General features: G+C 50.0%; 5 protein-coding genes across 55 annotated transcripts; 2 read left to right on the top strand and 3 right to left on the bottom strand.

Moving 5' to 3' along the window:
• The first annotated feature begins 13,177 nt into the window (after positions 1-13,177).
• fbxw4 (F-box and WD repeat domain containing 4) lies at positions 13,178-82,248 on the top strand. Of its 2 annotated transcripts, XM_030106867.1 has the most exons (10): positions 13,178-13,455; positions 18,369-18,464; positions 19,265-19,450; positions 19,558-19,690; positions 20,825-20,910; positions 60,669-60,734; positions 66,682-66,822; positions 75,567-75,708; positions 80,948-81,089; positions 81,975-82,248. In XM_030106867.1, exons 1-9 carry the CDS (start codon positions 13,268-13,270, stop codon positions 81,080-81,082), a joined length of 1,173 nt encoding a protein of 390 aa, XP_029962727.1. In that variant the 5' UTR covers positions 13,178-13,267; the 3' UTR covers positions 81,083-81,089; positions 81,975-82,248. The 2 variants fall into 2 exon arrangements, with proteins under 2 accessions (XP_029962727.1, XP_029962726.1); XM_030106866.1 differs by lacking the exon at positions 81,975-82,248 and having other exon boundaries at positions 80,948-81,958.
• Positions 82,249-82,704: 456 nt separating this feature from the next.
• Positions 82,705-99,023, bottom strand: ctu2 (cytosolic thiouridylase subunit 2 homolog (S. pombe)). 2 transcript variants are annotated; one of them, XM_030106865.1, is made up of 16 exons: positions 98,895-99,023; positions 96,734-96,808; positions 93,863-93,941; positions 93,711-93,770; positions 93,408-93,468; positions 93,226-93,335; positions 88,419-88,660; positions 87,819-87,954; positions 87,585-87,716; positions 87,151-87,242; positions 86,931-87,028; positions 86,704-86,784; positions 86,563-86,632; positions 85,683-85,740; positions 83,270-83,328; positions 82,705-82,984 (listed from the first exon to the last, which is right to left on the bottom strand). In XM_030106865.1, the coding sequence occupies exons 1-16, from the start codon at positions 98,948-98,950 to the stop codon at positions 82,879-82,881; spliced, it is 1,515 nt and encodes a 504-aa protein (XP_029962725.1). In that variant the 5' UTR covers positions 98,951-99,023; the 3' UTR covers positions 82,705-82,878. The 2 variants fall into 2 exon arrangements, 1 of the variants encoding a protein (XP_029962725.1); XR_003932650.1 differs by lacking the exon at positions 82,705-82,984 and having other exon boundaries at positions 85,818-86,632.
• Positions 99,024-100,018: 995 nt separating this feature from the next.
• On the top strand, positions 100,019-109,096 carry rnf166 (ring finger protein 166). 48 transcript variants are annotated; one of them, XR_003932660.1, is made up of 7 exons: positions 100,019-100,548; positions 104,767-104,923; positions 105,073-105,185; positions 105,273-106,209; positions 106,247-107,217; positions 107,259-107,605; positions 107,716-107,756. XR_003932660.1 is itself a non-coding variant. In XM_030107064.1 (6 exons), the coding sequence occupies exons 1-6, from the start codon at positions 100,367-100,369 to the stop codon at positions 107,779-107,781; spliced, it is 741 nt and encodes a 246-aa protein (XP_029962924.1). In that variant the 5' UTR covers positions 100,019-100,366; the 3' UTR covers positions 107,782-109,096. The 48 variants fall into 48 exon arrangements, 20 of the variants coding, with proteins under 20 accessions (XP_029962924.1, XP_029962900.1, XP_029962906.1 ...); XR_003932658.1 differs by having other exon boundaries at positions 106,247-106,848; positions 106,931-107,605; XR_003932661.1 differs by having other exon boundaries at positions 106,247-106,553; positions 106,589-107,605.
• Positions 109,097-111,292: 2,196 nt separating this feature from the next.
• Positions 111,293-121,526, bottom strand: cyp17a1 (cytochrome P450, family 17, subfamily A, polypeptide 1). Its single transcript, XM_030107422.1, has 8 exons — positions 121,215-121,526; positions 118,655-118,793; positions 112,729-112,952; positions 112,567-112,653; positions 112,279-112,485; positions 111,978-112,147; positions 111,797-111,900; positions 111,293-111,576 (listed from the first exon to the last, which is right to left on the bottom strand). The coding sequence occupies exons 1-8, from the start codon at positions 121,524-121,526 to the stop codon at positions 111,293-111,295; spliced, it is 1,527 nt and encodes a 508-aa protein (XP_029963282.1).
• Positions 121,527-122,991: 1,465 nt separating this feature from the next.
• borcs7 (BLOC-1 related complex subunit 7) lies at positions 122,992-125,281 on the bottom strand. 2 transcript variants are annotated; one of them, XM_030106880.1, is made up of 6 exons: positions 124,518-125,281; positions 124,248-124,394; positions 123,948-124,010; positions 123,812-123,855; positions 123,692-123,712; positions 122,992-123,143 (listed from the first exon to the last, which is right to left on the bottom strand). In XM_030106880.1, the coding sequence occupies exons 1-6, from the start codon at positions 124,647-124,649 to the stop codon at positions 123,092-123,094; spliced, it is 459 nt and encodes a 152-aa protein (XP_029962740.1). In that variant the 5' UTR covers positions 124,650-125,281; the 3' UTR covers positions 122,992-123,091. The 2 variants fall into 2 exon arrangements, with proteins under 2 accessions (XP_029962740.1, XP_029962741.1); XM_030106881.1 differs by lacking the exon at positions 124,248-124,394 and having other exon boundaries at positions 124,518-124,688.
• Positions 125,282-139,984: the final 14,703 nt, after the last annotated feature.

The following is a 139,984-nucleotide window of genomic DNA, read 5'->3' on the forward strand; positions in this document are numbered from 1 at the left end:
TATGGACTGACATTTGGGAAAAGGTGCAGGTTGTCAAAACAACCGTGATGCACGTGGATGTACATACACAAAACAACAGTGCAGAAGCAACTGGCTCAGGTCAGAACTGTTACCCGAGGCAGTTCCGAAGGCCTAGCACAGTGGGCTCATGAAAAGGCCGGACACTGGGTAATCAAGGGAACAATGTTATGGGCTCAAGATCATGGCATTGGTCTCATGGAGGACCATGTCAAGTCAGTTCTCTCCAAATGCGAGAGATGTCAACACCAGAGGAAGGGACAACCACAGCGCCTGCAGGGACAGATACATCGAGGGAAAGCGCCAGGCCAAATTTGGCAGGTAGATTTCATTGGACCTCTGCCATGGTCAGCAGGGTCCCGATATGTGTGCACAGCAGTGGACACTTATTCAGGTGTACTAGTCGTCCACCCATGCAGACACGCCAATCAGTATTCAACTCTCGCGTGTCTGGACAAGATCCACACGTATTATGGTATACTATTACAAGTACAAATGGATTATGGGACCCATTTTACAGGAAGCATGGTCAAGGGATGGACACAGGAACACAATGTTGAATGGATCTATCACATTCCCTATTATCCCCAGGCAGCAGGGTTGATTGAACGGATGAACGGGCTGCTGAAAAGTACGCTCAGGAAACTGACGCCTGATGGTACCCTTTCCCAGTGGAAAACAGTTTTGATGCAGGCAGTGATGAGTCTCAATAACAGGGCGGTGGCACCAGGAGCCACGCCCCTCACTAGAATGGTGAGGGTGGAGCCCATTGAAGACACCACTGTAGTGGAAGGTAGTGAACCTCCGTCGCAGCAGAAGATCAGCGATAAACCAGGGGCTAAGTATGGGTTCGACAACACCAGGGGCCCCCGATTCCAGGAGAAGTGATAGTGCAAGGGCCGGACGGTACTGTTGCTGTCATGTTTTCCGGGGAGGAAAAGTGGAGGCATGTGCCTTCCTCACAGTGTTATGTGAGGGAGGGTTAGGGGTTCTAATGACTGTTCTCTCATTGCAGGCATGAACCAGGAGGATGTGCGGTGGCCAAAGTCAGCGTGGTGCCGTGCCCTGGGCCATCGGAGGCCATGTCGTCTTTGCTGTCCTGATGGCACTGACACTCCACTCGACCCTCAGTGTAACGCCTGGACGTCGTATGGAACCCGTGGGTACCTTCGGGTACGGCTGGACAAGCAACACGGCCAACCTAACCCAGGGTGACTTCACCTGCCTTCTCCATCAAGCGTGTTCCGTCTTCAACGTTACCAGCGACAGTGGCATCTGGGATTGCCCACAGTGCCGGGGGAAGCGCTCCGTGGCTGTGGTATCGCTGGGTGCCATGGTAACGGTGTCTACAGGTGTTCCAATGTGTCGATGGAACCCCACCACACAGACCTGTGGCAGTGCTAATGTCACCGGTACTACTCAGTTCCTTGTGAACCTCACGGAGGATTGGTGGGCCAATTCCACTGAGCTCGCAGGGAAAGGTTGGGGTCTGGCGTTGATCTGGGTTTCGCCTAATACCACCACTCAGCAGGACGTCCAGGTCATTCCCATACCTGCTACATGTCAACAAATGGCCCAAGGGATATTGCACCAAAAGGTGTGGTGGATGGTCAAGTTTCCTCCCATTCCACCATGTCACAGGGTACGACGGGCTTGGTATGATACTCTGTTGGGAGGAACAGGAACACTGTTGGGTGCTGCAAACACCATTCATGGACAAATAACAGCGAGCATATTACATTACACAGGTGCATGGACTGCTGATGGACTGGATCGCGTAGGACGGTGGATGCCGACCGCTCTGCAAGGTCAGGTCTGGAACGCAGACCTGTGGGCACAAGCCAGCGTGCTCCAAGGCAGTCTTGCTCATGCCACCGGTGATGCGATCACTAACATGACAAGTTTCATGAACTGGACATTGAGTTAGTTACAGCCTGTACATGCACTCGTGCAGAAGGAACGTTTCACCAGACTGCTAACCACATCTAATCCTGACCAGTGGCGCAGAATGTGGAACATCTCCAACTCACAGTGGTTGCATATTCAAAGTGACAAAACAAAATGTGATGACACTGTGTGTACTGGTTATTGGACTCAGTATAACGTCTCCACACCCATTACCGTTTGCAGGTTCTATATTTTACCTGTCATTGCATTACAGGGATACTGGTACCTGCAAACCCGAGGTAATTGGTTAAACATGGAAAGGAATGCTACTTATGATCTGCATGAATGTGACACAACAGACCGAGGGGTGGTTTGCATGCTCTTACAGGAATACCAGGATCCATGCCTGAAACAGGGAAATGCATTGTGTGATTGGGCCTATGAGACTCCTAGAAACGTGCTACACCAGGTGGGACCACATACACTTTGTGTTGCTACGATGGAGGCTCATCCTCAGTTACCTAGGGCACCGTTGTCTGGCTGTGTTACGGGGGTCCACATGTGGCATTGGGATAACGTAACCTACAGGCTGACTAATTTTAGTCATGCCACTGCACTCACTCTGATCCAGTGGCAGCGGTTGCATGATAGTCGTCTGGGGATTTCTCTTGCACGGTTCCAAAGCGCTCTGAACCGTTCAATGGAATTGCGTAAGTTGGTAAAGGAACATCAACACAACATATCCTGCCTAGATGTGGTCACCCTGGAGTAGGATTACTATTGCAACAACACATCATCAGTAGGCTAAAACTAACCTGTCTCACGACGATCTAAACCCAGCTCATGTTCCCTATTAGTGGGTAACAATCCAACGCTTGGTGAATTCTGCTTCACAATGACAGGAAGAGCCAACATCGAAGGATCAAAAAGCGACGTCACTATGAACACTTGGTCGCTACAAGCCAGTTCTCCCTGTGGGAACTTTTCTGACACCTCCTGCTTAAAACCCAAAAAGTCAGAAGTTTCCTGCCTGGTCTGTTGGCTCCCTGGATCGTGCGTCACGGTAAGGAACTATGACAATGTGTTGTTATGCTGCATATTGCTGTGTGATTGTGATACGCTGTGTTGCGGGGAATAAACTGATGCTTTTATTCTAGCATATCAGTGTCTTGTGTTTCATTGTGTGCCGACCAAGACCGATCCTGTCTAAACATTCCACAAAACAGCCTTGGTTTTCTTTAATGCCGGATCATGTACCTGTGCAAGTGAAATTTAAAAAGGGGTTTACTTCTCGGTCATTCACCACATATGATTAAAGAATTTTGATCTTAGGATTAGTAAATTGATGATAAAAAATCCGTCCTTCTTTTCCTGTTTTCTGAAGAAACAAAAAAAAAAAAACACATTTTCCCACCTCAAAGTAAAGTCCTTGTATACATTATTGATTACGAAGCGACAGAAATCCTTCCGAAAGATCTTGGAGCCATCACATGTCCAAAAGAGCTGTTGAGTTATTTCAGGGTGAACAGCTCACATCAACGTCCTTTTTATATTTTGTCATGAAGCGGTCAGCAGGATGCTTCATGTAATGTTGATTCGACCTCGAAAAAGATCACAAAGGGCTACAAGGCAGAGGTGCTAAGATATTGCCATGTATTTCCAGCGGTTGCCAATGATGCGCCACCTAGGGGCCTGGCATGTCATTGCAACATTTCGGCCGTTTTGAAAACAGTCATGTGGATGGTCATAAATATTGAATCAACTCCGTCTTTACGGGCAAATGTTTTCGGAACTATGAGCGTTTTGTCTTCGTGTGGACGGGGCCTCACCCCCGATGCACACTGGATGCAGTCCGGCTCCGGTCCAGACACCACAGCTAATCCGTAGTCATTAAAATCAATGCTGTGATGCACACCGGCCGCGGTCTGGCTCCGGTCCGGCTGCAGTCCGACTCCGGTCCGGCTGCGGTCCGGCTCCGGTCCGGCTCCGGTCTGGCTCCGGAGCCTCTGCGGAGCTCCGGTCTCTTTCTGCAAGGATCCTATTTTTCCTGACGCCGGAGCCCTACTGCATCAATTCAGACAGAAGCAAGTCGGCACCGGAAGGAAACGCGATACGTGTTCCAAAATAAGTCACTTCAAAATAAAATCTGTGTCGTGTTTTTGCCTTAAAGGTGCTGTAGGCAGGATTTTGCTAGTCAATGCTAATTTTTCTGTGTTTTCTTTGGATTAAATGTTAGAGTATCCATTGATAATCCTTTAGGAGTGTAGCATAACTGCTCTACCGCGAGGGCGCAGCGTTTCCATTTGTCTCTGTTCTGAGCTGAAAAGGAATCTCGACAGCTCCAGGTATCTTTGACCAATCAGAAGAGCCCCTGAGGCTCTAACCATGATTGGTCGAGGGGCGTTCGTCGCACGTTCTTGTGGGAGGGGCTTAACTTGCGTAAGGGCGTGATGTCAGAGAAAACAGGACAGGATTGGCTGTGCTGGGTTTCAAATCACCATCTTAGCCATTTTAAGACTGTACTGCTTCAGTGCATGTCTGCGCGCAGCCTGAACTACGGAAGCCGCGGCAGACCAAGCAAAACGCTTGTGTCCTTTCAGCAGGACACCGAAGTCAAAGCTTTAAAACAGTAGTCAATCACTTTTGTGATTGTCCACAGCTCGGTCACTCACAGCAGAATATAAACAGCGGAACTTCTTCTTCTACGCTTGCAATTTAGAAAAGTAGTCGCTGAAAGCGCGCAAGCGTGTTGCTTGGTCTGCCGCGGCTTCTGTAGTTCAGGCTGCGTGCGCAGACATGCACTGGAGCAGTAGAGAGCGCACTGTTTGGGCTCTTAAAATGTACTAAATTACCTCGTTAAGAATTAATTATGGACATTACGCGCTCAGGACACTTGGATTACAGCGGACGAGCAGTATGAAGGAAAATGGGCACGTTTTGTGGACTTTATGGACCGTTTTTTCTGTCGGGCTCTGTCGGTCCCTGTTTGTTGACAACTAAAGTCCCCAAACATCTCCAACTGCATTTGAAACATCAAAAAAGTGCTCCAGAGTGTTTCTCAGCATGAGGGTGAGTAGAAAATGAGGCCAAATCGTTTTTTGGGTGGAGTATTCCTTTAAGTTCTTTTATTATTAATCATTTTATTTTTCCTCTATATTTAGCCAGTAATTTTTATCTCCAATTTTTTTCTGTTTTTTCCAGTCTATAAATGTCTATTTCATTTTTACAATGAAAACAATTCTTATATATTTCAATTTATACAAGATTTTCCTGCTTTGACCATCAAATCATCAGTGTTTTATTGATCCATCTATAGATCCAGTCGCACGCTGAAGGAGAAGCTTTTTAACAGGCAAGGCATTGAAAATGATTTGATCATGATCTGTACAGATCTGCACCACCAGCAAGATACATCCACCAACACCTGCCACGCAGTTTGGTTGTGGCAAGGCGGAGGAGCCAGAGGGTGGAGGAACCAGCAACCTCCAGGACCAGAAAGAGATCGTCGGACCCGAGCATCTCCAGCAGCCCGGCACAAGAAACGACTTTCTTTAGATTTCCAGACTCCTCCAGGACTTGAGCCTGGCAGGAGGGACTTATCGGGTGTAATTAATTATTTAACCCTAGAAATGGCGTTAACATGGTAATAGTTTATTTTTGGCGCTAAGGAAAAGTAATTTTGTGTGAAATAAAAGATTTTCTGGGGCTAATTCTGAAACCCGGAAGAGAAAACGCTCTGTTTCACTGAAAATCCCGCCTCTCCCCCTGTGGACTTTGACTGACAGTGAACTTCAACCAATCAGAGCTTCAAAACAAATACGCTGGCTAGCTTTAGCTCTTTAGCTCCAGCTTCTCTACACACAAAGACACGCGAAAACGTCTTTTCCTGTTAGAAACTCACCAAGCGCAGACCCTTCAGACCCTCCAGACCCTTCAGACCGTTCAGACCCTCCAGACCCTTCAGACCCTTCAGACTCTTGCTCTTGCTTGATTGTTGCTTTCAGATGATGGTTAAAGTTTATCTCCGTAATTGGAGATATAAAAAGTGGCAACGCTGATTGCCGAGGGCCTGCGGGAGGGGGGCTCAGGGGAGCCATCTTCACCGTGTGACGTGAACGTGGGAAAACAGAGCGTTTTCACGGGTGTGGGAGGGGCTGCCTCTCTGAGCAGCACAACAACGAGGAAAGCTCAAACACACAAGGACGAAGGGAAAAAACGCTTTGGGGTGTTTTTGGTGAGTACATAGCTATATAACAAGGTTAAAACATACATAAAGTGAATTTTGCATGATACAGCCCCTTTAATTAGAAATATATATTTTTTAAAATTCTGGTTCATCATTTTTTGGAGAGATGTGAGGACTATGCAAGTTTTTGTTTTTTTTTCAGGGATATGAAGTGTTTGAGGTATCTTGGCAATATATAATAAAGCCATTATGTTTGAAAACATCGTTATCAAAGTCATGAAATCATCCTTTGAAAATGTGTTCGCTTCAATCATTAAATAAAATCAGTTTAAAACACAATCTGAGTCCAGAGTAATTTTCAATGTATAAATAACCAAAAGAGGCAGTTCTCTATTGAATATTAGTAACATTTTGTTCAATAAAAAGCGGTACAAGTAATGTAAACATGTACGTGGACAGTTAGAAAATTGTAAAGATGAATTCAGCTGATTTTATGAGTGATTGCTGCAAAACTGCTTTCTGCTCCATTTAATAAAGCACGGTCTCTTCAGTGGCTCCAATTTAGCACCAGTCTGCTAAAAAAACAGTCATTTTAGGATTGCAATATTTTTTCAGATTTGCCCCTTTTACCATCCCTTATTATTTTATTTTACCGAGAATTCGACTTAGGCCATGGTAGAAAATAACGGAGAATTGACCGTGTGTTGCTGCAGCGCTGTCAGCGCAAAGTATGGCGGACTTTCAGACACACACACAATTAAAAAAAAAAAAAAACTTTTGAAGAGTCCGGCCTTCAGAGTGGGCAGACTTTCCTAATCAAAACAAAGCATGTAAAATTCTGGTCTAAACTATCTATCTAATCTGTGGACAAAAATAATGATTTAAGATATTTAGTAGCTTTTTTTGCCACAGACTGTAACTTACTGCTCCACTCCGGTGTCAAAAGTAAAAAAAAAAAAAAATATGTGAATAAGCTGAATGATTATCAAATGCTAAAATTATAAATTATATGTTTCAGTCTTCTGTACTGTACTACCATTTAAATTTTCTGACACTCCTCACAGTCTGTGCTACATCCAGAGACATCCTCCATAATTATTACAAAAGATAATTTAAATAAAAAATATAGATATATGCTTCAAGAGTAATTTTGTGTATCTTTCATGACACTGACAAGCTGAAAACCTGACTGTGAGGTTCTCTGAGACAAATTATCATCTTCCCTCCCCTGCCTGCACACTTTCTGCATGAAATTATCACTGCGCCCAGCTGATTCTGTCGACACCTCCCCCTGGTGCGCGGCCACGCCCATCTCGGCGCAAGCGCAGCGGACTGGTCAGACACCCGTTGACGAAAATACGAATCCGCCTCCGCCGGTTTCCCATTCTCTGCGTTGCGCCGTGAAAATATGGCCCTAAGAGCGAACTAGACGCTTAACTGATCCACTAACGAGGAGCAGCGATGAACTGAGAAACGCACACTGAGCATTCCCTCCACTCTCCTCGGGATCGGCTTGATGCAATAAGTGGACATAATAGATATAAAGTTATATATGTATCTGTCAGAAATATATGTGTCACAGAAAGATGTAGAATAGGAACACACTGATCAAACTGAATTACACACCGGTAGCTGATGAGAAGTTCAGTCACTGACAGTGGTCCTCCCGGTACAATCGGCTGGTCATGTTCAATCTGTTAGGATTCCAGTTCTTTGATGAACAATTCCACATTTGCAGGATCAGCAAACATGCGAGGTTTCCCTTCATGGATCAGCCTGAGTGTAGCTGGGTAGATGACGCCATAATCTATCTTCAGGTCTCGCAGTTGTTTTTTCACGTCGTCGAAGCGCTTTCTTTCCTTGTGCAGCTCAGTGGAGATGTCATGAATAAACATGATGAGATGGTTTTCGTACATGATCTTGCCTTTTTTTCTAGCTCCTTGCATGACTCGGATCTTGTCATGGAAGCTCAGAAACTTTATCATCATGACTCGCGGAGCAGAGGATTGTGGCGCGGCTGGTAATCTATGCGCCCGTTCGATGATCAGCGGTGCAGGGAAGATCTCGGGACCCAAAATTTCGGGTAACCACTTTTCCAGAAAAGCAGTTGCATTGCTCTTTTCAACTTTCTCAGGGAGAAACCTGAGATTTGAGCGGCGCCTCCTGTTTTCCAAGTTGTCCACTTTAGAGACGAGCTCGGACACCTGCTTCTCCAGTTTTGCAACTTTGATTTTCTCACCAGAGATATCATCCTCGATGTCACCAATACGATCTTCTGCTTGTCCCAGTCTCGCTGAAACGTCCTTAAAGTCCGACTTGATCTCATTTATTGCAGCCAGAACTCCGTCGAATTTAGATCCAAAGTCGTTTTTCAGAGCTGTAATTGCCTGTAGGAGCCCAGCAGCATCAAGAGCTTGCAAGTCGGTGGTTAGCATGTTAGCATCTTCCTCTTTTTCCTCCGGTTGAACAGCCTTATTTTGAGCCTTTTTCTGGAGGCTCGAGGTAGCTTTGGATTGTCTGATCGACATAACTTAGATAGTAAATGCACTTAACGTTAGTCTGATGAAGGGGTAAGTCTGCTTTTAACACAGGATAATTAAATTATCCGATTCCCAACGGAAAGCTCAAAAATGCGACCACTCAGCTCCGCGCCATAGCCACGCCCCCTGTTTGTTGTTCTGAAAGAACATCCATAAATCATCTTTTGATTTTATTTTACGAGTTAAAGTTTTGCATAAATCGCCCTATCACAGCGCCTCCTCTGTCCACGTGATGCGTTCATGTGACGGGCTGGGCCAATCACATTTACATCCGGTTTCAAATTTACCGTATGGAAACGTCCTGCTGGACTCGCTGTAGTCTTCAGAACGGGACTTTGAAACGCTGTGTGGACGTTAGGAAAGGTACTCCACTGTATTTACTGTCAATGGTTTTAATGCACTCATTCAAAAAGAGTGATCAATATTCTTGGAAACAAATGACGTGCTGGACACATCCCCATGCACTCTCTGGGAGACAGCGAAAGCAGTCATGCCAGATGAAATAACCGTATTCTTAATATGAGAAGGAAAAGGAGAAATCACTTGAGCTGGAATTAGAACAGAACATGAAAAGCCATGACAGCTCATGCTGCCTCCCAGGATGAATATCTGTTGACTGAGTTCAGAGAAATCAGGATAAAATTCAATGAATTGCTCCACAAAAATGAAGAAATAAATACATTTCAGCTACAGAGATTACACTTAGGAGAACGTGGAACATGGTAATAAATCCAGCAAACTGTTAGCAAAAGAACCAAACAGAATAAAGGAAAAGCAACAGTCTCCTCATGTAAAGATTGTACTGGAACAACAACCCATATCCCAGAACAAATAAATCAAACTGCTTTAGAGAGTTTTACAAAAACCTTTAGAAATCACAAATTCACCCATCAGACCTGAGCATAGATGTATTCCTCAATAATACAGGACTGCCAACTTTAAATGATGAACAGATCATGGCCCTGGAGCTAGCAATATCATCACAAGAACTGGGCCAGGCTCTCAATCATCTGCCCAACAGGAGAGCTGCAGGACCAGACGCTTTTCCTACAGAGTTCTACTAAGAATTCTGGTGAATACTTCCACCAAAATTCAACAGAATGATTGCCGAAATTACAAAAACCCAACACTGCCTCGAACATGAACTGTGCAAAGACCAGCGTGCTTCTTAACCTGATGAAGACCCGACACTCCCGTCCAGCTATCATCCAGTTTCACCTATTAATGCAGACCTAAACATCATCAGCAAGGCGTTGGCTAGAAGACTAGAAGACTCATTCATCCTGACCAAACGCTTCATCAGGGGTCAGCACTCCTCCAAAAACACACACACATTCATTCATTTCATCGACTTTTACAATCTCCACAACAAAGATGCTAGAATTGTCTCAATTTATGCAGAAAAGGAACTTGGGCAGAGTGAACTGGAATTTTCTCTTTGCCACATTACAAGAAATTGAGTTCTGGAACGGTTTCTTATCCTGGATCATAATACTATACAGCTCACGAAGCGCCTGTGTTCGAACAAATGATCAAACTTGTCCAGAGCTGCACCTGGCAGGGCTGGCCACTGGAGCAGGGATTTCTGTCTCTCTGGAGGGAGCCGGCTGCTGAGGAGCCGTTGGTTTGATAGAGCCGTTTAGAGTCTGCACATTATTTTCTGACATCTGACGCTGTTACTGTCGGCTGTTGAGTTTGCATGTAAAGGTGTTTGTTGAGGCGATTCTGAAAGAGATATTTTTCTGACAAATTCAGCATTTTTCTTTACCTTGCACGTTGTCTCCAGAGAAGTGCATCAAAATACTGAAACGTGTTCTTTGATGGAGCTTTTCTTGGTGTGTGTGTGTGTGTGTGTGTGTGTGTGTGTGTGTGTGTGTGTGTGTGTGTGTGTGTTCTGTTGCTAAAATCTCTTATGAAGCGGTCAAAACAGTGTTTCAAATTAACTGGTTTCCTTGTTATCTGGTGACCGACTTCCTTTAGCACTTCCTGTCAGTGTTTAAATCAGACTCATAAACGCTCTGACAGCTTTTTGTCTGGTTTTTAACACCTACCAGCAGCAAGGGACGAGAAAGAAACCAGTCGCCAGTAAGCAGGGAAACCAGTTATTCCAAAACACCGGCTCCACTCCGGTTTCTACACACTCCTCTGCTGGGGGGCACCTGCCTGGTCTGGGCCAGTCCCTGTGGGGGTGCTCTGGGTCTGTGGCACCCTGGGCCGGATCCCTGGTGATGGAGGAGTCTTGGTCCTCCTGGCCTCCTATGTCGTGGTTGGTGGGCCCCCTACTTGGATCTCCCGGTGGCATCCTGGGGTGTCCTGTTGTGGCTCCTGAGCCGTGTGGACCTGGCCACCTTGTGGCCGGCTGGGGGGGGGGATTGTGTGGCCGGTTGGGAGGCTGATCATGTGGTGGTGGTTCCCCCCTACCTTCTCGCCTCCCCATCCCACAAGACTTGACAACCAACACTAGACACTAGAGCTTTGCGGAGCACAACTGGGGATCAGTGGCTGGGGGCCACGACTAGGCCCTCCTCCCCATGTCCAGCCACAGCTGGGGGGCACGAGTGGCCCCTCCTCCATGACTGGACATAGGGAGTCTGCCAGGCCCGGGTCCTCTCAGGGGTCAGAGGTCATGATCAGGCTGGTCTTTAATCACTTTTTAATCACTCTTCATATTCTGCTTTCTAAACACACTATGATGTCATCAGGTATTCTAGTTCCAGGTGCGCATTAACGTCAACGTGTTCTTCCTCATCACAAGTCTGTACTCGGAGTACAACTAACAGGTGTGTTCTCGCAAGTACACAGGTGAATGGCCTCTGTCTCTACCTGTGTTTCTGTCTCTCTTCCTGTCTCTCTGTCTCTCTACCTGTCTCTCTACCTGTCTGTCTACTTGTCTCTCTCTGTCTCTCTACCTGTCTCTCTCTGTCTCTCTACCTGTCTCTCTTCCTGTCTTTCTCTCTTCCTGTGTTTCTGTCTCTCTTCCTGTCTCTCTGTCTCTCTGCCTGTCTTTCTGTCTCTCTTCCTGTTTCTGTCTCTCTTTCTGTCTCTCTGTCTCTCTACCTGTCTCTCTCTGTCTCTCTTCCTGTCTCTCTCTGTCTCTCTTCCTGTCTCTCTGTCTCTCTTCCTGTCTCTCTGCCTGTCTTTCTGTCTCTCTTCCTGTTTCTGTCTCTCTGTCTCTCTACCTGTCTCTCTCTGTCTCTCTGTCTCGCTTCCTGTCTCTCTGTCTCTCTACCTGTCTCTCTCTGTCTCTCTTCCTGTCTCTCTGTCTCTCTACCTGTCTCTCTTCCTGTCTCTCTGTCTCTCTACCTGTCTCTCTCTGTCTCTCTTCCTGTCTCTCTGTCTCTCTACCTGTCTCTCTGTCTCTCTACCTGTCTCTCTCTGTCTCTCTACCTGTCTCTCTCTGTCTCTCTACCTGTTTCTGTCTCTCTTTCTGTCTCTCTGTCTCTCTACCTGTCTCTCTCTGTCTCTCTACCTGTCTCTCTGTCTCTCTTCCTGTCTCTCTGCCTGTCTTTCTGTCTCTCTTCCTGTTTCTGTCTCTCTGTCTCTCTACCTGTCTCTCTCTGTCTCGCTTCCTGTCTCTCTGTCTCGCTTCCTGTCTCTCTGTCTCTCTACCTGTCTCTCTCTGTCTCTCTTCCTGTCTCTCTGTCTCTCTACCTGTCTCTCTTCCTGTCTCTCTGTCTCTCTACCTGTCTCTCTCTGTCTCTCTTCCTGTCTCTCTGTCTCTCTACCTGTCTCTCTGTCTCTCTACCTGTCTCTCTCTGTCTCTCTACCTGTTTCTGTCTCTCTTTCTGTCTCTCTGTCTCTCTACCTGTCTCTCTCTGTCTCTCTACCTGTCTCTCTCTGTCTCTCTGTCTCTCTTCCCGTCTTTCTGTCACCGTCAGCTCCAGCAATATCACGTATCAGCATTCAACATAGATAAAATAAAGTAAGGCTTGTTATCAAGAGGAGCTTTATACTTAGTAGCTCCTCTAGGAAGAGCAAAGAGCAGCCACACCTCTATTCTGCTGCTTCCATGCTGGACAGGACAGGTTAAAAGAACAAAAACTTTAACAAAAGTTAATTACAGAGTGAGCTTATGCATTTTTTTTATGTCTGCAGTTGATTTTCAATGTTAAACACTATGAATATATATTAGATAAAGGGGCAGAGCAGATTACATCAGTCTTCTTTCTGCTGCCTTTTATTCATGAACACAGAGATTATTGTCTTGATGAACTGATTTATTTTATTTTTTCAGTGAATGAAATAAACTGAAGTGAAACTGAAGCTGTTAGCAGATGAGTGAATACAGCAGCAGAAAAGGAGGCGTGGTCTGCCTCGGATGGTTAAAGTCACAGTTCTGTCCTCTCAGATTAGTCCCCGTGGTTTTGGGGACATCTGTCTTTCTGCCACTCAGAGATCTTCTGCTTTACTTTTCTGCAGCTTTGCTGAATCATTTTGAGTTCTGTAACCCTCCTCTGTACAAGCCTGGATCCACACAGGAACGTCAGAGCGACGCACGGTGCGTCGTGACGCTGGGCGTTACGTGCCTCCGTCACCGTGACGTCACGCGCGCAGCAGGAAGGGCTTCCCGACTCGTCCCGCAGCCCGTGGCGATGGGGGGCCGCGCGCCGCCCTCCCCCCGCTGAGGCGGCGGACCATGCTGCTGCTGCCGCGGCTGCCGGAGGACGTGCTGCTGCTCATCCTGGCCCACCTGGACCGCCGCTCGCTCGGCCGCCTCGCGCAGGTCAGCCGCGGCATGAGCCGCCTGGTGGGCCGGGACGCCGTCTGGAGGAACGTCGCTAAACAGTTCCTGAACAGCGGCATCACCCGGACCGGCGCAGACATGTAAGCACCGGCTGGCCGGGGCTAGCTTAGCGCGAGCCCGGAGCTCCACCTGGGAGGGGGGAGGACGAGGGGTGGAGGGGGTGGAGGAGCGTTCTGTGTGTCTGTGTATCATGAGACTGCTCCTGTAGGGTTCTCTCACGGACACGTGGACTGGTCCCTCATCCAGGGAACAAACCCACTGAGCCGTCACAGCCTCAGGCCTCCTGCCGCTGCTGCAGGCAGTCTGGTGGGGAGCAGGGCTGTTCTCCTGGATCAGCAGCGTCTTCACTGAGCTCACTCTGTCTGCTTCAACTCCGAACCACTCATCTGGAGAGGAACACCTGGAGGAAGAGGCGGAGCTTCACCGAGATGGACAGACTCCACAGCCAATCAGAGGAGAGGAGCTGTAGTCCCACAGCCAATCAGAGGAGAGGAGCTGTAGTCCCACAGCCAATCAGAGGAGAGGAGCTGTAGTCCCACAGCCAATCAGAGGAGAGGAGCTGTAGTCCCACAGCCAATCACAGGAGAGGAGCTGTAGTCCCACAGCCAATCACAGGAGAGGAGCTGTAGTCCCACAGCCAATCAGAGGAGAGGAGCTGTAGTCCCACAGCCAATCACAGGAGAGGAGCTGTAGTCCCACAGCCAATCAGAGGAGAGGAGCTGTAGTCCCACAGCCAATCAGAGGAGAGGAGCTGTAGTCCCACAGCCAATCACAGGAGAGGAGCTGTAGTCCCACAGCCAATCACAGGAGAGGAGCTGTAGTCCCACAGCCAATCACAGGAGGTTTAATTGAGAAACCTGTAGCTTTGGTATTTTGATCTGTCTGTTCACTCCACACATCGGAGCCCAGGCAGCATGGTGACATTTAAAACAGTGATTATTCAGAAACTCTGTGTGTGTGTGTGTGTGTGTGTGTGTGTGTGTGTGTGTGTGTGTGTGTGTGTGTGTGTGTGTGTGTGTGTGTGTGTGTGAGCAGCAGCAACAGATTTCCCACATTATTTCAGTCAGTCAAACTGTATACAGTGACGAGCGTCAGTATTTACACCTCCTGCGATTTTGCAAGTTCTCCCACTGAGCAGATTCAGACTCATTTCCACTGCTGGAGACACAATCTAAAAAACATCCAGAAATCACACTGTATGATTTTGTAGTGATTTATTTGTATGTTACTGGGGTTCATAGGTGTTTGAAATCCTGAGAAAATCACTGCTAATATTGAGTGCAGAGGCCTGTTTGCATGTCCAGAGGTCAGACCTTCCTGCAGCTCTTCACCGGGATTCTCTCCTCCACACAAACCCTCCTGACCTGTCAGGTTGCGGGGCTGTCGCTGAGCAGGCTGCAGCTCCCTCCAAAGAGTTCCTCCTGGATCTGGGTCTGGAGACTGGCGAGGCCGCTCCAGAACCTTGATTTGCTTCTTATCAGCCGCTCTTCGGCCGCCCTGGCTGAGCAGGAAACCGATCAGGAAAACAACCTACAGACTCTAAGATATAAGATCTGATGAAGGCCTGATGAAGGTAAAGTTGAGGTCAGCTAAAAGCCTGATTAAAAAGGTGTGTTTTAACCTCCCTTTCAGGGTTTCCGCTATAAAAAAAAATGGTACCGGACAACGTGACCGGCAGGCTTTCAATATACCGGACAAGTGCTTGATTTCCCAGTCAAATATTATCGGGGGGGCGGGTATACTTTTCATAGGGCACCGCCCTCGCCTGTCAAATTTTGTGTGGACTACAATTCAATAGAGTGGTAGGGGAATTTATTCAAAGATTTGCCCAAAGATCAGGACATATATATAAAATCTACTCACCTGCAAAGCAAGCCTGTAAAAAACATATGTTCCTTTTATTAAGGGGGGGTGTCTTTTCAATCGATGTAAACTTTGTCGCTCCACGTGACAAAGCCATTTAAAAACATAAATAATTTGGTCCTAGAAACATTTTTTCTATCTTCAAAGTAAAGTTGTGTTTGCAAAAACTGATTCTAAAACCCTGCACTGTGTCAGTGAGTGAGGAGTCAAACAGCGGCGTCCCGGACGGCTCCCCAGTGGGGCCGCACGATGAACCGCCACCACATCGAAACTGAGGCTTTAGCTGCTGCGGTACCCGAACCGCACAGGGCCGAGGCTTTCAGAGGCATGTGAGTGACAGACCTGTCCGCCAATCAAAACGTTCCGAGTCTCACGTTCCGGGCCACCGGCCAATCAGAAATGACAACAGGAAGCAAGTATGTCTGCACTGCACTGCTGCAGCTAACTAGCGTCAGGTTGCTAACAACAAACCCTGCAGTGTGCTCTGCGGTGTCGAGAGGAGCACAAAGTTTTCAGTGTGACTCGATCTCGGTGTGAAAATGTCTGAGATGACAGCAGGAGAGGGGGCGGAGCCGCTGGTGTCAGAAGGAACTGGAGCTCAGCTGTTTGGACTCTGGTTTGAAAAGAACCACGTGGAGCCAGGTGTAGATGGTGTTGCTGTGCAGCAGCCAGATCCAGAGGAAACACGGCTAATTTATACCAACACCACTACACATTACACAAACGTGGACGAGTCATAGGCTATTCTCTCTCTCCCCCGATCGCCCCACGGCTCAGGCTTCATCCAGCATGTGATTCGCTCGTCTCTCTCCATGAAAACATGAAGCTGCAGCCCAAGACAGCAGCTCAGTTGGTAGAGCAGGTCGTCTTATAACCGAAAGGTTGGCGGTTCGATCCCCGCTCCCGCAGGCGTAAAACTGTCGTTGTGTCCTTGGGTAAGACACTTCACCCACCTTGCCTAGTATGAAAGTTGTGAGAGTGAATGGTTGGTGGTGGTGGGAGGGGCCGATGGCGCAGATTGGCAGCCTCGCTTCCGTCAGTCTGCCCCCCCCAGGGCAGCTGTGGCTACAGCAGCAGCTTACCTCCACCCAGTATGGTGTGAATGAAGAATGCAATGTAAAGCGTCTTTGAGTGTCCTGAAAAGCGCTATATAAAACCAATGCATTATTATTATTAAGAATGTGAGGGAAGATGATCCAGAGTAGGATTACTAAACTGACCGTGATCTAACAATATTACAGCAATAAAGATTAATTTTTTTTACCCTTTATCTTTAGAGGCTGAAGTTGGTTTCTGATTGGTGCTTATTTGCGGTTTGGGATTTTAATTTCCATTTATTTCACGTTGAAAACTGTTACTAAACAAATAATGTTCTGTGAACCATGCGAGCAAGACCAGTATTGAATTACAATTTGGACAGCATTGGGTTTTCTTCATTTTGTTATTTATTTCATTAAAACAACGCACTCTTTTTTCCAAACGTGATGCAGACAGCACGGTGGCGTCTCGCTGCCGCTGCCTGAGGCTTTGTCAGGTTCGTCTACATTATGTGTAATTTCATGTGTCAACTTGAGCAAGACCATGTAAAAGTAACAAGAATTATTTTTTACCATAATTTTAGTGGTTTTCTGCATTTGAAAGTATAAAATGTGAAAATCGCAAATCGAATCGCAATCACACGATTGGTCAGAAAAATCGCAATTAGGTTTTTTGTCAAAATCGTGCAGCCCTACTTCCCAGTCATGAGTCAGGATCTGCACCTGGACAGCGACTCACCTGGCTCTCCAGGCTCTGACCCTTCTCCTCTGAACTGTGTTGTTTATTAAAAAGTCTTTAAGTTTCGCCTGTTTCCACGTGCGTCTCCCGCTGTATTGTTGTTGTGCTGCGCGCTTTGTCGGAGTAATGAAACACTGCTACAAGTTTAGTTCCGCCTGAAAAAAAAAAAAGTGTTTTTCCACATGGACCAGGCTTATTCATAAAAGATAAAACTCAGGGTTTTATTGGATTTTTTTTAACAAAATGATGTGGAAATTGCCTTTTTGAATTCAGTTTTTGCTTGGCGGGAATATTCAAATAAAAATTGAGCTTGGAGGGAATGTTTTTCACCGGCGGTGTTCGGCAGATTTTACCAGTCAAAGTCCGGTAATTACCGGATAACGGAAACCCTGCTCCCTTTAAGGATCTGGACAGTCTCTGTGGTCCTGAGGCTCTCCGGCAGGTGGGGGCCATAGTGGTTCAAGGCCGCCTCGCCATGGGTCTTGGTTCTGGTCTGGATAATGAGCCACTGCCTGAGGACCTCAGGGCCCCGAGGGTCATTATGGTAAAAACGGATCAGCTGAATAAGAAGGAGCGAGGCCCTGAAGACATTTATCTAGTAAGAGAACCTTAAAAGGTCCTGAGGCAGACCGGAAGCCTGCAGCCACTGTGAAGCATGTTCACAGTTGGTACGTTTCCATGCAGCCATTAACCCTTTCTTAACCGGAATATTCACAATAACGCGGCTGCACACAGCCATGTAAACACCTGCAAAAACCCCAACGTGCTCATATTCCGGTTTTTAAAAACCCAAATCTTACCCCTGGTCACTGCTTTTCTAACCCGGACTTCTGTTCTTATAAACGTGCATGGGAATGTCCCGGTCGAAAGGGACATGAAATACTGTTCTGCCATGTTCTATCCACAAGGAATCTGGTCTATTGAGTCCAGGAACTACTGATCCAGTTTAACTGCGAGTCAGTAAACAAAATGTGTGGAAACGATGTTTCAGTTCTTGTCTTTACTGGAAAACGCTGCATCGCATCATTGAACATGTCACCACGTCTTGCTGCTAACTCTGTTTTTCTAACAACATGCAGAGGCCTGCAGCCCTGCTTCCTCTGTGGTGTCTGTGTAAAATAGAGTTGAACATGCAAACAGCACACCTAGTGGCATGAAGTGCAAATGCAGTCATGGAGTCGTCTGTGGCCGTGGTCTGAATGAGGAGATCCCGATCATGTGACCAGGGGGAACTCTGTCTGTTTCAGCTGGTCAACGGGTTATTCCAGATGTTTCAGAAACCAGAATGTTGACCTGAACCCCGATACTGACTGCATGGAAACGTGGTGGATGTCATGTGTCCCTGTTGTTGCAGATATCCTCACATTCCTCTGAAGGAGCGAGTGAGGACGGCTCAGAACTGGCATGATGGCGTCTGCAGGAAGGAAGTTCTGCTCAAGTGGAAAACCAAGTAAGATGCTCACTGACGAGTCTGCTGTTTGAAAACAGAGCAACCGTACAGCCTCTACAGAGGGGCAATAGAGCCTCTACAGAGGGGCAGTAGAGCCTCTACAGAGGGGCAGTAGAGCCTCTACAGAGGGGCAGTACAGCCTCGACAGAGGGACAGTACAGCCTCGACAGAGGGGCAATAGGAGGGGCAGTAGAGCCTCTACAGAGGGGCAGTAGAGCCTCTACAGAGGGGCAGTAGAGCCTCTACAGAGGGGCAGTAGAGCCTCTACAGAGGGGCAGTAGAGCCTCTACAGAGGGGCAATAGGAGGGGCAGTACAGCCTCTACAGAGGGGCAGTAGAGCCTCTACAGAGGGGCAATAGGAGGGGCAGTACAGCCTCGACAGAGGGGCAGTACAGCCTCGACAGAGGGGCAATAGGAGGGGCAGTACAGCCTCGACAGAGGGGCAGTAGAGCCTCTACAGAGGGGAAATAGGAGGGGCAGTACAGCCTCGACAGAGGGGCAGTACAGCCTCGACAGAGGGGCAATAGGAGGGGCAGTACAGCCTCTGCAGAGGGGCAGTAGAGCCTCTACAGAGGGGCAGTAGAGCCTCTACAGAGGGGCAGTAGAGCCTCTACAGAGGGGCAGTAGAGCCTCTACAGAGGGGCAGATCCTCTGCTCCCCTCGCTCTACTGACCATTACAGAGTGAATATTGTGGAATGAAGTTAATGTGTCAGATGTGCGTTGTTTGTGCCTGGACTGGTCACAGTCATGTCATGCTCACTTCTCTTTCTTCAATTTAAACTCTGTGTCTTGACGTCAGACTGTTGCCGTGGTTACAGCTGGACGGAGACACCCTGTTTGTGTCTCAGGCTGCGGATATCCGAGCGCATCGCATCCGCAGAGAGTCCGGCCGGCTGCAGCAGCGCCCCTCGCGCATCTACTCCGGCCACCGGGGGGACGTGTGCCGCTTCGTGAGCACGCCGTCCCACCTGATCAGTGGAGGAAGGTACACCACACCCCGACCGTCCTCAGAACAGCAGGGGAAACGCAGACCGCCGCCGTCTGGGGTTGCCTGTGATGGCACTGATGTGGTCCCGTGTGTTTGTGCGCCAGTGACGGGCGGATCCTGGTCCACAGCAGAAGAGCCGGCGGCTCTGCGGAGCTGCCCGGCCACAGCCAGGAGGTGCACTGCCTGGACTGCCGAGAAGACCTGATCGTCAGTGGATCCAGAGACCGCACAGTCCGGGTCAGAACCTTGTCTTTCTGTCCAGCTGATGACTTAAAAATGACATTTGTTTCTTTCGTTATTCCGACAAGGACCAGCTAAGTAAAACATTAACACGTCAAATGGTGTAACAGTGTATTAGTTAGTGGGTGTATCTGCCTCTGAATCCATTGACCTTTTATAAAAATTGTTAGAACTAGGGCTGGGCACGTAACGCCGACAAATATTTTCAACAGGCGTTAACGTTTCCTCACACACACACACACACACACACACACACACACACACACACACATTGTGCTCCAGCTGAGCTTCAAAAAAGCACACACAGTGCTTTCTGCGGTGAAACTCGGTCCATTCCTCATTATTTGCCATAATGAACTCGGCCAAATTATCAGAAAAATCAGGAGGAAAAGGCTGGTATGAGGCACAAACTGAAATGAGGAGCGCAGATATGACAAAAACGAAAGTGAAACTTAAATCGCGTCTTTAGCCGGTGCAGATTTTCGGCCCTCTGGGCAGTCTTCAGGCGCTGAAAACACTAAAAATAAAGTAAATTTCCCTTCAACACACCATCTGGCTTAATGAGGCACAATTCGGCGCCACTGAATGTATCCTGTCTTCTCTGTCTGAAGGTCAGAGATAGAATGAAGTTTGAGGAAGTGTGCCTCATAACAAACTTCGTTTTTCATCTGCTCTGCTCTTGCTGGTGTGTGTGTGTGTGTGTGTGTGTGTGTGTGTGTGTGTGTGTGTGTGTGTGTGTGTGTGTGTGTGTGTGTGTGTGTTGGGGGGTCGGGGGTGGCAATCTTGGTAAAGACTTGGTTTTTTAAGTTTTTAAGTTATTATAAATCATATTTGATGAATTGTAAAATTATTATTGTAAACTTATGCTTCTTGCAAAACTCTAGCAAAAAAAAAAACAAGGTCCCTGTCCCCGGCTGGGGTCAGGATGATCTTTACAGAGTACTTTTGAATTCATTCTTGTATTATGCGCATAATGCAATTAATCGCGATTATTTGCAGAAAAATTATGTGATTAATTGCGATTAAGAAATTGAATCGTTGCCCAGCACTAGTTAGAACAGTAGAGTTCAGTGTGTGCTTATCAAGTCATGGTTTGTGCGTAGATGCTAAGCTAATTGCTTTTTCCTTCAGATTTGGAGTTTATCTTCTTCTTCGCCCAGAGAAACTCTCCCCATGTCTGACCGAGTGTGGTCGGTCGCCATCAGTCCGGCACAGAGGTAAGACTTTACTCATGATGGTCCAGATCCAGATCCAGGGTCTGGGGCTGGACCCAGAGCCTGGCTCCCTGACCCTGGTCCAGTTCTGAGCCTGTGGTTCTCTCAGTGTCTCTTCTGCCACCACTGTCAGCGTGCTGAGCTCCGCCCTGCAGTCAGGTTACACCTCCACAAAAACACCCGCTCCACGGTGGATGGCGAGGTTCAGGCTGCGCCGCCGCCTCAACACATCCACGACACATTGTTCTCAATGCCAGGCATAGGGCGCCATATGGGGTCCAGCTCCTCGGGAAGGGGTCCGGACCACCTCAGTGATCTGATTCACTTGGATCAGATTAAATTTCAGATCAGATGATTAGAAGTTCAGCCCTGATCAGTGCCTCGTATAAACAGCTGGAGACAGACTGGAAGAGTTCTGGTTCCGCTCAGGAGCTCCTTGTACGCTGAGTCACATGACCACGTGAGCAGGAAAGAGAAAAACAAGCATCAGAACTGGACGATGGCTGAACAAACTTCAGATTAGAAACTCGGAGGAAACGCTGCTGAGAGGGGAGATGGATGCAGGTGGAGCAACAGGGAGTTGGTGAAGCAGCTGTAGAAGAAGGAGGTGGGGTGGGCTGGGGTGGGCTGGGGGTTCACCTGGAAGTGCAGCACTTTGGGCTTTTCTTGAAGAACCTGAAATGTGCAGCGGAGCTGTGAGGGTTGAGTCACGGCCAGAGAGAGGAAGAGTCCAGACAGCATGGCGAGCCGCCTTACCCACCCTGGACCATGATGGTCTGGCCCTCCATGATGCTGCCTGCCGTCTCTGCTGACGTAGATTCTTCCAGCCGTATTGTGGATGCTCTCAGGGCTCCAGGCATGTCCTGGTTAAAGACGAACACTTCTGTAAGGCTTCGTCTTTAATTCTAATGGTGTAGAGTCTTTAAACCTTGTAGATTAGCTGTAATCACAGACTGTCCTGCTGAATCCTGAAACGCTCCAGGAAGAATCTTCAAGCTTTACATTAGTTTTTGTTTGAAAGACATTGGCCCCTCTGGAGCGCCACTCAGAGAACGGAGGGATAAAGGCACCAGGGTATCAGGTCACCTGTCCTGATGGGGGGGGGGGGCACTCTGCTAAGACTGCAGTCCTCTCTGAAGCACTGTGGCAGTATTACACACTGCTGCTTTAGTCTTTAACACTAACACCACTTTGAAGAGTGAACAAAGGAGGCAAAGGGAACTGGAGCTCCAGAGGAGCCTCCAGGGGGCAGGAACGTTCATCCCGATCTGTTTGTACCGACCATCTTGTGAGTCACTGAAACAGTTCTGCATGCGATCAGCTGTCAGTCAGATTGACAACATCTGAACCAACTCACCAACCAGTGTGGTCCTGTGGGAAGAGGGTTTTTATGGCCTGAACGCAGAAGCTCTCAGAACGGTTTGGAATTGTAAAAACTGGTCACTTTCACTTTCGTGTTCAGTAGATACTTAAAAAGGATGAAACCCTGAAACGTTTGAAAGTCTCAACCAATCAGAGGTGAGCTCAGCTCTGTGGATCTGTTGCCTTGGTAACGGTGTGATCGACAGGCTTGTCTCCACTAATATGAACTGTTGTGTGTGATTTGTTCGTTGAACCTTGGATAACTTTTAGTACCGAAACGTACGTGAGAATTATAGCTTTATCAATCAATAAGTCAATCAATGTATTTTTGTATAGCCCAGTATCACAACAAGAGATGCCTCAGAGGCTTCAAGATGTTACCTTAGCCTCCTGTTACAGCTTCCTGTCTGCTCAGTGACTTTTCTGACTGCAGAAACATGTTGGCTTCACTTGTGGTTAGGGCTGCAGCTATCGATTATTTTAGTAATCGATTAATCTATCGATTCATTTGGTCGATTAATCGATTAATCAGATAATATATATATATATATATATACACACAATGGGGGAAATAAGTATTGAACGCATTAACTGTTTTGTCATTACATTTATTTCCAAAGATGCAATTCATGTGACATTTCTTCCAGACACTGGTATTAACTCAAATAATCCACACATGAAAAGAAATCACAACATTCAAATCCATAAATAGTGATTATGTGGAATTAAGTGCAATAACACAGGAAAAAAGTGTTGAACACACTATCTGAGACTCGTTTAATACTTTGTGGAGAAGCCTTTGTTTGCAATGACTGCTTCCAGACGCTTGTTGTATGTATGAACTAATCGCCCACACTGCTCAGGTGTGATTTTTGCCCATTCCTCCACACAGATTGTCTTCAAATCCTGAATATTCTTTGGTGCCCTCTGGTGAACCCTTATCTTTAGTTCTTTCCACAAATGTTCGATGGGATTTAAGTCAGGTGATTGACTGGGCCATTCTAACACATTGATTTTCTTTTTTTTAAACCATTGGAGAGTCAACTTTGCCGTGTGCTTCGGATCGTTGTCCTGTTGAAAGGTCCAGCCCCGTCTCATCTTCATCATCCTGGTGGATGGCAGGAGGTTCATCTCAAGAATTTGCCGATAGATGTTTCCATTCATTGCTCCTTCAATTATATGAAGTCTGCCAGTACCACGAGATGAGAAACAACCCCATGCCATGATGTTTCCACCACCAAACTTCACTGTTGGTATAGTGTTATTTGGGTGATGTGCAGTGCCATTTCTCCTCCAAACATGGTGTGTAGTATGACAGCCAAAAAGTTCAATTTTGGTCTCATCTGACCAGACAACATTGTCCCAGTATTCCACAGGCTTATCCAGATGCTGTTTAGCAAACTTTAGACGAGCTTCAACATGCCTTTCTTTGAGGAACGGAGTCTTGCGGGCTGAGCGTCCATAGAGGCCATGGCGGTGGAGTGCATTGCCTATCGTTTTCTCTGTAACACTTGTACCTGCTGCCTCCATGTCTTGCTGGAGTGCTTTCCGGGTGGTCCTTGGCTCTTTGAGAACTCTTCTGACCATCTTTCTGACTCCCTGGTCAGAAATCTTGCGAGGAGCTCCTGTGCGCGGCCTGTTGATGATAAGGTGATGCTTCTTCCACTTGCGGATAATGGCCCCAACGGTGCTTACTGGAATACTCAGATTCTTTGAGATAAGTCTGTAACCAGTTCCATTCTGATACTGAGCAACAATCAGGCTGCGAAGGTCTTGAGAGAGCTCCTTGCTTTTACCCATCATGAGATGTGTCTTGTTTGACTACTTGGTGAAAAAACAACCTGTTTATAGGGCCATCAATTAGCACTAACCCAGCTGATGTTGGTTTGCACTTATAGGAAGTACAAAGACTAATTACTTTCAGGTGTGAGATGGTATGGTGCCTTTCCTTGACAAACTATACAGCTTTCCCATGGTGTGTTCAATACTTTTTTCCTGTGTTATTGCACTTAATTCCACATAATCACTATTTATGGATTTGAATGTTGTGATTTCTTTTCATGTGTGGATTATTTGAGTTAATACCAGTGTCTGGAAGAAATGTCACATGAATTGCATCTTTGGAAATAAATGTAATGACAAAACAGTTAATGCGTTCAATACTTATTTCCCCTATTGTATATATATATATATATATATATATATATATATATATATATATATATTTTTTTTTTTTTTTAATTTTTTTTTTTAAACATCTCTTTTTATTTTATTTTGGCAAGCATAAAACTCACCACGGACAAAAATATGAACTATTAATGCTTGCAGTAACATTTATTAAACTGCACAAGAACACTCATTGCTAGGATGAACATTACAATTTAAATTCTCAAATTATTCGAATAAAAAATAAATAAAATACCTGAGAGAGGGCTAAGGCCTTACTTTCATTATAAAAAAAATGCACATGACAGCTGATTATTAAAGAACACTTCAAGTACGGCAGGCAGTATTCAGTATTATCAAACAATTCCTATTGACATTAATTTCTATCTGTCTTGTGCAAGAAACAAACTAAAATAATAAAACTCAGGCTGAGTCCAAAACAGCATCTTCACCTTTTTAAACTGACAGCTGCCCTAAAATTCTAAAGTGCATTCAAAGGAGGGCAAAACAACAATTTCAGTCACTTTGTTTTTTATTTTTTCCAGCATGGACGTGGTGCTGTTATAATCCGCCAGCTCCGCTTGGCACTGCAGACTTTGCACCGAGCTCTTCCTTTTTTTTTCGTTTAAAGTTGTCCCAAACTTTTGACATTTTCTGGCGTTTTCTTTGTCGTCCGTCCTCCTTTTCGCCAGCATTTTTTTTTCATTCTGCTCTTCAACGCCCCGACACGCCGCGAGAACGTGTCGGACGCGTCGCGACATCGCGCCGCGTCCGACGCGTCTGCGTCTCGTCGCTGGTGGAACGCGCGTTCCCGTTTGTTTTCAATTGTATTTTGACGCAGCTCCATTTCTCGCGTCGTTTCACCGCGCTGTGCTTCATCTGCTTGTTCCGACATGTCCGTGCGTCTTACACTCTCGTGCGGAAACATGATGCTGCGGCTTAGTTCCGGGCGCTACACGCTGGCGGGTTCACGGTAGTTTCACTGTACACAATTAATAAACGAATCCTCGAAGCAACAGAATTTATTTCGAAGCTTTTTTGTAATCGAATTATTCGATTTATTCGATGAATCGTTTCAGCCCTACTTGTGGTGTGTGTGAGGCATTTCCACCTGACCACACACACCCCACACACACCCCACTAATTCAGTCACCTAGCTGAAAGATATTCATCACAAGTCTCAGACCGTCGGTCAAAGATGAAACGATGGCAATGTTTGGATTTCACAGGTAATGAGTGGCCAGTGTGTGTGTGTGTGTGTGTGTGTGTGTGTGTGTGTGTGTGTCCTGCAGTGTGTTCTATCGTTAGGAGGAAATGCAGCGTCTTGTTCTCACCACCAGAGCCTGAGCTCACCGCTGACTCCAGATGAAATGGAGAGGGCGGCCTATCGGTCCATCGGTCACAAGCAGAAAACAAGGCGAGGAGAGGGGGGTGTGGCCGTCTCCCTGAGCTACACCACCTCCATCAGTCAGCTCACCAACCACGTCAGTTCAGTGTGGTGGAGCGCCGTGGAGCTCAGGTTCATGTGACACTGCTAGAAAAGTAATTCAAATAAACGGAACAGCACCAGCGAATACGTTCAGGGCCCAGAGTACCACAACCGGACACCATGACTGTCAGGACACCCTGCCTCGGGCTCAGGCTCAGAAGAAGGAAGCCAGGCCTGGCCCACCGAGCTCATGGTGCGCGCCCCCTGCTGGGCTGGACTGAGCTTGCCTCTCCCCTTTTCGCACATCCCGAAGTGCAGGAGACGGAATCTCATGCAGCTTTGCCATCATGAGCATTGCTGCATTATGGACTCTTCATTCCAGTGAGAACTGAACCAGTGAGCGGATCCTCTCTGCAGGTCCGGGACTCTGCAGGTCCGGGACTCTGCAGGTCCGGGACTCTGCAGGTCCGGGACTCTGCAGGCCAGACGGTTCCTTTAACTCTGGAACAGCAGGCAGCAAACCGCCAACAGAAATCCAACAGACGGCCAGTCTCCTTTCTCAGTGCAGGTCTGAGGTAGATCCTCCCTCTGTCCTCTGGTCTGATCCTCCTGTCCTCTGGTCTGATCCTCCTGTCCTCTGGTCTGATCCTCCTGTCCTCTGGTCTGATCCTCCTGTCCTCTGGTCTGATCCCTCTGTCCTCTGGTCTGAGGCTGATCCTCCTGTCCTCTGGTCTGATCCCTCTGTCCTCTGGTCTGAGGCTGATCCTCCTGTCCTCTGGTCTGAGGCTGATCCTCCTGTCCTCAGGTCTGAGGCTGATCCTCCTGTCCTCTGGTCTGAGGCTGATCCTCCTGTCCTCTGGTCTGAGGCTGATCCTCCTGTCCTCTGGTCTGAGGCTGATCCTCCTGTCCTCTGGTCTGATCCTCCTGTCCTCTGGTCTGAGGCTGATCCTCCTGTCCTCTGGTCTGATCCTCCTGTCCTCTGGTCTGAGGCTGATCCTCCTGTCCTCTGGTCTGAGGCTGATCCTCCTGTCCTCTGGTCTGATCCTCCTGTCCTCTGGTCTGAGGCTGATCCTCCTGTCCTCTGGTCTGATCCTCCTGTCCTCTGGTCTGAGGCTGATCCTCCTGTCCTCAGGTCTCAGGCTGATCCTCCTGTCCTCTGGTCTCAGGCTGATCCTCCTGTCCTCTGGTCTGAGGCTGATCCTCCTGTCCTCTGGTCTGATCCTCCTGTCCTCTGGTCTGAGGCTGATCCTCCTGTCCTCAGGTCTCAGGCTGATCCTCCTGTCCTCAGGTCTCAGGCTGATCCTCCTGTCCTCAGGTCTCAGGCTGATCCTCCTGTCCTCAGGTCTCAGGCTGATCCTCCTGTCCTCAGGTCTCAGGCTGATCCTCCTGTCCTCTGGTCTCAGGCTGATCCTCCTGTCCTCTGGTCTGAGGCTGATCCTCCTGTCCTCTGGTCTGATCCTCCTGTCCTCTGGTCTCAGGCTGATCCTCCTGTCCTCAGGTCTGATCCTCCTGTCCTCTGGTCTGAGGCTGATCCTCCTGTCCTCTGGTCTCAGGCTGATCCTCCTGTCCTCTGGTCTCAGGCTGATCCTCCTGTCCTCAGGTCTGATCCTCCTGTCCTCTGGTCTCAGGCTGATCCTCCTGTCCTCAGGTCTGATCCTCCTGTCCTCTGGTCTGAGGCTGATCCTCCTGTCCTCAGGTCTCAGGCTGATCTTCCTGTCCTCTGGTCTGAGGCTGATCCTCCTGTCCTCTGGTCTCAGGCTGATCCTCCTGTCCTCTGGTCTGAGGCTGATCCTCCTGTCCTCTGGTCTCAGGCTGATCCTCCTGTCCTCAGGTCTCAGGCTGATCCTCCAGCAGCAGTACTCTGGAGGCTGGATGTGAGCCGGGGTGGCGGGTCTGGTGGTTTTCGGTGGCGGTGGCACGCTACACTGATCAGTGATGTAGGGAAGAAGGGGGGCCAGCCGGGGCCAGTGGAGGGAGAAGCCCCCAGATGAGACAGGAGCAGGAGGGGGAGTGTGTGTGTGAGCGTGTGTGTGTGTGTGTGTGTGTGTGTGTGTGTGGGGGGGGGGGGGGGGGGGGGGGGGGGCTCAATTGTTTTGTCTAGAATTTCTCAAGCACAACTACAAAGATGTTGCAGGGGCCAAAAGCTCCTTTGAAAACTTCCAAAAGGAGAAAATGATGGTTGGATCAACCATCCCCGATCCGCCACTAGGGGGGGGCGACCTCTGACCTCCAGTAAGTACAGGGTGACGCCACAGCAGCCACCCAGCCCGGCCGTTCGCCTCCCCAGCCCCACACTCCAGCTTCACCCCCACCGCTCCGCCCCACTCAACCGCAAGAAAAACCCCAGAAATCCAGGCCTTTCTCTCCGGCTGTCCCTGTGGCTCCGGAGTCAAGAATTCAATTAGTTAAAAAAAGAGAAGAAAAGAGCGAGGCTGCAACAAAGCACCGTACGGCCAGAGTGTGTGTTCCCACACGCTAAACACAGGCCGCTCTCTCTGGGGCCCACATCGCCAGAGGACCCGCACCGCAGGGGGCGAGAATAATCACAGCTCCCTCTGAAGCCCCTCATTACACACACACACACACACACACACACACACACACACACACACACACACACACACACACCCCTTACATTCCTCACACACACAGATAGCTTCATGCAGACACATTAAAAGCCACATTCCCCTGAACACACACACACACACACACACACACCATGAAGAACTACAATAACACCACAGATCAACAGGCTGGGACACACTTTGGACACACACTCACATCACACACTCAGCCACAGCACAGAAGGACCTGTCATCACCCAGGTGTTCTCGCCTCTCAGGGTTCCAGGAAACGGCGTTCTTTCATAGGTGCTGGAAGACATGATGCACGGTGGACACGCTCGCCATCGGTGCCGAGTTATGGACCCCCTGTGCTCCAACACGGTGTTGGTTATGGACACACTGCGGCTAGCACGGACGTCCAGGAACAGAACTCCAGCGGGGTTCAGCTCGGGGAGGCCATGCGATCCAGTCCCCCCCCTCCGGGTCTCACTGTCTCTGTCCACGTGAGCGTTGAAGTCCCCCAGTAGAGCCATGCAGTCTCCAGTCCACTCCCAGGGCGGGCCGGGTCCTCTGCTGCTGTTCAGCCCGTCAGCTGAGACAGCAGTGAGGAACCTGTCCCCGACCCCGAGGACCAGGGGCTCGACCCTGGGGTTCACTGGGGAGAGCTCCGACACACGGCGGTGAGCAAACCCACACCAGGCCGCCACCCCCCACGAGGGTAACGCCACAGACGTGGAGAGTCCAGGTCCTCTGGAGGGTTGGGTTCCAGAGTCCAGGCTGGGTGTGGAGGTGATCCTGGCTGTCCGGAGCCCGTCCCCCTCCACCTCCCTCACCAGCTGACCTTGCCACTGTATTACTGTATTACTGCATTACTTCATTACTTTATTACTGTGTGCTCTTCACGTGCTGCACTGCCTTGGTTCTAGATGCTTTTCTAAGAAACTGCGTGCTTTAAATGTTGCTGTCTGAGCCGATGGAAACCGTTTGGTGTTCCTGTGTGCGGCCGTGGTGACTGCTGGCTGACGATGCAGACCCGTTTCTCTCTCGGGGGGTTTCTCACTGTTGCCTGTAGCAGTAGTGGCTTCTGTGAGGCCTGTGAGGCCTGAGGTCTGGTTTCTGAGAAAACCTGATGCTGCTGGAGAGACCTGCTTTCAGCAGAGTGGCTGAAGAACAGTGCAGGCTGACGGGAGAACGCCCAACCTGAAGCACATTTGGACAGACGAGTGAATGAGATTTGTTTAAAAAGGTAAAGGTAAGCCATGGAGCGAGGCGCAGCGGCTGGTCTGGGGGGGGTCGCTGTGGGTCTGGCTCAGTTCCAGCTGGCTGAGCAGAGCTGAGGGTCGGGTGAGGAATGTCCTGCTGACCTCCACACTGGAGACACAGCAGAAGGCAACAGGGCCGTGGGTCTGTGTGTGTGAGTGTGTGTGAGTGTGAGTGTGAGTGTGAGTGTGAGTGTGTGTGTGTGTGTGTGAGTGAGTGTGTGTGTTCTCGTATTTCTATCCTTGTTGGGGCCAAATGTCCCCACAAGGATAGCAAAACGTGGAACAACGTGCCTTGTGGGGACCTTTTTCCGGTCCTCAGTAGGAGAAACAGTGTTTTCTTGACCATGTTGTTGTTACTGAAAAAAGTAAAAGTGCAAAAACATTTCTTTAGGGTTAGGCTTTGTTGTGGTGTGGGTTAGGGTTAGGGTAAGGGTCAGGGTTAGGGGCTAGACATGAATGGGAGTCAATGGACGGTCCCCACAAGGATAGAAATACAAGACTGTGCGTGTGTGTGTGTGTGTGTGTGTGTGTGTGTGTGTGTGTGTGTGTGTGTGTGTGTGTGTGAGTGTGAGTGTGAGTGTGTGTGAGAGTGTGAGTGTGAGTGTGAGTGTGAGTGTGAGTGTGAGTGTGAGTGTGAGTGTGAGTGTGAGTGTGAGTGTGTGTGTGTGTGTGGGGGGCATTGTGTACCTCGCTGACCAATATAAAAGCATCATAACCCTCTGAGCCCAGACATATTTAAAAACCAGATAAAAGCTCTTTTTACAAACTAGATACACGTCGGGCACAAAGCCCGGGGTCAAGCGCAACAAATTAACAAGCCTCTTTTTGATGGGGGGCGGGGGCGGGGGCGGGGGCGGGGGGTGAACCGCCCCTGGAGTCCAGAGCCAAATGCCTCCACATTCCTGGAGTGGGGATGTGGGCCGTTCTCCTCCATTCATGTGTAATTGGTCCGAGGAGCAGAGGCTGAGATAAATACTGACTTACTTTTTGTTTGTATTATGTCCCTCTAATTGAGGACCTGTCTGCCTCGGCTCCAACAAAAGTCAACATCAGCACTCTGAAAGGCAAGAATTTGATTTATTGGTTCACCACGGCAGCCAGAGTTCAGCATCCTGCTCCACATTTGATCTTCTTTGTATATTTCTGGTGGAAGTAACAGGTTTTTGATTGAAAGCTGACGTGATCGCAGGACAGCCAGGTCTTCGTCCTCCATCGGGATTTATTTATATCATTAATCTGACAGGAGTTTTTTTTCATAATCAGCAACAGAATTATTACAGAGATGCGTAGAGTGCCTGTGTGTAGCAGAGGTCGACCGATTCATCGGTTTGGCCGATCAGTCGGCCCACAGGACGCTTTACAAACTATCAGAATTAACGGCAAATGGCCCGATAGCGGCCGATGGCTGGGTTTTTTTTTTTTTTCGGCAGCGCGAACTGCTCCTTCCCTCGCCTGCTGCTCTCTGTCTCTGATCACCGAGGGGGGGGGGCTGCTCTGCACACACAGCGGCATGGGGCGGGGGCGGGGGGGGGGGGGGGGGAGAGAGAGAGACACAGAGCGTGAGCAGCAGCGGCAGCAGAGAGAGAGAGGGACGTGGAGACACCATTAGCATCACTGTAAGTGTATTAAAACCTTCACAAGCTGAAAGTCAACATCTTAACCTCCTTTGTGGAGGAAATAAGTTCCACCTGTTCAACAAGCAGAACGTGCATCATATGTTAGCATAACAGCCACGTTTCCACAGCCCAGTTTTACACAACCACACTGCTTGTTAAGCTAACAGCTAGCAGCTCGTTGAAAACACGCTGAAAGAAAGCGTCTCTGTGAAGGCAGCTCATCTGAGTTTGCCATGAATCCTAAAATTTGGCGATTTTAGCCGCTGTTTGAGACAAACCAGCCCCCCCCCCTTGCTATTGGAAACTTTACTGTTCCCTTTGTGGGTTAGACAGGCTATATTTGGAAATGAATTTCGAATTTATTCTTTCATAAATGATAGCCTAATTAAAAAAAGAAACCGTTCTTTAGTAGTGATAAAGAACACAACTGTTTAGAGTGTATAACAGTTCAAATCCCTTCACTCTAGATGCCTTGTTTAACTCCTGTTATTATTTTTTAAGGCGTACAGTATCATCACTCACAAAATGTGAAGTCCCCCCCCATATTAAAGTGTAACAAAATTATCCATGTCAGTTTTAATAGATACTGAATACACATAAGTTTCAATTAAATATATTGATTTTTATGTTTTCTTTGCAATTTTATACATTTGGATAGTGTTCAGTAGTGCTAACAAAGTCAGAGTGTTAATTTCCAACAGTGTTGAATTTTTTCCGGGGGGGGGGGGGCCGGGCCATCGGCCGATTAATCGGCTATTGGCTTTTTCCTGCTCCAAGCTATCGTTATTATATCGTCCTTTAAAAATCCACTATCGGTCGACCTCTAGTGTGTAGCTGCTACCATCACCACATAATCCATTAAAGCTTCTCTTCAAGCCACGGCCAGGGTCCCTCTCAGTTCCATCAGGGGTTTTACCAACATGCTGTACCTAACCCCAGGGGAAGGACCATGTGTCAGATCTACTTTAAATGTCCAGCAGAGCCATGTAGTAAACTCTGGAAATGGTGTAAAGATCACATCTGGGATCGTGATGGAAGCTGCTGTATCCATGTGTTAACTTGATGGGAAGGTGACGGTTCTTAGTTTTTCATGCCCTTACACAAGTTAAGCCCCTCCTACAAGAACGTGCGACGAACGCCCTTCGACCAATCACGGTTAGAGCCTCAGGGGCTCTTCTGATTGGTCAAAGATACCTGGAGCTGTACAGATTCCTTTTCAGCTCAGAACAGAGACAGATGGAAACGCTGCGCCCTCGCGGTAGAGCAGTTATGCTACACTCCTAAAGGATTATCAATGATACTCTAACATTTAATCCAAAGAAAACACAGAAAAATTAGCATTGACTAGCAAAATCCTGCCTACAGCAGCTTTAAATATTAAAATAAAACGAACTAAAAGTCAGCATGATGGGGGTCATCAGAAGGTGCATAACAAATGCCCTAAAATGTAGATTCAGATTCAGATTCAGAAAACGTTATTGATCCCATAGGGCCATAGGTTCATTTGCAGCACATCTCAGCAGTTTCACACGTAAATACAACATGAGACCGTCCAGTTCAGCTACAAGTGGAACTCCGGTTGAACAATATTAAAACAAGCAATACAATAAACAATTTAAGAACTGGAATTCAATCATTTGGTTGCAGAAGGCACAAAGGAGTTTGAAAAACGATTAGTTTTCCTAGCTGGAGCATCATACCGGCGTCCAGAAGGCATCAAGATAAACTCTGGAGTCAGAGGATGAAGAGGCTGAGCCAACATACTCTGTGCTTCACTCAGCAGCTGCTGCTCCACAGAGACAGCAAGTCCCTCAGTTTAACGCCTGGGATTTCAGAGCAGGTCTTGACAATGTTCTGCAGTTTGTTTTTGTCCCTCACAGACACGGATTGAAACCAACAGATAAAACAAAATGTGAGTAAACTCTAAATGAACGAGCAGTAAAAATTATTTAAGAGTTTAAAAGAGTTGGAATAAGATCCGAACACAAGAAGCCTTCCTACATGACACAAATGAACGAAAACGAAATAAAGTTTTATCTATATCTCTTAGCTTTGCAGACAAGCTCAATTTTTTTGGCTGAACTATTTCTCACATCTGCTCAGATTAAATGAGAAAGGCTTGATTGTGCTTTCGGTCCGTTGCGCAGAGCAACATCCATGCAAAAACATATAATAAGAAATGCCTTAAAATTTAGATTGGTGCAACAAAATCGGCAATTTTGTCGCTTATATCTCTTTTCCTCTTCTCAGAGATTGGTGGTCTCAAATCAAGTTTCTTCTTCGTTAATGTTGACATGCTGCGTTGACATGCTTGATGAGCTGCCGCCACTCTCATATTGCGGGCGAATCTAGAAAAAATAATTATATATCCTATAAGCCCACATAGCATGATATGATGCCTGGCGTTCTGGCGTTACTTTAAAAATGAGAAGTGAGTGACAGAACAGTCTTTTATTAGCCCACTTATCTGGCTACTGACCCGTTCCAGGTGGAAAGCCATGTTGGTTGTTGTGGATTGATGTGAAAACAGCTGTTGACACAACTTGCATTTGACTTTTTTTGGATCATCTTTCACTTGATCAAAATGTTTTCACACTGCTGAAGTTTTTATCAGACATTGTGAGCCTTTTAAAGTGAAGCCAAATCACCACCGAGACGCTGCTCTGTGACGGAGCTCTGCATCGGACTGTGCCACTCACCATGGCGGTTCATTCACAAACACCAAATAGATAGAATGTTGATAAAACTACAAGTTAAGTAAATTTTTCCATAGTGTATTTGATAGGCTAACATGTATATCAAATAGGCTTCATATCATGTTTATTTGGAAAAAAACAAGCAATTCTATGTAAAACCAGTCATTCAGCACCCCCATACAGCTGGAATGGAATGGTCCTCGTTTCATAACCACATTTTGCGATGCTTCGACTGTATGATTGGCCGTCGAATCAGGCCCCTTCCAACGAATCGTCGAATTTTTGAAGACACCCCTACACCTGTGTTGCTCTGTGACTGTTAAATAAAAAAGTCCGTTTTCTTTTCAGTCTCACCCCTCATGCACACTGGAGGCGGTCCGGCTGCAGTCCGGCTCCGGAACGGCTCCGGAACGGCTCCGGTCCGGCTCCGGTCCGGTATACCGCAGCACTGTGATTCACACCGCCTGCAGTGTCTCCGCAGTCCGCTGAAGAAGGTTGCCAGATCTGTCGTTATCCCCCGTAGACAATATGAAACCCGTTTTACTCAATAGAAAGCAGCCCAAACCGCCGTCTCGGAGGAAAATGCACGTTAAAACTGTATTTGTATGATAAAAAACACGTCATAAACACACAATCATTTCATCAACCCGTCCCACGTGTTCAAACAAGACGCTTGATTTGGCAGAAACCCGCACAATCTGGCAACACGGAGCTGCTCTGGTCACACAGCTGTTTTGAGCCATTTTGGTGTCATTTGGCTTTATAGCAGTGACGAAGAACAAACCGTTCATTCTTCTGAAGCATATAATGACTACATCACATTGTTTGTCCTGTTTTCTACCAGAAGAAGTAAAAAAAACAGAATATTAAGGCAAAAACACGACAGATTTTATTTTGAAGTGACTTACTTTGGAACACGTATCGCGTTTCCTTCCGGCGCCGACTTGCTTCTGTCTGGATTGACCCGGTAGGGCTGCGGCGTGCGGACAAATAGGATCCTTGTGGAAAGAGACCGGAGCTCCGCAGAGGCTCCGGAGCCGGACCAGGGCCGGACCGGAGCCGGACCGGGGCCGGACCGCAGCCGGACCGGAGCCGGACCGGAGCCGGACCGGGGCCGGACCGCAGCCGGACCGGAGCCGGACCGGAGCCGGACCGGGGCCGGACCGGAGCCGGACCGGGGCCGGACCGCGACCAGACCGGAGCCGGACCGGAGCCGTACCGGGGCCAGACCGGAGCCGGACCAGGGCCGGACCGCGACCAGACCGGAGCCGGACCGGAGCCGGACCGGGGCTGGACCGCGACCAGACCGGAGCCGAACCGGCCCCGATCCGGCCCCGGTCCGGCTCCGGTCCGGCCCCGGACCGGAGCCGGACCGGGGCCGGACCGCGGACCGGACCGGAGCCGAACCGGAGCCGGACCGGAGCCGGACCGGGGCCGGACCGGGGCCGGACCGGAGCCGGACCGCAGCCGGACCGGAGCCGGACCGGGGCCGGACCGGGGCCGGACCGCGACCGGACCGGAGCCGGACCAGAGCCAGACCGGGGCCGGACCGGGGCCGGACCGGAGCCGGACCAGGGCCGGTGTGCACCACAGCATTGATTTTAATGACTACGGATTAGCTGCGGTGTCCGGACCGGAGCCGTTCCGCAGCCGGACCACATCCAGTGTGCATCGGGGGCCACGAGGGGGCGTGGCAAGATGGCGCCACTGTGTACCGGCAGCCGTCTACCCGCTCTGCTTAAACTGCTAATTGTTGCTGCTTTATTTTGTATTTTGTACCAGGATATCTCTGCTTTGCTAGTGTATGATCGCCAGGCACTCATTGATCTGAACCGATCTTATGGGGTCTGGTTAAGCCGCAATTGTGAGGATCAAACATCCAAACCTCCTCCTCACCTGGCCTCAGTACCAGCTTACCTGCTGCGCTCACCTGTCCCAACGCGGAAGAGGAGGACCAGAAAGCGCGGAAAACGCGGAGGCGTTCTCGTCAGAATCAGGGCATGCTGGAGATCTACTTCGGGGATTACCCCTCTCCTCTGTACGCCTGGATGCCCCACGCTCCAAGGAGCGTACGGATTGCGGTGGATTCAGCCTGTGGCTCCTGTGCGCCTGGACCCCGGCCTCCGGCACCTGCCGCTAGCAGCGCCGCTGCACAAGCGCCTCGCCAAGCACCGCGCCGTGGATTCTGGATCTCTCCGGCCGCTGAGCCGAATCTCTCCATGGGCCTGCGAGGATGTGTCTCTGCGCCTGGGCCTGCTGAATGCTCGATCGCTAGCCAACAAAACATTTATTCTCAACGATCTCTTCACGTCGCGGAAGTTGGATTTTATGTTGCTCACGGAGACATGGCTGCAAGTCGGTGAGTCGACCCCGTTCTCCGAACTTTTACCTCCTGACTGCTTTTATCTCAACTCACCCCGGACCACGGGTAGAGGTGGAGGACTGGCAACCGTGTACAGATCCAGCTACACCTGTCGGCAGGTACCGGCAGATTCATTCTCCAGCTTTGAGCTTCAGACATTTGTGATAAACTTTGATCCTCCAGTCATGTGCGCGTTGGTGTATCGCCCTCCAAAGTTTAACAAAGATTTTATTCAGAACTTTACAGACTTTCTATCAGGCTTGTCCCTGAACTTTGATCAGTTTTTAATCGTTGGGGACTTTAATATTCATGTCTGCTGTGAATCCAGACCTCTGGCCAGGGACTTTTTAAATCTGATTGATTCTTTTAACCTGACACAGTCGGTGTCGGGCTCTACGCACGTCAAAGGGGACACCCTGGACCTGGTGCTGTCCCATGGTCTTAATGTAAGCATGATTGATATTTGTGAAACGCACATTTCGGATCGCTCTGTGATACTATTTGCGGTGACGCTGTCTCAGTGCGTGGTCGCTCCGCGCGCTCCAGCTCGTCGGTTGCGCACAATTAATTCCCAGACAGCCTCCTCGTTTGCCGACACTTTCAGTGAAATGTATCGCTTTGACGTGCAAAATCTCTCTTTGGATGAACTTCTTTTACATTTTCATAGTACTTGCACGAACGTTTTAGACGCGGTAGCTCCTTTTAGGCTAAAACGCCACAAGCCCAATGCGCAACCCTGGTTAAATGAAGCGACACACAACCTCAGACGCGCGTGTAGACGCGCTGAACAGCAGTGGAAGAAGGACCGTCTACAAGTCTCCATGCAAATACTAAGGCACAGGCTCATGGAGTATCAGAGAGCAGTTAGAGCTGCAAAAAGTGCTTTTCTGTCAAACCTGGTGTCCACAAATTATCACAAACCCCAGTTGCTTTTCAACACGCTGAAATCTGTTGTAAACCCGTGTGATAAAATCATTCCTGCGCCCTCAGAAACCCTTTGTGAAAATTTCCTGTCATTTTTCACAAACAAAATTTCTGCTCTCAGATTAGTTTCTTCGTCCGTAGACGACCCACCGGCTCCATCAGTCTGTCATTCCAGCTTCGACTGTTTTGAACCTGTGTCTCTAACTGAACTAACTAAAATAGTTCAGCAGCTGAAACCCTCTTCTTGTCCTCTGGACATCGTCCCAAGTCGCTTGTTTAAGGATGTGTTTGATTGCATTAGTCCTTGTATTCTGCAAATGGTGAATGTCTCTTTAATGTCCGGATGTTTTCCCTCTTCACTGAAACATGCTGTTATACAGCCACTCATCAAAAAGATGAACCTGGATCCAAATGTGTTGTCTAACTTCAGACCCATCTCAAAGCTGCCCTTTGTATTCAAAGTTTAGGAGAAAGCTGCCTATAACCAGCTGCAGACTTACCTTGATTTAAACAAAATTGGAGAAAAGTTCCAATCAGGGTTCAAACTGCGACACAGCACTGAAACTGCCCTTTTAAAAGTTTTTAACGACCTTCTTTTAACTGTTGACGCAGGAAAATCTGCTGTCCTTCTGCTTTTAGACTTGTCCGCCGCCTTTGATACTGTGGACCACAGCATCCTCCTGTCCCGCCTGAAGACACATGTAGGCATCAAGGGTTCAGCACTAAACTGGTTTCGATCCTATCTCTCTGATCGAAGCTTCTCTGTAAATCTGGGCCAACACTCATCCTCTGTGTCTTCCCTGAATTATGGCGTTCCCCAGGGTTCAATACTAGCACCTGTCCTGTTTGCTCTATACATGCTCCCTTTGGGTTTTATCTTCAAAAAACATAAAGTCTGCTTTCATTGCTTTGCAGACGACATCCAGGTTTATTTACCTGTTACGTCCAGTAACTGTCAGTCTGCAGTAAAAAAACTGCAGGACTGTCTCAGTGACGTCCAGACATGGATGAGTGCTAACTTTCTGAACCTAAATAAGGACAAAACTGAGATTTTGGTGTTTGGTCCCAATAATCCCCTGCAAGGACAAGACAGTGCTATTGGTCCTCTGTCCTCCTTCTGCCGTCCTTTTGTGAGAAACTTGGGGGTGATGGTTGACCCGTTGTTTAAATTTGACAAACACATCAGTTCTGTCATCAAGACCAGCTTCTTCCATCTGAGGACTCTGGCCAAAATCAGATCTTATCTTCCTCTGGCTGATTTTGAAAGAGTGATCCATGCTTTTATAACTTCTCGTTTGGATTATTGTAATGCGTTGTATGTTGGGCTGGACCAGGGCGCCCTGCAGCGCCTGCAAAGTGTACAGAATGCTGCTGTCCGGCTCCTGACTAAAACAAAGAAGCGGGAGCACATCACCCCTGTGCTGTGCACTTTACACTGGCTGCCTGTCCGCTTCCGAGTGGAATTTAAAGTTTTATTAATCACTTTTAAGTGTTTTCACTCCCTGGGCCCCCCATACCTGACTGATATGTTGCAGCCCTACATGCCGACCAGAGACTTGAGGTCAGCTGACCAGCTCCGGTTGGTTGTCCCGAAAGCCAGGCTCAAAACCAGAGGTGACAGAGCCTTCTCTGTAGCAGCGCCCACCCTCTGGAACAACCTCCCCCTAGATGTCAGGTCCTCCGAGTCTGTGGGACAGTTTAAATCCAGACTAAAAACACACCTCTTCTCGAAGGCCTTTAAACACTAGCAAAACCGGAGTATATTCTTGGTGTCTTATTTGTCTTTCTGTGTTTTTTTTTTTTTTTTTTTTAAATTATGTTTAGCTGAGCCTGTTACTTTATTTAGTTATTTTATCCTTTTCTTTTACTTCTGTATTGCTGTGCAGCACTTTGGTCAACGGAAGTTGTTTTTTTTAAACGTGCTATATAAATAAAATTGAATTGAATTAGTTTGTCACTCTAGTTTCCTTAAAAGTAGGGATGTTCAATACCAACTTTTTTTCAGACCAATAGCAAGTACGAGTACTTCATATTCAGTACTCACCGATACCGATACTCATACCGATACTTTTGATACATAAAATATAAAATAATGCAATGACAGATCATTTTTGAAAAATGACTTTTATTTGTAAAAAAGGCAGCACAGCCACGATGTTTCAGTCCACAATAATAGTCTGAAAAAACAAAGAACTCTTTGAGTTTTACACTTTTTTAAATGAAATTAAGTGCAAGAGAAAACAACTTCTCTGAGTGTTAAGTTTTTTTTTTTAAATGAACTGAAGTACAAGATGTAAATAAACAACTCTAAATTATATACTTTTTTAAATTAACTTATTGTCACGTTTTATAAATGAACTAAAGTGCAAGATAAAACAGTTTTCTCTGAGTTTTACACTTTACATGAACTAAAGTTTTTAAATATACTCATTTAATGATTTTTTTAATGAACTAAAGTCAAAGATAGAACAACCCCTGAGTTTTAAGAGTTGCTCTAAGAGTAGCTGGTGTTCTCTGTGCTGCTCTCGGATCTCTGCTCTTCAGTTTCTCGGTCTTCTGCAGAGTTTGCCGTCGAGTTGCTGCCGGAGTTTTTTTTTTTCCAGCACAGCAGCGTCAGACTCTCGTCCACAAGCTTCGCTCTGAGGTGTTTCAGCAAATTACTGGTGGTAAATAAACAAGATCACACACTTCCTCTGGCAATTTCATCATTGCAGAGTTTGCATTCTGCAAAGCTCGGCTCGTTTTCACTTATATAAAAGAATTCCCACACCGGCGAAGTTCTGGTGAGACGAGCAGCCGTCCTGGATTCATCCTGTTGTCTCTGCTCTGGATGAGACTCATGGAGAATCAACCCGCTGCAGTGCAGCGCCCGCCGCCCAGCGCCCGTCAGGCCAGCTCCCAGAGAGCAGGACTTCTTCCTCTTTCATGTTTAACTGCAGCTTGCATCCCATTCAGTTGCCCTACCGCCATCTGCTGGTGAGGAGGGTTTACTACGCGTAGGATTTTCTTGTCTTGAGTATCAGCGGCTGGTATCGGTAGCCTTCACGAGTACTCAATAATTTGAAATAAGGCCAGTATCGGCCCGATACCGATACCTGGTATTGGTACTCGCACATCCCTACTTAAAGAACAACTAACCCCCTTGACAGAGATTGACTCCGCCCCCCTCAGGATTTGAAAAGGGGCGGGCTCGGCGGATCAGAAGGGAGGGGAGGGGGGGCTGAGTTGTGACACCGCGCGCTGGCAGACATGATTGACGTATCTGTTATTTTTAAAAATGGAAAGTGACAGCGACCACAGTGCTAGTGTTAGCAACAGCTGGTTGGAGGTGGAGGACTGTTCTCCTCCACCTTCCCCTGATGCAGCGCACATCAGTTTCAGCCCAGGGCTCCAGCACCGACCGAAGCCGGTGCTGCTGCAGCCGAGGCGGACGGCGCTCTGCAGGGCCGAATGGGGGCGTCTGCTGATATCGGGCCGCGCTCCACGACGTGCGCTGGATGCAGGGGCGTGGGTTGGATGCCGTCATCCAGCCAACCGCAAAATTCAAATGTAGTAAATGCAGTTAAACCACTTGGGGCGGTAGTGAGGCGGTTTTTGTCACAAAAATAGGATTTTAAACAAGTTTGCACAAAATTGTAAAAGTAATGTCAGAAACGAGTCGACAACAATATAAAACATGCATTTCTACAGTTTATCAGCAAAATAAGTGATTTGGGGGTTAGCTGCTCTTTAAAAGTAAAGTGGAAATCTGGTCCTGTGATGGTGAACCCAGTGTCTGGTCTGATCTGAATCTGGTCTGGTCTGAATCTGGTCTGGTCTGATCTGGTCTGGTCTGATCTGATCTGAATCTGGTCTGGTCTGGTCTGATCTGAATCTGGTCTGGTCTGGTCTGATCTGGTCTGGTCTGATCTGGTCTGGTCTGATCTGAATCTGGTCTGGTCTGGTCTGATCTGAATCTGGTCTGGTCTGGTCTGATCTGAATCTGGTCTGGTCTGAATCTGGTCTGGTCTGGTCTGATCTGGTCTGGTCTGATCTGAATCTGGTCTGGTCTGATCTGAATCTGGTCTGGTCTGGTCTGATCTGGTCTGGTCTGATCTGGTCTGGTCTGATCTGAATCTGGTCTGGTCTGGTCTGATCTGAATCTGGTCTGGTCTGGTCTGATCTGGTCTGGTCTGATCTGGTCTGGTCTGATCTGAATCTGGTCTGGTCTGGTCTGATCTGAATCTGGTCTGGTCTGAATCTGGTCTGGTCTGGTCTGATCTGAATCTGGTCTGGTCTGAATCTGGTCTGGTCTGGTCTGATCTGAATCTGGTCTGGTCTGAATCTGGTCTGGTCTGGTCTGATCTGGTCTGGTCTGGTCTGAATCTGGTCTGGTCTGGTCTGGTCTGGTCTGATCTGAATCTGGTCTGGTCTGGTCTGATCTGAATCTGGTCTGGTCTGGTCTGATCTGGTCTGGTCTGATCTGGTCCAGTGTGGTCTAGTCCGGTCCAGTCCGGTCTGGTGAGTGCCTCCTCACACTCCCAGTGGTGGGCGGTGATGATCTGAACCCTCTGAGCCTGGTCCAGCTGTGGAGGACGTGGCTTCGTCTTCAGTCACTTTGTAGAGACGCTCATCACAGGTAGACACACACCTGACGGAGGGACGAGGAGGACATCCAGACCTACAGCAGGCCTGAGAGCGGCGACTGAAGGGTGGGGGTTGGTGTCTGCTGGACGGAGGCTGGACGGAGGCTGGACGGAGGCTGGATGCAGGCTGGATGGAGGCTGGATGGAGGCTGGACGGAGGCTGGACGGAGGCTGGACGGAGGCTGGATGCAGGCTGGATGGAGGCTGGATGCAGGCTGGATGCAGGCTGGATGGAGGCTGGATGGAGGCTGGACGGAGGCTGGATGCAGGCTGGATGGAGGCTGGATGCAGGCTGGATGGAGGCTGGATGGAGGCTGGATGGAGGCTGGACGGAGGCTGGATGCAGGCTGGATGGAGGCTGGACGGAGGCTGGATGCAGGCTGGATGCAGGCTGGATGGAGGCTGGATGCAGGCTGGATGGAGGCTGGATGCAGGCTGGATGCAGGCTGGACGGAGGCTGGACGGAGGCTGGATGCAGGCTGGATGGAGGCTGGACGGAGGCTGGACGGAGGCTGGACGGAGGCTGGATGCAGGCTGGATGGAGGCTGGACGGAGGCTGGATGCAGGCTGGATGCAGGCTGGATGGAGGCTGGACGGAGGCTGGATGCAGGCTGGATGGAGGCTGGACGGAGGCTGGACGGAGGCTGGACGGAGGCTGAATGCAGGCTGGATGGAGGCTGGACGGAGGCTGGACGGAGGCTGGACGGAGGCTGGATGCAGGCTGGATGGAGGCTGGATGCAGGCTGGATGCAGGCTGGATGGAGGCTGGATGAAGGCTGGATGCAGGCTGGATGGAGGCTGGATGAAGGCTGGATGGAGGCTGGATGCAGGCTGGATGGAGGCTGGATGCAGGCTGGATGCAGGCTGGATGGAGGCTGGATGAAGGCTGGATGGAGGCTGGATGCAGGCTGGATGGAGGCTGGATGCAGGCTGGATGGAGGCTGGATGCAGGCTGGATGGAGGCTGGATGGAGGCTGGATGCAGGCTGGATGGAGGCTGGATGCAGGCTGGATGGAGGCTGGATGGAGGCTGGATGCAGGCTGGATGGAGGCTGGATGGAGGCTGGATGGAGGCTGGATGGAGGCTGGATGGAGGCTGGATGCAGGCTGGATGGAGGCTGGATGCAGGCTGGATGGAGGCTGGATGGAGGCTGGATGGAGGCTGGATGCAGGCTGGATGGAGGCTGGATGCAGGCTGGATGGAGGCTGGATGGAGGCTGGATGCAGGCTGGATGCAGGCTGGATGGAGGCTGGATGGAGGCTGGATGCAGGCTGGATGCAGGCTGGATGCAGGCTGGATGGAGGCTGGATGCAGGCTGGATGGAGGCTGGATGCAGGCTGGATGGAGGCTGGATGGAGGCTGGATGCAGGCTGGATGGAGGCTGGATGCAGGCTGGATGCAGGCTGGATGGAGGCTGGATGCAGGCTGGATGGAGGCTGGATGGAGGCTGGATGCAGGCTGGATGGAGGCTGGATGGAGGCTGGACGGAGGCTGGACGGAGGCTGGACGGAGGCTGGATGCAGGCTGGATGGAGGCTGGACGGAGGCTGGACGGAGGCTGGACGGAGGCTGGATGCAGGCTGGATGGAGGCTGGACGGAGGCTGGATGCAGGCTGGATGCAGGCTGGATGGAGGCTGGACGGAGGCTGGACGGAGGCTGGACGCAGGCTGGATGGAGGCTGGACGGAGGCTGAATGCAGGCTGGATGGAGGCTGGACGGAGGCTGGACGGAGGCTGGATGCAGGCTGGATGGAGGCTGGATGCAGGCTGGATGCAGGCTGGATGGAGGCTGGATGAAGGCTGGATGGAGGCTGGATGCAGGCTGGATGGAGGCTGGATGCAGGCTGGATGGAGGCTGGATGCAGGCTGGATGGAGGCTGGATGGAGGCTGGATGCAGGCTGGATGGAGGCTGGATGCAGGCTGGATGGAGGCTGGATGGAGGCTGGATGCAGGCTGGATGGAGGCTGGATGGAGGCTGGATGGAGGCTGGATGGAGGCTGGATGCAGGCTGGATGGAGGCTGGATGCAGGCTGGATGGAGGCTGGATGGAGGCTGGATGGAGGCTGGATGGAGGCTGGATGCAGGCTGGATGGAGGCTGGATGCAGGCTGGATGGAGGCTGGATGGAGGCTGGATGCAGGCTGGATGCAGGCTGGATGGAGGCTGGATGGAGGCTGGATGCAGGCTGGATGCAGGCTGGATGCAGGCTGGATGGAGGCTGGATGCAGGCTGGATGGAGGCTGGATGCAGGCTGGATGGAGGCTGGATGGAGGCTGGATGCAGGCTGGATGGAGGCTGGATGCAGGCTGGATGCAGGCTGGATGGAGGCTGGATGCAGGCTGGATGGAGGCTGGATGGAGGCTGGATGCAGGCTGGATGGAAGCTGGATGCAGGCTGGATGCAGGCTGGATGGAGGCTGGATGCAGGCTGGATGGAGGCTGGATGGAGGCTGGATGCAGGCTGGATGGAGGCTGGATGGAGGCTGGATGGAGGCTGGATGGAGGCTGGACGGAGGCTGGACGGAGGCTGGACGGAGGCTGAATGCAGGCTGGATGGAGGCTGGACGGAGGCTGGACGGAGGCTGGATGCAGGCTGGATGGAGGCTGGATGCAGGCTGGATGCAGGCTGGATGGAGGCTGGATGGAGGCTGGATGCAGGCTGGATGGAGGCTGGATGGAGGCTGGATGCAGGCTGGATGCAGGCTGGATGGAGGCTGGATGCAGGCTGGATGCAGGCTGGATGGAGGCTGGATGCAGGCTGGATGCAGGCTGGATGTAGGCTGGATGCAGGCTGGATGGAGGCTGGATGCAGGCTGGATGCAGGCTGGATGCAGGCTGGATGGAGGCTGGACGGAGGCTGGACGGAGGCTGGACGGAGGCTGGACGCAGGCTGGATGGAGGCTGGATGGAGGCTGGATGGAGGCTGGATGGAGGCTGGATGCAGGCTGGATGCAGGCTGGATGCAGGCTGGATGGAGGCTGGACGGAGGCTGGATGGAGGCTCAGGCTGTCAGCTCTGGATTCAGGTCTGAACAGACTGTTCATCTCTGTTTTCTGCAGATAGTTTGACTTCTGTCTGTCTCTTTGTGATGTCTCTCTCTCTCTCTCTCTCTCTCTGTCTATCTGTATCTGTCTCTCTCTCTCTGCCTGTCTCTATATGATGTCTCTCTCTCTCTCTCTCTCTGTCTATCTGTATCTGTCTCTCTCTCTCTGCCTGTCTCTGTGTGATGTCTCTCTCTCTCTCTCTCTCTCTCTCTCTCTGTCTATCTGTATCTGTCTCTCTCTCTCTGCCTGTCTCTGTGTGATGTCTCTCTCTCTCTCTCTCTCTCTCTGTCTATCTGTATCTGTCTCTCTCTCTCTGCCTGTCTCTGTGTGATGTCTCTCTCTCTGTCTATCTGTATCTGTCTCTCTCTCTCTGCCTGTCTCTGTGCCCCCCCCAGAGTGTGTTTAGGGGACACACCTGTCCCCCAGGAGGCGATAGAGGCTCTGACCTTAGCAGCTATAATATCAGTGCAGGCTGTGACCCCGGCTCAGTCCTGGACACCACTTCAGGGGGGGGGGGCAGGGGGACGGGGGGACGGGCGTCCTGGTTTTGTTGTATGGACAGTGTCCCCCTCTCTTCCCCGGCAGCGCTGCAGCTCGCTGAGGCGGGAGTAATGTGAGTAATGGAGAGTAATAGGGTCCAGATAGTGAGTGTGACCGTAACCCTATTGTATCCTGTGTCATCGGGGTCAGAGGTCACTCATGGAGCATACGGGTCTCCGCCCCCCCCGACCCGTCCGGCCCATCAACCAGTTTACCCAACACTAATTACTAGAGGCCTGCCAGCGGGCCTGACAGCTGCCCCCACCCACCCCCGACCACAGCCCGGTGCTGTCCTGCCACCGCTCTGACCCTGCTCCCAGCACACACACACACACACACACACACACACACACACACACACACACACACACACACACACACACACTGCCATCACATTGCGCATTGGGGTCGCAAATGTGTTATTGTGCACCATGTATTTCAGTTTTGTTTTTTTGAGCATGAACAGCGTTTTGATTGTGTCCTTGGTCCTGTGTGGTCAGCTGCGTGGCCCTGCAGTCCCGCCTCATCGTGTCACGCTATGAAAGCTGCTGCTGCTCCTTTAACCTTCAGACTCGTGCTGCGTTCACACCGGACGCGTCGTGGGCTTCGTCGAAGCTTGGGACGCCTCGACACCAGGTGGTCACAAAGCTCGCGACGCTCTGTACGCGCGTCAGTTTATTTCGAGGGGGGGGGGGTGTTAGGTGCGTCGGTTGTTGTCGCCGTCGTACAAAAACTCGAAATAAGGAATTTGAGTCATAATATGTTTTAATCACAATATAACATATATACATAATGCAGAAAAAAAAACTCACAAAATAAATTATAATTTTTTTTTTTTTTTTTTTATGAAGTTTCATCGCGGGTCCCACTTCCCTTCGTTCTTTTATCATTTTTCACACTCCGACACATTGAGAACAACAACAACAACTCATGGCCCCGCTGTACGGTGGGAATTCCCTCGTGGGGCGTCACTGTCATCAGAGGAGCTTTTTCTTCTGCTTCTTCATTTTATGGCTGAAATAACTCTGTGTTTTGGCCGCAGTTTCTTGTAGAAAGTAAAACACGAGACGCACCACTGCAAACCTGTGTTTGTGTGTGTGGTGACTGTGGGGGGGGGGGGGCAGTGTGACTGTTTACAAGACGGAGGGGGGGGGTCGACACAGTGGAGTGCTGCAGCGAGTGCCGACGCTCTGGACGCAGAAGCGCCGTGCGCGCCGCGAACGTCTCAGCGCCGCGCTCGGCTGCTCTTGGTTTTCACATTTAAAGAGCATTTTAAACACAACATAACAAATGGCGCTCTCGACGCTCGCGGCCCGCGTGAAAAATAGAAGGAAGCGGAGCGGGCGCTGCAGAGCGCGAGCTGCGGCGCCCCCCTGCGCCCTCCTGCGCCCCCCTGCGCCCCCCTGCGCCCCCCTGCGCCCCCCTGCGCCCTCCTGCGCCCCCCTGCGCCCCCCTGCGCCCTCCTGCGCCCCCCTGCGCCCCCCTGCGCCCCCCTGCGCCCCCCTGCGCCCCCCTGCGCCCTCCTGCGCCCCCCTGCGCCCTCCTGCGCCCCCCTGCGCCCCCCTGCGCCCCCCTGCACCCCCCTGCGCGTTGTGTGCGGCAGTCAGACAGGGTAACATGGAGGCCATCAGAAGCTCCTGCGCAGCGCTTCTGTGTCCAGGGCGTTCAGGACGGCATGTGGAGCGTCTTTATGCAGGAAGACTAAAGTTTGCGTGTAATAAAGTAACAATTATTTTAATTTAACTTGACCTTCTCGGGGGGGCGGGGGGGCCGTTGGGGGGGCAGGGCCCCCCCTAATATAATGGTAGGGGAAACATTGCAAGATTTTATTAACATTTTCAATTTTTCAATGAACAAACCCAAGAAAAAAAATTCATAAAAAATAAAGAAAAAAAATTATTAAATGGCACAGTCAAGACAATGTAGTGACAGCAGAGTCTTGTTTTTTAAAAAATTTCATGAAAAAAGTTCATATTTTGTTGGCTTTGTCCTGGATGTTCTGCACTTTAGAAATGAATGTCTCATAGGAAGCAGTCTCAGTCATCACTTTTATCCAGTCCTCAGTTTTTGGTGTGTGAGGCTCTTCCTGATCCGTAGACTTAAAGCTGCTGTAGGCAGGATTTTGCTAGTCAATGCTAATTTTTCTGTGTTTTCTTTGGATTAAATGTTAGAGTATCCATTGATAATCCTTTAGGAGTGTAGCATAACTGCTCTACCGCGAGGGCGCAGCGCTTCCATCTGTCTCTGTTCTGAGCTGAAAAGGAATCTCCACAGCTCCAGGTATCTTTGACCAATCAGAAGAGCCCCTGAGGCTCTAACCGTGATTGGTCGAGGGGCGTTCGTCACACGTTCTTGTGGGAGGGGCTTAACTTGGGTAAGGGTGTGATGTCAGAGAAAACAGGACAGGATTGGCTGTGCTGGGTTTCAAATCACCATCTTAGATGGTTCAAATCGCCATCTTGCTGAGGTAACCCTAAGCAAGATGGCCAATCGCACTTGAAGCAATTGAAGCATTTACTAATGGTTTCTTTCTTTCTTATGTCTGTATTCTTGCTTGTGTTGTACGTCGCTTTGGACAAAAGCATCTGCTAAATGAAATTGTAGAATTGTAGAATTGTAGAAGATGGCGGAGATGCGGAATCCTGCCTGCAGCACCTTTAATCTGAGTGCCACGACAACTGAAGCCTCCACAAAACCAAACATTTCCTTTTAAATGCAGGTGGCGTGATAGTCTTATCTCCCAGCAAGCACAACTGCGGTGCTGCTGGGATTGGTGAGCCAGTCCATTTTTCCAAGTTTTTGATAACCTCCAACCAAATTGGAAAAACCATAGGACATTCCCCAAAACAGTGATGGTATGTTCCAGAATCTGTTCCACATTTCCAACATGTGTCGCTCTGTACCAGCCCATTTTAAAGCAGAACTATGCAAGACTAGCTTTAGCGCTCCCCCTGCTGGTCTCCTGTGAAAGCTCACTGTCGGAAACGTTCTCCACCCCCCCCCCCCCCCCCCCCCCCCCCCACGTCCCACTCCCGTTTCATTTTTTCCCACTCCTTAGACAAAGTTTTTTCTGTCTTTTTGGTTCTGCCCTCCGTGAGCACCTCAGGGCGGCGTTGCTAAGGCTAGCGAGGGTTTCATGTTTGTTTTACGCGCTTTTGTTCAATCTTCTGCAGCAGCAGTTCCTCGCGCTGCCTCCTCCGGTTCTCCCTCTGTCGCAGACATGCCCGCCTCGCACGCTCAGACTTATTGGAAAACAAACACACTCAGACCTGCTGCTTTCAGCTCAGTGCAGCGAACTCACTGGCGCTCACGTCTACGAGAGGAGGTGCCACTCCTCTTTATTTTTCAGTTACCAAACGGAAATTAGAACCAATCAACACATCATGCAAAGATCGTCTATTGCAACACAATGACAGATCTCGCGCTCCAACAGCTTTTATCCTTGTCCTCCCGTCTGAGCGCCGTAAAGCAGGCTGTTCTCTCAGATGTCGTCGGGTCGCTCCTCTGAAGTTGCAAGCGCTGTTTTCAGGACCCAGACCCCGGGGGGAGTGGAGGGACCGGAGAATCACCGTGACAAGTCTTTGTTTACCCCACAGAGATTCTGAAACACATTTATTGAGGTAAAAAGTTGCAAAGTTCTGCTTTAAACAGCTTTGACTGTGTAAAATAATAGCGATGAATAGTTTTATAATGAATACATTTGCTCCTAGCATCTCTAGTTGCTCAGCCAAAATTTGAAATTATGTTGCTCCACGCCTCTTGTCTAATTTCAATATGTAAATCTTTTTGCCAAGTAATTGTTAGACCATCACATATTGTGCCTTTTTTACTCAACAGATTTTTATAAAACATTGATGCCGACTGCAAATGACCTGGCTTATTCAACCTGGCTTATGCAATATGTTGTCTGTCTGTAACCGATTTAAGCTAACAGCCGAGCCCACAGGACTTCTAACCTGCAAGTATTTCCAAAAGTCTCCCTTGTCCGCCAAATTAAACGTTTCTTTTAACAAACTAAATGACATAAAGTTATTATCTCCATACAGATGACCTACTTTATGCACCCCTTGTTCAAGCCATTTACGCCACAAAAAAGGAGACTTTCCAGACCGAAGAGTCAATTTGTTTCTATGGAGAGATTCCTAACATTTTATGGGCTTTTGCCCAAGCCCGCTGTGAATGTTGTAAAATTGGGTTCTGTTGTATTAAATTTATTGATTTTCATAAGAGTACTTGGATGATATTAAATGGATCTGCAGTTTTCCAAGGGGGGACCCAAAAGTTCCCGGACTGTAGTTATAACTTTTTATTTTTTAATCTTCGCAATTTTTTGAAACTGTCACCTTCAAAATCCTCTCCTTTGGCTTGAATACAACGCTGCACCCGAGATGTTCACTGTTCAGAAGAGTCGCCATGACCGTGCGTAACTGTGCCGGAAAGATAGAACTTCGATTCCCCCTCCCCCGCCTGTATGCCTGTCTTACCTTTCCGCTGCCGCTCCAGTTTCACCTTTGACAACAGAAAGCCGTCGCCCGGGGCCAGATCAGGGGAATATGGCGGTGGGGAGGCTGGCTGGTCTCGGTTTTAGTCCAAAAATATGCTTTACGCACAACATTTGGTGCTATTTCTGTGCGTAACGGGGCGTCCTGTGGTCTGCTGTCTGCTATGATGAGGCCATTTCCGGGAGCCTTCGTCTCACTGCTTCTAATAACCGCCTGAGGATGATCTGTCTGGATCTCTACAATACTCCCATCAGATCTGCAATGTCATCAAAAGTCCTGCGTGGATCTACCAGGACGTCTTCTTCAGTTTTTGTGAGGTTTTCCTCTGTTCTGGAAGTGGATTGTTGTCCTCTGCGTGCCTGGTCTTCGTGATGTAATCTGATTACTCTTAAAGGGCCCAAACCACTCAGACACCCTAAGAATCCTTCTTAAAGAATGTCTGCAACATGGTGAGTGTTTCTGCCGCTGTTTTCCCAATAAAAAACAAAATGTTTTGACAGAGCGCAAATCCGTGGATATCCGCCATCTTGAAAAATCGAAGAGCGGGGTGTCACTCTGTCAACATAAACAGTGACTGTCAGCTGACCGCTTCACGGGGGAAGACCAAACCTGGCACAGTTATGCATGAGGCTATCCTGGAGCGACATCTAGCGGCCAAAGGCGGAACTTCATTGTATTTTTTTATTAATCGAATCAGTCCGGAAACTTTTGGGACCCCCCTCGTATTAATCCATCCTAAATTTGAGCCCCCATTTCCAATGCCTCGACAATTTGTTCATTTCAATTGCAAGATTATAGAGTTCCAGGTCTGGGAGAGCCCGGCCTCCACAAGCCTTCACAGCTGAAGTTTTCTCACTCCAATTCTCGCCTTCTTGCCATTCCACAGAAATTCCTTAATTAGTGAGCTGTATTGTTGAAAAAAAGGCATTACTTATTGTTACTGGTATCATCATAGATATGTAATTAAACTGTGGAGCTACAAGCATTTTAATGGTACTAATTTTACTCCACTGACTAAGATTTAATCATTTCCATTTATCCAATTTTGTTTCCAAATTTTTTAGCAATGGTTCCATATTTATGGAGATTATATTAGTCAACTCTAAACACAAATTCACACCAAGATATTTCATTTCCAGGGGTACCCATCTGAACTGGAACGGAAAAAGAAGAGGTTGTGAACATTCCTTTGATATAGGCCTAGCTTGTGACTTTTGCCAGTTAATTTTGTAGCCCAATAGTTTTGAAAAATTTTCAGTCGTGGATAAAACCCTAGGAACTGAAGAGGAAGGATCTCTAATAAGAAGCAAAATATCATCGGCATACAGAAACATCTTACGCTCCTCCGAACTGTGTATAACACCCCCAATACTCCTGCTAATTCTGATTGTGGCTGCTAAAGGCTCAAGGAATAATATGAATAAGGGGGCTTCATGGCTCGCCCTGCTTTGTCCCGGGCTTCAGGCTAAAAAATGGTGATACCAGTCCGTTAGTTAAAACTGGCACCCCATAGATCAGATTAGGTAACGCTCACCCATCGAATTAAGCCCTAAGTTGGTGTGTTTGTTTTTGTTTTGTTACCTCCGCCAGGAGGTTATGGAATCATGTCGGTTTGTTGGTTTGTTGGTTTGTTGGTTGGTTGGTTGGTTTGTTAGCAAGATTCTGGAAAAAGTTCTGGACAGATTGCAATGAAACTTTCTGGAAAGGGGGGTCTTGGGCTAATTTAGAATCCATAAAATTTTGGTGAAGATCTGGATCACTGTCTGGATCCAGGAATTTCTTAAAGGATTCTTTATCACTGACAGGTAGGGAGTCTTTCACATGGTTGGACAGGCCCGCCGACAGGGGGGACAAACGCCTGGTTCACAGGACGCACCGCTTCAGACGCGGAAGTGGGAAGCGCCGCGCACCGACTGTCAGATCGGCGCCCTGTTAACCTCTCTGACGGTTCATACAGGAGGCGTAGCGGCTCGCGCCGTGGACCGCCAGCTGTAAAGCTGGACAGAGCAGATCGCACCACACAGGAAGTCGGGAAGGGAAAATACGAGACAATCCGGTCAATTTTCAAATTAAAATGAAGTAAAATAACATAAATAATGTTGCTTTTCGGTTTTCCTTTTCAGATAAACACACACACACACACACACACACAGGGAGAGAGGGTGAGAGAGAGAGGCACCGCACGCTGCAGCGCTCGGCTCCGATCGCTTCCCGATCACAATGTTGTGTGATTATATCTGGTGTTCTTCTGGTTGTTGGTGACTGATTTGAGCTGTGGTCTCATCTGCTCTCTAGCGCCACCTAGAAGCAGTAAAATAGGTGCCACGGTCCGCAGGAATGTCGTAGAGAGATCATACCAACACTCACGCGATCGTCTCTTCAAGATCTACATTTCATGTGCTCACACCCCTGACCTAAATCCAACAGGAAGTCTGCGATTTCCCTTTCAAAGTAAAATTTTGCTCAAAATCACTCCTCACGAAAAAATTATCTCCTCCGAGACCGTTTGTTGTACAGACATAAGAGTCACGCGACGTGATGGAGGACAAATTTCTCTACAAAAGTTGTTCAGATCTTTGTCAAAAGTCTAACGGTGTGGATTTTATTAGCGTTCAAAGTTGGAAGTCTGAAATCCTGCCTTGCTCCTGCCCTCATCCGTTATAATGGGAAAAATGGATGAAAATTTGCCTTTTTCAGCACCTCAAACAAGTGCTAAGTGTGGCTAAACCGTGACTCCTATCAACAAACCGAGCACACGTAAAGCCTCACCAGGTTCTCCCGAACAAGATGATGTAACATAAGTGGGGAAAATATCATGATATATGTACGTTTTCATAGGTATGAAAAGGTGTGCGCTCTGCATTTTTTTTGCTCTCAGTTATAATGGAGCCGGATGGGGAAAAATCTCGCGCTTCTCTCAAACTGAGGCCTCTACGCTCCAAACTAAAAGTCTGACTTCTCTGAAAGCCTCACCAACTGAAAGACAACTAATTTTCCTATCAAACGTGATATTTTTTGTTCAGTTTTGCCAAACAGGAATGGAACAAGGAGCAGTTGTTTCCCAAACAGATGCTTTTATTTTCTCCTCTCTCCACTCTGACATGACCATATATGGGCGTACGGTGCAGTTACACAGCTGACAGCAGCTGTCAATCAAACTCTGACTCTCAGGCTGTGTTCCAAACCGCAGACTTACCTACTGCTCATACTAACTTATTGAGTATGCAGTGTGTTTACACTGGCAGTATGCCATTTTGAGTATGCGAGAAGTTCCCGGATGCATACTGCATTTGCCAGAAATGTTGAGTGGACATCGTGTGTTCACTACTCATACTGAAATTGCCCAAGATGCAATGCGACGGACAGCGGTTGCGCCTGACAGCGGTTGCGCCAGACAGAGCTTGCGCCGCCTGGCGGCCGGCGGGTGTGGTGGGGGGGCTGGCCCCGCGATCTGGGTCCAGCCCCGAAGGGTGTGAGAAGCTCTGCGCTCGCCGGCGGGCCCACCGCTGGGGTGCCGCGCCGCACCGGGGGGCCCGGGGGTCCGCCGCCGGACCTCCGGAACCGACTGAGTGCGACGCCCGGGGCGGGCCCGCTCCGTAGGACCGCTGGGTGAGACCGGGCGTCTCGGTCCCGCTGCCGAGCGGGTCAGGGGGGGCAGGTCGGAGAGGCGGGGGCGGCCGGCGGCGTGATCCATGGTCGCCCGCCGCCAAAGCCCGACCGGGCCTGGAGGCTGGGCCGCCGGGTCGGGAGAACCGACTGCCACGGTGCCGAGCGCCGTGCCGGGCGGGGGGCCCGGGGCGGGTCCGGGGTGGGTCCGGGGTTCCTGTGTGCTCTGCTTCTCTGCTGCTTCTCTGCTTCTCTGACTCCTCCTGCTGGAGCCGCTCACCCCGGCTGGCTCACATTTCGCCGAATTCGTCCGAACAAAATCATAAACAGTTGGTATTTGGACAAATAAACGACACAGTCAGCCTCTAACCGACCACTCTGTCGCCTAATTTAAAAAAAAATCTCGATGAAGTTGTACATTTGAAGAGTTTAGAGCTAAAGTGAAATCAGCTTTAGCAGGTCGATTTCGGCTCAGGGAGGAATGCAATGCATTGTGGGTTATTATGTAGTATGCTGTAGTGTAAACGCTTTGCATACTGTCTGATGGACTGAGTATGCAGGATGCAGGATGGATAGTATGAGTATGGAAGGATGTAGTAGGCAGTATGCGGTTTCGAACACAGCCAGTGCCTTCATTCAGTGACTGTCAAAAGCAGATGGGAGAAGCTAACAACTACATGTTAGTGGATGACAGATGCTAACAACTCCATGTTAATGGATGACAGATGCTAACAACTCCATGTTAATGGATGACAGATGCTAACAACTCCATGTTAGTGGATGACAGATGCTAACAGCTACATGTTAGTGGATGACAGATGCTAACAGCTCCATGTTAATGGATGACAGATGCTAACAGCTACATGTTAGTGGATGGGGCATGCTAACAACTCCATGTTAGTGGATGGGAGAAGCTAACAGCTACATGTTAGTGGATGGGACATTCTAACAACTCCATGTTAGTGGATGACAGATGCTAACAGCTACATGTTAGTGGATGGGACATGCTAACAGCTCCATGTTCGTGGATGGGACATGCTAACAACTCCATGTTAGTGGATGCTACATGCTAACAGCTCCATGTTAGTGGATGCTACATGCTAACAGCTCCATGTTAGTGGATGGGACATGCTAACAGCTCCATGTTAGTGGATGGGACATGCTAACAACTCCATGTTAGTGGGTGACAGATGCAAACAGCTCCATGTTAGTGGGTGGGACATGCTAACAACTCCATGTTAGTGGATGGCAGATGCTAACAGCTCCATGTTAGTGGATGGGACATGCTAAAAACTCCATGTTAGTGGATGACATATGCTAACAACTCCCATGTTAGTGGGTGGACGTCTCAGTCGCGGGCCGGCAAGGAGGCTCGGTCCCGACCAATGCCGCTTGCGGCTTTAATTATGTAATGGGCTTCTACAAGGAGTTTAAATCAGTTTTAACATGCTGAACAGAGGAGTTTAAATCAGATTTAACATCAGTGGCGGCTGGTGACAATTTTTTTAGGGGGGGTGCAAATTACCTTGGAGGCAAGTTGATGCTGCAAACCTAGCCACTTTAATGTCCATGCAGTTACAGAGTTAGGAAGAAAGAAAAACTGTATATAATCAAACATTGTCATCTGTTTTATTTTGAAGAAATGGTGTGTCTGCCACATCCACAGGTCCATTGTTCACTGTACTGGTCTTTGCAACAATTACACATTGATTATAGAACCAGATAAACAGAAAAAAATAACTTTGTTTTTCCCCTTGGGGAAATCCAGCTGCCTGGTAACCAGCTTATTTACACATACACCTATCAACATTTTCTGTGCAGTTAATTGTCTCAGAAATTATTGCAATAAGTGATAATATTGCACTAAACAACAATTTACACAACAACACTATTTTGAGACCATTTTCAACTAATATGCCATAACAATGCAAGAACATCCTATCAAAATCAATAAACTTTCACTTCTAAAGAACATTTTATCCTGGAACTGGAAGAAAATTTAAATCACTAAACAAAAATAATGAACAGAATGGATTCTCAGTCTCATTAACAATGAATGAAAACCAAACACAACCAATAAATATGACAGATAATGAAGTCTGTAAACAAAGCTGCCTTCACAAATGATTAAACATGGAGCTCTGACTGAAAAATCAGGAAAATTACCAGTTAGTACCTCAGTAAATGAAAAAAATATATAGCAACAAAAATATCCTCTAAAGCAGACGCCTCAACAGATCATATGAAACATCTGTTCCTTCAGTCTGGGAGAGCGAACAAATGAAGCTTATTGCAGCCGTCACTTATTACACTCATTTATTCTTACCGTGCACTTGGAGAGACTTTACTGAATTAATTTTCATTATTCCAGTTCCACCTTCACACACCGTCCTTCTCTACAGTCAGACTCTCTCTCCTCTGCCACTGTGGACGTTCGTTAGAGCCGAAAATGCAGGAGTGCAGAGGAGCGACAACAGCAGTGTCCAAACACAACGAAACAACAGAAATAAAACCATTCTAATTGGTTGATGATAAGAAGTGGGAGTGTGTGTGGCGCACAGAGCTGCGCCACAAACCCGATTTGTAAGGAACCAATTAAGATGCAGCTTTAAGTCACGTGTTAGTAAAAAGTTTGAGGCTCTCCATAGGGATCCATTTGTCCGGCGCCCCCATTCGTCTTCTTCTTTGGAATAATGGCGGCTGGCGACCAACAACTGAGGTGCATACCGCCCCCTGCTGTATCTCTTGGTGAATGTGTCCCGGCGCCCTCAAAACCAGGAAGTGTTATTCATACAGAAATACCATGAAAAATTATTAAAAAGAAACAAAGTATGCCCTTTTGTATGCACAGCAAGGCTGAACATACAATATTTTACATATATTACAAATAAAAATTATACACTCAAAGTTTTATATTTTCTGAAAATTGTGTAGACTGATTGTACTGACTGACGATAAACTGATGAGGGCGGCGCCCCAGCGCCCCCTATTGACCAGCCGCCACTGTTTAGCATGCTGAACAGGAGTTTACATCAGATTTAACATGCTGAAGAGGAATTAAAGGGAAGCGGAGGCGAGCTCCAGACGAGGGACACTGATGCAGGTTCTCTTGTGGCGCAGCAGAGCATCACTGCTGGCGTTTCAGAAGTCAGACTCGGCTCAGGGTTTGGAGATCTCTGCTTTATTTCTGGATCCCGTCACGTCAGAGCCTGAAGGCCTGCCGGGTGTCTGCAGGGTGTCTGGAGACACTGAGGCGGGACCCGGTGCTCAAACTGCCTCACACATTGACAGCTGCAGGTTATTGACTGTATATGAAAATGAAAGGTGGGCGGAGCTAACACGGCGTTCCTCACAGCGGTCTGAAGCTTCCGTCATGTGATTGGTCCAGCCTGTCACATGACCGCATCGAGTGGACACAGGAGGAGCTGTGGATCAGGGGGGAGAGCGGTCGTCTGACAATCGGGTGGTTGTTCGTTCGATTCCTGTCTCCCCCTGTCTGCATGCCGAAGTGTCCTTGGGCAAGACACTGAACCCTGAACTGCCCCCGGTGGATGGCAGCGGCATCTGCCAGTGTGTGAATGTGTGTGTGAACGGGTAGATGTGATAATACCGTGTGAAGCGCTCTGGGCTAAAGCAGAGGAAGGCAGTGCTGTAGGAGTGTCGTCCATTCACCACAGCTGTGGTCGGCTGACCGAAGCTGAACTTTAACTCCTGAAATCTAACCAACAGACCACTGATGTGAACATCAGAGTCTGGACCAGAAGGAACTGGTGATGGAGACCAGGGCCTGTTCTGGACAAGGCCCCGGTGTGGACCCAGTGAGGGTCCCACACTGGGACCACGTGGACGGACGGGTCTGCTGCCAGCTGGATGGGACGACATGTAGCAGCTGTCTTCACACACTGAGACACCTCTGCTGCAGTTCAAACATGTGGACCAATCAGTGGCTCAGGAAGGAGTCATTGTTGGAGAAAGACTGAAGGACACACACATGCACACACACACACACACACACGCCCGCCCCTACGCCTCCTGGGGGAATGCATGTGGAGAGGGTGTGTATCAGGACTGGTGTCCAGGAGTGCTGCCAGCAGGGGGCGGGCCCCGGGCCCCGGCCTGAGGCCTGTCCTGCAGGGTTGACTGACAGGAGGGAGGGTCCAGGGACCACGCTGCTGGGAGTCTGAGGACAGAGATGGACGACTTCTTCTTTGTGATAGATTCAGTGCAGCACACATGAGAACCAGAACGTTCTGGTGAGCAGCTCCTCAAACTCACCTCTGCTCGCCGAGGACGAGGACGCCTGCCCCCTCGTCTGGAGGACAGATGAAGACCCATCTCCCAAAGCACTCCATCCCTCTGGACAGCCAGCACAGCACTCCGTCCCTCTGGACAGCCAGCACAGCACTCCATCCCTCTGGACAGCCAGCACAGCACTCTGTCCCTCTGGACAGCCAGCACAGCACTCCGTCCCTCTGGACAGCCAGCACAGCACTCCGTCCCTCTGGACAGCCAGCACAGCACTCCGTCCCTCTGGACAGCCAGCACAGCACTCCGTCCCTCTGGACAGCCAGCACAGCAGCGGCCGGCAGCCAGGTAGTGTCCCTGCGCTCAGTACAGCAGAGAGAAGACAGCAGTGTCCAACACTGCAGTCGTCTCACCGTCCTCTGAGGACAACTCCCTCTGTCACCTGTCACATGGCATGGTGGACAGGTCAGACTTCCTGTGATCAGGAGGACACCTGCAGAACCAGCCCCAGACTCTGTCCAAACAAGTCAAAGTGTCGTGGTCCACACTCCACCGTGACAGCCACTCTGAATCAGGCCGTTCGGCCTGCAGGTGGCGCTGTAGCTCTGCCGGGCCGGAGCGTGCACGTGAAGCTGGAGCGCCGTCAGCTGGAGATACAGCCTCATTACCCAGCAGCATCACCAGCTTCTGCAGCGTGTTGTCTGTGAAGTGGCGTAACGGAGGGCTGTGGGGTTAAAGGTCGAGAGGCGGGGCCTGGACATGGTTCCGTCCACAGGTTCATGTTGAGGTGGTTTTTCTAACTGTTCCACTTTGGAACTGGATCCTAAGCAACGCCGTTCAGCGCTGCGCCGTGTGGAGTCAGGAAGCTGGGAGTGTGTGGACAGGGCCCCGGTGCATGCTGGGAGTCAGGAAGCTGGGAGTGTGTGGACAGGGCCCCGGTGCATGCTGGGAGTCAGGAAGCTGGGAGTGTGTGGACAGGGCCCCGGTGCATGCTGGGAGTCAGGAAGCTGGGAGTGTGTGGACAGGGCCCCGGTGCATGCTGGGAGTCAGGAAGCTGGGAGTGTGTGGACAGGGCCCCGGTGCATGCTGGGAGTCAGGAAGCTTTTTTTTTTTCTTGGAATAATAATTTTTTTTTTTATTATTAAGATAACAAACAGTACAAACATCAAACATTTAGACAGACACACTCCATTCACACGTCATTACATGTAGAAGTATCAGCTCTGCCGCCAGGCGAGAAATTATTAAACAAAAAAATAACAACGTTCATAAGAAAATAGAAGAACAACAATAAGCAAAGGAAACAGCAGCCCAGGGATGTACTGATCATCAGATGGTGCAGAACTTCTACATTAAAGCCGTCGTCTTTACAGCCTTTGAGTTTTCAGTGTTAGCAAAGCGGGGCGACAGTAGCTCAGATGGTAGAGCAGGTCGTCTTATAACTGGAAGGTTGCCGGTTCGATCCCCGCTCCCGCAGGCGTAAAACTGTCGTTGTGTCCTTGGGCAAGACACTTCACCCACCTTGCCTAGTATGAAAGCTGTGAGAGTGAATGGCTGGTGGTGGGAGGGGCCGATGGCGCCAGTCTGCCCCCCCCAGGGCAGCTGTGGCTACAGCAGCAGCTCAGCTCCACCCAGTGTGGAGAGAATGAAGAATGCAGTGTAAAGCGTCTTTGAGTGTCCAGGAAAGTGCTGTATAAAACCAATGCATTATTATTATTATTATTTTCTGTAAAGTTTCAGCTCTTCTAGGAAGAGGTTCCAGTCTGGTTTAGTGGATGTGGAATCCCCCCAGCAGTGGCATCAGCTGGTTAACAGGGGTGTTTCCTGACTCTGGTGGAAGCTGGTGTTGAACAGAATGAGGATCTCCTGGAGGCGGACGGTTCCTTTGGTTCTATTGGATAAAGAAAACTGCAGCTTTAGTCCAGAAAGTTTGACTGACGCTACACTGATGGAAAAGGTGTTGTAGTGTTCCGTCTCATTTGCACAGAAACAGCAGCTGGAGTCTGTGTTTAACTTCAATCTTTGCAATGTTTTTTTAGCTGGATGATATTATGAAGGATTTTAAAGGTTATTTCTTTGATTTTGTTCTCGATGCAGACCTGTTCTGCAGCCTCCAGGCCTGGTTCCAGTCTGTTTGAATTTCGCCCATCATATTAAATACATATTTTGGGATAGCATTCCATATATTGAGGTTCTATTTTTATTAATCGGCATGAATAGTTAATTTTGAATGCATTATTAAGTGTTTGAAAACTTAATCCTTCCATCCCCCCGTCTGCTTTCTTTTTGCACGAGTTCCCTTTTTACACAGTGGACCTTGTTCTTCCAGATGAAATCAAGTAAAGTGTAGTCCAGGTGTTTCAGAACATCTGGGCTCATCTGCATCGCTAACGACAGATAAACAGATCTTGATATTCCTTCTGCTTTAGTCAGCAAGGTTCTGCCATACAGGGTCAACGCTCTCATGAGCCACATTCTACATTTATTACTTATTTGGTTAATTAATGGGTCAAAATTTAGAGCACAGCCTCAACCTGATTTGAATCAGTGATCACCCCGAGGTGAGCGCTCCGGGTTTAACAGGAATCTCATGGATCTGCTGGTCTTCACCAGTTTTCAGTGGTAAAATCACAGATCTGCTCCGATTCGTCCGTCGTCCCCATACATCAGGAAATTCTTCAATACACTGCACAGTCAGGAAGCTGGGAGTGTGTGGACGGGGCCCCAGTGCATGCTGGGAGTCAGGAAGCTGGGAGTGTGCGTGTTGAATTCCGGATGTTGTGGGTGACATCTCATCCGTTGTGCTCCTCTGCTCTGCAGTTCCTTCGTGACGGGCACGGCGTGCTGTGAAGACCGCGCCCCCCTGCGGATCTGGGACACCGAACGGTGAGTCCAGCAGCTGCTGCCACTGTGTCCCACACCAGGGGACAGGTCCTCAGAGACGGAGCAGGCCCGTTAGGTCAATGAGGCGCAGTCGTCCGGGGGCGGTGGATCGTGGCTCCAGTTCTCACTGAAGCCCCTTTCCCACTGGCCTAAAACCCCGTTTAGACCCGCTGACCCCCGGCTCCTCCTGGCAGTGGGAAAGGGTTTCATCGGCATTTAGACCCGGGTCCTTCCGCCCTGCAGTTGACCCGGTCAGCGACGCCGCTCGCCAGCAGGCGGCCAGACCCGGGTCTGCAGGCAGTGGGGGAGGAGTCTAGAAGCCGATTGTTAGCGGGTCGAAAACAGGGGTCGACCCGCTGGCTGCAGGGGGAGAGGGGTCAAAGAAAGAAGGACTGTGAAGGAAGCAGGGACCTCTGGTCCTCTGGACCTCTGGTCCTCTGGTCCTCTGGACCTCTGGACCTCTGGTCCTCTGGTCCTCTGGTCCTCTGGTCCTCTGGTCCTCTGGACCTCTGGACCTCTGGTCCTCTGGTCCTCTGGTCCTCTGGTCCTCTGGTCCTCTGGACCTCTGGACCTCTGGTCCTCTGGTCCTCTGGTCCTCTGGTCCTCTGGACCTCTGGACCTCTGGACCTCTGGTCCTCTGGACCTCTGGTCCTCTGGTCCTCTGGACCTCTGGACCTCTGGTCCTCTGGTCCACTGGTCCTCTAGTCCTCTAGTCCTCTGGACCTCTGGTCCTCTGGTCCTCTGGACCTCTGGACCTCTGGTCCTCTGGTCCACTGGTCCTCTAGTCCTCTAGTCCTCTGGACCTCTGGTCCTCTGGGCCTCTGGGCCTCTGGTCCTCTAGTCCTCTGGACCTCTGGTCCTCTGGTCCTCTGGGCCTCTGGTCCTCTGGACCTCTGGTCCTCTGGTCCTCTGGACCTCTGGTCCTCTGGGCCTCTGGTCCTCTGGACCTCTGGACCTCTGGTCCTCTGGTCCTCTGGGCCTCTGGTCCTCTGGACCTCTGGTCCTCTGGTCCTCTGGTCCTCTGGTCCTCTGGTCCTCTGGTCCTCTGGACCTCTGGTCCTCTGGTCCTCTGGTCCTCTGGTCCTCTAGTCCTCTGGACCTCTGGACCTCTGGTCCTCTGGTCCTCTGGTCCTCTGGTCCTCTGGACCTCTGGTCCTCTGGTCCTCTGGTCCTCTGGGTTTGGACACCCGACCAGTCCCGGACCAGCTGCCGGAGCGCCCAGAGAAGACAGGCCGTGGCGGAGCACAGAGGGCGGGTGGGAAGGAGGACGTGATGCTGTCCAGGGGACTCGGCACCGCTGGACCTCCTCTAGTTCTGTCCCCTCACAGCACCAGCAGCTCTGTCCAGTCCTCAGGACGCCGCTGGACCATCATGTCTTCTGCAGACGGTCGTCCTACAGCCTGTCAGCCTGCAGCTTCAGAGACATCCTGACAGTCCAACCAGGAGGACATGCATGGGGGGGACACTCCATCCTTCTCCAAGTCCACTTGGTGTCTGTATAGAGACATGTCCTCCACCTACCTGGTGATGGAGGAATGTCCTCCATCCGCTGGTAGGTGGAGGACAGGACGAGCTGGTTTCGTCGGTCTCGGACGCCGTCCCTGTGGAGCTCTTCAGAAGGAGACGTGTGGAGGACTTGTGCGTTGGACCGGGTTTCAGGAGGAGCTGCTGTCTGTCCTCCAGTGTTTCCAGGCGTTGACACGTTGTGTGGTCACTCTGGGACATCGGTTCAGGGTCAGACAGCAGAGGAGGACATGTGTCCTGGAGTCTCCATTCAGCCCGTCTGACTTTGATTTCAAATTTCATTCAGCAGGTTTTCTTTCTTCCCTCTGTTGCCGTTGATTCTCTTTTTCCCCGTGGAGGACAAAGAAGTCCTCTGATCAGCCACACGAGGACGGTCCCACAAGAGGCCCGACTTCTCAGCGTCTTCGCTCTTGGCTAAACAGCCAAGCAGAAAGGCTTCAAAGAGCGCGGCGCTCCCGCCGCTCCTCCACAGCCGGCGGTCGGCCGGGATTCCTCACATTCCTGGTGCGGGCCGGCGCTCTGCTGTACAAATTGCGGCGGTATTGTCTCGGCGTTGCTCTCGTGCACGGGGGTGTCGCGGCCGGCGGCCGGCGGCCGGTTGTTTGTTTTAGTGGAAGAAAACCTCGGCAGGCTCCTTTCTCCACCTGTCTGACGGCCCGGCGGGGGCCCGCACCACGGCCCGCACCACGGCCCGCTTCCCGGGGCGTCCCGGCCCGCCGTCACCCCTCAGTACCCCCCAAAGCCCCGGCCCCCCGCCCTCCCAGCATTGTCTGTTCATTAATGATTCTTTTCACACGGTGTGTGATTGTGTGTGGCCCCGAAGCCAGCCGGCCTCCTGCAGGGAGGCCAGACCGGCTGCAGTCAGGCCTGCAGCCCCAGAACCCCCAGAACCCCCCGGGACCCCCAGAACCCCCCCGGGACCCCCAGAAGCCCCCTCAGCCCCCCAGAACCCCCCTCAGCCCCCCAGAACCCCCTCAGCCCCCCAGAACCCCCCCGGGACCCCCAGAACCCCCTCAGCCCCCCCCTCAGCCCCCCAGAACCCCCCCGGGACCCCCAGAAGCCCCCTCAGCCCCCCAGAACCCCCCTCAGCCCCCCAGAACCCCCTCAGCCCCCCAGAACCCCCCCCCCCCCCGGGACCCCCAGAACCCCCTCAGCCCCCCAGAACCCCCCCGGGACCCCCAGAACCCCCTCAGCCCCCCAGAACCCCCCCGGGACCCCCAGAACCCCCTCAGCCCCACCAGGACTGCAGCCCTCTTCTGGATGAAGAGCAGTCCCAGGAAGTCCTGCTGGCTCCGGTCCACCAGCGTCTCCACACTGAAGCTGTGATGTGGATTCAGACAGCAGGTCCAGCTTCAGCACAGCTCCATCATGTAGGTGACCCTGGTCCAGGTCCTGACCCTGGTCCTAGGCCAGGCTCTGACCCTGGTCCTGGGCCAGATCCTGACCCTGGTCCTGGTCCAGGTCCTGACCCTGGTCCTAGGCCAGGCTCTGACCCTGGTCCTGGGCCAGGTCCCCCTGCTGGCTGCTCCCTGTGATGCAGCCTGCTGCAGGGCTGGGGCCTGGTCCTGCTGGTCCTGCTGGTCCTGCTGGTCCTGCTGGTCCTGCTGGTCCTGCTGGTCCTGTTCTCTCGTGCCGTCAGATCCGGGCCCTGTCATGGACTCACAGCTCTGTCTCTCGCAGCGTGTCTTCGGGGGCCGTCAGGTGGTAAACCTGTGGTTTGAGGGCTTGTTGCAGGTCGTAGCTCCAGGTCTAGTTATGAATGAAGGACTGAATGAGGTTCTGTTTGTGTGGCATGCGCTCAGCCCTGGGTTTCAGTGCTAAAGGGAAAATGGGGTTAGTGGCGCCCCCGCCCCCTACCCCACGCCCCCTACCCCCCGCCCCCCGCCCCCCGCCCCACGCAGACACACTCAGCCTCATCACACACTCCCCACCGCCTCTGGCTTAGTCCTGAGAGCCCGGCAACCAGAAAGCTCTCACCCAGTCCGGCCCCCCACGGGGAAAGTCTGGGCCCAATAAGAAGCCCCCTAGGGTCAGGCCAGGGGATTACCAGCCGATCCAGCCCCGGGTCCAAGAGGAGGGCCGCCCGGTCGCCAGGGCCACAAGCCTCCTTTAATGGTTGCTACGAGGCAGGTATCGAACACGCCACCGCAGCACACGGTCACGGTCCGGCAGGAATCAAACGGCAACAAAGAGACAGTTATTCTGCAATCAGCTGTCCTGCTGGGAGACGCCGCTGCTGCAGGAACACACACACACACACACACACACACAGGAGCACGGGGCTGCGCTCACACACTCACACACACACACACACACACACACACACACACACACACACACACACACACACACACACACACAGGAGCACGGGGCTGCACTCACACACTCTCACACACACACACACACACACACACACACACACACACACACACACACACACACACACACACACACACACAGGAGCATGGGGCTGTGCTCACACACACTGAGAGAGAGAGAGAGAGAGAGAGAGAGACACAGAGAGAGAGAGAGAGAGACACAGAGAGACAGAGAGAGAGAGAGAGAGAGACACACAGAGAGACAGAGAGACAGAGAGAGAGAGAGAGACACAGAGAGAGAGAGATACTGACAGATACCCCTTTCCCACTGCAGCTAGCAGGTCGACCCGTGTCGGCGACTCGCTAACGATCGCCTTTTTAGACTCCTCCCCCACTGCCTGCAGACCCGGGTCTGAACCACCTGCAGGCTGTTTTCCTGTGCTGATGGTGTCCCACGTTGATGACATCATCAGCGCAACGGAGCACAACGAAGGTAAACATTGCAGCGGAACACCGTCCCCGTTAGCTGTGGACGAACCTCCTCTTCCTGGATCAGGAGCAGCTCTCTGGTCTCCTGTCCTGCAGTGCTGGGTCATCCTGAAGGAAATCTCTCGCTGTGTCCACAAACAACAGCTAGCATGCTAACGTAGCTGTCGACGTCATCATGTAAGTTCCCGGATGTGTCCCTCCCACCAAAGCCGATAGAAAGCTGACCCGCTAAAAACCCGGGACCCGGGTCTAAATGCCGATGAAACCCTTTCCCACTGCCAGGAGGAGCCGGGGGTCAGCGGGTCTAAACGGGGTTTTAGGCCAGTGGGAAAGGGGCTACAGTCACTTCAACTCTGCTGCAAAACTTTCTCAAATGGCTCTGAGATATCGAGGACTAGAGAAAGTGTGTTGTAAAGGGAAGCAAAGAGACAATATATTCATTAGTCACAATTATTTGTCTGCCAGTGTGTGACCTCTGCCCTCTCAGGTTGAAGCCAGTGTGTGACCTCTGCTCTCTCAGGTTGAAGCCAGTGTGTGACCTCTGCTCTCTCAGGTTGAAGCCAGTGTGTGACCTCTGCCCTCTCAGGTTGAAGCCAGTGTGTGACCTCTGCTCTCTCAGGTTGAAGCCAGTGTGTGACCTCTGCCCTCTCAGGTTGAAGCCAGTGTGTGACCTCTGCTCTCTCCTGACTGTTGATGGAGGCCCAGTAAGCAGGGCTCAACACTCCAGACTTCCTCTGGTTGTCCTGGTGTGGCACGGACGGATGGTGTGTGTGTGTGTGTGTGTGTGTGTGTGTGTGTGTGTGTGTGTGTGTGTGTGTCCTGAGCTGACGGTGCTCTGGCTCTCTGCTGGTTGGTTTTTGGCCTCTCCCGGTGTTTGGGTGGGGCCGGTCTGATCCGTGGTTCTGGTTTTCAGCAGGCCCCAAGCCACCCACTCACCATGATGCTTCCTCCACCGTGCTTCAGTCTTCAGGGGGACTGCCCTGGGGACTGAAGTCACTGTTTTGATCAACTGTCTGCAGCCTTTCAACTCTTCTTTGAAACAAACAGAATGCAGGCGAAAAGCAGAGTGTCTGAAAAGGAGCAGGAAGAAGTCTGACTCGTGTGACCCCGCCCCTTTCTTACTCATCGAACAAATAAACTGTTCCTTAAATCAATTTACAACCAAATAGTGACATGCAGCAGCTGTCCCCGGATTATTCAGGTCCGGAGTCAGTCCGCCAGTAGGCAGTGCACGACGCCACTTCTGTCTTCCTTCAGCTTCGTTTTGGACCAGCGGTCCTTCCTGTCCAGCGTGGCGGCGTCCCTCGCTGCAGACCTGGCTGGACTCACTGTTTTCTGTCTCTTCTCCATATCAGCATCAAACTACAGGTCAAACTGAAGCAAGAAAGCCTTTTTTAGAAAAGACTTAAATCTCCAGCCAGCAGACCAGACAACAGCGAGAGAATCCCACACTGCTCTGGCCCGAGGGCAGCGGCAGACTGAGTCCTGCTGCACTGGACCAGTCAGTGCTGCTCTGCCCAGACGCCGCACCCTCCTGGACCTCCTGGTCTGGGTATTCCTGGGTCCCGGGTCCGGCCCCGGCCTGCAGACTGACGCGTCCTGCTGTCTTCCTGTCCCAGGCTGGAGTGTGTGTGCAGTCTGGGCTCTGGGTTTCGGCGTGGAGCTGGAGTTCTAGACATCGTGTTTGAGTCGCCGTCCCAGATCCTCAGCTGTGGGTACGACACCTTCATCCGCCTGTGGGACGTCCGGCTCAGCACTCGGTACGGCGCCTCCTCACCTTCACACACCTTTCTCACATTTCCGTTCATCTGCTCAGACTCATGTTGATCCAGGAGGATCCAGGAGGATCCAGGAGGATCCAGTAGCCGTGGCTTACTCCGGAATGTTCATTTGAGCAGGAAAAACTTCCTCAGCACTCCGGTGTTAAAGTCTTTACTCCACAGTTTGTTGTTTTTTTTTTTTTTTTTTATAATTTTATTTATGCATTTTTAATATAAATGTACATATTAAGTGTGTACCAGACACAAAATGACTTTTTGTTTCTTTCTCCCCAAACTTAAAGAACCCCCACCCACCCTAATCCCTCCAAAAGCAAAGAACAAAAAAAAAAACAAAAAACATACATACCCGCAACATTTATGCTGTACGTGTTGAAGTAACCAGGAAATGAAGGTACAAAATTAATTCAGTACAATTTAGAAATAAAGGTGAAAGTAAGGGTGAAGTGTAGAAATCTGCCATGGTGTTGTTGTGCCTGTTATAATATTTCACTGTGGTAAGCTAACTAATTTAAACGACTATATATACCTTAGGAAGGGCTGCCATGTTTGTTTTTTTTTTCCATTGAACCAGCAAGTGTACACCTCATCTTTTCTAGATGTAAATACTGCATTAAATCGGCCATCCATTGGCTGTGTGTGGGGGAGGATGCATCCTCCCATCTACATACGAGTAGAATCAATCAATCAATCAATGTATTTTTGTATAGCCCAGTATCACAACAACAGCTGCCTCAGAGGGCTTCAAGATGTTACATTGGTCGGTAAAAATAAAAACAGTGAATAAGCATAATGTTAATATGTCAGATTCACAGTAAGGAGACAAAACGAAGCAACCACCGCCTTAGACCCTCACATCCGGCAAGAACAAACTCCAGAAACCCAGTGGGAGAAGAAGAGATCTTGGGGAGAACCACAGTATGGAGGGATCCCTCTCCCAGGGACGGACAGCTTTGGCAACAGCTAGCATGAGACAATAAGAAGTAAAGCCTAGGACAATGTTGAGGACAGTCCGTTGGACGGTCCAGCACAGGAACCACGGATCCCAGCAGTAGAACTGAAGCCAGTCCGCGGGCAGGACCGACAGGAGTGTCCTCCCGGTCCGGACGGAGCTTGTTCGTCGGCCCTCGTAATAGTGGAGTCAGCAACTGAAACTGGAGAAGACTCCCCCTCGAAGGGGGGGACAGCAGGTGAAAAGCAATGAACGGACTAAAGGGAAGAACATTCAGACATTAGAGGACAGGGCTCAGTGCACCGTACTTCCCACAGCATTCTAGCTCCTAGGGCAGCTTTGTGGATAGTTTAGTATTTAAACTAGTATTTAGTTAGTATAGTTTAGATAGTTTAGTTTAGTATAATTTAGTTTAGTTTAGTTTAGTTTAGTTTAGTTTAGAATCCCTAGCTGACCTGATCATAGGCTGCATCGAAGAGAAACGTCTTGAGCCTAACCTTAAATGTGGAGACTGTGTCTGCCTCTTTGACACCACTTGGAAGCTGGTTCCATAAAAACGGTGCCTGATAGCTAAAGGCTCTTCCACCTAGTGTCCATTTAGAGACTCTAGGAGTCACCAGTAACCCTGCATTTTGAGAGTGAAATGCTCTGATTGGTTGATAAGATGTTAAAGCATCTTGGAGATAGGTCGGAGCCATCCCATTTAGGATTTTGTAAGTGAGGAGAAGGATTTTAAATCTAACTCTAAACTCGACAGGAAGCCAGTGAAGAGATTTTAGAACGGGAGTAATGTGTTCACGTCTTCTAGTTCCAGTTAATAATCTGGCGGCCGCATTTTGAACCAACTGAAAGTTTTTTAATACACTTTTTGGGCAGGCTGCGAGAAGGGAGTTGCAGTAGTCCAGTCTAGTGGAAACAAATGCATGGATGAGTTTTTCTGCATCGCTTCTAGGTAGAATGTTTCTTATTTTAGCTATGTTGCGCAAGTGGAAATATGCTGTTTTACAAGCCAGGTTGATGTGTGCTTTAAAGGAGATATCCTGATCAAATAAGACCCCGAGGTTCCTGACAGTAGAGGAGGAGGATACACTGACGTTATCTAAGGTTATCTGTTCAGATAGACACTCTCTCAGTTTATGGGGGCCTAGTATAATGACCTCTGTTTTGCCAGGATTCAGACGGAGATAGTTCGTAGTCATCCAGGTTTTAATTTCTCTGATACAGTCACTGAGTCTGTCTATTTGATTAGTTTGATCAGGTTTCATAGATAAATACAGTTATCTAAGGTTATCTGTTCAGATAGACACTCTCTCAGTTTATGGGGGCCTAGTATAATGACCTCTGTTTTGCCAGGATTCAGACGGAGATAGTTCGTAGTCATCCAGGTTTTAATTTCTCTGATACAGTCACTGAGTCTGTCTATTTGATTAGTTTGATCAGGTTTCATAGATAAATACAGTTGTGTGTCATCTGCATAGCAATGAAAATTGATATCGTGACTTCTAATTATGTTCCCTAAAGGAAGCATATATAACAGAAATAAAATTGGCCCGAGCACGGACCCTTGAGGAACCCCATAACTGACCTGGGAGCACGGTGAGGACTGTTGGTTAACGTGAACAAATTGGTACCTATTAGATAAATAGGATTTGAACCAGCAGAGGGCTTTTCCTCTGATGCCAACCTCACATTCTAACCTCTGCAGGAGAATATTGTGGTCGATTGTATCAAAAGCTGCACTGAGGTCTAAGAGAACCAGGATTGAGACTAGACCTGCGTCAGCCGCCAATAGCAAGTCATTAGTGACTTTAACTAACGCAGTCTCAGTGCTGTGATAAGCTCTATATCCTGACTGAAATTTTTCAAATAAACTATTGTCCTGTAGGTGGCGGTAAAGCTGTTTAACCACAACTTTTTCCAGGACTTTTGAAATAAAAGGCAGATTTGATATTGGTCTGTAGTTGGCTAGAATATCAGGATCAAGATTAGGTTTTTTCAGCAGTGGTTTGATTACTGCGAATTTAAATGACTGTGGCACATAGCCATTTTCTAGAGAGGTGTTTATTATAGTTATGATCGTATTTAAGATAACTGGAAGAATATCTTTGAAAAGCTTAGTTGGAATTGGATCTAGGAGACAGGTCGAAGTTTTAGAAGACATTACAATCGAAGTAATCTCAGCCCCATTTACTGATGAGAAACTATCTAGTATTTCAGGTATTTCAGGTGGCGGCAGTGGCTGGATTCCCTGAGCTTGATCTGAGGAAAGCGCTTCACTGATTTTACCTCTAATGGTTATGATTTTATCATTAAAGAATTTAAGAAAGTCATGGCAGTTTAAAGATTCTGGGATTACTGGTTCCACTACAGTATGACTGTTTGTCAGTCTGGCTACAGTGTTGAATAGAAACCGAGGGTTATTTTTGTTTATTTCTATTAAACGAGAGTAATATAATGTCTTGGCTTTAAAAAGAGTTTGTTTATAGCTTAGCAAGCTACATTTCCAGGCCTTCAGAGATTGTTCTGATTTAGATTTACGCCACAGTCTTTCTAATTGCCGAGTTTTTTGTTTGAGAACACGGGTTTCAGAATTAAACCATGGAGCAACGCGCCTGGGTCGATTGGTTTTCAGCTGCAACGGAGCCACTACGTCAAGGGCAGATTTTAGTGAGTGCATAGCACTGTCAACAAACTGATCACTATTATCACCACTGGTCAATAAGCTCATTTCTGTGAGTTCACAAGATAATGCAGCAAATGCAGGCTGGATCAATTCTTTGTACCGAGCCACAGATTTTTCAGATAATGTCCGTATCAGCTGAATTTTATCTTTTTGAGCAGAGTAGTCTTCAATCAAAACCTGAAAAGTAATTAAAAAATGGTCTGAGAGTATGGGGTTCTGAGGGAGAACATTTAGGTCCCTGACCTCTATCCCATATGTTAAGACCAGATCCAGGGTGTGCTTGTGACTATGAGTGGATTCATCAACATTTTGAGTGAAACCGATACTATCTAATACTGCAATAAACGCATTACTCAAACTATCACCAGAATCATCCACATGGATGTTAAAGTCACCTATTATAAGGATCTTGTTATGAGTCAATACTATACTGCTTAAAAACTCTGAGAACTCAGTTAAAAAGTCAGAGTAAGGACCAGGAGGTCGATACACAATAATTAATAGCACAGCTTTTTGATTCTTCCAATTTGGACAAGTAAGCGTTAGTATTAAGCTTTCAAAAGAGTTGAATTTAACATTAGTTTTGGGTTTAAGAAGAAGACTGGAGTGGGATATCACTGCCACACCTCCACCTCGACCTGTTGATCTAGCTGTTTGGAAATTAACATAGGTTGGAGGGGTACATTCATTGAGCCTCACATAATCATCTTGCTGGAGCCAAGTTTCTGTTAGAGCAAGGAGATCAATGTTATTGTCACCGATAAGGTCATTAACTAACAGAGATTTAGTGGAGATTGCTCTAATGTTTAGTAGACCACATTTTATGTATTTCCTACTGGAAAAGTTATTCTGTCTTGTACAGGTGTTAAGCTTTTTACCCATTGACTTTTTTTTAATGCTTTGAGCACTATGGACAGACTCAGTCTCTGTTAGCCTAGGTAAACCTCCATGCTTGACTTTAAAAATCCGGGAGCAGGATTAGTGACGGGATCAACAAGATCAACAGAGGAGTGTTCTACACGACTGCTCTGCGCCCGGGGCTCATAGCTGGTTTGTCAATTTAGAGTACGAAACCGATCAGCCATATTGTGAGCTAAAAGGGCTGCACCATCCAAAGTTGGGTGGATGCCGTCCCTGCGGATGAGCCCAGGCTTTCCCCAGAAGGTGCACCAGTTGTTTAGAAAAATAACTCCGTTTTCCTCACTCCATCTAGACAACCAGCGATTGAATGATGAAAGTCGGCTATACATTTCATCATTGACCAAATTGGGCAGCCATCTGGCCCTGGCGACTTCCCACTTTGCATTGCAACTATTGATAATTTAATCTCCTCCACTGATATTGGCTCCTCCAGCTGGTCTCTAAATACCAGTTTCAAAGTCGGCATTCCTAGATTTGCAAAAAAAATTGTCAAATAGCTGTTGTGATTGTAAGGATTCAGTCTGATACAAAGTAGAATAGAATGATTGAAACCTCTCACTGATATCTTTAGGATTTGTAGAGACCTGTCCATTTTGGATTTTTATTTCAGATATTATGCGCAGTGCTCCGCGGAAGGATATACCGGAGCACAGCAGTAGAAGCATAGACTCAGCCGCTGTGCGCCGGTATATCCTTCCGCAGAGCACTATGCTTGTGCAGGTCTGTGTGTATCAAAACACTATTTTAAGGGATTGAAAAGAAAACACGTCTTTTAAAATGTTTTATAACCATTCGGATTTACTTCGCGTGCTAATACGCCGTCCCCTGGACCACTGGAAGGAGGATTTTGTACACTTTCTCAGTCTGGCTCTGTCTCCACTTCACCTGCCGTAGTTGAGCTAAGCTAACTACGATGCTAACAGCTGTTAGCCAGGCACTGGACGAACAGACACAAAAAAGGTATTTATGGGCTTATCTCACTCTGTAAATGATCGGGATAGGGTGTGGGTCCAAAATCTTCGGAGTATTCTTTTAAGAACGCCTTTAAACGTTCCCAAATTGTTCTATACGACACTCCAGGTGTTACATTTGATTCTAAGAAGATATTAATCTGTTCGGTTACATATTTCACAAATACAGCATCAGACAATAGCAGAGGATTAAGCCTCCATGTGTATACATTAGGTACATTTGGGAAGCAAAGTTCCACAATTAGGGGGCTGTGATCGGATATAACTATACTCTCATATTTACAGGATGTAACATTTGGACACATTTTTTGTCGATAAAAAAATAGTCGATGTGCGAATATGTTTGATGCACTGGTGAAAAGAATGAAAAGTGTTTTGTAGGAGTGTAACGGTATTTGTATTCGTCCCGTACCGTCACGGTACGGGGGTCACGGTTCGGCACACACAATCACAAGAGGAATACACCAGTGAGTAAAAAAAAAAAAAAAATTCCAACCTTAGATGGCGGTAATGAGCCTAAAAGCTGCCGGCAACCACCATTATCACAGAAGAAGAAGAAATAGAACAAGCAGGTCCAAACATGAACAAACAAAGAAGAAAGTACAAGCGCAATGAGAGCTGCAGCGTGTGGCGGAGCGGATTAAAGGGGGGAGTATTTGTTCCTCGTGCGTTCCCTCATACGGAGTGACGTGTGACGTGCCAGTAAACGGGAAGCAGCACAGTCAAAAAACCAGCAGAGAACGCCACGGTGGTGGAAAAACACTTTTTTAATATAAAAACCCCGACATAAAAAACATTGGAGAGGCGAGATGGAACCAAATCGCGCAGCAGCGAGTTGTATAAAGAGCTCCATAGCAGAATACCAGCGATCGCCGGCTGGTGTTATGGATTAACTGGTTCCTGTGTTAACGAATGACAGCGGAGGTCTGTGTAAACACATGCTGATTACAGCAGTTGTTAAAGTAAGACTCACAAAAGACTTTAAACATATACACTCACTGTAACTGTCGATAACCGACGTTCGCCAGAACGACTAGATGTTTCAGTCATTATTGGTCACAAGTTAACACGGGCACCAGTTAATTCGAAACATCGGCATGCGGCGCAGAGCTCACACCGAGACGTGCTGCTCCGCACGGCGGTGCTGCGGTCAGGGGAGCAGCGCTCCTTCAGCAGCGGATCATGGAGATTTTGGGACATTATTTGAGCAGATATCAGCAGATAAAAACTCTCTGCTTGGCGCTGAGGACTGCTGCTGCAGAGAGGAAGACCTGCAAGTTCCTCGTGAGACTTTGTGCGCATGTCACAGGGTCCTTGTAAACGAGGATTCATCGTGGATGCTTTGTATGCTGTACATGAATACACTCGCGTTTAATACTATTGTTTACAATCGGATTGAAAAAACACCATGTAAACTGGGCCAATAATGTGTAGCATGGGAAAGCTTGGGAAAATGTTCTGGTACATTTGTGAGCTTTTTTTACTTTTTCCCCACTGTACCGAAAAACATACCGAACCGTGACCCTTACACCGAGGTACGTACCGTACCGTGGCTTTTGTGTACCGTTACACCCCTAGTGTTTTGTAGAGGGGTTAAGGAATATCTACTACTCCATACGTGTTCAAATAAGATTGTAATGTTTGAGCGGATTTAGAGGTCGAAAGCGGCTTATTCGATGAACGGTCCATCACTGGGTCCAAAACTGTGTTTATATCCCCGCCAAGTAACAAATGGTGGGTATTAATTTGGGGTAAAGAATGGAGAAATTTTCCAAAGAAATTCTGGTCATCCCAGTTAGGGGCATACACGCAGGCCAGAACCAAAGGGATTACTATTATAAAACGGCCATTAGGATCAGCTGTTGTGTCTGAGACTATTAATGGTGTATTTTTATTTACGGGGATAGCTGTGCCTCGTGCTTTTGCATTAAAATTAGAATGGAAGACCTGACCCACCCAGCTTCTCTTTAGCCTTGGTTGAGATAACTTTTTGAGATGTGTTTCTTGTAAAAATGCTATGTTTGCTTTGAGATGTAAAAGATGTGCGAGTACCTTACTGCATTTAATACGGTGGTTCAAACCTTTTACATTCCAACTTATGAAATTAACATGGCAGCCATCACCCACAGCAGAAGACCTGTCAGGAGCCACCATGGCACCATCCAGAGGCGGAAATGTTCCGGTTGGCACATATCATTCCTGTCACTGAAAATGCAAAATGAGAGTTAGCTGTTGCATGTACAGATCTGAAGTAGTAACAAAAAAATAATAAAGAAGGCATACAAAATATCCTCCACCCCCCTCCCCACAATCCCAGTGCTGCCCTGCTTGACAAACACAACATGCCCGAAGTTCCGTCACTCCAACAGAGTCCTCTTCATCTCGGAACAACAAAGTCCCGTTTATGAAGGGGGAAGTAAATACCCTTCACAAATATTGAGCTCTACAAAGGCTACAAACAGTCCAGACTCTGCTTTCTTAGACAAAATAGTAAATAAAAGTGAAATAAAATTTTAAAAAAATAAAGAGTAAATAAACAAAAGTAAGGTAAACAAAAGCAATGATTTTTTTTCCCAATAAAATTTGGAATAAGGTAATTGAAAAAAGAAATAATACAAGTAAATTACCATAACTAAATGTTAAAGTGATTAATAATTGTGTGTAAATAAACTAAAAAAAAAAAAATAGAATAAATATATGCCAGTACGGTAGGTTTGTTGGTTTTTACAGGAGTGACGTTAGCGTCCGTCTCCTGAGGCTCGGCTCTGTTCAGTTCCCAGCCGACTCCATCCTCTGAGCTTCTAAAGACACAGCGGCCTATTCTACAACAAAATACAGCAACAAAACACTTTTTGATCTCATTATCCTTCAATAAACATGAATTCAACTCAGTCAACTCAGTCTTAACCAGCATTTCAACTATTTTCTCTGAAATTATTTATTCACTGAACTTTAACTCAAACAAAACACTTGAAGGTTCCTGTCCTGAGCTGTTGTCCCACACCACACACTCAGCCGGTCTCAGAACGGAACTCCACAGAGGAGGAGCCTTCACCTGAAGACCCGGATCTGTTCAGGGGCTCAAACATGGAGGAAAGCTGAGGATTTGATCTACAATCTGGACTTTACAGAGCTGGTGTGGCAGGGCCCGCTGTTACGTCTCATTCCTTCCCTCTGATTGGCTGGTGTTCTCCAACAGGAAGTGCGTGATGGAGTGGGAGGAGCCTCATGACAGCGCTCTGTACTGCATCCAGACCGACGGGAACCACATGATCGCCAGCGGCTCCTCCTACTATGGCGTGGTCCGCCTGTGGGACCGACGGCAGGCTGCCTGCTTACAGGTGTGTATGCAGCCAGGGGTTCAACACATGGCCCGTGTGCCAAAACTGGGCTGCCAGTTGGCTCATAGACAATGAGAGAGAAGAGAGCTTCATTTTCTTGCCGGATGTGAGGGTCGAAGGCGGTGGTTGCTTCGTTCTGTCTCGTTACTGTGAATATTGACATATTACCATTATGCTTATTCACTGTTTTTACTTTTACCGACCAATGTAACATCTTGAAGCCTCTGAGGCAGCTGCTGTTGTGATACTGGGCTGTACAAAAACACATTGATTGATTGATTGATTGATTGATTGACACGCAGAAGGGAAACATGAGAAAGTTCCAGTCAAAAAGAGAGAAGAGGTTCAGCATGGTAGGACCCGGGGTCCAGCTGGAACCCACGGGGTCCAGCTGGAACCCACGGGGTCCAGCTGGAACCCACGGGGTCCAGCTGGAACCCACGGGGTCCAGCTGGAACCCACTGGGTCCAGCTGGAACCCACTGGGTCCAGCTGGAACCCACTGGGTCCAGCTGGAACCCACGGGGTCCAGCTGGAACCCACAGGGTCCAGCTGGAACCCACTGGGTCCAGGCCGTCTCAGCAGATCCCTGGATCAGCTGATTGGATTGATGCCCACTTAGAAAGTGTTTAATTTGAAAAACAGAAACAAACATGCTTCTAATGTAAACCCAGGTTTAGTCATAGCAGAAGTCACACACAAGAACACAAACACAGCACAACAACACAACACAACACAATATAACATCGCATTACAAAATCACAACATAACATCACCGTCGTGAGACGGGTTAGTTTTACCCTACAATACAACGTCACAACACAAAACATTGCACAATACAAACCACCACAGCACAACAATCAAAAGAACAACACAACACAAAACATCAAAGAAACATGTTATGTCAGTGTGATGTTATATTGTGATGTTATTGTAATTACAATAACATTTTATGTGTTGTGATGTTGTGTTAATGTTGTGATGTTGTGTGAATGTGATGTTGTGTTGTGTTCATGTGTTGTGATGTGTTGTGATGGAGGGGTAATGTGATGTTGTGTTAATGTGTTGTGGTGTTGTATTAATGTGTTGTGGTGTTGTGTTAATGTGATGTGTTAATGTTGTGTTGTGATGTTGTGTTAATGTTGTGTTGTGATGTTGTGTGAATGTTGTGTTGTGATGTTGTGGTAATGTTGTGTTAATGTGATGTTGTGGTAATATTGTGTGGTAATGTTGTGGTAATGTTGTGGTAATGTTGTGTTAATGTGTTGTGGTAATGTTGTGTTAATGTGTTGTGGTAATGTTGTGTTAATGTTGTTGTGATGTTGTGTTAATGTGTTGTGTTAATGTTGTGTTAATGTGTTGTGGTAATGTTGTGTTAATGTTGTGTTAATGTTGTGTTAATGTTGTGGTAATGTTGTGGTAATGTTGTGGTAATGTTGTGTTAATGTTGTGGTAATGTTGTGTTAATGTTGTGGTAATGTTGTGTTAATGTTGTGGTAATGTTGTGGTAATGTTGTGTTAATGTTGTGTTAATGTGTTGTGTTAATGTTGTGTTAATGTGTTGTGGTAATGTTGTGGTAATGTTGTGGTAATGTTGTGTTAATGTGTTGTGTTAATGTGTTGTGGTAATGTTGTGGTAATGTGTTAATGTTGTGTTAATGTGTTGTGGTAATGTTGTGTTAATGTGTTGTGGTAATGTTGTGTTAATGTTGTGTTAATGTTGTGTTAATGTTGTGTTAATGTGTTGTGGTAATGTTGTGGTAATGTTGTGGTAATGTTGTGTTAATGTTGTGTTAATGTGTTGTGTTAATGTTGTGTTAATGTGTTAATGTTGTGGTAATGTTGTGTTAATGTTGTGTTAATGTGTTAATGTTGTGGTAATGTGTTGTGGTAATGTTGTGTTAATGTTGTGGTAATGTTGTGGTAATGTTGTGTTAATGTTGTGGTAATGTTGTGGTAATGTTGTGTTAATGTTGTGGTAATGTTGTGTTAATGTTGTGTTAATGTGTTAATGTTGTGGTAATGTGTTGTGGTAATGTTGTGTTAATGTTGTGGTAATGTTGTGGTAATGTTGTGTTAATGTTGTGGTAATGTTGTGTTAATGTTGTGTTAATGTTGTGTGGTAATGTTGTGTTAATGTTGTGGTAATGTTGTGTTAATGTTGTGGTAATGTGTTGTGGTAATGTGTTGTGGTAATGTTGTGTTAATGTTGTGGTAATGTTGTGGTAATGTTGTGGTAATGTGTTGTGGTAATGTTGTGTTAATGTTGTGTTAATGTTGTGTTAATGTTGTGTTAATGTTGTGTTAATGTTGTGTGGTAATGTTGTGTTAATGTTGTGGTAATGTTGTGTTAATGTTGTGTTAATGTTGTGGTAATGTGTTGTGGTAATGTGTTGTGGTAATGTTGTGTTAATGTTGTGTTAATGTTGTGGTAATGTTGTGGTAATGTGTTGTGGTAATGTTGTGTTAATGTTGTGTTAATGTTGTGTTAATGTTGTGTTAATGTTGTGTTAATGTTGTGTTAATGTGTTAATGTTGTGTTAATGTTGTGTTAACGTTGTGTTAATGTTGTGTTAATGTTGTGTTAATGTTGTGTTAATGCTGTGTTAACGTTGTGTTAATGCTGTGTTAATGTTGTGTTAATGTGTTAATGTTGTGTTAATGTTGTGTTAACGTTGTGTTAACGTTGTGTTAATGTTGTGTTAATGTTGTGTTAATGTTGTGTTAATGCTGTGTTAACGTTGTGTTAATGCTGTGTTAATGTTGTGTTAATGTTGTGTTAATGTTGTGGTAATGTTGTGGTAATGTTGTGTTAATGTTGTGTTAATGTGTTAATGTTGTGGTAATGTGTTGTGGTAATGTTGTGTTAATGTTGTGGTAATGTTGTGGTAATGTTGTGTTAATGTTGTGGTAATGTTGTGGTAATGTTGTGTTAATGTTGTGTTAATGTTGTGTTAATGTGTTAATGTTGTGTTAATGTTGTGTTAACGTTGTGGTAATGTTGTGTTAATGTTGTGTTAATGTTGTGTTAATGTTGTGTTAATGTTGTGTTAATGTTGTGTTAATGTGTTAATGTTGTGTTAATGTTGTGTTAACGTTGTGTTAATGTTGTGTTAATGTTGTGTTAATGTTGTGTTAATGCTGTGTTAACGTTGTGTTAATGCTGTGTTAATGTTGTGTTAATGTGTTAATGTTGTGTTAATGTTGTGTTAACGTTGTGTTAACGTTGTGTTAATGTTGTGTTAATGTTGTGTTAATGTTGTGTTAATGCTGTGTTAACGTTGTGTTAATGCTGTGTTAATGTTGTGTTAATGTTGTGTTAATGTTGTGGTAATGTTGTGGTAATGTTGTGTTAATGTTGTGTTAATGTGTTAATGTTGTGGTAATGTGTTGTGGTAATGTTGTGTTAATGTTGTGGTAATGTTGTGGTAATGTTGTGTTAATGTTGTGGTAATGTTGTGGTAATGTTGTGTTAATGTTGTGGTAATGTTGTGTTAATGTTGTGTTAATGTGTTAATGTTGTGGTAATGTGTTGTGGTAATGTTGTGTTAATGTTGTGGTAATGTTGTGGTAATGTTGTGTTAATGTTGTGGTAATGTTGTGTTAATGTTGTGTTAATGTTGTGTGGTAATGTTGTGTTAATGTTGTGGTAATGTTGTGTTAATGTTGTGTTAATGTTGTGGTAATGTGTTGTGGTAATGTGTTGTGGTAATGTTGTGTTAATGTTGTGTTAATGTTGTGGTAATGTTGTGGTAATGTTGTGGTAATGTGTTGTGGTAATGTTGTGTTAATGTTGTGTTAATGTTGTGGTAATGTGTTGTGTTAATGTTGTGTTAATGTTGTGTTAATGTTGTGTTAATGTTGTGTTAATGTTGTGTTAATGTTGTGGTAATGTTGTGTTAATGTTGTGGTAATGTTGTGTTAATGTTGTGTTAATGTTGTGTGGTAATGTTGTGTTAATGTTGTGGTAATGTTGTGTTAATGTTGTGTTAATGTTGTGGTAATGTGTTGTGGTAATGTGTTGTGGTAATGTTGTGTTAATGTTGTGTTAATGTTGTGGTAATGTTGTGGTAATGTTGTGGTAATGTGTTGTGGTAATGTTGTGTTAATGTTGTGTTAATGTTGTGGTAATGTGTTGTGTTAATGTTGTGTTAATGTTGTGTTAATGTTGTGTTAATGTTGTGTTAATGTGTTAATGTTGTGTTAATGTTGTGTTAACGTTGTGTTAACGTTGTGTTAATGTTGTGTTAATGTTGTGTTAATGTTGTGTTAATGTTGTGGTAATGTTGTGGTAATGTTGTGTTAATGTGTTGTGTTAATGTTGTGTTAATGTTGTGTTAATGTGTTGTGGTAATGTTGTGTTAATGTGTTGTGTTAATGTTGTGTTAACGTTGTGTTAATGCTGTGTTAGTGTTGTGTTAATGTTGTGTTAATGTTGTGTTAATGTTGTGTTAATGTGTTAATGTTGTGTTAATGTTGTGTTAATGTTGTGTTAATGTTGTGTTAATGTTGTGGTAATGTTGTGGTAATGTTGTGTTAATGTGTTGTGTTAATGTTGTGGTAATGTTGTGGTAATGTTGTGGTAATGTTGTGTTAATGTTGTGTTAATGTTGTGGTAATGTTGTGGTAATGTTGTGGTAATGTGTTGTGGTAATGTTGTGTTAATGTTGTGTTAATGTTGTGGTAATGTGTTGTGTTAATGTTGTGTTAATGTTGTGTTAATGTTGTGTTAATGTTGTGTTAATGTGTTAATGTTGTGTTAATGTTGTGTTAACGTTGTGTTAACGTTGTGTTAATGTTGTGTTAATGTTGTGTTAATGTTGTGTTAATGTTGTGGTAATGTTGTGGTAATGTTGTGTTAATGTGTTGTGTTAATGTTGTGTTAATGTTGTGTTAATGTGTTGTGGTAATGTTGTGTTAATGTGTTGTGTTAATGTTGTGTTAACGTTGTGTTAATGCTGTGTTAGTGTTGTGTTAATGTTGTGTTAATGTTGTGTTAATGTTGTGTTAATGTGTTAATGTTGTGTTAATGTTGTGTTAATGTTGTGTTAATGTTGTGTTAATGTTGTGGTAATGTTGTGGTAATGTTGTGTTAATGTGTTGTGTTAATGTTGTGTTAATGTTGTGTTAATGTTGTGTTAATGTGTTGTGTTAATGTTGTGTTAATGTTGTGTTAACGTTGTGTTAATGCTGTGTTAGTGTTGTGTTAACGTGAAGCCCGTCTCCGGTCTGCTCTGCAGTTCTTCCAGCTGGGCCCGGGTCCGGTCAGCAGCCCCGTGTACTGCCTGAGGTTCAGCAGCTCCCAGCTGTTCGCCGCTCTGGCCTCGTCGCTGCTCCGTCTGGACTTCAGGCCCGGTGCCTCGGACTGCAGATGATACTCCGGTCTGCTGCCGTCGCTTCAATAAAGACGTCTATTTTCCCAGTAAATGTTTCCACCTGTGCCGGCTCTTTGACTCGGGGCCGTGGCTGTGTGTCAAACACTGCTTGGTCCGTCCTCTGCTTGGTCCGTCCTCTGCTTGGTCCGTCCTCTGGCTCATGTGAGCTCTGAGGAGCTCATCTGGAGCTGGAGGACCCTGAGAGGACGGGTCAGCTCACTGCTCTGACCCCGTCCCTCCCTGATCAGAGAAGACGAGTGGAGTTTGGCAGTGTTGAATTGAAAAGGGAAGAGGAGCAGGAAGTCCCTCCAGGTCCTGCTGACACCTCGAGACCAGAACAGATACTGCCTTTCACCCAACGTCTTCTCTGACCCGTCCTCTTCGGCCGGGCACTGGACAGGACTGGAGGACAGGGCTGGAGGACAGGGCTGGAGGACAGGACTGGAGGACAGGACTGGAGGACAGGGCTGGAGGACAGGACTGGAGGACAGGACTTCTTGGAGCCTCGTGGCTTCACTCTGGCAGCATCTTTGTGCCAATGAGGCCATCTAGTGTCCACAGGGGGAAGTGCAGCCTGCTGCTCGGTCACAGTCCTGGTCTGAATGGGACTGCTGCTGGTTCTGATCATTTACCGTGTGTGTGTGTGTGTGTGTGTGTGTGTGTGTGTGTGTGTGTGTGTGTGTGTGTGTGTGCGCGTGCTGCTGTACTGTTCCAGAGCTTCCAGATGAGGCCCCTCAGCTGGACCCGAGAGCTCTCCTCTCTAGAAACATCCCCACCAGCCATTCTTTTAAGCTTAGTCTTAATCCTCACCCTAAACCCAACATGATCCTGCCACGTGGAGCCGGTTCCACTGCTGCAGGTCCTGATCCACCGCCTTCCCTCTCGTCCACAGCGTCACGCTCAAACACACAGTGGCCAAGATCTTCACCTGGGACGGAGTCCCGGGCCGACAGAGGCGTTTACTGAAACCCTGGACCCAAAGAAGTTCAAACAAGACGGAACAAAGATCGACATCCCTTACGATTGCACATCGAATTTCAAATTAAACTAACATCAATGGCATTCACTTCCTTAACTGAATTCAGAAAAAAATCACATGCTTTTTTTTAATTTGCAGCCTTTCTTCAACTTAAATTTACCAGTGATCTTTTTCCACAGGCGAATAATGAACTTTTAAAATCAAATAAAGTGACTAATAACAGCCTTCAGAGGACGCGCTTGAATTCAAGCCCAAGCAGGAGAGAAGGTGCCTGAACATCTGAGGCTGTAGCTCAGTCTGCCACAGCCTGACACCTGGCGGCTTTCGTTGGACGCCAGTCCATCATGTCTGAGCTGAGGACGGAGCTCAGATGTTCGTCTGTCCGTCCTGTGAAGCTTGCTGGTCTTCATGGAGGACAGCTGCTCACTCAGCTGACCACTGGGGGGCGGAGCTGAGGCACCGTGTCAGGGACGAGACGTGGAAACTGTCTCGTGAGCCTTCCCAGATGACCTCTGTCTCCTGTCCCAGGCTCTCCCCTCGTCCTGGACGGTCTCCAGGGTGCTGGCTCTCAGGTCAGGAGGAGCAGAGGTCAGCGTCAGGCTGAGAGAAGAACCTGTCAGGAGGCTGGAGACACCCGGAGACACCCGGAGACACCCGGAGACACCCGGAGACACCCGGGACACTGAGGAAACACGCATGCTGACGTTTTAAACTTTTATTAGCATCATGATCCCCAGAAGTCTTGGGGCAGAGCGGAGGACAGACAGAGTGTCCAGTACTGCAGACGCTGGGAGAACACTGAACAACCGGCCAGCTCTCAAGCTACGACACTCGGATCTGGAGGAGAATGAAGACCTTCGTCATCCTCATCGTCGTCGTGGTGGTCCAGCAGGAAGTCCCTGATCTCCTCCCTCAGCTGAGACCTGCAGGACAGCACCGTCAGTCCACAGGGACAGGGACAGTCCTTCACTCCGATAAGACTCCCACGTCTGGGGAGCTGCTCTGTTCCGAAACCAACCCGGGGAGGAAGAGGATGAGGAGGAAGAAGAGGAAGAGGAGGAGGAGGAAGAGGAAGAGGAGGAGGTGGAAGAGGAAGAGGAGGAGGTGGAAGAGGAAGAGGAGGAGGTGGAAGAGGAAGAGGAGGAGGAGGAAGAGGAGGTGGAAGAGGAAGAGGAAGAGGAGGAGGAGGAGGTTCCTGCTTGTCTCACCTTCTGGCTCTGCTCTGAGCCTCTGACAGGATGTAGTGAGGAAGACGGTCCAGTGACGACTGCAGGAAGAGTCAGAGTCTGGATCAACACTGTGGCCACGAAGACCCCGTCCCACTGCCTGCAGACCCGGGTCTAGCCCCCTGCTGGTCTAGCCTCCTGCTGGTCTAGCCCCCTGCTGGTCTAACCTCCTGCTGGTCTAGCCTCCTGCTGGTCTAGCCCCCTGCTGGTCTAACCTCCTGCTGGTCTAGCCTCCTGCTGGTCTAGCCCCCTGCTGGTCTAGCCCCCTGCTGGTCTAGCCCCCTGCTGGTCTAGCCCCCTGCTGGTCTAGCCTCCTGCTGGTCTAACCTCCTGCTGGTCTAGCCTCCTGCTGGTCTAACCCCCTGCTGGTCTAGCCCCCTGCTGGTCTAGCCCCCTGCTGGTCTAGCCTCCTGCTGGTCTAGCCTCCTGCTGGTCTAACCTCCTGCTGGTCTAGCCTCCTGCTGGTCTAACCCCCTGCTGGTCTAGCCCCCTGCTGGTCTAGCCCCCTGCTGGTCTAGCCCCCTGCTGGTCTAGCCCCCTGCTGGTCTAACCTCCTGTTGGTCTAGCCCCCTGCTGGTCTAGCCCCCTGCTGGTCTAGCCCCCTGCTGGTCTAACCTCCTGCTGGTCTAGCCTCCTGCTGGTCTAGCCCCCTGCTGGTCTAGCCCCCTGCTGGTCTAACCTCCTGCTGGTCTAGCCCCCTGCTGGTCTAACCTCCTGCTGGTCTAGCCTCCTGCTGGTCTAGCCCCCTGCTGGTCTAGCCCCCTGCTGGTCTAGCCCCCTGCTGGTCTAGCCCCCTGCTGGTCTAGCCCCCTGCTGGTCTAACCTCCTGCAGACCCGGGTCTAGCCCCCTGCTGGTCTAACCTCCTGCTGGTCTAGCCCCCTGCTGGTCTAGCCTCCTGCTGGTCTAGCCCCCTGCTGGTCTAACCTCCTGCAGACCCGGGTCTAGCCCCCTGCTGGTCTAGCCTCCTGCTGGTCTAGCCCCCTGCTGGTCTAGCCCCCTGCTGGTCTAGCCCCCTGCTGGTCTAGCCCCCTGCTGGTCTAACCTCCTGCTGGTCTAACCTCCTGCTGGTCTAACCTCCTGCTGGTCTAGCCCCCTGCTGGTCTAGCCTCCTGCTGGTCTAGCCTCCTGCTGGTCTAACCTCCTGCTGGTCTAGCCCCCTGCTGGTCTAGCCTCCTGCTGGTCTAGCCTCCTGCTGGTCTAGCCCCCTGCTGGTCTAGCCTCCTGCTGGTCTAGCCTCCTGCTGGTCTAGCCTCCTGCTGGTCTAGCCCCCTGCTGGTCTAACCTCCTGCTGGTCTAGCCCCCTGCTGGTCTAGCCCCCTGCTGGTCTAGCCTCCTGCTGGTCTAGCCTCCTGCTGGTCTAACCTCCTGCTGGTCTAACCTCCTGCTGGTCTAGCCCCCTGCTGGTCTAGCCTCCTGCTGGTCTAGCCTCCTGCTGGTCTAACCTCCTGCTGGTCTAGCCCCCTGCTGGTCTAGCCTCCTGCTGGTCTAGCCTCCTGCTGGTCTAGCCCCCTGCTGGTCTAGCCTCCTGCTGGTCTAGCCTCCTGCTGGTCTAGCCTCCTGCTGGTCTAGCCCCCTGCTGGTCTAACCTCCTGCTGGTCTAGCCCCCTGCTGGTCTAGCCTCCTGCTGGTCTAGCCTCCTGCTGGTCTAGCCCCCTGCTGGTCTAGCCCCCTGCTGGTCTAGCCCCCTGCTGGTCTAGCCCCCTGCTGGTCTAGCCCCCTGCTGGTCTAACCTCCTGCAGACCCGGGTCTAGCCCCCTGCTGGTCTAACCTCCTGCTGGTCTAGCCCCCTGCTGGTCTAGCCTCCTGCTGGTCTAGCCCCCTGCTGGTCTAACCTCCTGCAGACCCGGGTCTAGCCCCCTGCTGGTCTAGCCTCCTGCTGGTCTAGCCCCCTGCTGGTCTAGCCCCCTGCTGGTCTAGCCCCCTGCTGGTCTAGCCCCCTGCTGGTCTAACCTCCTGCTGGTCTAACCTCCTGCTGGTCTAACCTCCTGCTGGTCTAGCCCCCTGCTGGTCTAGCCTCCTGCTGGTCTAGCCTCCTGCTGGTCTAGCCTCCTGCTGGTCTAGCCCCCTGCTGGTCTAGCCTCCTGCTGGTCTAGCCTCCTGCTGGTCTAGCCCCCTGCTGGTCTAGCCTCCTGCTGGTCTAGCCTCCTGCTGGTCTAGCCTCCTGCTGGTCTAGCCCCCTGCTGGTCTAGCCCCCTGCTGGTCTAGCCCCCTGCTGGTCTAGCCCCCTGCTGGTCTAGCCCCCTGCTGGTCTAGCTTCCTGCAGACCCCTGGCTACGGCGACGCCATCATGTAAGTTACGGCGTCGACCCGGGTGTGAAGCCCTTTAGACCCCCTGCCAGGAGGAGCCGGGTGTGAGCGGGTCTCAACGGGTCCCTGGTGGGGGCGGGAACTCACCAGGTCTCGGAGCGTCCGCTGACAGCTGTAGCACAGCAGGGCCTTCAGGTCCGGAGTCCTGCAGAGAAACAGGATTCAGACACAGTTCTGCAGGACTCCTCCTGACCTCTGACCTTCACTCCTCCTGAAACACACCGTCCCTCCAGCGTCTGAACACCAGGAACCTCCGCAGCGAAGCGACAGCTCCTGCTGCCTGCTGCCGTCAAGGAATCATAAAGCTCACGTTCGCTTTCGGCGCAATCATATGAGAGAAGTGGTCCTGAGCCGGTCCACCGGTCCACCGGTCCACCTCAGGCTCCAACAGCAACCAGAACAACCAGACTGAACCCGTCCCCCGCTGCCTGGTGTGTTCTAGAGGTCAGAAAGGTCACATTTCCATCCAGGCTCTTTGCTCTCATCTTCCGTTCCGTCCCAGACCTGCTCGGTGGACCTGGACCGTGACCCCGGCTCTGGTTCCCAAAGGAGAAGGGTCAGAGTTTCCAGAGCTCCTCCAGGAGGTCCAGGTCTGTCTGACATGGACTCATCCCAGGACAGAGTGGGACAGAGCCTGGACCGCTCCCTTCACAGACCAGCCTATGGATCCCTGCTGGACTCATGCCAGAGACCAGACCTGGATCCACCGCAGCCCGGCTTCAGGGACCTCCGACCACACATTTAGTCTCTGAAGTGTTGACACGTCTCTGAGTGGAGACGTGTCTTCCTGACCGCGCTGAGCTCGTTACAGGAGGATCCGTCTTCAGTCCAGGATGTCACACCTGGAGCCGTCTCTGAACCCGCTGCAGGGAGGGACGGACGGCCCGGGACGGACGGCCCGGGACGGACGGCCCGGGACGCCCCCCCCCCGGCCTCAGCTGGACTCTGGTCTGGACAGCAGTCTTACCGGTCCTCAGCGCTGCAGGTACGAGTCCCACACTGCTGTCCTCCACAGGGCCTGCTCTGCTTCGCTGAAACTGAAGGACAACACAGGATGAGCAGGACACGGCCGGCAGGAGGACGTCGCCGTGACGACAGAGCCGGTTACCGGGGTCTGGTCCTGAGGGGACGGCCCTGGAGTCCGACAGGCACTGGGAGACCAGGGTGGACCGGAAGGCCGTGGCGTTCCCTGAAAACACAAAACACCAGGTGTCTTCTGCTGCTGTCCCTGACAGGGGTCCCAGACCACATGTTGTGAACCACTGAAGTAACGCCTCACGTCACCAGATGGGTCCAGGAGATTTGAGGAACCGGGTCCTCCGGGGTCTCACTCACCCACAGACGTGTCCAGGACGCAGACGCAGAGCAGACAGGTGTCCGTCCCCGCCGTCCCCCCCGAGGACCCGCCGGCCGTCTGCAGCTTCTCACTGGTCCTGCAGGACCAACACACCGCTGTCTGTCCCCTGCTGGAGCTCAGGCTGCAGCTGTGTGTGTGTGTGTGTGTGTGTGTGTGTGTGTGTGTGTGTGTGTGTGTGTGTGTGTGTGTGTGTCAGACCTGTAGATGGTGCTGACAGTAGAGGGGAAGTCCGCCTGCAGCCTGGTGATGAAGCTCTCTGTGAGCTGCTGAATGCTGGACTTGTCAGAGGTCTTTGGGGGGGTGGACAGGGGGACAGGGGGGACACCATGTCAGCTACAGAAGCACATTAGACAGAGACGGGTCTTGGCCTGGCTGGGGACAGATCAGACCCTGGCTGAGCAGGACTGGACCAGCAGATCCCTCTGGTCCTGGCCTGGATCTGGAGATCTGTTAGCGTTTGCTCCTCATCTCCCAGATCCACCCGATTCCTGATCCAGGACCAGCAGTCCTCTGGGACAGCCCCTCAGGGGATTCTCCTCGTCATGGACGAGGACACGCCCACTGATGTGGTCAATGCGACGTCCCCCCCCCCCCCCCCCCCCCCCCCCCCCGGCCCCCGGGCAGGACCCTACCTTGGTGGTCAGGCTGGGGCTGAGCACTGACGGCACCCCGAACATGTGGTTGTAGAAGGCGATCTCCTTGGCGGAGTAGTCCCTCATGGGCCTCACAGAGACGACGTCCCCATACCTGGAGTCCGAGAAACCCTGAAGGTAACAAAACAACCGTGGTCAAACACGGGGCCGGCGGCCCCGAGCAGGGCCGACCTGAGCATCGCCGGCGCCGTCTGCAGGGAGTCCTGGACGCACCGTGTCCTGAGCCAGCTGGGCGCCGCGGCCCAGGCAGACGGCGGCGAGCAGCTTGACGGCCGACCGGCTGCAGCTGTCGCCCAGCATGAGCTTGGAGTAGCCGTGAGAGCGGGCGGTGTGCACCAGCAGGTGCTGCCTGGGAGAGAACAGCCGTCACACACGCCATCACACACCCCCGCCCATTACCCCTCCCATCACCCACCGCTGGACCACCTCCACCCATCACCCCACTGCCAGGTGCAGATCTGGATCACCGGGGTAGAACTGGACCTCAGGCGGCCCACATGTTAGCCCCTGGATGCTAATGCTGCTATTGGTCACAAACGGGGCCGAGTGGAGGAAACGATTAGAGAGCTGATTGGACGGATGTGCCAACACTATCTATGGATGGAGCACCTGGACATCCACCACAGTTCCCTCTGAACACTGACCATGAAAACATCAATTAGTCAAAATTCAAGTGACAAATGGTTTTTGTCCAATTTGTACTTTTCTCCCGTCATTTCTGACACAAGTCCCGGTAAACAAATCTCTCTTACAGCATTCTGCAGTCCAGATGAGAGTGTCAGGAAGAAAGAGGGTGAGTGAGGACAGGCGGACCTGAGTGAGGACAGCAGCTCCTGTCTGGCCGTCAGCGAGGTTGCAGAGTCCATCAGCTGCTGAAGAGACGCAGTGTGAGCCTCCAGGACGTCCAGCCCGGCGGCGTCCTGCTGCTGCACCGCGGCGCCGGGGCGCCGGCCGCCGGCAGCCTGCAGGAAGCCGTCCACGGCTGCTTTGTACACACTGGCTGCAGGCTGTGAGGACGCCGCTGGAACCAGAACCGACGGAGGGACATCCAGAACCTGAGGGCAGGAGGACAATGTCACTGACTTCACACGACAGGGACTCTATATCTCCTCTATAGTGGCTCTACAGCTCCTCTATAGTGACTCTACAGCTGCTCTATAGTGACTCTACAGCTGCTCTATAGTGACTCTATATCTCCTCTATAGTGGCTCTACAGCTCCTCTATAGTGACTCTACAGCTGCTCTATAGTGACTCTATATCTCCTCTATAGTGACTCTACAGCTCCTCTATAGTGACTCTACAGCTGCTCTATAGTGACTCTACAGCTGCTCTATAGTGACTCTATATCTCCTCTATAGTGGCTCTACAGCTCCTCTATAGTGACTCTACAGCTGCTCTATAGTGACTCTATATCTCCTCTATAGTGACTCTACAGCTCCTCTATAGTGACTCTACAGCTCCTCTATAGTGACTCTACAGCTGCTCTATAGTGACTCTATATCTCCTCTATAGTGACTCTACAGCTCCTCTATAGTGACTCTACAGCTGCTCTATAGTGACTCTACAGCTCCTCTATAGTGACTCTACAGCTCCTCTATAGTGGCTCTACAGCTCCTCTATAGTGACTCTACAGCTGCTCTATAGTGACTCTACAGCTCCTCTATAGTGACTCTACAGCTCCTCTATAGTGGCTCTACAGCTCCTCTATAGTGACTCTACAGCTGCTCTATAGTGACTCTACAGCTCCTCTATAGTGACTCTACAGCTCCTCTATAGTGGCTCTACAGCTCCTCTATAGTGACTCTACAGCTGCTCTATAGTGACTCTACAGCTCCTCTATAGTGGCTCTACAGCTCCTCTATAGTGACTCTACAGCTGCTCTATAGTGACTCTACAGCTCCTCTATAGTGGCTCTACAGCTCCTCTATAGTGACTCCACAGCTGCTCTATAGTGACTCTACAGCTCCTCTATAGTGACTCTACAGCTCCTCTATAGTGACTCTACAGCTCCTCTATAGTGACTCTACAGCTGCTCTATAGTGACTCCACAGCTGCTCTATAGTGACTCTACAGCTCCTCTATAGTGGCTCTACAGCTCCTCTATAGTGGCTCTACAGCTCCTCTATAGTGGCTCTACAGCTCCTCTATAGTGACTCTACAGCTCCTCTATAGTGACTCTACAGCTCCTCTATAGTGACTCTACAGCTGCTCTATAGTGACTCCACAGCTGCTCTATAGTGACTCTACAGCTGCTCTATAGTGACTCTACAGCTGCTCTATAGTGACTCCACAGCTGCTCTATAGTGACTCCACAGCTGCTCTATAGTGACTCCACAGCTGCTCTATAGTGACTCTACAGCTGCTCTATAGTGACTCCACAGCTCCTCTATAGTGACTCTACAGCTCCTCTATAGTGACTCTACAGCTCCTCTATAGTGACTCTACAGCTGCTCTATAGTGACTCTACAGCTGCTCTATAGTGACTCTACAGCTGCTCTATAGTGACTCCACAGCTGCTCTATAGTGACTCTACAGCTGCTCTATAGTGACTCCACAGCTGCTCTATAGTGACTCTACAGCTGCTCTATAGTGACTCCACAGCTGCTCTATAGTGACTCCACAGCTGCTCTATAGTGACTCTACAGCTCCTCTATAGTGACTCTACAGCTCCTCTATAGTGACTCTACAGCTGCTCTATAGTGACTCTACAGCTGCTCTATAGTGACTCCACAGTTGCTCTATAGTGACTCCACAGCTGCTCTATAGTGACTCTACAGCTGCTCTATAGTGACTCTACAGCTCCTCTATAGTGACTCTACAGCTCCTCTATAGTGACTCTACAGCTCCTCTATAGTGACTCCACAGCTGCTCTATAGTGACTCTACAGCTGCTCTATAGTGACTCTACAGCTGCTCTATAGTGACTCTACAGCTCCTCTATAGTGACTCTACAGCTCCTCTATAGTGACTCTACAGCTCCTCTATAGTGACTCTACAGCTGCTCTATAGTGACTCTACAGCTGCTCTATAGTGACTCTACAGCTGCTCTATAGTGACTCCACAGCTGCTCTATAGTGACTCCACAGCTGCTCTATAGTGACTCCACAGCTGCTCTATAGTGACTCTACAGCTGCTCTATAGTGACTCCACAGCTCCTCTATAGTGACTCTACAGCTGCTCTATAGTGACTCTACAGCTCCTCTATAGTGACTCTACAGCTGCTCTATAGTGACTCCACAGCTGCTCTATAGTGACTCTACAGCTGCTCTATAGTGACTCTACAGCTGCTCTATAGTGACTCTACAGCTCCTCTATAGTGACTCTACAGCTCCTCTATAGTGACTCCACAGCTGCTCTATAGTGACTCTACAGCTGCTCTATAGTGACTCTACAGCTGCTCTATAGTGACTCTACAGCTCCTCTATAGTGACTCTACAGCTCCTCTATAGTGACTCTACAGCTGCTCTATAGTGACTCTACAGCTGCTCTATAGTGACTCTACAGCTCCTCTATAGTGACTCTACAGCTGCTCTATAGTGACTCTACAGCTGCTCTATAGTGACTCCACAGCTGCTCTATAGTGACTCCACAGCTGCTCTATAGTGACTCCACAGCTGCTCTATAGTGACTCTACAGCTGCTCTATAGTGACTCCACAGCTCCTCTATAGTGACTCTACAGCTGCTCTATAGTGACTCTACAGCTCCTCTATAGTGACTCTTCAGCTGCTCTATAGTGACTCCACAGCTGCTCTATAGTGGCTCTACAGCTGCTCTATAGTGACTCCACAGCTGCTCTATAGTGACTCTACAGCTGCTCTATAGTGACTCTACAGCTGCTCTATAGTGACTCTACAGCTCCTCTATAGTGACTCTACAGCTGCTCTATAGTGACTCTACAGCTGCTCTATAGTGACTCCACAGCTGCTCTATAGTGACTCCACAGCTGCTCTATAGTGACTCCACAGCTGCTCTATAGTGACTCTACAGCTCCTCTATAGTGACTCTACAGCTCCTCTATAGTGACTCTACAGCTGCTCTATAGTGACTCTACAGCTGCTCTATAGTGACTCCACAGCTGCTCTATAGTGACTCCACAGCTGCTCTATAGTGACTCCACAGCTGCTCTATAGTGACTCTACAGCTCCTCTATAGTGACTCTACAGCTCCTCTATAGTGACTCTACAGCTGCTCTATAGTGACTCTACAGCTGCTCTATAGTGACTCCACAGCTGCTCTATAGTGATTCTACAGCTGCTCTATAGTGACTCTACAGCTGCTCTATAGTGACTCTACAGCTCCTCTATAGTGACTCTACAGCTCCTCTATAGTGACTCCACAGCTGCTCTATAGTGACTCCACAGCTGCTCTATAGAATATTTGCAGCTGACGTCACACACCCGGCCTCGCAATGCACTCTGGGTAGTCGCCACCATGTTGGAGTGAAAACAAACATTCAGGCGTATGACGCTCTTTCACTATTCTAGAGGATTATACGGCTAATTTTGGCCAGAGGAGACCGCGAATAGATGGAAAATGACCACAAAACGTTAAGGACATAAAATCTGTTGTGTTTGGTGTGAACAGCTTTGAGATTTGACGAAGAATGTGTGAGAAACATGCGATCTGAGGTGCTGGCTGTGAAATGCGATGATCGGTTTTCGGTTTGTTTTGCTGCTGATGGGAGCTGGTTGGCTCAGAGAATATTCTGCCTGGTGTCTCTTAAAGTGTAGATTTTCTAGTTTCATATGATATCCAATACGTTGGGAGGAGCAGACGGATCTTACGTTGTGTAGCGTTTTGTATCTGGAGGAGCGGGGGAGGGGGCGTGGTGAATTTTTGCATCTGGATTTTAAAGTTGTTATAAAACAAACACTCGGTGGTCAAAGTGCAGCTGGAGCCTCAGTTAGTGAGATGAAGGCTTTTTGTTTGAGACACAATTGAAAGAAATCATCCTCACAGCATATTTGTCACTTTTTACACTGGTTGAAGTGGAGCAGACGGCTGCTGGATCCGGTACCGGGTCCGGGTTAAATGAGTTCCGTGATGAACAAGTCTATTTTGGCCTGGAGTTTAACACAGATCTAAGCACTAAATGTCCGCGTACTCCAGGTCGCGGGGTTCTTGAGTCTCAGCTGTGCATGGCTGGAACAGGCGGCTGGCTTCAAGTCCGGGTCCTGCTGCAGCCTGAAATCCGTAGTGTCTCCCGGTACCGGTCTTTGTGTGTTACGTCCAGATTGTCCTCTTGATCTGACAACACAACATCCCTGCTCTCCTGATCAGTCCACATGTTCAACGTTAAAGAACGCGAACGCACAATACTGTATGTAATGAAACCGCGTATCACTGGTTGTTTTCACTCCAATATGGCGGCAGTTCTCCGGTTGCCAACCCCCGGGTCACCTGACTGCAGATACTCTATGGTGGCTCTACAGCTGCTCTATAGCGGCTCTACAGTGACTACATCTCAGCTCCTCTGGACAGAAATTAAATGAATCTCTGAACTCCAGGAACACACTGCTCGGTTCCGGCTGAACGTCCCGTCACTGCACCCAGAGGGTTTAGAGAAGGTTCTCCAGGGCTTTGACGTGGCAGAGATCCGGTTCCACGGTTCTCACAGACCTGTTCCAGAGGAACCATGTGGAAGGGGAAGCCTGTGGATCTGAACACGGCCTGCAGCTCGGACGCCGTTCTCAGCCGCTCCTCCAGGCTCCGCCCTACAGCGCCACCCTCTGGGAACAAACACAGCGGTTCACGTCTCGCCATCGCCTGAAGACCCACAGGACCACTTCACTTCCATTTACCGTCGATGTAGACGATTCCAGGGGAGAACCGCAGCTTCTTGTGAGCGTTCTGGCTCAGACCCTGAAATCAGAGGCTCCGTTCACTGTATGTCATCCAGTCTTATTCACAGGGTTGCTCTGGGAATAACTTAACAATGCATCATGGGACCACTACTGTCCAAACCCAGAACGAACATGAGGAAAGAGAGTGACGTGTGGAAAGAGGCCTGATGTGTTGTCCTATACGAAGACAGGGTTATTGTTCTGAACTAGAAGGCAAGAACGTTTCAGTTTCCATCTATCCAGAGAGAAAAAGAAGCAAACCTCCTGAACTTGACGCAGCATGGAGGAAGAGGAAGGGCCTCCGGAAACCGCCAGCAGCACCTGGAGGCAGACAGCCGGTCAGCAGGGCCGGGGCGGCGGCGGCGGCGGCGGCGGCGGCGGCGGCGGCGGCGGCGGCAGAGGACGCTCCATACCTTCTCTCCAGGGAAGATGACTCGGTTCTTCCCCAGCATGGCTCGGAACTTATGAATGAAGTAGTCTTTGAAACAGGTCCTGAGCAGCAGAGAAGCGTTACATTGATCAACAGAGAAGCATTTCCCTCAACCTTCTGGAGGGAAAGAACCAACAGTAAAGCAGAAGATCAATGTAGCCACCGGGTTCTTGCTAATGTTGAATTTAATACACCCAAAGAAAGACAACCACCTCCATGTCTGACAGCCGATTCTTTAAGGTCCTCATTTGTTTTTCTGTTGCAATACATGTTGTGTACTGCAGGGGGAACCATCGCCTTCCATACCAGGTCGTTTGCACTGTCAGTGGTCCTCTTCACATGTATGTTTTTTTCAATCTGATTGAAAACAGTCAGATTAAACACATTTGCGCTCCACGTTCAATCCTGGCTGCCCAGGGTCCTGGGTGAAGCGGATTGTACGGTTCCTCCCAAATGGACCACATCTGAGACCAGCTCCTCGGGTCTGCCAGGGAACGTTCAGGTTCTGGTCTGCAGCTCTGCAGCCAGCCTGCCTCAGAGTCCAGCACAGCTTCTATCAGCTGATCTCTGATCAGTAACGTTCCACCGTCTCCATGAGACGCTGCTCAGAGAGCTCCGCCCCGCCCGAAGCCCCGCCTGGAGCCCCGCCTGGGGCCACGTCCCGCTCGGAGCCCCGCCTGGAGCCCCGCCTGGGGCCACGTCCCACCCAGAGCCCCGCTCCGACCGAAGCCCCGCCTGGGGCCCCGTCCCGCTCGGAGCCCCGCCTGGGGCCCCGTCCCGCTCGGAGCCCCGCCTGGAGCCCCACCTGGAGCCCCGCCCCACTCGGAACCCTGCCCAGGGCCACGTCCCGCCTAGAGCCCCGCCCCGCCCAGAACCCCGCCCCGCCCGGGGCCATGTCCCACCTGGACCCCGCCGTGTGTCCGTGTTAACTGGTGACCAGCAGATGTTGAAACCCGACTGAACCTTGTAGAGGTTCTAGAGACGCCAGTTTTCTACAGTTTCAGTAAATCTATCAGAGTCTTCAGTGAGTCTGATTCTAATATCTGCTGCTTCCAGCATGTTTACAGGACTCCGTCACTCGTTACCATGGGAACCAGTTAATCCAGAACACCGGGCGGCGGTCCGCTGGCAGTCTACCACCGAGCTCTTTCACTGCCTGGCTCCAGCGTTTGTTCTCTCAGGGTCGTTATTGAAAAGTGTTTCTCCAGTTCTTCTGCTTCCTGTTTCCTGCTTCCTGTCACGTCATCACATCCCTACATACGAAGGAACACATGGCAGAACCAATAACCCCCGTTTAATCCACTCTGCTGCCAGGAGAGGTTTATATTACCCCTTTCACACTGCAACTAGCGGGTCGACCCGTGTTTTCGACCCGCTAATAATCGCCTTTTGTGTCCTGTCACACTGCCTGCAGACCTGCGTCTAACCGCCTGCTGGCGAGCCGCGTCGCTGCGTCTTCCCGCACTGATAGTGTCCCGCGTTGATGACATCATCTGCGCGACGGAGCAAAGCGAAAGTAAACAATGCAGCGGAAAACAGTCCCCGTTACCTGTAGACGAATCTCCTCTTCCCCACGGATCCAGAGCAGCTCTCTGGTCTCGCTATCTTGCCAATACTGGGTCATCTTGATGAAGGAAATCTCCCGCTGTGTCCAGAAACAACAGCTAGCGCGCTAACGTAGCCGCGCTGCATCGACGTCATCACGTAAGTTACCACGTCGACTCGCGTCTGCCTTTCACACTCCCTTTCGCCCCTCCCACTAAAAGCCGGTAGTAGCGACCCGCTAAAAACCCACGTCGACTGCAGGGTTGAAAAACCCGGGTCTAATGCCGAGTGAACACTTTCACACTGCCATGAGGACCCGGGTAATTAGCGGGTTTAAACGGGTTTTTTGGCCAGTGTGAAAGGGGTATATGAGACAGAGCAGATTCTGGATCGGTGTAGACACCTCCAACAGTCGGATCAGAACTACGATCTGCTCCGAGCGAAGCGGATCCTCTCAGGGTTTACCTGATCACCGACACCCCGCTGCACCTCACAACCCCACTGTAGGGAGGGCGTTCGGGCCGAGAGGACAGCTGTGCAGAACGACGGCGGCGGCGTGGAGAGAGAGGAGAGAGAGGAGAGAGAGGAGAGAGAGGAGAGAGAGGAGAGAGAGGCCGCCCGCTGTGCAGGCCAAACCCCGAGCACCTGCTCACTCCAGACGTTATGGAGGTGCAGTTCACTCACTCATTCACCCACTGCATCAGGCTGACCTTCCATCACACTCACTCATTCACCCACTGCATCAGGCTGACCTTCCATCACACTCACTCATTCACCCACTGCATCAGGCTGACCTTCCATCACACTCACTCATTCACCCACTGCATCAGGCTGACCTTCCATCACACTCACTCATTCACCCACTGCATCAGGCTGACCTCAACATGAGGCTTTTGTGTCAAAAACTGAGGTGACTACAGAGCTGCCGTCCGGGTGTCCTCCACTAAAATGGGAGTGAGGTGAAATGTGCCCTGGTGACTTGGTGACCCTGTGACCCTGGTGACTTGGTGACCCTGTGACCCTGGTGACTTGGTGACCCTGTGACCCTGGTGACCCTGTGACCCTGGTGACTTGGTGACCCTGGTGACCCTGTGACCCTGGTGACCCTGGTGACTTGGTGACCCTGGTGACTTGGTGACCCGGTGACCCTGTGACCCTGGTGACCCTGGTGACCCTGTGACCCGGTGACCCGGTGACCCTGGTGACCCTGTGACCCTGTGACCCTGGTGACTTGGTGACCCTGGTGACCCGGTGACCCTGGTGACTTGGTGACCCTGGTGACCCTGGTGACCCTGTGACCCTGGCTCACCTGCAGTACGGGTCTCCAGCTCGGACCACCACAGCTGCAGATGCATCTTTGCATTTGACGCACGTCTTGCAAACACTGTTAAAGAGGAAAAAAGCAGAAATGTTAACAGAGTGAAGAACATCGTCTTCTCTCGGCGTCCTTTCTGTTCATGGCGATGGAGGTCAGCATTCTTCTGATGAACATTTGACGATGTCGGCTCTTCCTGTCGTTGTGAAGCAGAATTCACCAGGCGTTGGATTGTTCTCCACTAACAGGGAAGGTGAGCTGGTTTAGACCGTGGTGAGAGGGTTAGTTTTACCCTGCTGACGATGTGTTGCGGCAGTAGTAATGCGTGAGAGGACAGCAGCCGCCGGACCTGGAGGACTCGGTGGGAATCGGCTTTAGCGCTCTGTGCCTGCCTCTGGCAAGGCGCCAAGGTTAATGTCCACAAAAAAAAAAAAAAAAAGACTGCTCACCAAGGCGAAGGGCTTTTGGGTGATAACAGCGGGGTAACTAGTCTCGCACCGTTTGGAGCAGCACCACAAAAAGCACATCAAAATGCGCAGAAAATCCTGGAGCAGTGTGCTATGACTTTTCTCGGTGTTCCATTAAAAGAATTCAGAGAAAATTCCTAAAAACCAGAACTTTTTTCCCCATATAAGCACATGAAAGCCAACTGAAATTTTTTTAAAAATCATCCCAAAACAAGTTCATCGTGCCTCGCCATACTTTGGCGTAGAAACATCATCATAATATCAAAACATCGGCATGTTTATCCTCTATCCAGATGTGAAAACCTCATTTCAATATCACCTACCAAATTTTAACTGTGAGGTTCAAAGTTTGGTAAGAATTTCAGTCATGTTTGGAGTTTATAATGGGAGTGTACTGGAGAGGGCTGGAGTGACAGGCTCTCCATCAAAACAACAAAATACATTTTTCTCTCATCCCTGTGCTGTAGCATTACCTGGAGCTTTGAGATGTGCACAGAAACTGAGGAGTTGTGATTAAGGTGAATATGAAATGGATGAAATGCACAGAGTGGATTAAACTACTTCTCATTGACAGACATACACGCAACAAAAATATAAACGCAACACTTTTGTTTTGGCTCCCATTTTTCATGAGATGGACTTAAAGATCTAAAATTCATTCCAGATACGCAATATTACCATTTCTTTCAAACATTGTTCAGAAATCTGTCTGAATGTGTGATAGTGAGACAATCCGTCCACCTCTCAGGTGTGCCACATCAGAGCCATGGTTAGAGCACAGGTGAGCCTCAGACTGTCACAATAAAAGGCCACCCTGAAATGTGCAGTTTTTTGTTTTTTTTGCTTTATTGGGGGTCTGGGACTCAGAACCAGTCCGTCTCTGGCGTGACCACCATTCGCCTCATGCAGTGCAACACGTCTTCTTCACACATCGCCTCATGTTTCAGCAGGATCATGCACGGCCCCATGTTGCAAGGATCTGTACGCAATTCTTGGAAGCTGAAAATGTCCCAGTTCTTGCAGTCCAGCATCTCACCGGACATGTCACCCATTGAGCTTGTGTGAGATGTGCCTGACCGGTGTGTATGACGGCGTGGACCACTTCCCACTAATATCCAGCAGCTTGGCACAGCCTTGGAGGAGGAGTGGACCGACATTCCACAGGCCACAACCGACAATCTGATAAACTCTGTGTGAGTTCACCTCACCTCACCTGTGCTCTAACCATGGCTCTGATGTGGCACACCTGAGAGGTGGACGGATTGTCTCACTATCACACATTCAGACAGATTTCTGAACAATGTTTGAAAGAAATGGTAATATTGTGTATCTGGAATGAATTTTAGATCTTTAAGTCCATCTCATGAAAAATGGGAGCCAAAACAAAAGTGTTGCGTTTATATTTTTGAGTGCATAAACACACGCACACACGCAACATTCCGAACAAAAGAAACGCACTATTCTAGTAGAATATCCATGATATTAATTCTTGAAACATTTATGAAACATCACTGAATCTCAAGTCTATACAATAAAATGATTTACTCCCAAGTCAACGCAGCAGCGATGCTGATTAGTGAAGCCATGTTGGTGTTTTGAGCTCTGTGGGTGAAAGCACGCGCCGGTCTGCGGAGTTTCTGGAGGTGAAGAGGTCAAGCAGCCAGAACGTGTGCGGTGCTGGGGGCTACCTGGGCGGGGCGGGGGCCAGCGGCGGCTCCCGGTACTCTTCCTCCACCTGACACATGGCCGCAGCCACCCGCGACGGCAGGACTCTCCGACCTGCAGCTTCCTGCTCCTGCTCTCACACGTGACCGTCCGGCGGAAGTGACATCAGCCGCACTGCTGACACGGGACGTGCAGCGTCACGCGCTGGCGTGGACGAGTCTTCTGAAAGAACACATTTGTGAAGAGACAATGCGGCATGGTACATTGAAGAACAAACTGTCAGGCAAATTCAGTACACGCCCCCAAACATTAAATAGAATCAAGAAAGATAGATTACTACTGTGTACTGCGAATCTGACTTATTAACATGATGCTTATTCACTGTTTTTATTTTTACCGACCAAGGTAACATCTTGAAGCCTCTGAGGCAGCTGCTGTTGTGATACTGGGCTGTACAAAAATACATTGATTGGTTGATTGATTGATTGATTAATAAAAGGAATGAGTAACTATATATATATATATATATATATATATATATATATATATATATATATATATATATATATATGGAAAGCATAAAAATTAAGTTTTATTTACCTGCATTTACTATTAATGATAATCGTTTTAAAGGCCATTCCCGTGTATCTTATCTTTAGAGGTCTTTAGAAAGACCTGGAAAAGTGAAGGGAGAAATTCCAATCTTCATACATTTTTATATCAATATATAATTTAGAGCATAAGGGGTTAAAGCTGTAAAATGAACGGGATTTGATTTTGATTTCATTTTGGCTGATCTGATTAAATTGAGGATCAGCTCGGGTAGACAAATGGACCGTTATCGAGTAACTTTGTTTCTATGCTTGTTTTTAAAGAACACAGGGTGGTGTTCTGAGTTGCTGTGAAAGTGTCTTTCAGCGGCTACTGAAGTCTATCTCTATACATTGTATGTGTCGTTATATAAATAAATGGGTTTGTATTTCTTTATTTGTCTACTCGTCCATGTCGATTCGTCCTGGCGCTGCTCTGGCCTCGGTGCATTGTGGGATATGTAGTTGTCTTCAACGCCAGCGCACAGCCGGGGGACGGCCACTGGACTTCATCTCCCATGAAACCCCGCGCTCCGCTCCGCGGTTAGTGACGGGTCTCCTGTTTTCCTCTGGCGAGCTTCCAAAGACACTCAAAGTGACAACAGAGAGCAGGACCAGGAGGCTCGGAGCCCCCCCACCCCCCGACCCCGGACCCCCGGCCCAGCTCGGGACTCCTCTCTGCTTTTTATCCAGGACAGCGTGCAGCTCACCCGGATGTCCCCGGCTCCGGCAGCGGTCCTCCAGCCCCGGAGGAGCGACGCTGCGGTTGTTGACATGTTGTCAGGATGAGCCGTGAGAACAGCGGTGGTGTCGCTCCTCCTCGAGGCGCTCTGTGGATGATGTTCTAGCCCCCGAGAGCCGGGGACCTTCTCTTTCGGCATCCGCAGCTCCCGGCCAAGTCCACTATGGCGATGTTCCGGAGCCTGGTCTCTTCCAGCGCTCAGATCCGCCAGCAGCAGCCTGCTCACGCCTCCGGCTCCCCGGCCGCCCCGGCCGCCCCGGCGGAGAGCGTCGAGAGCCAGTTCTCCTGCCCCATCTGCCTGGAGGTCTACCACAAGCCCGTCAGCATCGCCAGCTGCGCCCACACGTAAAGTACCGCACCATGTCCCGGGCTACCCGGGTTCATCTCAGTTTACCCGGGTTAACAAGGCATGCCCTGTTTACCCAGGTTAATAAGAGGTGTTTACCCGGGTTAACAAGACATGCCCTGTTTACCCGGGTTAATAAGAGGTGTTTACCCGGGTTAACAAGACATGCCCTGTTTACCCGGGTTAATAAGAGGTGTTTACCCGGGTTAACAAGACATGCCCTGTTTACCCGGGTTAACAAGACATGCCCTGTTTACCCGGGTTAATAAGAGGTGTTTACCCGGGTTAATAAGAGGTGTTTACCCGGGTTAACAAGGCATGCCCTGTTTACCCGGGTTAACAAGACATGCCCTGTTTACCCGGGTTAATAAGAGGTGTTTACCCGGGTTAACAAGACATGCCCTGTTTACCCAGGTTCATCACAGGTGTTTACCCGGGTTAACAAGACATGCCCTGTTTACCCGGGTTAATAAGAGGTGTTTACCCGGGTTAACAAGACATGCCCTGTTTACCCGGGTTAATAAGAGGTGTTTACCCGGGTTAACAAGACATGCCCTGTTTACCCAGGTTCATCACAGGTGTTTACCCAGGTTAACAAGGCATGCCCTGTTTACCCAGGTTAATAATAAGAGGTGTTTACCCGGGTTAACAAGGCATGCCCTGTTTACCCGGGTTAACAAGACATGCCCTGTTTACCCGGGTTAATAAGAGGTGTTTACCCGGGTTAACAAGACATGCCCTGTTTACCCAGGTTCATCACAGGTGTTTACCCAGGTTAACAAGGCATGCCCTGTTTACCCAGGTTAATAAGAGGTGTTTACCCGGGTTAACAAGACATGCCCTGTTTACCCGGGTTAATAAGAGGTGTTTACCCGGGTTAACAAGACATGCCCTGTTTACCCGGGTTAATAAGAGGTGTTTACCCGGGTTAACAAGACATGCCCTGTTTACCCGGGTTAACAAGACATGCCCTGTTTACCCGGGTTAATAAGAGGTGTTTACCCGGGTTAATAAGAGGTGTTTACCCGGGTTAACAAGGCATGCCCTGTTTACCCGGGTTAACAAGACATGCCCTGTTTACCCGGGTTAATAAGAGGTGTTTACCCGGGTTAACAAGACATGCCCTGTTTACCCAGGTTCATCACAGGTGTTTACCCGGGTTAACAAGACATGCCCTGTTTACCCGGGTTAATAAGAGGTGTTTACCCGGGTTAACAAGACATGCCCTGTTTACCCGGGTTAATAAGAGGTGTTTACCCGGGTTAACAAGACATGCCCTGTTTACCCAGGTTCATCACAGGTGTTTACCCAGGTTAACAAGGCATGCCCTGTTTACCCAGGTTAATAATAAGAGGTGTTTACCCGGGTTAACAAGGCATGCCCTGTTTACCCGGGTTAACAAGACATGCCCTGTTTACCCGGGTTAATAAGAGGTGTTTACCCGGGTTAACAAGACATGCCCTGTTTACCCAGGTTCATCACAGGTGTTTACCCAGGTTAACAAGGCATGCCCTGTTTACCCAGGTTAATAATAAGAGGTGTTTACCCGGGTTAACAAGGCATGCCCTGTTTACCCGGGTTAACAAGACATGCCCTGTTTACCCGGGTTAATAAGAGGTGTTTACCCGGGTTAACAAGACATGCCCTGTTTACCTGGGTTAATAAGAGGTGTTTACCCGGGTTAACAAGACATGCCCTGTTTACCCAGGTTCATCACAGGTGTTTACCCAGGTTAACAAGGCATGCCCTGTTTACCCAGGTTAATAATAAGAGGTGTTTACCCGGGTTAACAAGGCATGCCCTGTTTACCCGGGTTAACAAGACATGCCCTGTTTACCCGGGTTAATAAGAGGTGTTTACCCAGGTTAACAAGGCATGCCCTGTTTACCCAGGTTAATAAGAGGTGTTTACCCGGGTTAACAAGACATGCCCTGTTTACCCGGGTTAATAAGAGGTGTTTACCCAGATTAACAAGGCATGCCCTGTTTACCCAGGTTAATAAGAGGTGTTTACCCAGGTTAACAAGGCATGCCCTGTTTACCCAGGTTAATAAGAGGTGTTTACCCGGGTTAACAAGACATGCCCTGTTTACCCGGGTTAATAAGAGGTGTTTACCCGGGTTAACAAGACATGCCCTGTTTACCCGGGTTAATAATAAGAGGTGTTTACCCGGGTTAACAAGGCATGCCCTGTTTACCCAGGTTAATAATAAGAGGTGTTTACCCGGGTTAACAAGACATGCCCTGTTTACCCGGGTTAATAAGAGGTGTTTACCCAGGTTAACAAGGCATGCCCTGTTTACCCAGGTTAATAAGAGGTGTTTACCCAGGTTAACAAGGCATGCCCTGTTTACCCAGGTTAATAAGAGGTGTTTACCCGGGTTAACAAGACATGCCCTGTTTACCCGGGTTAATAAGAGGTGTTTACCCAGGTTAACAAGGCATGCCCTGTTTACCCGGGTTAATAAGAGGTGTTTACCCGGGTTAACAAGACATGCCCTGTTTACCCGGGTTAATAAGAGGTGTTTACCCAGGTTAACAAGGCATGCCCTGTTTACCCAGGTTAATAAGAGGTGTTTACCCAGGTTAACAAGGCATGCCCTGTTTACCCAGGTTAATAAGAGGTGTTTACCCGGGTTAACAAGACATGCCCTGTTTACCCGGGTTAATAAGAGGTGTTTACCCGGGTTAACAAGACATGCCCTGTTTACCCGGGTTAATAAGAGGTGTTTACCCGGGTTAACAAGGCATGCCCTGTTTACCCGGGTTAATAAGAGGTGTTTACCCGGGTTAAGAGGCGTAACTGTTCACCCGAGTTAACAAGAGGTCCCATGTTTACCCAGGTTCTAAAAGATCTTTTTACCTGGGTTAACAAGTGGTCCCGTCTTAATCACAGGTGTTTACCCGGGTTAATAAGATGTGTTTACCCCGGTTAACAAGCCCGAGTGATTTAAGAGGTGCCATGTTTACCCAGATTCTTAAAGATCTGTTTCGGGTTAATGAGATCTCGCGAGATTAAACCATGACGATATTTCGGAGATTCTAGATTCAGAATTCCTCTTCCCATGTAAACATGACGGACCATGAATATTTCAACACGGCATCAGTGGAGCACTGATCGGTCAGACAGGAGAGGTTGAATGTCACCTGGGTCCTGGGCGGCGCTCACGCTCAGATCTGCACCTGTTTCTACACTACGGTGGTCAGTGAGGGCCAGTGGAGCTGCAGTAACCCAGAAACACCACCAGGGGGCACTAACGCTCCTTGAATGGAGTGCAGTGACCCACCCTGAAGTGTCCACCTGTGGACACCAGTGAGAATCTGTCATTCCTACATCGATCAGTCCCAGCAGCAGCAGCGCTCAAATAAAGCTTCATCGCCAACTCGTACGTGACAAACATGAATGAAACACATCAGAGGACTGATTATCTAGACAGGAAGTCCATCCCTGGGTGGCTCCTGAGGACAGTTGGGTTGAAGTGGTGTCCAAGCAGAGACAGAGACATGAACCAGACTGTCCTCAGGCTGGGTTTCAGTCACACACCCAGAGCTGGATCCTCTGCTCTTCCTGGAATCCTCACAGGTGTGTGTGAGCTGTCCTCTGGAGCAGGGTGTGTGTGAGCTGTCCTCTGGAGCAGGGTGTGTGTGTGAGCTGTCCTCTGGAGCAGGGTGTGTGTGAGCTGTCCTCTGGAGCAGGGTGTGTGTGAGCTGTCCTCTGGAGCAGGGTGTGTGTGTGAGCTGTCCTCTGGAGCAGGGTGTGTGTGTGAGCTGTCCTCTGGAGCAGGGTGTGTGTGTGAGCTGTCCTCTGGAGCAGGGTGTGTGTGTGAGCTGTCCTCTGGAGCAGGGTGTGTGTGAGCTGTCCTCTGGAGCAGGGTGTGTGTGTGAGCTGTCCTCTGGAGCAGGGTGTGTGTGTGAGCTGTCCTCTGGAGCAGGGTGTGTGTGTGAGCTGTCCTCTGGAGCAGGGTGTGTGTGTGAGCTGTCCTCTGGAGCAGGGTGTGTGTGAGCTGTCCTCTGGAGCAGGGTGTGTGTGTGAGCTGTCCTCTGGAGCAGGGTGTGTGTGAGCTGTCCTCTGGAGCAGGGTGTGTGTGTGAGCTGTCCTCTGGAGCAGGGTGTGTGTGAGCTGTCCTCTGGAGGAGCTGGCTCTGGGACGCTCAGGACGCCTCAGCTCCAGCTCTGTCCCTGTCCCTGTCCCTGTCCCCGTCCCCGTCTCCGCCTCAGGTTCTGTGGGGAGTGTCTGCAGCCGTGTCTCCAGGTGGCGTCCCCCCTCTGCCCCCTCTGCCGAGTGCCCTTCGACCCCAAGAAGGTGGAGCGCTCCTCCGGCGTGGAGAAGCAGCTGTCCTCCTTCAAAGCCCCCTGCAGGGGCTGCAGCAAGAAGGTGAGGACACGTCCCCGTCAGGTCCCCGTCCCCCCAGGACTTCGGCCCGTCTCCACCGTTCTGCACAGCTTGCAGTTTTGTCAGCTTGCAGTGATCGGGCAAAGTTGAAAGTTCATGCAGGATTCGGGGCGCGGCGGCTGTGTCCTCAGGTCACCCTGGGAAAGATGCGGTCCCACATTGCTTCCTGCTCCAAAGTGCAGGAGCAGATGTCCAGCTGTCCCAAGTTTGTCCCAGTGGTCCCGACTTCTCAGCCCATACCAAGGTACGTGCACTGACCACGTGCGCTCCTCAGCATGGAGTGTGTGTTCACACACACCCGGACTCCGTCTGGTTGTTTCTTCTTCTGCAGCAATATTCCAAACCGCTCCACGTTCGCGTGTCCCTTCTGCGGCGCCCGGAACCTGGACCAGCAGGAGCTGCTCAAGCACTGCATGGACAACCACCGGGACGACCCGCACCGCGTGGTGAGCAGTCCAGACCCGGTCCGCTCCAGACCCGCACCACACCGCTCCAGACCCGGTCCGCTCCAGACCCACACCACACCGGTCCAGACCCGGTCCGCTCCAGACCCGCACCACACCGGTCCAGACCCGGTCCGCTCCAGACCCGCACCACACCGGTCCAGACCCGGTCCGCTCCAGACCCGCACCACACCGGTCCAGACCCGGTCCGCTCCAGACCCGCACCACACCGGTCCAGACCCGGTCCGCTCCAGACCCACACCACACCGGTCCAGACCCGGTCCGCTCCAGACCCGCACCACACCGGTCCAGACCCGGTCCGCTCCAGACCCGCACCACACCGGTCCAGACCCGGTCCGCTCCAGACCCGCACCACACCGGTCCAGACCCGGTCCGCTCCAGAACCACACCGGTCCAGACCCGGTCCGCTCCAGACCCGCACCACACCGGTCCAGACCCGGTCCGCTCCAGACCCACACCACACCGGTCCAGACCCGGTCCGCTCCAGACCCGCACCACACCGGTCCAGACCCGGTCCGCTCCAGACCCACACCACACCGGTCCAGACCCGGTCCGCTCCAGACCCGCACCACACCGGTCCAGACCCGGTCCGCTCCAGACCCGCACCACACCGGTCCAGACCCGGTCCGCTCCAGACCCGCACCACACCGGTCCAGACCCGGTCCGCTCCAGAACCACACCGGTCCAGACCCGGTCCGCTCCAGACCCGCACCACACCGGTCCAGACCCGGTCCGCTCCAGAACCACACCACGCTGCTCCAGAACCACACCGGTCCAGAACCACTCCGCTCCAGACCCCCTCCACTCCAGACCCGCACCACACCGGTCCAGACCCGGTCCGCTCCAGACCCGCACCACACCGGTCCAGACCCGGTCCGCTCCACACAGGAAGTGCTCCCTCCTGGCCCCGTTCACATGTGACAGAGAGAAGTTCACTTCTGTGAGGAGAAACTCCAGCAGGAAGAGGGCGGAGCCAACCACAGCCTCAGGTCTGCGTCAGGGTTCAGGTCTTGACAGGGTCCAGGTCTGCTTCAGGGTTCAGGTCTTCACAGGATCCAGGTCTGCCTCAGAGTCCAGGTCTGTTTCAGGGTCCAGGTCTGCCTCAGAGTCCAGGTCTTGACAGGGTCCAGGTCTGCCTCAGAGTCCAGGTCTTGACAGGGTCCAGGTCTGCCTCAGAGTCCAGGTCTTGACAGGGTCCAGGTCTGCATTGATCCAGATGAGCATGAAGTGGGTGACACGGTGCCGTTGTGACAGAGGGACCGTGTGGAGGGGGGAGGAGGGTCCCAGCAGGACCTCCATCCTTCTGCTCACTTCCTGGGTTCATCTCAGTACAACCAGACGTTTGGGACCTGGTCTGGAAGGCTGGACCGGGAGCTGACAGCTGGTCTCACACTGTATGTTCAACACTCAGAACACGGCGCAAATCTGGTCTGCAGGGTCCAGGTCTGGTCTTTAGAGCTCCTGATCTGGTCTGCAGGGTCCAGGTCTGGTCTTTAGAGCTCCTGATCTGGTCTGCAGGGTCCAGGTCTGGTCCGTAGAGCTCCTGATCTGGTCTGCAGGGTCCAGGTCTGGTCTGTAGAGCTCCTGATCTGGTCTGCAGGGTCCAGGTCTGGTCTTTAGAGCTCCTGATCTGGTCTGCAGGGTCCAGGTCTGGTCCGTAGAGCTCCTGATCTGGTCTGCAGGGTCCAGGTCTGGTCTTTAGAGCTCCTGATCTGGTCTGCAGGGTCCAGGTCTGGTCCGTAGAGCTCCTGATCTGGTCTGCAGGGTCCAGGTCTGGTCCGTAGAGCTCCTGATCTGGTCTGCAGGGTCCAGGTCTGGTCCGTAGAGCTCCTGATCTGGTCTGCAGGGTCCAGGTCTGGTTTCACTGCATTCCCCACATCAAGTCAAGGTGAAACAGATGAACTGCAACATTTTTGACCTAAAGTTCTTCCAGTCTTTCTCTTGGTCTTTAAAGGAGGGTCCTGCTGATTCCCTGAGCCTGTGTGTGTGTGTGTGTGTGTGTGTGTGTGTGTGTGTGTGTGTGTGTGTGTGTGTGTGTGTGTGTGTGTGTGTGTGTGTGTGTGTGTGTGTGTGTGTGTGTGTGTGTGCGCAGGTGTGTCCGGTGTGTTCGGCCATGCCCTGGGGAGACCCCAGCTACAAGAGCTCCAACTTCCTGCAGCATCTCCTCCACAGACACAAGTTCTCTTACGACACCTTCGTTGTAAGTCCCCTTTGAAATATGGCCTGTGAGGATGAATGTTCAGTGAGCTGAGGAGCAGGAGTGAGCAGGAGTGAGCAGGAGTGACCGGGCGACTGTGTGTGTGGTTTCAGGACTACAGCATCGACGAAGAAGCAGCTCTGCAGGCAGCTCTGGCTCTGTCACTGGCTGAGAACTGAAGAAAACACACACACACACACACACACACACACAGCCGTGACCCGGTGTTGTGCTGGGTGGTGCAGTGTGCTGCCCTGCTGGAGTCACGGAGATTTGGACACGTCGGCCTCTTCTGGAACACTTTCAACAAGACTTGACTGGTTGATCTGGAGTTGTGACCAGTAGCTGTGAGGGCAGGTCCAGCTCTGAGCTCCACCAGAACCAGGTTCTGACCCGGGCCCCGGTACTGCCCCGGGCCCCGGTACTGCCCCGGGCCCCGGTACTGCCCCGGGCCTCGGTACTGCCCCGGGCCCCGGTACTGCCCGGGCCTCGACGGTCACTGATGGAGGCCTCTAAAGTCGGGGGGGTTAGACAGGGTTAGTCACCAGGGTTAAACCTGCTCAGAGGCTCAGCGTCTGTCCAGCTGAAGAGGACTTTGCTGAGGCTTGGTCTCCAGGACTCCAGACTGACTTCCTCTGCACCTCTGCTGACTCTGAGGACCTGGTCAGAGGACCCGGTCTGAAGACCCGGTCAGAGGACCTGGTCTGAGGACCTGGTCTGAGGACCCGGTCTGAGGACCCGGTCTGAGGACCCGGTCTGAGGACCCGGTCAGAAGACCCGGTCAGAAGACCCGGTCGGAGGACGTCCTCTTCACTGCTGCCCACAGGGCAGGTTGGGACAGAAGGCTGCTGGCTGCTGTTCCATAAAGAAATATGCAGAAAATATCACTGTGTGGACTTTCTACTATCAGCAGTCCGTCAGCAGAGCGGCGAGCGGCGTGCTGGTCATGTGATCCCCGGCTCAGAGCAGAGGATTTCAGCACACTACTGAGAATCTCCCCAATGAAATGCAAATGAGAGGTTGTGCAGATGGTTGAGATGCCCTCAGGTTTGCAAACTGCAGCAATAAAATAAAAGTCTTCATCTGAATAAAGTAACCAACACTTCACTGCTCTGCTCCTCCAGAAAGTATTGTGCTGAAAGACTGGCGGATGCTGACACTTCCTGTTTCTACTTTCATCATGGACTCTGCCGGTGGCGGTACCGCAGCCACCAGCCGTCCAGACGCTTCGCTGTCAGCAGCACGCTGAGCACAGCGTCCTGGAGCCGCACGCCGCAGACGGCTGAACCGTTCGCAGATATTTTTGTAATGAGAAGTTCATGAGACTCATTTGTTGGAGGTTTAATGTGTGTGATTTCACAGAAACAAGGTTTTATGACAGGAAGACTGGAGCGATGCTTTTGTTTTTGATAAACTTTGTCCATCTTTCTCTGACAGAACTTTGAAAGTCTTTGGTTGTGCACAGTTTTTATATCTTGAGAAATAAATGTTAAATTGAAAAATGTTGAGATTTTGTTATTCGACAAATCATAATGCATTACTGCATAAACACACCACAGGACAGGTTCCCCGGTACAGGAAACCAGACCGGGTTCTCTCCCATGATCGCTTATGTCTCATTGTAACTTCTGACAGTCTTGATTCTCCAGCTGAACTCAAGCAAAAGACAGATGTCAACTTGTCTTTATTGTTCTCGTTGAAATCGCAGTGATCAAGGTCTGATGTGGTACAGTCACCACATCAGATCCAGCAGAGCTACAGCAGGACAGAGATACAGCAGGACAGAGCTACAGCAGGACAGAGCGACAGCAGGACAGAGCGACAATACAGCAGGACAGGGCTACAGCAGGACAGAGCTACAGCAGGACAGAGCGACAGCAGGACAGAGATACAGCAGGACAGGGCTACAGCAGGACAGAGCTACAGCAGGACAGGGCTACAGCAGGACAGAGCGACAGCAGGACAGGGCTACAGCAGGACAGAGATACAGCAGGACAGGGCTACAGCAGGACAGAGATACAGCAGGACAGAGCGACAGCAGGACAGAGATACAGCAGGACAGAGCGACAGCAGGACAGAGATACAGCAGGACAGAGCTACAGCAGGACAGAGCTGTGCTGACAGCGTCTCACTGAAAACAGCCATTCTACTTTGTGCTTCATAAAAATGTTCAACAAATTTAAAGGCATGAAAATATTCGTAAAAATACTGTAATTCATTAAAATTTTGCAGAGCAAGAGATGAAAATGTCGACACAAACTGTCTGATTCAGTGGTGCCTCTGTGTGTGCAGGCCCACCGACAGAGGGGGACAAACGGGTCTGTTGTCCCGGGCCCAGGGTTGGGGGGGTGGGGGGGCAGAATTAAAGGTGGAGGGGCCCATCCAGCCCCCCACTCATGGCTCCCGACGCTGCACCGCTCTGCGTGCCACACAGTGTTAATTTTGACATGAATTTTTCATTTCATTTTAGTTTTAGTCACTCACCAAAGACTTGATTTAGTTAAAGTCACATTTTAGTTTTTTAGTTTTGTTTTATTTTAGTTAAAATTTAGTCTGTGGAAATAAGTTTTAGTTTTAGTCTTAATTTTAGTCTTGATGAAATTTGACAGTTTTGTTGTACTGTAGTAAATTCTTACAACAAATGACAGCCTGCAAGAAAAAAGCTCCAATCATAATGACCAGCAGGTGGCGGTAATGCAGCCAACGGGATGCAAGCTGCCGTAAAACATCACAGAAGAAGAAGAAGAGAAGCACAACAGAAAACAGTGCTGCTGCGGTGCTGCGTCTCCGTATCAGAGCCGGACCGGAGCCGGACCGGAGCCGGACCGGAGCCGGACCGGAGCCGGACCGGAGCCGGACCGGAGCCGGACCGGAGCCGGACCGGAGCCGGTGAGCCCGGCGTGAGGACGGTTAACCCAGCTCGTCCGGCGGCCAGCAGCAGCTTTTTCGTCACATTTTTACTCGTCAGTTCATGATGTCCAGAGATTTTGTTTTAGTTTTTGTTGTCATTACTTATTACATTTACGTTCTCGTCACAAATTAGTCACGGAATAAAGGGTCGTCAACGAATAGTTTTCATTTAAGTTTTCGTTGACAAAATTAACACTGGCGCCGCACCGCTCTGCGCACCGCGCCGCTCCGATCACCCCCCGGTCCGAAGGTCGGGACTGGGCCCAACTAACAGCAAGTTGTGCCGGACCCGGCAAAGCTGTCAGTGGGCCTGTGTGTGTGTGTGTGTGTGTGTGTGTGTGTGTGTGTGTGTGTGTCACCCAAAAGCTTTTTTGCAGGTTTTTTTCTTTTTATTTTAAAAGATAAAATCGTTGATGAGGCTAAATCCGTTACTTATTGAATCAGATACTTTTGTTCTTTAATTACATAATGATGAATTAGAATTCTTCACATTATTGAAAAACGAGGAAAACACTGGTTTCAGATAAAAAGCTACCAGACACATTGCGAGTCTGGATTTCTACATTGCTCCAGTCTGATGCATGCTGGGAGATGTTCACACTGACATGAAAAGGAGGGTTTGCTGCTACAGAACAGTGGTTCTCTTCTCCTGGAAAGGTGTTCAACGTTTCCTCTCAAGTCAGTAAAACCTGTCAACACGGTGATTATAATCATTTTGGAACATCAGGACACTAAGTCGTCCAAATCGACCCTGTCCAACGGTCTTGCAAAGAGACGTGGTCACTGGCCATGAGGTGGGGAGGCGTGGTCCCAGCCCGCTCTGGGCGTGGCGTTCACCTGGTACCGGGCCGGCTGCAGGACCACCCCGAACTTCCCCTCCAGGCTGGGCAGCGGGTGTCCCGGGGGGACGGACAGGTGGAAGCGCTGCAGGATCCAGGAAAGGAAGAGGAAGAGCTCCATCTTGGCCAAGGCCTCGCCCAGGCAGACCCTGACCCCGGCGCCGAACGGCAGGTAGCTGGGCGACGGCACGGTCACGCCCGAACCGTCGCTGTTCAGGAAGCGTCCTGCGGAGCGGCGGCGGCGGCGGAGCGGCGGCGGCGGCGGAGCGGCACATCAGTCTGTCTCTGTCCGTGTGGTTTTTGTGGAAACATTTCTAAATGAGTGCAGCGATCCTGGGAGTCTGCATGTTCTTCTCTAGAGAACCGTGTGAAGTTAAAGGACACCTCTTCACTGCCTGGTGTGTGTGTGTGTGTGTGTGTGTGTGTGTGTGTGTGTGTGTCTCACCGGGGTCGAAGCGCTCCGGGTCGGTCCACTCCTCTTCATCGTGGTGCAGAGACCAGAGGTTGATGACGACTCGGGTTCCTTTCCTCACAGTGAAGTCTCCGATGCTGCAGAGACACAGAGACGCAGAGACAGTGGACACCCTGCTTCCTGGAGGGGCGGGGCCAGCGGGTCCAGGGACTACCTGGTGTCCGTGAGCGCCACATGGGGGATGAAGAGCGGGGCCACCGGGCGGATCCGGAGCACCTCTCGGATGGTGGCCTCCAGGTAGGGCAGGCTGCCTCTGTCGCTGAGCCGCGGGGCTCGATCCCCCCCGATCCGACGGTCCAGCTCGTCCTGGATCCGCCGCTGCACCTGAACCGGGTCAGAGCAGACAGAGCAGACTCAGTCCTCTGCAGGGGCGTCAGGAAGAAGTCCTGCTGCTGGTTTCCCCGAACAGTTACATAGTTATGTAACTAAACCTGCTGTAGACGGTCCTCCCTCACCTGGGGGTGATGGACGAGATAGGTGACGGCCCACTTGAGGACGGTAGTGGTGGTCTCCACCCCAGCTCCAAAGATGTCCCCCACCGTCATGAGGAGGTGGTCCTCACTCAGGTCCACACACTCCGCAGTGTTGTGGTTCTCCGCACTGCGCTTGGCCCTGAGCAGGGCGTCCAGCAGGTCCCTCTGCACATGGTCACTGTAGTCTGCCTGGACTCACACACACACACACACACACCCAGAGTGACGGGGGGTTCTGGAGACGTCGCTGAGCGGACGGACGCCCTGCACCTGGTGCTGGAGGTATTTGTCCTGGAGCAGCCGGTCCCGGACGGAGACGCACTGCCTCAGCCTGCGCAGGTCTGCGTTGGGGAAGACCTGGAGGAAGACACGGTGGATGAGCGGCGGCTCAGCGCCCGGCCCGGCCCGGCCCGGCCCGGCCCGGCCCAGTACCTGCAGCCAGGGGAAGATGTCCACCAGGCCGTCCTTGGCCACGGTGTCCACGATGCCCTGGCTGTAGCGCAGCATGGCCTCGAACTCGGGGTCTCCTCGGGAGTAGGAGCAGCTGAAGCACAGCCAGCAGACCACGTTGGTGACGGCCCGGGTCAGCTCCGGGGACAGGTCCAGACAGGAGGACTGCGACAGGACGCCGCACAGCGCCGAGGCCTCTGCACAGACTGACAAAGCCAGCACAGCACACACACACACACACACACACACTGTGACAAACAACCAGTGAAGCTTCCAGTTTAAAGCCTTCCTGTGAATAAAAAACCTGAAGGAAATCAGAATCCTACATCCTGACCCTGGACCTTCCACGCAGCGTTCCACTGTCTGGAAGGCCTCATTGCCACCAGTTTTACATGGAGCTTCTGACCTTTGACCTTAAGTTGCAGGACCAAGACTGTGGTTTCAGCAGGCTGCCCTGACCATGTGACCACGTCTCTACCTGTGAGGACCAATGGCAGCAGGGCTGGAGTCCAGGGGAGCTGGACTGGACTGGACTGGACTAGACTACTAGACTGGACTGTAGTCCTAATAGAACCAGGATTGTGTTCTCTCTGAGACCCAGTAGAACCAGGACCATGCTGTCCCCTCAGGGGGCGGCCATCAGAATGTCTGGACAGACCATCTTGAATCACTTCTTCTTGAATCAGTTTGTGAAGACCAGACTGAAGGACCATCCCCCCGGTCCTCACCAGGGAGGTCTTTAGTTTCTCCTGAATCTCCAGAAGCTGATCTGTGAGAAGAGAAGGGTTCAGACAGGGTTCCTCCAGGAGAACCTCCTTTCAGAGCAAGACGGAACCCAGTCAGTATGAAGACCGCATTCCCACAACACAGAGGCCATCAGAGTGTGTGTGAGTGTGTGTGTGTGTGTGTGTGTGTGTGTGTGTGTGTGTGTGTGTGTGTGTGTGTGTGTGTGTGTGAGAGAGAGAGAGACCCCAGATGAGAATTTTCAGATGAAAAGCTACCAGACGCAGAGTCTGGATTTCTACATTGCTCCAGTCTGATGCATGCTGGGAGATGTTCACACTGACATGACAAGGAGGGTCAGCTGCTACAGAACAGTGATTCTCTTCTCCTGGAAAGGTGTTCAGCGTTTCCTCTCCAGTCAGCAAAACCTGTCAACACAGTGACTACTTCAGTCTGTCTGTCAGTCCTCCTCTTCACTCTCAGGACTTCTCTTCCTGTCAGCCGTTCTCCCGACTGTCAGTCGTTCTCGTCTCTTCCTGTCAGTCATTCTCTTCCTGTCAGTCGTTCTCTTCTCTTCCTGTCAGTCGTTCTCTTCCTGTCAGTCGTTCTCTTCTCTTCTCTTCCTGTCAGTCGTTCTCTTCCTGTCAGTCGTTCTCTTCCTGTCAGTCGTTCTCTTCCTGTCAGTCGTTCTCGTCTCTTCCTGTCAGTCGTTCTCTTCCTGTCAGTCGTTCTCGTCTCTTCCTGTCAGTCGTTCTCGTCTCTTCCTGTCAGTCGCTCTCTTCCTGTCAGTCGTTCTCGTCTCTTCCTGTCAGTCGTTCTCTTCCTGTCAGTCGTTCTCTTCTCTTCCTGTCAGTCGTTCTCTTCCTGTCAGTCGTTCTCTTCCTGTCAGTCGTTCTCTTCCTGTCAGTCGTTCTCGTCTCTTCCTGTCAGTCGTTCTCGTCTCTTCCTGTCAGTCGTTCTCTTCCTGTCAGTCGTTGTCTTCTCTTCCTGTCAGTCGTTCTCTTCTCTTCCTGTCAGTCGTTCTCTTCCTGTCAGTTGTTCTCTTCCTGTCAGTCGTTCTCTTCTCTTCCTGTCAGTCGTTCTCGTCTCTTCCTGTCAGTCGTTCTCTTCCTGTCAGTTGTTCTCTTCCTGTCAGTCGTTCTCTTCTCTTCCTGTCAGTCGTTCTCGTCTCTTCCTGTCAGTCGTTCTCTTCCTGTCAGTCGTTGTCTTCTCTTCCTGTCAGTCGTTCTCTTCTCTTCCTGTCAGTCGTTCTCTTCCTGTCAGTCGTTCTCTTCTCTTCCTGTCAGTCGTTCTCTTCCTGTCAGTCGTTCTCTTCTCTTCCTGTCAGTCGTTCTCTTCCTGTCAGTCGTTCTCTTCTCTTCCTGTCAGTCGTTCTCTTCCTGTCAGTCGTTGTCTTCTCTTCCTGTCAGTCGTTCTCTTCTCTTCCTGTCAGTCGTTCTCTTCCTGTCAGTTGTTCTCTTCCTGTCAGTCGTTCTCTTCTCTTCCTGTCAGTCGTTCTCTTCTCTTCCTGTCAGTCGTTCTCGTCTCTTCCTGTCAGTCGTTCTCTTCCTGTCAGTCGTTCTCTTCTCTTCCTGTCAGTCGTTCTCTTCCTGTCAGTCGTTCTCGTCTCTTCCTGTCAGTCGTTCTCTTCCTGTCAGTCGTTGTCTTCTCTTCCTGTCAGTCATTCTCTTCCTGTCAGTCGTTCTCTTCTCTTCCTGTCAGTCGTTCTCGTCTCTTCCTGTCAGTCGTTCTCTTCCTGTCAGTCGTTGTCTTCTCTTCCTGTCAGTCATTCTCTTCCTGTCAGTCGTTCTCTTCTCTTCCTGTCAGTCGTTCTCTTCTCTTCCTGTCAGTCGTTCTCTTCCTGTCAGTCGTTCTCGTCTCTTCCTGTCAGTCGTTCTCTTCTCTTCCTGTCAGTTGTTCTCTTCCTGTCAGTCGTTGTCTTCTCTTCCTGTCAGTCATTCTCTTCCTGTCAGTCGTTCTCTTCTCTTCCTGTCAGTCGTTCTCTTCCTGTCAGTCGTTCTCGTCTCTTCCTGTCAGTCGTTCTCTTCTCTTCCTGTCAGTCGTTCTCTTCCTGTCAGTCGTTCTCTTCTCTTCCTGTCAGTCTTTCTCTTCCTGTCAGTCGTTCTCTTCCTGTCAGTCGTTCTCGTCTCTTCCTGTCAGTCGTTCTCTTCCTGTCAGTCGTTCTCTTCCTGTCAGTCTTTCTCTTCCTGTCAGTCGTTCTCGTCTCTTCCTGTCAGTCGTTCTCTTCCTGTCAGTCGTTCTCTTCTCTTCCTGTCAGTCGTTCTCGTCTCTTCCTGTCAGTCATTCTCTTCCTGTCAGTCGTTCTCTTCTCTTCCTGTCAGTCGTTCTCTTCCTGTCAGTCGTTCTCTTCTCTTCCTGTCAGTCGTTCTCTTCCTGTCAGTTGTTCTCTTCCTGTCAGTCGTTCTCTTCTCTTCCTGTCAGTCGTTCTCTTCCTGTCAGTCGTTCTCTTCTCTTCTCTTCCTGTCAGTCGTTCTCTTCCTGTCAGTCGTTCTCTTCCTGTCAGTCGTTCTCGTCTCTTCCTGTCAGTCGTTCTCTTCCTGTCAGTCGTTCTCGTCTCTTCCTGTCAGTCGTTCTCGTCTCTTCCTGTCAGTCGCTCTCTTCCTGTCAGTCGTTCTCGTCTCTTCCTGTCAGTCGTTCTCTTCCTGTCAGTCGTTCTCTTCCTGTCAGTCGTTCTCTTCTCTTCCTGTCAGTCGTTCTCTTCCTGTCAGTCGTTCTCTTCCTGTCAGTCGTTCTCGTCTCTTCCTGTCAGTCGTTCTCTTCCTGTCAGTCGTTCTCGTCTCTTCCTGTCAGTCGCTCTCTTCCTGTCAGTCGTTCTCGTCTCTTCCTGTCAGTCGTTCTCTTCCTGTCAGTCGTTCTCTTCCTGTCAGTCGTTCTCTTCTCTTCCTGTCAGTCGTTCTCTTCCTGTCAGTCGTTCTCTTCCTGTCAGTCGTTCTCTTCTCTTCCTGTCAGTCGTTCTCGTCTCTTCCTGTCAGTCGTTCTCTTCCTGTCAGTCGTTCTCTTCTCTTCCTGTCAGTCGTTCTCTTCCTGTCAGTCGTTCTCTTCTCTTCCTGTCAGTCGTTCTCTTCCTGTCAGTCGTTCTCTTCTCTTCCTGTCAGTCGTTCTCTTCCTGTCAGTCGTTGTCTTCTCTTCCTGTCAGTCGTTCTCTTCCTGTCAGTCGTTCTCTTCTCTTCCTGTCAGTCGTTCTCTTCCTGTCAGTCATTCTCTTCCTGTCAGTCGTTCTCTTCTCTTCCTGTCAGTTGTTCTCTTCCTGTCAGTCGTTCTCGTCTCTTCCTGTCAGTCGTTCTCTTCCTGTCAGTCGTTCTCGTCTCTTCCTGTCAGTCGTTCTCTTCCTGTCAGTCGTTCTCTTCTCTTCCTGTCAGTCGTTCTCTTCCTGTCAGTCGTTCTCGTCTCTTCCTGTCAGTCGTTCTCTTCCTGTCAGTCGTTGTCTTCTCTTCCTGTCAGTCATTCTCTTCCTGTCAGTCGTTCTCTTCTCTTCCTGTCAGTCGTTCTCGTCTCTTCCTGTCAGTCGTTCTCTTCCTGTCAGTCGTTGTCTTCTCTTCCTGTCAGTCATTCTCTTCCTGTCAGTCGTTCTCTTCTCTTCCTGTCAGTCGTTCTCTTCTCTTCCTGTCAGTCGTTCTCTTCCTGTCAGTCGTTCTCGTCTCTTCCTGTCAGTCGTTCTCTTCTCTTCCTGTCAGTTGTTCTCTTCCTGTCAGTCGTTGTCTTCTCTTCCTGTCAGTCATTCTCTTCCTGTCAGTCGTTCTCTTCTCTTCCTGTCAGTCGTTCTCTTCCTGTCAGTCGTTCTCGTCTCTTCCTGTCAGTCGTTCTCTTCTCTTCCTGTCAGTCGTTCTCTTCCTGTCAGTCGTTCTCTTCTCTTCCTGTCAGTCGTTCTCTTCCTGTCAGTCGTTGTCTTCTCTTCCTGTCAGTCGTTCTCTTCCTGTCAGTCGTTCTCTTCTCTTCCTGTCAGTCGTTCTCTTCCTGTCAGTCATTCTCTTCCTGTCAGTCGTTCTCTTCTCTTCCTGTCAGTTGTTCTCTTCCTGTCAGTCGTTCTCGTCTCTTCCTGTCAGTCGTTCTCTTCCTGTCAGTCGTTCTCGTCTCTTCCTGTCAGTCGTTCTCTTCCTGTCAGTCGTTCTCTTCTCTTCCTGTCAGTCGTTCTCTTCCTGTCAGTCGTTCTCGTCTCTTCCTGTCAGTCGTTCTCTTCCTGTCAGTCGTTGTCTTCTCTTCCTGTCAGTCATTCTCTTCCTGTCAGTCGTTCTCTTCTCTTCCTGTCAGTCGTTCTCGTCTCTTCCTGTCAGTCGTTCTCTTCCTGTCAGTCGTTGTCTTCTCTTCCTGTCAGTCATTCTCTTCCTGTCAGTCGTTCTCTTCTCTTCCTGTCAGTCGTTCTCTTCCTGTCAGTCGTTCTCGTCTCTTCCTGTCAGTCGTTCTCTTCTCTTCCTGTCAGTTGTTCTCTTCCTGTCAGTCGTTGTCTTCTCTTCCTGTCAGTCATTCTCTTCCTGTCAGTCGTTCTCTTCTCTTCCTGTCAGTCGTTCTCTTCCTGTCAGTCGTTCTCGTCTCTTCCTGTCAGTCGTTCTCTTCTCTTCCTGTCAGTCGTTCTCTTCCTGTCAGTCGTTCTCTTCTCTTCCTGTCAGTCTTTCTCTTCCTGTCAGTCGTTCTCTTCCTGTCAGTCGTTCTCGTCTCTTCCTGTCAGTCGTTCTCTTCCTGTCAGTCGTTCTCTTCCTGTCAGTCTTTCTCTTCCTGTCAGTCGTTCTCGTCTCTTCCTGTCAGTCGTTCTCTTCCTGTCAGTCGTTCTCTTCTCTTCCTGTCAGTCGTTCTCTTCTCTTCCTGTCAGTCGTTCTCTTCTCTTCCTGTCAGTCGTTCTCGTCTCTTCCTGTCAGTCATTCTCTTCCTGTCAGTCGTTCTCTTCTCTTCCTGTCAGTCGTTCTCTTCCTGTCAGTCGTTCTCTTCTCTTCCTGTCAGTCGTTCTCTTCCTGTCAGTTGTTCTCTTCCTGTCAGTCGTTCTCTTCTCTTCCTGTCAGTTGTTCTCTTCCTGTCAGTTGTTCTCTTCCTGTCAGTCGTTCTCGTCTCTTCCTGTCAGTCGTTCTCTTCCTGTCAGTCGTTCTCTTCCTGTCAGTCGTTCTCTTCCTGTCAGTTGTTCTCGTCTCTTCCTGTCAGTGTTTCGTCGTCTCAGACGGACAGGGCGGACCGGACTCGTGTTCTGAAGTGAACTCACTGATCTTCTCGATGGAGGCAGATCCTTCCCCAAACATGCTCAGCGCTCCGTGGACGATCTTCCTGTGAAACCTCCAGGTGGCGCTGTAGTCACCGAATGCGATGTCTTTCCCGTCTCGTGTCAGGACGTCTGTGGTTACCTGCGTGGTCACAGAGCCAGGCCATCAGCGTCGCAGGCAGAGCCCGGCCAGGGCCCGGTCTGAGCCCGGTCTGAGCCCGGTCAGGGCCCGGTCTGAGCCCGGTCTGAGCCCGGTCAGGGCCCGGTCTGAGCCCGGTCTGAGCCCGGTCTGAGCCCGGTCTGAGCCCAGGCAGAGCCCGGTCTGAGCACAGGCAGAGCCCGGTCTGAGCACAGGCAGAGCCCGGTCTGAGCACAGGCAGAGCCCGGTCTGAGCCCGGTCTGAGCCCGGTCAGGGCCCGGTCTGAGCCCGGTCAGGGCCCGGTCTGAGCCCGGTCTGAGCCCGGTACGGGCCCGGTCTGAGCCCGGTCTGAGCCCGGTCTGAGCCCGGTCTGAGCCCGGTACGGGCCCGGTCTGAGCCCGGTCTGAGCCCGGTCAGGGCCCGGTCTGAGCCCGGTCTGAGCCCAGGCAGAGCCTGGTCTGAGCCCGGGCAGAGCCCGGTCTGAGCCCGGTCTGAGCCCAGGCAGAGCCCGGTCTGAGCCCAGGCAGAGCCCGGTCTGAGCCCGGTCTGAGCCCGGTCAGGGCCCGGTCTGAGCCCGGTCTGAGCCCGGTCAGGGCCCGGTCTGAGCCCGGTCTGAGCCCGGTCTGAGCCCGGTTTGAGCCCGGTCAGGGCCCAGTCTGAGCCCGGTCTGAGCCCAAGCAGAGCCCGGTCTGAGCCCAAGCAGAGCCCGGTCTGAGCCCGGTCTGAGCCCGGTTTGAGCCCGGTCTGAGCCCGGTCTGAGCCCGGTTTGAGCCCGGTCAGGGCCCAGTCTGAGCCCGGTCTGAGCCCAAGCAGAGCCCGGTCTGAGCCCGGTCTGAGCCCGGTCTGAGCCCGGTTTGAGCCCGGTCTGAGCCCGGTCTGAGCCCGGTTTGAGCCCGGTCAGGGCCCAGTCTGAGCCCAGTCTGAGCCCGGTCTGAGCCCAAGCAGAGCCCGGTCTGAGCCCGGTCAGGGCCCAGTCTGAGCCCAGTCTGAGCCCGGTCTGAGCCCAAGCAGAGCCCGGTCTGAGCCCAAGCAGAGCCCGGTCTGAGCCCGGTCTGAGCCCGGTTTGAGCCCGGTCTGAGCCCGGTCTGAGCCCAGTTTGAGCCCGGTCAGGGCCCGGTCTGAGCCCGGTCTGAGCCCAGTTTGAGCCCGGTCAGGGCCCGGTCTGAGCCCGGTCTGAGCCCAGGCAGAGCCCGGTCAGGGCCCGGTCAGGGCCCGGTCTGAGCCCGGTCTGAGCCCGGTCAGGGCCCGGTCAGGGCCCGGTCTGAGCCCGGTCTGAGCCCGGTTTGAGCCCGGTCAGGGCCCAGTCTGAGCCCGGTCTGAGCCCAAGCAGAGCCCGGTCTGAGCCCAAGCAGAGCCCGGTCTGAGCCCGGTCTGAGCCCGGTCTGAGCCCGGTTTGAGCCCGGTCAGGGCCCGGTCTGAGCCCGGTCTGAGCCCAGTCTGAGCCCGTCTGAGCCCGGTCTGAGCCCAGGCAGAGCCCGGTCAGGGCCCGGTCAGGGCCCGGTCTGAGCCCGGTCAGGGCCCAGTCTGAGCCCGGTCTGAGCCCGGTCTGAGCCCAGTCTGAGCCCGGTCTGAGCCCAAGCAGAGCCCGGTCTGAGCCCGGTCAGGGCCCAGTCTGAGCCCAGTCTGAGCCCGGTCTGAGCCCAAGCAGAGCCCGGTCTGAGCCCAAGCAGAGCCCGGTCTGAGCCCGGTCTGAGCCCGGTCTGAGCCCGGTTTGAGCCCGGTCTGAGCCCGGTCTGAGCCCGGTTTGAGCCCGGTCAGGGCCCGGTCTGAGCCCGGTCTGAGCCCAGTCTGAGCCCGGTCTGAGCCCAGGCAGAGCCCGGTCAGGGCCCGGTCAGGGCCCGGTCTGAGCCCGGTCTGAGCCCGGTCAGGGCCCGGTCAGGGCCCGGTCTGAGCCCGGTCTGAGCCCGGTTTGAGCCCGGTCAGGGCCCAGTCTGAGCCCGGTCTGAGCCCAAGCAGAGCCCGGTCTGAGCCCAAGCAGAGCCCGGTCTGAGCCCGGTCTGAGCCCGGTCTGAGCCCGGTTTGAGCCCGGTCAGGGCCCGGTCTGAGCCCGGTCTGAGCCCAGTCTGAGCCCGTCTGAGCCCGGTCTGAGCCCAGGCAGAGCCCGGTCAGGGCCCGGTCAGGGCCCGGTCTGAGCCCGGTCTGAGCCCGGTCAGGGCCCGGTCAGGGCCCGGTCTGAGCCCGGTCTGAGCCCGGTCAGGGCCCGGTCTGAGCCCGGTCTGAGCCCGGTCTGAGCCCGGTCAGGGCCCGGTCAGGGCCCGGTCTGAGCCCAGGCAGAGCCCGGTCAGGGCCCGGTCAGGGCCCGGTCTGAGCCCGGTCTGAGCCCGGTCAGGGCCCGGTCAGGGCCCGGTCTGAGCCCGGTCTGAGCCCGGTCAGGGCCCGGTCAGGGCCCGGTCTGAGCCCGGTCAGCAGTCCAGGCATACACACCGTCCGGGGTCGCCCGGCGAACGCCCGGCCCTTCTTCAGCAGCACCTCCCGGGCGTGGCGGTGGTGGTTGACGACCAGGACGCGGTGCGGGCCCAGCATCAGGGAGAAGGTGGGCCCGTACTTCCTCTGCAGGTCCTGGAAGAGCCGGTGGGGGGGCAGCGGGCTGCGCAGGCTCAGCAGGCTGCCGATGAGGGGCAGCGCGGGGAGGCGGGGGGGCTCCCGGGGGGGCTCCCGGGGGGCACACAGCCACCGCCACGCCCACCAGGTGAGGCCCGCCAGCAGGCAGCCACACAGACACAGCAAGCAGGCCATGTGTGGCGCCGAGCGGCGGCGGCGCAGCTTTATGCTGCAGCTCAAGGCCGCGGCCTCGACTGAGCCTCAGCTGCTCCGCCCCATAAGACCGCTTCACCTCGCTTCACCCTCGCTCACCGCGCTGACAACAGCAGCCCGCACACACACACACACACACCCAGAAAACGTGCACACACACACCCACACCCACGCACACAGTGCTCCTCCTGTGACCCCCCCTGACACCCCAGACAGACCCAGAGCCACCAGGATAACACACCTCTGACCTGGGAACATTTCACCACTTCCAGGAGGAGACCAGCTCCTCCTGGACCGTCTGGAGGCCCCACTCCCCCCAGGACCACCCTACCACCCCCCACTCCCCCCAGGACCACCCCACCACCCCCCAGGACCACCCTACCACCCCCGACTCCCCCCAGGACCACCCTACACCCCCCACTCCCCCCAGGAGCCCCCTACCACCCCCCAGGACCACCCTACCACCCCCCAGGACCACCCTACCACCCCCCACTCCCCCCAGGAGCCCCCTACCACCCCCCAGGACCACCCTACCACCCCCCCAGGACCACCCTACCACCCCCCCCCCCCCCCAGGACCACCCTACCACCCCCCACTCCCCCCAGGAGCCCCCTACCACCCCCCAGGACCACCCCACCACCCCCCAGGACCACCCTACCACCCCCGACTCCCCCCAGGACCACCCCACCACCCCCCACTCCCCCCAGGAGCCCCCTACCACCCCCCAGGACCACCCTACCACCCCCGACTCCCCCCAGGACCACCCTACCACCCCCCCCATTCCCCCCAGGACCACCCTACCACCCCCCAGGACCACCCTACCACCCCCCAGGACCACCCTACCACCCCCCACTCCCCCCAGGACCACCCTACCACCCCCCTCTCCCCCCAGGACCACCCTACCACCCCCGACTCCCCCCAGGACCACCCTACCACCCCCCCCATTCCCCCCAGGACCACCCTACCCCCCCCCAGGACCACCCTACCACCCCCCCCATTCCCCCCCAGGACCACCCTACCACCCCCCAGAACCACCCTACCACCCCCCCCATTCCCCCCAGGACCACCCCCGACTCCCCCCAGAACCACCCTACCACCCCCCACTCCCTCCAGGACCACCCTACCACCCCCCAGGACCACCCTACCACCCCCCACTCCCCCCAGGACCACCCTACCACCCCCCAGGACCACCCTACCACCCCCCACTCCCTCCAGGACCACCCTACCACCCCCCACTCCTCCTGGTCTCTGACCCCCCCAGGACACAGACCAGAGGACACAGGCTAAGCTTATTTCTATGAATCACATGGATGGTGCAGGAAGTGGACCTGCTGACAGCTCACTGCTACTGACACACTCAGGGAAGAGGGTCAGATCACAGAAACGCCACGCTTCACCACTACTCAGCTGAAATGCATCATGGGATTGACTTCACCAGCACCACTTGTTCCATAAAGTCATTTAATAGATCTCAAAACAGATCAGAGAACTTCTTTCTCGACCGGACGTCCGTCCAGCAGACCAGAGTGCGAGCCGAGGCGTCCTCCTCACTTCAGCAGGTGTTTCAGCTGGTCCTGCAGGTTCCTGGAGTGCTCCACACTGCAGGACAGGGACAGGACAGGGACAGAAGAGGGACGGAAGAGGGACGGAATGGGGACATCAGATTCTCTTGCTGTTGCTGCTTCAGACAGAAGGGTTCCAGAACAACCTCCACAGGTAGAACATGAAGATCATGCGGAAGTGCAATAAAAAAAAGCTGTAATTTCGGGGAAATTCCAGCAGGGGGCGATGATTTTGAACCCATTCAAGAATGCCGATTTTCAGAGTGTAAATAACCATATAAAGCTCCCGGTTCCAGACCAGGTTCTGGTCTATCTCTGGTTCTCCACACTCTGGTTTTCACATCAATCATCGGTCGATTTTATTTTACGAGTTTAAGTTTTGCATAAATCGCCCTATCCCCACGCCTCCTCTGTCCACGTGATGCGGTCATGTGACGGGTTGGACCAATCACATTACATCTGGTTTCAAACGTTCAGTGTGGAGACATCCTGCTGGACTCGCTGCAGTCTGCAGAGCGGGACTTCAGAACGCTGCGTGGACGTCAGGAAAGGTCCTCCACTGAATGAGCTCTGGTTTAGACTCACTTCTTCTGGATGGCTTCCTGTCTGTGACACACACACACACACACACACACACACACACACACACACACAGTGAGTCTTTGCAGCGGTTGGGAAGGCTGATGGAGCTGGACTCTGACTCACTGGTACTGCAGGTGTGTGGTGATGATGGACATTTTCCGGAGACTCTGAGAGGACAGGGGGGACAGGGGGGACAGAGGAGACAGTGAGCGGTGCAGACTGTCCATCACACCGCTTGGTGCTGAGCGGCAGTACTCACGTCCTCTGAGTGCAGGATGGCGTCCTCCTGAAGCACCATGTTCCTCGCTGCCTGACCCAGGAGCTGCAACACAGCATCAGTCACATGTCTTCAGTCCGTCAGTCTGAGTGGCGGCTGTCGCCATGACAACAGAGACATGACAGCACAGAGACACTGGGATGTCTCCAGCCTTTATCAGTCTCTACCACTGGATAAAAAGTATCTGGAGCAGACCCCCTCCCCCGATCAATAAGACCTGGTCCTGGATCCTGCTGCATTCAGCTGCCTGAGCTGGAGTCCAGCTGCCTGGCTCGTGCTCACCTGTCCAGGTGAACCTTCCTCGCTCTGCTGGGTCGGGATGAACCTGCCTCTAACCTGACTATAGAGACGGCAGAACCGTGCTGCGGGTTCTGGTTCTGCTCCGCATCTGGACCAGGACTCCGGAGACTCGCTCCAAAAACATTCACCCTGGAATCCAGATCCGGGACAAGTGGCCCACGTGAGCTTGTTTTTTATTTTAAAGTGTGTGACAGAGACGAGCCCCCGGCCCGCACGCCCCCCCACGCCCCCACGCCCCCTCCGCCCGGTTACCTCCTGGCTGCGCGAGCCCTTCAGCACCTGGCGGGTGAGCGCCATCACGTCCCCGCTGCACGAGCCCACCTTGTCGGACAGGAGTCCTTTGACGGACTGGCCGAAGCGCGACTGGCACTCTGCGGCCGCCATTTTCCACTCACACTGCGACGGCGAGCGACCAGGGACAAAAAGGATGCGAAAACAACAGACCGGAGGCTCGCGGGCCACAAGGGGCCGACAAAGGGTTCAGTCCGGTCACGTGCTCATTTTGATAACGGAGAGCACGAGCTGCAGACGGCCACACGGAGAGAGAGCCCGGTGGCCTGGGGAGAGGAGATGCAAAATTCACTCATGAAAAATACATTCATAGCAGTATACTGACGAAAATATTATTAGTCATTCATTTCAGAAAGTCAAATCAAATATATAGATTTGTTACATATGGAATTAATGTTTCAAGAATGTATTTGAATGATTGTGGCTCAGAGGAAAATAAACTCAAAACTTAAACTGCCTCAGATGGCAGCAAGGCATTTTTATTATTTAGCTAGCAACAAAAAAACGGATATTTTCAAAAGAAATTCAAGTCCTCGGAACAGTATGTCCACATCCAGGCTGAATACTTGATTAAGGGTGATTTTGCGTATATTTCTGCATTAATACATTGTGGTCTGCATCCCATCGGTCTGTAGCTCTGCTGTAATGAATCCTGGAGGAAATCAGTCTGTAGCTCTGATCTGTGAAGCATTTACAGACTGTCATTTTCCAACAAAACACTACATGTAAACATCAGAAACGCTGCCATGGATCGCAGCAGCTGTCCCACCATCGCCCCAAGGAATTTAATGCCAGCTGATCGTGGGTCCCTGACGAAGACGGCGGCCGTCCTTGACCTGGGCTGTGTCTCAAAGCGCGTCCTCCTCTGTTCTTGTGAGCTCACGGACTCACCTCAGCAGTCAGACACCAAGTACTGATCCTGATCAAAGGACGCATCTCACCAAGAAATACCCAGATGTGGACTGACTCCGCCCACTCTATCAAGTGTGCATCGGACCAGACTTGTGCAGACTTGAGAAGCGAAAGTACCAAGAATGCATTTTGCAAGAAATGACGGAGGAGTAAACACACAGTAGTGAGTAAAAACATTATGATTATTCAACAAAACAGTTTTAACAGTGTTTCAGACAAGAACACACCAAGCTGTGCAGAATGTTGATCTGGGGTCAGGTTCCACATCGGGCTTACTTGACAATTTGTTCTGATGATTTCAGACATCTGGGCACCGGATGGCGGTCCGAGGCGACCCGGCGCTCCGAGGCGACCCGGCGGTCAGCCGAAGCTGGCTGTGGCTCTGCTGTGGTTAAACGTGAGACCTTTAAAGGATTTTATAGTCTGCTGGTCTGGAATTCTTAAACTAGAAACTCTACTGTGCTTTTAGTTTTTCCGATAACAGCTTTTACAATAAGTTTCAGCTGTGATGGAAATGAAAGGTTGCGGCAGGAACACAGTGTGCGCAGGTATGTTTCAAGGTCTGAAGCCTGGAAACGTGATCCCGGTCTGAGAGGAGGAGGAATGAAGTTATCAGCAGGCAGAAGGCTAACAGCTGCTCGGCCCTGGCTCCGTCCCTGAGGCCGCCGGCTCAGCGTCTCCACCAGCAACAACTAAACTCAAGTTACTGTCAGCACCTGGACCCTCTCACAAGTTCAATGCTACTGTTCATTTACAATATAAAGCTCCAGGGGGTGCTCAATCCTGTTCCTGCAGAGCCGCTATCCAGCATGTCTTCGTTCGCTCCCTGCTTCAACACACCTGAATGCAATTACTGTGTCATCGCCAAGCACCGAACAAAACGCAAGGACGAGCCTGCCACTGCATTCAGTGTGTTGAAGCAGGGAGAGAACGAGAGCATGCTGGGTAGGGGCTCTCCAGGAACAGGACTGAGCACCCCTGCTCCAAATTCACCTCAGCCCAAGGAAGAAACCTGCAGAACCAGACCCAGAGGAGACTTCCTGCAGAACCAGACCCAGAGGAGACTTCCTGCAGAACCAGACTCAGAGGAGACTTCCTGCAGAACCAGACCCAGAGGAGACTTCCTGCAGAACCAGACCCAGAGGAGATTTCCTGCAGAACCAGACTCAGAGGAGACTTCCTGCTCATTATATTTTCTTGGTTTTGACCATGAATATTTATAATAGCTTTTTAAATTAAATTGTAAAATGTATGTATTGCATCAGAGATGAAAACATTACAAAAATTCTGGAATGCTAAATTGGAGTGTGTGTTTCCTTCCAAGAGCATCTTTAATGTGAGCCTGTGTGATATATGTCATCTTTTGATAAGTCCTGAGTCTAAATAACATTCTTCCTCTGACAGCAGGAGGTCTAATCTCACAGCCGGTCTCTGATAACAGGCTGAAGGCCAGCTGCTCTCCGGGAAACCTCTGCAGGACCGCAGGCAGTAAACAGCTCATGGTGCAGACCTGCTCGGCTCCGGGCCCAGAACCAGCCCTCGGCCTCTGTCCCGGGAGTCCTGTGCAGGACTGAGGAGCCTGGCGGTCTGGTGGTCTTCACTACAGATGCCGCTGTAGTGGATGTGGTTAGAAACACACACTGGCAGCAGCTGCTGAAGCCCCCCCCCAGCATGAATGTTCACTCCACTCTTCACTCTGATGTGATGTGGAGTCGATGCCGCTGCCGGCCTCAGCCCATGGTGCTGTTTTTAAGTTCTGAGTTGAATAAATGGACACAGCACCGCAATACTGTATCTACTATCAGAATGTTATTAATATTGTAGGATGAAGAGTCCCGTTTCACTGAGATGAAAACATTTGTCAATCCTGTCAGGGTGGACACAGAGTGGCTGTTCAGCTGGAAGTGGATCAAATGTAGGTTGAAAAAGTATTCCCACCTCCCGGAAAAAAAAAATAAAATAAAAATTAAAGCCATCGCCGCTAGTGCTTCACTCCCTGCTATTGCCGTCAACGTCTCGCGCTCGCTAAGTTGACATTAACACCACACACTGCGGCCTCCAAAACATTACCACCAACTTTATTTGCTGTCAGTCAGTCATGCACAAAATCACAAGAATTTATGGGGTCATGATCTATCATGTCTGTCTGTGTGCTCCTGCAGGTGGCGCTGTAGCACCTATCACAGTCATTCATATATCAGTGTAACCAGCATCATGCATCATATCAGTGATCAAAAAGTCAAGTCAGTCGACAAAGTGTGTGGGTGTAGGGATGTTCATGTATGTTCTGTTGGGGTCTTTGCGCCCCTGATGGAGATGAACTGGAATTGGTCAAAGATATTCTAGACGTGTTTGATCAGTGTCCTCTGCCAGAATTTTGTACAGAGTTTGAAGTGTGTATGTCAAAGTCAGGAGATTGAGGATGGGGGTAAGAGGAGGGGGGGGGGGTAAGAGGAGGAGGGGGGGGTAAGAGGAGGGGGGGCAGTTCAGGCAGCCCAGAGTGGACTGGTGTGGCAGGAAAAGAAGGCATGTTTGAGGGCTTGTTATGGGGAGACTGAGCAACAGATCAAAAAAAGCTGGCTGATTATTGAAGGTCAGTGTGTGTAGATGCAGCCTGCTGAGTTTGGGCTCATTTGGTCCAAACTCCGAGGAGTTCAGTTCATTTGAATAATTGGAAGCCAAACGACATTTCCACATAGACAATGAATGGGTTTTAGAGAAGCCTCTGGAGTGAAAACCATGGAAGCTACAAGAAAGAGCTGATTGACTTTTCTGATCAGGAGGCCACAAAGGAATTTTCTGTCAAGTATGAAAAAGATTGGGCTGAGTTTGGGCTCATTTGGAAGAAAGGAAGTAAGAGTTCAGTTCATTTGAAAAATGAAAAGCGAAATGGAGGCGAATTTTGTATCCAAGATGGCCGCCTTCCTGTTGGTCCCACAGATTTGAGCCCAGAGAGTTTTCTGTTTGTCCCCTCATGCTCTGTCACTGCTGTGAATTTCGTGTTCCTACGTCAAAATATGGCCACTCTGGGGCCATAGGGGTCTGACTGTAGGTGGCGCTGTTGAGCCAGTGTTGATCTGTCACTGTGGAGGTATACATTTTATCGAATTGTTCGCCGGGCCGGTCGCGTAGATACCAAAACACCCCACATTCAGCTATGTTCAGGGGGTGAAAAATGCATTCTCCTGGGACAAAGAATAATCAGAAGAAACTGAGCAAGAACAATACCCTTCGCCGTTACACTGCGTGTTAAATAAATAAATAAATAAATAAATAAATAAATAAATAGTTTGTCTCTAATTTGTTTCTGCAGCCGGGTCTGATGAGCAGGGGATTTTAAGATTCTTCAGGCCTTTAAGTGATTCCCAACCAAACAGCAACAGCTTAACACAAAATACTTGATTTGAATACACTGGGGTAGTCTCCTCCTCGAAATACACAACGAGCTGATCCACACTGCCACGCCTCTCACACCGACCGAGTCCGCTGAGGTCTGCAGATCACCAAGTCCTATCAGGAGCCATTTCCTGTCAAAAAACATGAAGCCACCCCCCCACCCAACATGAAGGCGTCTCTGTATCCGTCCATGCATCCATTTCAAGCGCTTGTCTGGGATCGCCGTGGCGGTTTTGGATATGGGCGACATGGTCCATTGCCCAGGGCGGCATTCTCTAGGGGGCGCCACAGGAATGAAGGGAAAAAAAAAACACATTTATTTGTGCTCAAGCTCATTTGCTCATCAGGTCATGTTATGGGTGACGAATGAGCGCCCTCTAAAGGCGGGAAGTCGCCGCTCACAGAAGTGGATGAAAGCAAACCAAGAAAGGAGGAGGGGGGTGAGCCTGCTGGGCCTCACCCTTCAGGTTCATTACAAGTCAAATTACAACACAAACTGCTTAGAAAGAAAGCACATTTCATTCATAATATTGTATAATATTGAATATATCAAAGACCAAGAGTCTCCGGGCAGAGCTTACGCTATGAACATATTCCTAACTTTATGAACACAGCCATGCCATCCCACAGAGAGCTCAGGAACTAAACTAAAAGCTCATAAAAACCATTCTTATGACGACCAAATACCAATCGATCAAACCGAAAATGAGACCGAAACTCCGACAAAGTCAAAAAATGTTTAAACTGCACGGAGAATCAGCTGATCTTTGTAAACAGAGCGAAAACAGCAGAGACCCACAGAACCATTCATATCACGTTAGAACTAGGATTCCCTGATCAGCTGCAAAATAACTCGCTTTCAACAAAACATCCACTTGGAGATAAATCCACATGATTTAAGTGTGATAAAGTTATTTAAGTGTAGGATATATGGACATTATTTAAGTGTGACAGATGTGGACAATTATATAAATTCTCAGTTATTTTTGTTGCCAATAAAAGGGAAAACGTACGGTGGCCGACAGGTGCAAACGCGCTGCAAACACAGAAAACACATGCAAGAAAGAAATGCTGCAAGAAAAAAATGCTGCAAGAGAAAAAAAACGCCGCAAACACAGAAAACACCTGCAAGAAAGAAATGCTGCAAGAAAGAAATGCTGCAAGAAAAAAATGCTGCAAGAGAAAAAAAACGCCGCAAACACAGAAAACACCTGCAAGAAAGAAATGCTGCAAGAAAAAAATGCTGCAAGAGAAAAAAAACGCCGCAAACACAGAAAACACCTGCAAGAAAGAAATGCTGCAAGAAAAAAATGCTGCAAGAGAAAAAAAACGCCGCAAACACAGAAAACACCTGCAAGAAAAAAAAACACATGCAAGAAACAAAAACACTTGCAAGAAAAAAAAACGCTGCAAGAGAAAAAACCTCTGCAAACACAGAAAACACCTGCAAGAGAAAAATGCTGCAAATTCAATCCACAACGGAAGTGCTCCAGCTCGCTCCAAGAAGAAGAAGAAAAATGTACGGAAGCCCTACAAGGACATGGTCAAATACTTTTTTTTTTTAAATTTCCTCCGCTTTGCCGTGATAACGAGTTAATTCCAGTGGTTTATCGAGAAGTCGACTTATTTTTCCACGTTGTCTTGACAAAACGACAATACGGTGAACCGGGAGTCCCAGTCTTTCACCAGACAGGACGCTCCGCCGCCAGATCTTCACCAGCTCTGCCTTGTGGTCATGAATGTTGAGGCAGGTCATGATGCTGCTGGTCACCAGGCTGTACAGACAGCCCAGGTCCTACTGAGAACAGCTGTCAGTCAGATTAACCCCCACCTGCCAACACTGTTGCCACAACAGCCAATGTTAAAAACTAGCCTACCGCTTTGAGCACACTTCCATTTCCAGTGTTTTATACACCCCTGTTTTCTGATTATTTTCTTTTTTTACAGTGTTAGTTTGTATGAAACGTATCATGGATGCACTGAAACTAATAAATGTGTTCAGTTTTAATGTGGGATGTTTGCATGTCCTCTGTGGATATTTGTGAAGCACAGTTGGACTTAGTTCCTTAAAGAAAAACTCCATTGTATGTGCTAAACTTACACTGCTGGGCTCAGCTGAGGCGTTCTTTAATACTGAAGTAACACTGGAGATCCGTGTGTGCTTGTTTATTTTGAAAGGTCAAACCATCATCAGGTCATGTTAAATCATTTATTTTTATAGGACAGTCTCAAAAAAATGCCTGAATGTTTATCATGTTTGTAGATATTTTGATTTTCACATCAAAGCAGCCAAGATGTGGACATGTAGCCTGATAAAGGTTGATGTCAGCTGGTTGATCTGAATCTTACACCTGTGTGACGAACAAATGGTTAACTTCAAACCTAAAACCAGGCATTTCAGTTTATGGTGCAGCCAAATCTGCACCACGGCCACGTTTCAGTTAAGATCTATAAATCTGTGTGAAGTGAATCTCTTGTTTTGACTGATTTGTTGAGTCAGTCAGTTTTTATGAAGAGTATCTCTTTATAAAGATGAAACTGTCCAGAAAAGACTTGAAACCGTTTAATACAAAAATAGAATCTTTGTTGACAATGAAATGTCAACATTTCATTGTCTACAATAAAATGATTCAGGATCTGACAAGATTTTGTCTTGAAAATAAAACGACATGAAACTGAGCAAAAGCAGAAAGTGAAGCCGGCCTCCACAGGGCTCCAGGAGGAGGAAGAGACTTTGACAGGGCTTCCTCATCCTTCATCCACCAGCAGCTCGGTCCACCTGCCAGTAAAAACAAAAACTGAAGTTACTAAAGAAAAAAACATATATAATCAGGAAGCCTTCTGGGCTGCATTACTTGTCATCAGCAGGATAACGGCTGTAAAGCTGGAACACAGCAGAACCTTCCTGCACTCAGCGTCCAGGGCAATACGGTTTTTTTTCCCAATTCAGGAAAAACTTAAATTTCACTCTGGTTCATTTCAAGTCCCAATTTCTAATTTACTGTTCCATAACTGATTCATTTTAATTTCATTTTGTGAAAAAACACAAAACTGCTTCACTATGAATTCAGACAAAACATTAGTAATGTATTCTATTTTATTTGGATGTTTGAGACTTCCAGATACATCTAAAGTTTATCAAGCACGTTACAGCCACCTTGCTCTTGTAACTCAACATTACCTGTGACTGATGATTCTGTCAACATCGACTCATTTGAAACGACTTTTCTTCTGTAATGAACATACGGCTATAGCCAAAGTGGCTGTTCTGCTGTCTGTATATAACTGAAAAAACACCAGAACAGTACAGTTGTCAGGATGGGAAGCAGGGAAACAGCAGTTTTTGATTATTACATAAGTTCAGAAAGCTGACCTGGTGAATCTGGCGAGGTTGTTGCAGTTCTCTGAGCTGCTCCAGAACAGACACAGTCTGGGTCAGACACTAGAAAACACACAGGTCCTGCAGTAGGAGGCTACCCAGACAGCAGGACGACATTGAATAAACGTAGATATTTCATCAGAACCGTCAGAATGGTTGATATCAATTTTTCAACCATAAATAAACATTGAATCATCATTGATTGCAATGATAGATGGAACCTGATGTTGATGACTACGACATTGAAACGACGTTGATTTATGATCGCCTGCTGTGGTTGGGTTAGCATCTCTATCTGGTTGATCTGGTGATGACACCACTGTTGATCAACGGTTGAAGAATGGTTGACCTGGAAAATACATTGATTGAAAAACCATCGATTTATGGTTGACAAGGAGACTGCATGCAAGACAACACTGAATAAATGTTGATATTTGATCTGAGCTGTGAGACTGGTTTATATCATTTTTTCAACAATAAATAAATATTGAATGAACTGTATTTCTGTCTCTATAGCTTTGAGCTCTTTTAACCCAGTGTGTTCAAACTACTATACAAACTCCTGCTAATAAATGGCCAAGAAAATGCCTGTGCAATATCAACAGAAAATGCATGGCTTGATCTCAAATAAAAGGAGTGAAATGTTACAATTGACCCCATAGTCTGGGTCAGTTGTAACATACCTTGGGGCAAAATGTAACATAATTAAATAAGGACCATGACAATGACTCAAGATACTGAAAGGTTTTTATGCAAAACCTTTAAATTAAACTGCCGTGATTCTGTAAACAATGTGAATTTCCAGTTGTTTTGACGGCCTCATTAAAGCTGGGTGGTACTGCACAAAAGTCGGATAAATACATCCAGGATAAATGAAAATGCGCGGCTTGAGTCAGCCTCGTCGGTGTTTTCTCGGATTAATCGGTTGCACGTTTGCCGAGCCAGGATGAAAAGACGCGGCTTCCTCCAGCCCGGTGAGGAGCATCAGGACCAGTGGCGTCACGCCGTTCTTCAGAAGACCACGACATCGATCACAGAATCACAGATTGAAAATGGAACAAGGACGAGCGTCTTCCTTCACCGGGACGAGCAGCAGTGCGGACTGTACCGGCTGTCGGGGGGGCTCACTTAAACAGGGGGGTGCCCCAGAGCGAGGACTTTACACAAAACATGTCCATTAATTTCACTCCATATATTCCAGCCTGTACGTCTGCTTTAAGTGACGTTTAAGGCACAGCGCCCCCACGCTTCAATGGTGAGGACAGGTACTGCATGCAGGCGGCAGCTTCATTAAAAGTGAAACAGTGACGCTCAGATCATCCACTAAAAATGGCCTAATTCTGCATATGATCCATGATTATGATCACACAAAAATGATCATTATAAAATACAGGAAATACATGGGGGAAACAGCATTTTGCCAACATTTAGGATATGTATTTAAGAAAATTTCAACTCTGTGTCCGTGTTATCTAATTGAATCAATTGTCCTCATGCTGTGTTCTGTTTCATCCTCATCTGTGATGAAGAACAAACCTGTCCGGCTAGAAAAGAACCTCTAGCAGGTGAAAACCTAACATAAAAATATTCTGCAGTCTGGTAAGTTACTTAAGTGCAGCCCAAAGAGCAATTATCAAATGAAGTGATAAATTTGTTTCTTCTGAGAATGAATTTCTGTCTGATTTTAGCCGTTAAAAGAGTGGAGTCAGAATGATGTGGGACCGTTCACTCCTAAAGCTGGAGTCCTGAAATAGGACGATTTTCCTATTTTCAGGAGACAGTTAAGACAAAATGATGCTGTCTGTTATACTGTGTCCATTTCAGTGGTGAGAGACATTTATTTTTCCTTTGTTTCTCATTTTACTCATTGTGTAGCTTCAGGGTTGTTTTATTTTATTTTTTATTCTTTATTTTTTACATCAGTGTGGTTTAGTACCAGTTTCATTAAGGTTTTTTTTCCATTGTCTTTACAATAATTGTGAACCTTTTATTGTAGGACTTGTATTAATAAAGAAAGGATTCTGAAACGTCTGTGCTGAAAGTTATTTTGTTCTTCATATAATCTGAGCAACAACATAATACTAAAGTCAACCAGACGTAGTTGCAGATGCAGCGACTACAGCAGTAAGATTTGGCTGCAGGATGATTAAATGATGTAATGTGTAGAAAAATCCAGGAAATGCTGTAAACCACGCCCACTTCTCACATTGCTGACAGCAGTTTAGTCTTATCCTGGTAGTTAGCCTGCTGTGGAGCAGGTTAGCTTCAGAGAATAAATCACCACGGTGACTGGTCCGGGATAAACTTGGCCAGCTTTTGTGCAACCGACTTGAGGCTAACTTTGTCCAGGATCACCACAAGATCGCCACAGGATAACAACAGTTTGCCGGCTTCATCCCTTATCCTGGTTTTGTGCAATACCCCCCAGGTGTCCGCAGTTTCCGTTCGTTTCCAATGTATAAATCATTTTTTAACAGAGCTTCAATGTGTCAGTCTGGTTCAATATAATATTAGCATACAGCAATATAAAAATGTATTTATGAGCTCCGCCTTCGTCTCATAGACCCCCATGTTATCCGAAAAAGCGCTGGTGTCGCGCCAAAACTTGATTTCTGCCAGAAAGTGATTTCCGGTCCGCGGAATCAGCTTTTAGCAGGCAAAATGAGCTGATTTTGACATTGTAATGTCCCTTTACTCATTTTTTAAGTGGTATAAAGTATTGGTTTTACTCAAATGTTGTAAATCTGACTCTGCTGTGTTACATGAAATCATTTTGAGGCAAAATATCAATCCATATGCAATACTGGAGGCATAAATCAGCTTTTGGCAAGCAAAATAAGCTGATTTTGACATTGTAATGTCCCTTTTTTTCAATTTTCAAACCGTACAACGCACTGCTTGGGATGAAATTACTCTGTTGAGCAGTCTAGCAATTCTGGTGCAAAAACAAAAAAAAGAAAACGTGCCACCTCCATGACATATCTTTATTAGCATAACAACAAGCCAGGTTAAAATCGTCAACTAGCTCACTGGTATTTAACAGCGATATAAGGCAACTGGACGTACAGGAGGCTATCAAAGGCAAACACAAATAAACATCGTTGGATGATCAGAAACAAACTTGTTTGAGCCCGATGAAGACTGCCGCAGAGCCACAGAAGCTGCTGCCCGCGGACCGGAAATCACTTTATGGCAGGGAATCACTTTTTGGCACGACACCGGTCAGCGTCAGCCAATAGACTTCGAGCTTCCGCCTTGTCGTGCCGTCAGTCGCTGCGTGGAGCAGCCAGAGAGCATGGCGCTCGCCCAGCAGAGGAGAGTTAGCAACGCAGCAGATATATCCACTGTCTGCTGAACATCCACCGTAAACAGCTCAACACGGAGGATGCTGCAGGACTCGGAGGCTCTCATTTTCACCCCACAGATAATGCGCATGCATAATTACAGGGGCGTGGCTTGGTCGCTCATGAAAGCAGAGGGAGGGGAACCTGAGACGTTGGATTAAAAAAAAACCTCTCTCGTTCAAAACTCCGGACACGAGCTTTAAAGCAACACTAATACCCCTTTCCCACTGGCCAAAAAACCCGTTTAAACCCGCTAAGTCATGGCAGTGGGAAAAGGTTTGACCCAGGATTTCGACCCGGGTTGTTCACCCTGCTGACCCGGGAATTTACCAGGTCGATTGACCTGGTAAATTCCCGGGTCAGCTTTCTACCGGCTTTTAGTGGGAGGAACTTACATGATGACGTCGACGCAGCGCGGCTAAGTTAACGCGCTAGTTGTTGTTTCTGGACACAGCGTGAGATTTCCTTCACCATCAGTGTGGGAAAACGCAGCGATGCGGCTCGCCAGCAGGAGGTGAGACGCGGGTCAGCAGGCGGTGGGAAAGGCGTCTATAAAGGCGATAGTTAGTAGCTAGACATGGGACGACCCGCTAGTTGCAGTGGGAAAGGGGTATAAGGAACTTTCAGTTTTGGTTGATTTTGGCGGCGCCAGTGGACAAAGCGGTAGTGTTTTGCCTGAAGGAATACTACGGTTCCCATGAGGCCTAGCGCGCGGCGTGGTAAAATGCTGCTCCCGGTGGCGTGCTGTCGGACTGAACTCGCCTTCATTAGTTTCCAGTGGCTGTGTGAAGGACGGATAGCGACGAGGTCATGAATCTAATGGTGGCTAAACAATGTTATATCATGATGTGACTCATGCCGTAAAGCAGTCCGCACATGTGGAGTGTTTCAGTGAGCAGGGTTCCTACCACCCTCCTCACAGCTGCTCAGTCCAAGTGGAAGCAAGGCTGACGCCCTCAGGCTGACAGAGGGTCATTCAGCTGGCTGTAAGTCAATGTATCATCAAAAAAGATATTAAAATGTTTTATTAAGGTTGAAAAGTTCCTTAGTGTAGGTTTAAGGTCCAAGCTGCCTTAAAGGTGCTGTAGGCAGGATTTTGCTAGTCAATGCTAATTTTTCTGTGTTTTCTTTGGATTAAATGTTAGAGTATCCATTGATAATCCTTTAGGAGTGTAGCATAATTGCTCTACCGCGAGGGCGCAGCGTTTCCATCTGTCTCTGTTCTGAGCTGAAAAGGATTCTCGACCGGTCCCGGTATTTTTGACCAATCAAAAGAGCCCCTGAGGGTCCTCTGATTGTTCTCTGATTGGTCGAGGGGCGGCGCTTCAAAGCTCTGCTTCTCGTGAACGCGCATGAGGAAGTCCAGTCCCGCATATTGACCTGCCTCGTCAGACATAACATCATCAAAACTCCACGGAGGACACCGTCTGTTTCTACTGGAATTCTTAAAAAAAAGGCTTTGACCCCAGGCCCACCGTGAAAAGGTCACAGGTGAGTCAACTCGCCGGCGCAGGCGGCCGTGACACTGCCGGCCCCGCCCGGCACCCCGAGGTGGGCACGACTCCGGGTTTCAAATTGCCATCTTGGATGGGTCAAATCGCCATCTTGTGAAGGTAAGCCTGCCTCTGGCACCTGTAACGTTACTGGAGAGCAGCGCAGCAGAGCCTCGGTTATGAGAGCAGCAGGGGAGAACGTTTTTCAGTTAAATGTCGGCAATTTGGACTAAAAATAAAACTTTCGTTCAAAAGACAATCCTGCTGGTCGTTCCTGCTGGAAGAGCTGCAATATAAACGCACTGAAACTGAAGAATGATTAGAAATTTACCACCAGCTGCAACGCGCAAATCCCTTTGAGACCACTCACAGTCCAAGACACTGCAAAACCGAGACCCGAGACAAGACCACAGACTGTCGAGAACCAGACGAGACCAAGACCACAAAAAAAGTGGTCTCGAGACCAAGACCGGTCTCAAGAACTTCAAGTCTAACATGTACTTACTATTAACTATTTCAAAGATTGTTGTGTTTTGAAAGTCAAACTGAAGTCATTCAATGCAGAGAATTGTGCTTGTGGCTGGATGTAATCATTGAGATCAGGGGTTTTCAAAGTGCGGAATAGCGAGCCTCCCCCAATAGAAGTCAAAAGCATGGTGGCCCCCCTTTACCCACTTACTCATATCGTCTGAGCGTGGGGGGTGGGGGGTGGGGGGGGGGGTACGATTCCTCATCAATTCTCTTATTGATTCTCATTGAGTGAGATATGAAACGATACCAATGGGGTGTTTGCATTAACTCTTTAATATCTTCATCCTGAACAGAAGAAAACATGTCCATGTCATGAAAACTATGCAAGCTGCAGTCGCCCCAGTTTCATCTTTTGGTGTGAAATCCAGCCAAACTCTGGAGCTTCTTCCTGACCCCAGGTTGGAAAGCTCAAAACTAGGGATGTGCGAGTACCGATACCAGGTATCGGTATCGGGCCGATACTGGCCTTATTTCAAAGTATCGGGTACTCGTGAAGGCTACCGATGCCAGCCGCCGATACTCACGGCAAGTAAGCCCTCCTCACCAGCAGTTGGCGGTAGTGCAACCAAATGGGATGCAAGCTGCCGACAAACATGAAAGAGGAAGAAGCTCCTCTCTGGAGCGCTGACAGGCGCAGGGCGACACTGCAGCGGGATGATTCTCCATGGCTGTGTTCGAAACCGCATACTTACGTACTACTCATACTAACTTATTGAGTATGCAGTGTGTTTACACTGGCAGTATGCAATTTTGAGTATGCGAGAAGTTCCCGGATGCATACTGCATTCGCCAGAAATGTTGAGTATACATCGTGTGTTCACTACTCATACTGAAATTGCCCAAGATGCAACGTGACGGACATTTGAATAAACTTTATTCAGTTCACAATGACTGTTTCTTCATGATGTACATTTAGCAAGCTGAGTATGGTTCTAGATTTAATCTTCCCTCCATTGTTTGTGCTCGTAGGTATGTCATATTACGAGATTTCTGATTGGATTGACAATGATTAAAAATAGTAAAAACAAAAAACAAAAAAAAAAAAAAAAAAACCTTACATCTGAGAACAAGTCCATGCTGAAAGCGACCATGATGCACCGAAGACGGCGAGCCAATCTTTGTTGAAGAGCCGAAAAAAACTCTCCGTCGGTAAAGCATCGTAATTGGCATAATAAGTGGTCCGTTAACGGGACACCGGTCCAAACGGCGACGTTAAGCGAGATATATTGCTGAAAGATTGCCTTCTTGTTTTCAAAGTAAAAGCACAGATTTATCACTGAGGTTGTTTTGCATGAGAAAGGGAAAGAGGTGGTTTATTTTGGTGAAAATAACCGGAAGTGCGTTGCTCACTGCGGCTGGCTTGAATTTCGCCGAATTCGTCCGAACAAAATCATAAACGGCTGATATTCGGACAAATAAACGACACACTCGGACTCTAAACCACCACTTTGTCGCCTAATTTAAAAAAAAAATCTCGATGAAGTTATACATTTGACGAGTTTAGAGCTAAAGTGAAATCAGCTTTAGCAGATCAATTTCTGCTCATGGAAGAAGTGCAATGCATTGTGGGTTATTATGTAGTATGCTGTAGTGTAAACGCTTCGCATACTGTTTGATGGACTGAGTCAGCAGGATGCAGGATGGATAGTATGAGTATGGAAGGATGTAGTAGACAGTATGCGGTTTCGAACACAGCCCATGAGTCTCATCCAGAGCAGAGACAACAGGATGAATCCAGGACGGCTGCTCGTCTCACCGAAACTTCGCCGGTGTGGAAATTCTTTTATATAAGTGAAAACGAGCCGAGCTTTGCAGAATGCTAACTCTGCAATGATGAAATTGCCAGAGGAGGTGCGCGATGTTGTTCATTTACCACTAGTAATTTGTTTAAACACCTCAGAGCGAAGCTTGTGGACGAGAGTCTGACGCTGTTGTGCTGGAAAACAAAAAAACCTCCTGCAGCAACTCGACGGCAAACTCTGCAGAAGACCGAGAAACTGAAGAGCAGAGATCCGAGAGCATCGCAGAGAACACGAGTAGCTCTTAAAACTCAGGGGTTGTTCTATCTTTGACTTTAGTTCATAAAAAAAATCATTAAAATTAGTACATTTAAAAACCTTAGTTTATGTAAAGTGTAAAACTCAGGGAAAACTGTTTTATCTTGCACTTAATTTCATTTAAAAACCTTTAAAATAAGTTCATTTTATGAAGTGTATAACTTAGAGTTGTTTGTTTACGTCTTATAATTCAGTTCATTAAAAAAAAATTAAAATTCAGGGAAATTGTTTTATCTTGCACTTAATTTCATTTAAACAAGTGTGAACTCAGAGTTGTTTGTTTTATTTTTCAGACTATTATTTTGGACTTAAACAT

This window comes from Salarias fasciatus, chromosome 13, assembly GCF_902148845.1.
Source record: "Salarias fasciatus chromosome 13, fSalaFa1.1, whole genome shotgun sequence".
Lineage (NCBI taxonomy): Eukaryota > Metazoa > Chordata > Actinopteri > Blenniiformes > Blenniidae > Salarias > Salarias fasciatus.

What these genes read in the sequence shown, in the direction of transcription:
- borcs7 (XM_030106880.1), bottom strand. Translation starts at nt 124,649, where the DNA reads ATGGCGGCCGCAGAGTGCCAGTCGCGCTTCGGCCAGTCCGTCAAAGGA. An exon ending in CCATCCTGCACTCAGAGGAC is followed by an intron (nt 123,856 to 123,947) that starts GTGAGTACTGCC and finishes CTGTCCTCTCAG; the next exon opens with AGTCTCCGGAAAATGTCCAT. An exon ending in ACCACACACCTGCAGTACCA is followed by an intron (nt 123,713 to 123,811) that starts GTGAGTCAGAGT and finishes TGTGTGTCACAG; the next exon opens with ACAGGAAGCCATCCAGAAGA.
- cyp17a1 (XM_030107422.1), bottom strand. Translation starts at nt 121,526, where the DNA reads ATGGCCTGCTTGCTGTGTCTGTGTGGCTGCCTGCTGGCGGGCCTCACC. An exon ending in ACAAATACCTCCAGCACCAG is followed by an intron (nt 112,486 to 112,566) that starts GTGCAGGGCGTC and finishes GTGTGAGTCCAG; the next exon opens with GCAGACTACAGTGACCATGT. An exon ending in GTGGCGCTCACGGACACCAG is followed by an intron (nt 111,901 to 111,977) that starts GTAGTCCCTGGA and finishes GTGTCTCTGCAG; the next exon opens with CATCGGAGACTTCACTGTGA.
- fbxw4 (XM_030106867.1), top strand. Translation starts at nt 13,268, where the DNA reads ATGCTGCTGCTGCCGCGGCTGCCGGAGGACGTGCTGCTGCTCATCCTG. An exon ending in ACCCGGACCGGCGCAGACAT is followed by an intron (nt 13,456 to 18,368) that starts GTAAGCACCGGC and finishes CTGTTGTTGCAG; the next exon opens with ATATCCTCACATTCCTCTGA. An exon ending in GACGTCCGGCTCAGCACTCG is followed by an intron (nt 66,823 to 75,566) that starts GTACGGCGCCTC and finishes GTTCTCCAACAG; the next exon opens with GAAGTGCGTGATGGAGTGGG.
- ctu2 (XM_030106865.1), bottom strand. Translation starts at nt 98,950, where the DNA reads ATGTGTCAGGTGGAGGAAGAGTACCGGGAGCCGCCGCTGGCCCCCGCC. An exon ending in GAGCTGCTGTCCTCACTCAG is followed by an intron (nt 87,955 to 88,418) that starts GTCCGCCTGTCC and finishes GTTCTCTCCCAG; the next exon opens with GCAGCACCTGCTGGTGCACA. An exon ending in ACTGTCAGCACCATCTACAG is followed by an intron (nt 87,029 to 87,150) that starts GTCTGACACACA and finishes TTGGTCCTGCAG; the next exon opens with GACCAGTGAGAAGCTGCAGA.
- rnf166 (XM_030107039.1), top strand. Translation starts at nt 100,868, where the DNA reads ATGCCCTGTTTACCCGGGTTAACAAGACATGCCCTGTTTACCCGGGTT. An exon ending in GACATGCCCTGTTTACCCGG is followed by an intron (nt 101,505 to 101,685) that starts GTTAACAAGACA and finishes CTGTTTACCCAG; the next exon opens with GTTCATCACAGGTGTTTACC. An exon ending in AATAAGAGGTGTTTACCCGG is followed by an intron (nt 101,760 to 102,413) that starts GTTAACAAGACA and finishes GTGTTTACCCAG; the next exon opens with GTTAACAAGGCATGCCCTGT.